At 36.4% G+C, this 144,179-nt stretch overlaps 1 long non-coding RNA gene across 1 annotated transcript; it reads right to left on the reverse strand.

The window, feature by feature from the left end:
* Positions 1-7,941: 7,941 nt before the first annotated feature.
* LOC130683630 (uncharacterized) lies at positions 7,942-66,991 on the reverse strand. Its single transcript, XR_008997526.1, has 3 exons — positions 66,795-66,991; positions 12,329-12,442; positions 7,942-11,165 (listed from the first exon to the last, which is right to left on the reverse strand). It is a non-coding gene; the product is annotated as an uncharacterized LOC130683630 (long non-coding RNA).
* Between the last annotated feature and the right edge of the window lie 77,188 nt (positions 66,992-144,179).

Below are 144,179 nucleotides of genomic sequence, written 5' to 3' on the forward strand. Positions count from 1 at the left end.
GGCACCTTGACCTTGGATTTGTAGCCTTCAAAACTGTGAGAAAATAAATTTCTGTTGTTTAAGCCACCACATCTGTGGCATTTTATTACGGCTGGGCTAATGCAAATACACAGTACTAATATACTGAAAAGATGCTTGTGATATGAGAAAATTTAGGGCCTGGAGTGTAAAGTGACTGAATTAGGCTGCAAAGCTAATTTGCAAGGGCAGCCTTTCCTTCACATCATACCTCCTGTTTTAAACACTTAACACTTCCAACGTAATCTTCAAATAACTTAATATATTTGTAGCTGATTTTTTTGTACAATTACATGTTCAAAATCTATCTTCTTCACCAGATTATTGCAGAGACTTGCCCACACCTCCAATTTCTACACCTTCCTTGTGCCTCACATGGCCTTTAGTATGATGCAAATATTTACTGATGACAAAGATGTAGTTCTTGGATACTAATGTCATGCACTCAAAAATCTGGAGATTCTTAGCAAAATCTTACAATACAGTATCTTCCTTTTGATACCTCCCTTCATTTCTATATTGTACTGATAGAAGAAAATGAGAGAATAAAGATAAATTCTGCCCAGAATTAGAATCTAGATGAAGAATAGACAGAGTAGAGGGGGAAATATAAGGCTCCAGTCAAAGGCTGGGGTCTTTGTTTGCTCATTAATGAAAAGTATAATCAATTCTCTTAAGGAAAAGCTGCTAGAGTTCTGGTAGGACAGCAAAGGCACCTGATTTCCCCAAGGAAGATGCTTAGGATTTTAGAGTGGAAAAGAATCAAAAAAGGTCATCTGGTCTAAAACATCTATCAAAGATAAGCAAGCATGTGATCTGATTAAAGGCTTACAAGGAACTGGAGGCAGAACTAAAACCAAAGTGCCCAGTCTCTTGACTCTTGGTTCAGTTCTCTCTGTCATGATAAGGATATGTAGACAAACACATATGCATATTTATATGCATGCATATGTTATGTGTATGTTTGTATACTTATTCCTATTTGTACATATTCACTTATGTATATACACACATGCATGCCTGCATCCATTCATGAAAGAAGAGGTTTGAGATCAGATCATCCTTTGAGTCAACTAGGATTTCAGAAAAGAGTTTGGGGGTGATGGGGATGGAAACAGGCCTATTTCATCACCCTGGGCAGAAAATGTGATCTGACCTTTGCTGTACCTCTCTGATAATGCAGCCTGCTGTAGGCATCATGGTTCTGAGGAAGTGGGTTTGGGTCATCCATGGAGGGATTTTCCAGGTATTGATTACAGATACATGGTTGTTTGAGGCAGAATAATGCCTCCCAAGCCCCCAAAGATGTCATAATCTAATTCCTGGAACCTAATGAATATGTTTACCTTACATAGCAAAAGGGAGTTAAGCTTGCAGATAGAATTAAGGCTACTAATGAGTGGATTTTAAAATAGGGATATTATCCTGGATTATCTGGGTATGCCCAGGGATCACAAAGGTCCTTTTAAGAGAGAGGCAGGAGGCCAGAAGAGTTAGTGTCATATTGATGTGAAGTTCAGTTACTGAGTTTGTGATAATTTTTACAGTAGCAAAAGGAAACTAACACAATATGTTGATAGGGTAGGGGTGCTAGTGGGGAGAGTTTTGGGGAAGCATATGCCCTTTGCCTTACAGATTCCTGTGAGGAGAGGCATCATAGGAAGGGGGCCAGTCAGGAGAACTCTAAAGCTCAGAGGCCAGGTGTAACTCCAGGGAATGTAACTCCAGGGGAGAATCCCAGGGCAAAATACCTTTGAAATCAAAATCAGTCAAAGGAAGAAATAAGGTGGGAGGAACCCATTTATTTCTCACAAGCAGTCATCCCTCGTCTCTCCCACCCTGGCTACAGAAGAAGAGAGGGCTCCACCCAATCTCTACAGTCTAGGTAAGCCCTCCCTCACCCATGTAATTACCTACCGATATGGAGATGCACTCCTCTCCACCCCTTGGAAACACCTATTGATATGGAGATGCACTAAAGTCAGGCAAGATATTCTGGAAATATAATTTTACTCACAGGCCACCCCTCCAGAAATCTCGCCTCACAATCTACATGTTCCCAATCTTCTGCAATGGCCCTTGTGTGAGAAAACTGGTGCACTGTAACCAGACTAATAACATAAAATCATGATAATCCTCAAACCAGACGATTCAGTTAGGTTCAAAGTCCTATGCAGATTAAGTCCATAGATCGCCCATTCAACAGGCAGTCAGTAGCTGAACAGGTAGGGAGTTCAGAGCACTCATCACATGGCAGCTGCAGCCAGGGGGCGCATCCAGGACACAGGGACTATAGAAGAAAATAACCTTAAGGGCGATAAGATACATGTTTTAATGACACCAGCCAGCATAGGGAAATCTTGTCCATCAGGTAGGATGCCTGCAAGAGAGTGGTCCTGTGATAGGACAGTGGCAGGAATGGGATCTCATCCTGGTCTAGTACACCAGACTTTCACCCCCTTCCCTGTGGTCAATATATAGGGCTACAGGAGGTACATGCACTGGCCATAAAGGTAAAACAGAACTGCCCAGATAAGATGGTCTTACCTCCCAGACATTTTGGGTACACTACCATGATCTTTAGGGGACACTCTGCTGTTACTCCAGGAACACACAGGAGGCCAGCTTCCAGGCCTTTTCCCTGAGGTGCCAAAAGGGCCAGCCATCACTGGTCCATGTGTCAAAATGTCCAGGGGCATGTCCATTCAACAGTGTCTGCAGGGTTTAATGCAGTAGGGGCTGGCAGCAGGATGTTGCTCTGCAGGCCATATCCTGGCTTCAATAACTCCTCTTTGGTTTGCACATACAGTTGTATAGGAGAGGCAGCAAGATGTGTCAGCACATCCATAGAGCTCAAGGCTCCTTTTTGGGGCTTCTCATTCAAACACCATTGCACTCACTGTCCATAAGTGAACTGACCAGCCCTGAAGGCTACTGATGTCTGATGTCAGGCCGGTTTCAACAAACAATTGTAACTCTATCATGCCTGCCCTGGTAGGGTTATATGGTACATGAAACTTGCACTTTATTCCTAGTTGCTGCACCCATTCTTGTAACACATGTCCAATAAGTGGGTACCTTGATCGCTCTCAGTCACCTGCAGCCAGCCATAGGCTGCAAAGAGATGCTCTAGGCCCCTCTTGGTAGTTTGATGATCTATGTGCTGTGCAGGAAAAGCAACCAATAGTCCAGTATCTGTGTCCACAGAAGTCATGGCATACCAATATCCTTCTGATATGGGCAGAGCCCAATCTAGTTTATCTGCTACCTGACAAGGGGTATTGGCCCCCTTAATATTGTCCCATGTTGCTGCAGGACTCAGTGTAAGTCCGTCTTAGAGCAAACAAGGCACTTCTGGGCTCTGCTGACTTCTTCAAAGGTCAATGGCAAGCCCACCAACAGGCTACAGCCCACATTGTCTTTTGCCCTGCGTACAACAAATGCTGATGTAACCATTGGGCTACATCGGATGCAGGCTTTCTTTCTAGAAAGAAATGTGTCTGCTTCACCATTCCCTGGGGATGCCAAAGTCACATGATATATGGTAACAGTCTTAGTCTAACCAGAGGCCCATAGGTCTTACCACAACTTTTGCCCCCAAAGGGGATGGAGACCAACCATCCAGTTGGCATGGTACCATGTTGGTAGCCACAGGGTCAAACCCTGATAGACAGCCCAGTTGTCAGTGCAGACAACTATAGGGGAGGGCTGCTGGGTGATCACGAGCCATACTGCCCTCAACTCAGCCCATTGGATGCTCTTCCCCTCTCCATCCTCCATCCATATTGTCTCCATCTTAGGATGGAAAGCCACATCCCTCCACTTCAGGGGCTGCCCATGACTGGAGCTGTCTGCATACCAAGCAACTTCAGGTATAGGGACTTTTCCATCCTGATAAGGACCAAAGGCTCAAAAGCAAGTTCTTCCTGCTTTTCACTAGCATAGGTCACTGGCCCCAATAAGCATTGGAGTTCTCCACTTAAGGGGTTAGTACAGAGGGCACAACACTGCTGTAAATATGCACCCCATTTGGGCAGTGTAGGCATCTGTGCCATGCCACTCTGTGGCCTTTGGGTCTAGTCTCATATCCACCCCATGACGGAATAAGTGTTTATTACCTTAGTCAGAGATATTCCAGTGATGGGCTTCATAGCCAGCAAGGCGGCATGGTACACAACAGCCGGTTGCTTCTCTATCAAGGTGTACTGGACCTTTGCTCCTTTCCATAGCTGTGACCAGAATCCAATAGGTTGGCATGTCCATTCAAGCCACTGCCAAAGGCCCCATCATAACCATCTTCCATCACATGAACATCTAGCTCACAGCACCTTGATGAGTCCATTACACTCAAGGCCTGTACAGCATTGACTGTTCACTTAGCAGCAGTAAAAGCAGCTGCATACATTTCATCCCAGTCCCACCAGATGCCCTTTTGTATTAATTGGTATAAGGGTTTCAGAATTTGTACCAAGTATGGGATGACACTCTCCAGTAGCCCAAAAGACCCCAAAACTCTTGTAATATTGCCACAGTGGCAGGCGTAGGGAAAACCCGGAGTTTATCTATGACTGCTTCAGGAATAATTTTAGTTTTACCCAACAAAAAAAGCCCCAAGAATTTTACAGACAAAACAGGTCCCTGAACCTCAGTGCTGTTCACAGTCTATCCTTTCTCCTGTAGATGTTGCAGTAGTCTAGAAACTGCCCCTTCTAAATCTGCAAGAGAATCAGATGTGAGCATATCATTAATGTAGTGATACAGCCACACTGTTTGCAGTTTCTTCCATGTGGCCTCCAGTCCCCACCATGTCTCCCAAGGTGGGGGCCTTGACCCCTCTCCAAGTCAAACTGCACTGCCCAATCATCATCCTGCAGGGTGAGGGCCCAGGCAGAGCCTGAGTACTGTCCCCCAGGAAGTCTTGCAAGGACACAGGCCAGACATGGCACTTGGACTCCGGCTTCTGTGTCCTGGACCTCAGCAGCTGGAACTGCTGCTCTGGCTTGAATTGGTGCCACAGTTCTAACAAGACCCTATTGGTCTGTCCATCAAGTTTTTCTTTCAGTACCCTGGCCTTTATCAAGTCAACCCACATCTGGGTCCTCAAGACCTTCACAGGGCTCTTTGCACCTCTCTCTTCAGTCGTAGCCTGTACTTCCTTCTGTGCTCTTATTGTTTCAACTCCCCCTAGATCTGCTAAAGTATGAATAGCCTCACTTATGGGTTTCCCTAAGTGGGAGACAAGAATAGTCACTAGGGACCCAAAGAGAGGTGGGGGAGCTGTATGGAGCACCAGATTTCTCATTCCTATGGTGAACAACTCCTCATCAGGGTCCTGGGGGTCCATATTACAGATATTTTTCATGCCCAGTTCGCATTGCACTGGCTGGAGCTCTGCAAACGTTTTCAAGTTAGTAAGTATGGTAAATCACCCTGATTAGGCCAAACTGCCCTGATGGCTGCTATCAGGAAATCCAGAAGCACCCAATTCCCTGAGGTGTGATGGGGACTTTGCAACCACTGCTGGAGAGAAGGGTGAGTCATCAGGGAAGCCAGTCTGTCTATTTCAGAACCCAACATAACATATCCCAGAGATGCAGAAGCCATGTAGGCAGAGGTTCCGACAGCTTCTGCTGAAACCAGATGCTCATGTCCACCAGCTCATTCTGGATATAGGGGTGGATGGAGCATGGAGTGCTCCACAACTTCGGGAGGAGTGGCTCCTCTCCCTGAGTAGCCCACAGTTGCTGCGTTTTTACTTTCTCAATTACAACTGGACAGGCCTTTTATACAGGAGAGGCTGGTCTCTTGGGAGGTGGCCTTAGCAACAGATCAATCCTCAGCCACATTCCCTGATCCTCTCCTGACATCTCCTCTACCATCTCCGGGGGTGAAGGCACCACTCTTCTCCCCTCCCCCACAGCCTCCTGCAACGCGGATTCTCCAGTTGCCTCTTCCCTCACTGCTGCTAAGGAATCTTCCAGGAGTGTGACCCGTCTTCTCAACAACTCTCTTTCTTAAGGGCATCCTGTAGGTCATCCCCCAGTTCCTCCAAGCGTTACTGAAGTGTGTCTCTCTCCTGCTGAAGTCTCTGTCTCTCCTCAATAACCCTCTCTCTTTCCTCTGTAACACTTTCCACTATCTTGATGAAAAGAGATCTTACAATGCCAGTTGCTACATGGCCGTTCAGAGACTCTAAGCAGTCTTTTATCTAACAGAGGGCTAATTCTGCAATTTCCAGTGTCTCCACCCTTGCCCAATTCTGGGGAAGGCCCCACCTCTCCAGGAGGTGCTTTACCTTAGACCAATTTCCCACTCTGGGCTCCCCCATTGGCAGCCCCACATATAGGGGGTTCCCGAGTAAAGCTGCATCATCTACTGCTACAGCCACTTGGGCCTCCCCATCATCCCTAGTAGCAGTCCGCCCAAGGGTCGCACCCATTTAGACAGATTTCCAGTTCAGAGGTCCTGCCAACTGCCCCCAGATGTAACTCTGGGGAATGTAACTCCAGAGGGAATCCTGGGGCAAAACACCTTTCAAACTGAAATCAGTCAAAGGGAGAAAGAAGGTGGGAGAAACCCATTTATTTCTTATAAGCAGTCGTCCGGCATCTCTCCAGACCCAGCTGCAGAAGAAGAGGGAGCTCTACTTAACCTCTCCAGTCTAGATAAGCCCTCCCTCACCCTTGTAAGTACCTATTGATATGCAGATGGCTACTTTTCTCTCCACCCCTTGGAAACACCTATTGATATGGAGATGTACTAAAGCCAGGAGAGAGATTCTGGAAATACTGCAATTTTACCCACACCAGGGCCAGACTTTGGTTTGCCTGGATCTCAGGGTGGTGCCAGTAATACCAATGGAATAGATGTGAAAATGTGTCAACACTCACATGTAAAGCAATAAAACCACTTTATTCAGTTGTCTTTTAGGATGACCTGCCTTAAATGAGCCCTCATCAATGCCTAGTAACTTTACTATTTTTCTCTAGCATGCTTACCCATATCTTTGTTGCCTCCTGTCTTCTACACCATTCTCAAATTTCTCAAATTCACTTACTCAACTTTCTTCCTTTCCATTCCTTATTTAACTCAATTGCAGTTAGATTTTCTGCCCCATCACCCCACCAAAATTGATTAAGGTCACCAGTAATGGAAATGTTAACAGATTCAAAACTCATTTTTTAAACTTCATCCTGATTGGTGCATCATAAATTTTGACATAGATTAATCCCTTAAAATTCTCTCTTCTCTTGACATCCTTCCATGACATTCCCCTGTCTTAATCTGTCTACTTACATTTGGTTGTGTATTCTGTTTCCTCTGCCAAGTCCTCCCCTACTTAAACTTCAAACATTGAATTTCTCAGTCACTTAGTCCTGGACCTTTTTTTCTTCATTTAACTCCATCCTCCAATCCATCTTCAAATCACCTCTATAGGCAAATAACTTACAAAAATCAGCCTCCAACCCAGAGTGTTCTTTAGAGTCCCAGGACTGTAGAGTACAAATATATCTTATATGGATTTCTAAAGTCAATAAAAATTTTAAAAAAAGAAACCATATGGGGTCCAAACTATTATTAAAATTTTTTAAATTCCGCACAATGAGCTGGGCACACACTTAGTGTGTCTTGGCAAGTCCAACACAGATGATTTGACCTCTCGCATTCTTGGATTGACCATCAGATGAAATACCACTTCATGTTAGGAGCCACATCTTTTAAAAAAAACATGCTCCTCTTTAAATGTTAAAAATCACTCAAATTGACAAGATATATACATAATGTGAGAGAGGCATGTGGGAATTTAGAACAACTCAAGGAATAACAGATTCATGTCCCCTATCTTAATCTTACTCTGGGCCAGCTCAGTATTCACCTTGTTTAATGGTGAATATAATACTTCTTTACCATTAATATTCTCTCTCTCTCTCTCTCTCTCTCTCTCTCTCTCATTTCTCTTCTCTCTCTGCCTCTGCCAGCTTACCTCCACAGTCTCCTACCCATTTCCTCCTGTCCACTCTGCAACTTTCAACTTTTAGCACATGTTATCCATTCATGTGCTTAGTACAATGAACCCTCCTTCAGTCTTTGCATGCACTATTTATTTGGAAAATTCTTTCCCCACACACATGACCTAGTTGCCTTCTCAGTCTTAGCTTAAATATGCTTCCTCAAAAATATTTCCCAATTTAAAAACATATTCCCTACTCCCACTATTTTGTCCAATAACAGCCTACTCACTGTCCCCCTTCCTAGTATTCACCGTATTTTGAAATACAGGTTTTTTCTTAACTTTTTTTCATATCTCCCCATTGTGATCCAAAAAGGCATAAGCCATGTATATTTTATTCACTTAATAGCACCTAATAGGTATGTTTTCATCAAATATTTATTGAATAAGGTAATAATTTTGTATTTTATTGAGGGATAATTTCCTTTGGGGTTCAACTAGACTTGTTAGATGAGTTAAATTATATGCTGTTATAAATAGATGAAAAATAATGAATGATGTTTATATAGATTAGTTGTTTATGATTTTTGTGCTTTCAAGGATAAGATGATAGGAACTCACATTTTATGAGGATCTGCATTTATGTTAAGATTGTTTTTCTCCCACTCATTTAATTCTCACAATAATCCTATGAAGTGGTTTGCTATCATCATTGTAGATACAAAAAAGGTGAAGGACAGAGACACTAAATATTTTAAAAATCACTTAGCTAGTGAGTGACTGAGCCAGGATTTGGCCCTAGGTCTGATTCCAAAACACTTGTGTTTTAAACAAATTATTATTATACCATATTACCAACAATAAGTGGGCACTAAGTCTAATGAAATTGTCTATGTATATATTTAACTTCAGGTGTTTGTGTGAAGAAGGCAAGAAGATAGATTCACTAAATAATTGACAAGCCTCAGAGAAAACTTCCTACATCAATTATTGTTTAATGTGTCAATTTAATTAAAATTCCTGCTGAGCCTGGGTTCTTAGCTTTAAGAACTGGTTTGGAGAGAAGTCTATAGGGACCTTCTAAAATCTCCCAAGTCCAGTGGAAAAATTCATTCATTGCAAGGGACATAGGAGCAGCTTCAAAATTTTCCCTGGGGGTAGCACTGAAAACTTTTTTCACAGAAGTACTTTTCTGTATCATTTTTTTCTCTTTTTTTGCTTCCTTTCATAATCTATTAAAAACTGAATGGCATTTGATGTTGCCAGAAATATGGCCTTAGTTTCAGGAAGCAGGGATTATGGCTGCAGGAGAGCAGCCAGAGTAGGCAAGTGGACAGGATAGCAAGCATGCAAGATATGCATATGAAGCTCATAGGGCAGAATCTGACCTATGCTGAACTTCAAAGTGTTATAAACCTACCTACTTACTTATTGTGGAATAGACAAAAACCTAGAACAAGACCTATCAGAAAACAATTAAAAACCTTTTTTAAAGCATAATTTGGGGGTCTTAATAGTTCCGATCTAAAAATGCACAAGCCAACTACCCAGGCCTGTGAATTCAAGAGCAATCCAGGTCACAGGACCTGTAAGCATTTCCCGTGACACTGCCTGTTATGTTTTGCATCATTTTATTATCTTCAGCCTGGTAAGATTTAACAGTTAATCTTGTAACAGTCAGCATGTTCTCTCTGTTGAGTGTTTCAAAAACATCGATGCAAAAATTTCTTAGGCAATGCTTCCTCCAGTTATTATTTGTACTCTGATTCAAGGTGGTATTATTTTTCCTGATGATTTTCAACATCTCATAAAGTAACCCCTCTCTTAACTTATTTACTGGTCTTATGATTTTAGGTCAGAACACAAAGGGCTAGTTACCAGCTGAGGACCTCATTTAAAGACTCTGAGGATAAAGTTTCACCTTTATTTATGAATTTTCAATTAATAATGAGGCATTTTTAATTCTCATAATTTGGTTTATTTAATAAAAAGTGAGATTTTAAGTATCTCTGGCTGACCAAACAGAGACACATATCAAATGGCAGTACCTGCTTCACAGGCTTCTCACTCATGAGAGGCTCTCTCAGGGCCTCTGTTCACTGACAGAATATGTTCCTGAAACAGCCAGCACACTTTGTCTGTAGAGTTTGTTGGGTTTTTTTAGTGATTCTAGCTGGAATTATAGGATTTCATAGTACTCACGGTATAATATATTTTATAGAGATCTAATAATAGAGGAATCTAAGTTGGGCAACAGTGAGATGAGATGAAGTTAAGACACTTCTTAGCCTGTTTTAAAAAATCAGTCAAAGGTACATACTTAACCATGAAATAGGGTCATGGGTCCTCGTGGAAGATAATGACAGATCATTAATTCCACAGGCACCTTGAGTTCACGGTTTGTTCATTTTCCTGGAGTAAAGGCAGATTGGTGCTCATCTAACTATATTCTCTCTGCTAGCCTCCGAGGAGCGGACCACATTCACAGTCAGTCTGGCCTGGGTATGGGCACAGTTCTAGCCATGGAATGGAACAAAGCTCAGTAGACCAGGGGGAATTAAACCCTTGATCTTGGCATCATTAGCACTGTGTTCTCACCCACCGGGCTAACTAGGCACAGACAAAAGACCAACTGGGCTAATAAGTCACAGCAGTCAGAGCAATCTGGTTTAAATTTATTTCTCATTTTTAATACATTAGCTTTATAATTTGATTTAAATATTTTAGGATAAATGAAGCCAAAGGTCCATGCTGCTGTCATTCAGAAGAGAGAAAGCAGAGAGGAAAAGCTATCCCACATGACTTCCCACAACCACCAGGCCCAAAGTGGCCCTCGGAGGTCTTCTCTCACTGTGTACAAGAGTTGTCAGCCTGGAACACTCAGAGCAAATCACAGTTTCTATAAGTAATTTATGTTTAATACACTCAAAAGCAGCTTTGTATTTTAGGAGACCTTTTTGGACCACTTAGAAGGCCAAAACCTTTCATTAAATAACAACAAAAAATACTCCTCTGTTTTGTTGTTTGGTTTTGCCAGATTTTCATGCATTGTGTTTGATTCAAAAATGAGGTACGCATGTATCTTCAAATCCTAAAAGTAATTTAGTTGCATCCCAGCTGCCAACTTCATTCTTATTGTGTAAGTAGGTCTCTGGAGTGGATGCCTTAACATCATTGTTTCTGTGGCTTTAGATACCTGGAATATATTCAAAATCCTACTTACTTCCAAGGCGCATTTTCAGCAGCACCTTCTTCTAGGAAGCATATCTTAACATTTTAAACTGACTACCCTTATACCATTATAATATGTATTACCTATACCTTATACTCAGCGACTTGATTGTATGCAGTTATTATTAGTATTGCTCTTTATTATTTTGCTCTGATCATTCAATTATCATAATTGCCCCCCCTTATAAAAAGATAAAAAGATAAATTTCATGAGGGAAAGGCACAATTAGGTATTTCTTTGGTGACTCACACAACACTAAAGGTAAGCATTGTGTAAACCTGCTGAAGTAAATTTGAATTGAATCACTCTCTCTGTGATCTGTGAATGTTGTAGGATTGTCAGTCTATAAATGTTTTTGATTGTCTCTTTTCAACACCATATAGGAAGAACACAGATGCTGAGAACTTTTTATGTGAACTTTACACAGAAAATATGTCTTTCTTTCATTATTTTTTAGCCTACTTTTCAGTCCTTTATTTCATGAGAAAATATGTTTTCAAATACATGTCTCTTTTCATATTGTCTATAGAATAATGTCAAAATATTGAATGTGATGAGTAAATTTTGAAAAATTTTTTTCATTTTCTAAAGATTTCAATGTGAGCAATGTCTTCAGTATAGTACAAATGTAGTACAATAGAAAAATACAAAATCCACTGAATTTCAGGAGATACATTTCACTTCTAGTAACTATAAGTTATAGTAGCTCATACTTCACATGTTAATGTCTAAAGAGAGTACAAATCAAATCCAGTTTGGTAGTGGGGTAGACTTCCAGAAATTATCTATAATTTGACCATGATAAAGGAATAAACTAACAGTAATAATAATGATAATAATGAATAATAATAACCTTTATAGTACCAGCTATATGCCTGGCAGTTATTAAGCACTTTACATATATTAACTCATTAAATCCTCACAAAAGGTTCATGAGGTAAGTACAATAATTATATCCATTATACAGATTAGGAAATCAAAGCCTCAAGTGGTTAAGTGATTTGCCTAGCATCATTCACCCAGGCAATGTTTACATAGTCCAGCTCTTGACCAATGTACATAGTATGTCTCAAAGGGGATACTTAAGAAACTTGGATGTGTAACTTTGCAGTTCTGCATAATTTTACCCATTCTGTCGTAGGAAACCACAGTCTCTTGTCTACAGCTTTCTGTTAGTAGGTGAATGGACAGCATCATCTCTGATGTCTACAGTGATGCTCTGTGCTCTCAATGGCAGTGGTCTTCACCAGAGGGACAGAAACAAGTGTGAGAACAGTCTGGCCTCTACACACAGCACCCTCCTAGAATCCCAAGGTGACAGAAATAGTAAAAGCAAACAGAATAAAATAGTACCTCTACTGCATTAATACTTGTCCACATTTATTACTTACAGTATCCAAGTATTCTTGTCTTAAAAATGAATAACTGAAACAGTGGTTCGTCTGCTGCCAACTTTGTGGAATTAAATCTCTAAATTCTCAAGGATGGAACTGTTTGTTATACTTTCCCTGGAAGCACACCATGTTCTTTATGGATAATGACAAATGTTAAAAAAAAAAAAAAACCTTAAAAGTTATTTCAGAGCATTTGATAATCAGGTCATGACATTATCAACTTCAGATATGCTGAGAATATAAGGAACTTGATATGAACAGATGGGAGAGATAAAGAAATGAGGGAGCTATTCTTAGCCAATGGGAGATGCAACATTGAATATTAATTGTTACTTCAAGTTCAGGAAATGTGCAAAAATTAGTCATTAACTATAGCATTGCTTCTCAAAGTGTGGTCTATAGTCCAGCAGAAACATGATTATCAGGGAGCTTGTTAAAAGTGGAAAATCTCAGGCCCCATATCAAACATGGTACATCTATCTGAATCTACTTTTTGGTAAGATCTTCTGGGTGATTCCTATGCACATGAAAATTTGAATATCACTGAACTAGTATCTCTCTATACCCAATATCAAATGGAACAGCAAATCACTTATATTTAATCTAATCTAATTTTAAGACCACAGCCACCTGGTAGAAATAGACTAATGGTGGTGACATATTTATGGCAATTTAAGTATCACAGAACCATTTAGCAGGTATTTACTTCATTTAATATCCTCATTCTGCCTACAAGAAAGGTTAGAATATGTATGTGTTTTTCATGATATAACTGTTGCTAAGAGAGAAACTATCATGTGCCAAAATCATAGAGGGAGTAATTTAAATCTAGATCTCCTAAATCCAAATCCTGTAGTTTTTCCATTCACAAGCAAACCATCTGTAGTCAGAATATTTTTAAGTTGTGTCCTTAGAAGTGCTAAGAAGTTGACAGCATTTCTCTAAGATACAACGTATTCCCTATTACAACATTCAGCCTTTCCGAAGGCAGAAAGGGTAATCTTAGTCAAGTACAAGTAAACTTTTTTTGGGTACACACAGTAATTTCAGATTAATCTAGACATTTCAGATTTTTTCCTTCTCCTGCCTGAGAGAATATTAGGTTATTTGGAAGGGAGGGGAGAGGCCATGCATATGTGGCACAGTGCCATGGACAGGAGGCTGTGCAGGCCTCAGTTTTGTAGTCCTGCCACCTAATAGCCATCTCTACTCATTTCCATGGTACGGTGATATTCTTGGGAGGCTGCTGTCTCTCAACATGCCAGACAGAGGACAGAGGCTCAGGTATTGTATCCTTTCAATTTCCACTATGACTGACTTGCATTGCTCTCTCTCCCTTTTCAAGAACCACTAACTCTGAAGGTGAGGGTTTCAGAGAGGACAGGGTGCAGTAAACCACCCACATATGCCTTCACCAGTGTCTAACTCTCAGATCCCTCTGCTACTCTTCTCTATTTCTTCTAGTCAAGAGAGTTCTTACCTCTTCAAAGACAGGAAAAACTTGATCTTCAAGTATTCTGTGTGCTTTTTTTTTAAAGATGAAAAGACAAGAATCTGTTCTCCAATTTCCACAGTTGCCACTCCCCCTTGAGACAATGCCTATCTGAAATGGGGTGGTGGGGTGGCAGGGTACAATGGAATGAGGTATGGCAAGCATCAGTCAATACTTTAAAAAATACTGTCCCGTTGATGTCCTGTAATTCTCCCAAGATGATATGAAAGGCTAGAAGCACTGGACTTTCTAGAATTTAAATCATGGGATATTAGGCTCACTCTATGCTTGTCTGATAATATCTGAGGTATATTCAGTTCAGTGAAACTCTTTAAACGTTATTGACAACCTAAGGAATGTCCATAGGAAAATATACAAAGTACATACCACACTACGTTTTGATTTTTGCCTTTCAAGAATTGCAAACCGTTTATTTGTAATCTCCCATTCCATAGAATTATCTCTTTGCCCAGGTTGTAAACAAAATAATCAAAATGGTAAGATAGCCAAGAATGATTTCATGTGAGGCCTGATTATAGGACTTAAGACTATTAAGACTAGGAAAAGTAGAGACTAAGGGGAAATAAACATTTAAATACCTATCATATCATGTGGAAAGAGAGTGAATTTTTGTTGTTGTGTTTTTTTCCATGGGAAGACTTAGAATCAACGAATTAAGTTTAAGAACTCAACTTAGTTCAAATTAAATACAGCAGAGACAACACTGCCATTTTCATTTACTCCTGATAAAGCAACATTATAGAGGAGCTCCAATTCTTGACATCACTTTAAAGAAAAAGCCTTTAAGAAGGTGAGCTTCCTGATCTATACTGAATGGTGATATGAGAGAGAAGTTGTTCATTATGTTGTGCCACCCAGTAATATTTTTGTGACTTTTATATTAGCATAGCATATCTCCTCTTAGCTTGACTAACAGAGTAAGGAAGAACTTCCAGACAAAAAAGCTCATTCAGAAGTGCCTAGCCTCTTATGGAAACTGTCAAGCAGTAAGGAGAATATATTTATTTATAAAAGTATTCATAAATTATTTATACATTTATTAAACTATATATTCAGTGAGTACATACTATGTGCCATTTATTCTATTATGAGCTGGAGAAAAAGTGGTAGGTGAGATCAGCATTAGCATTAGCCAGTAGGTTTGGTTAAGTAATTCTCATGTTTACCTCCCACTTCTAAGGTTTTTGGTGTCAAATAAATTAATAGAAGATTTCCACAATTACATACTACTGTATAATATTCCTATAACATTTACCACCCTTGTTTTTTCTATGTAGATGAGAATATATGTGTATGTAGATTTATATACATATACATATATATGTATGTGTGTGTGTGTGTATATATATATATATATGCACACAGACACACATTTTTGTGTTTATACAGATATGTTTTACTCTTCCTATAATTACCTAATGATAGGAATTGTAATGAATCTAGGATTTTATCCAACTTGCAAGTTAACAAGTTAGTTTGGATGCTAACAGAAGGCAAAAGACTCCTGGATTAGAAACAAAGGACAGTTTATTATTCACAGCAATAGCTATAGCCAAAATATCAGCATTTGCACTGATTGCCTGAGTCCCAATTCCTACAAAGAGAAATAATGAAGTCCAGGTGACACATATACATGCAATGGGTTGAATTATGGAAAAGGAATCCCAAGTTTAAGAAATTTTAAGAAATGTCAGAATTGCCTACAAGCAAGCTTGCCCATACTTTGTCCCAGAGAGAAGCACTGAATTTTTTATAATGGAGAACAAAAAAGCCTATTCTCTGCTATGAAGGGAGACACTATCTCTGTCTCCCAAGCTCATTGTCTAAAGATGATCCAAACAAAAGGCTGTCAGTGCTTCTGCTCACGAGACATGCAAAAACAGTCCATAGAGAATTGCCTTGCAATAATGAGCAGAGCCAGGCCTATTTTTTTCATCACCATACCTTCAATTCCTAGCACAGTTTTCTCAGGCACAGTAAAAGGAGCTAACACTTACTGAGGTCTTATTCTGTGCCAGGATGTTTCAAACACTGCATATGTTTGAAAATCCCACCAATCACTATAACATAGTTACAGATATTACCTGCATTTTATACATGAGGAAACTGAAGCCAAAATAGGTTAGCAACTCATCTCAGATCATACAGCCGATAAGAGGGAAAACTTAAATATGTATTTCTTGAAGAAGTAAATTGAGTAAATGGATAGATGAATAACTGTGAAACAGAAAAAAAGCATTTGCAAATATATGCATCAAGCTATGTATGTATCAGATTACAATTTTGAGTTTGAATACAGTTCAATTCTGTCCCAGACCTCACATAATACTAAAACCAAATTAAAGTCAGAGGCTAATGCACACTGTTATATTATCTGTTGATTTTTGTAACTGCAATATGCTCAGAGACTCTACATGTAAGTCTGTGCTCTAATTGAAGCTTTATTATCTAAGTTTAATTTGCCTGACTTAGTCAAACTTCATGGTAAAAGATGAATTCTCTCTGAAAAACTATGAGAATTTATTTCATGCTTATTGTTCTTAGCAGTTCATTGGCAGAACATTAAAAGCAAGTAGAATTGCACTGTTTTATTAGCTGTGGAATAAATGTACAATGGAAAAACTAGCTCATGACTGAAACAGAGAGAAGTTATTTCTGTGCTACATAGCTGTCCCTGGATATAGATAGGGCTGTAGCTACACAAAGTACATACACCATGTTTTGATTTTTGCCTTTCAAAAACTGCAAACCATTTATTTGTAATCTCCCATTTCATAGAATCATCTCTTTTGCCCAGGTTGTAAACAGAAATTGAAAGGTATTAGGGTAGGAGACTAAAAAATATGCATTTCTGAATTTCAACAGAACATGTATAGAGAACAAGGTAGGAGGAGGGAAGAAAAAGTTCAGAAAAATCAGGAAAAAAGTACCCATAATTCCACACTCCACTATAGAAACATTATCATGTTAATTTGCATATTTTCTTCCAATATTTACTTTAAATGACTCATCAATAAAGTCACGCAACAATTATTTTTTGAGCACCTGCTATGTACTAGATACTGTTTAAGATGGTAGGGATATAGGGGTGTACAAAGTGAAAGACAAATATTCCTGCTGTACATCCTAGAGATGACTTTTTTTTGGATAGCATACATGAAATTCTGAAAAGTACTTTTTAAAAGTATAAAGACTTTCCTATGTTACTCTTTGGTTTTCATAAGCATCATTCTTAAAGACTGAATTCCCTTACCTCAATAGCTAATGATTTAAACTACTTTTCTGTGATTGCTATATTTGTTTTCTTTTTTTTAATCAAGAAACTATGAGGAGCATCTTGACAGATCAGTTTTTCTTCCATATTTTATACAAGTGCATTCTTTCAGCTCATATTTCCCCTAGACTTCTGCATGCCACCTTTGGACACTGTTCTGCTCTTGTTTTCTTGTAACAGTCACATTTAGCACATTGAACTTTCCACCAACAGGACTGTCACCGAATAATTTCAGAGGTGCCAAAGAGTGATGCTCCTGAAACCTCCTTCATCCATAGGTTATAACTGAAATTTCAAGGTTAGAGTTTTACTTTTGTTTTCTTTTAAAATGTGCGTACTACTGCAATGCTAAAATCTTGCATATTATAATCACCCATGGCTTTATAAGAACAAATAAAAAGAAAGTAGGCCTGACAACGTAGAAGAAACCAGGAGGCCAAGGTGGCCACAGTACCCATGCATAAAGGGGAGGCAAGGACATTTATACATATATAATGTATATGATTGTGATTGTAATATACAATTACAATATACAATATACAATGTAATATACAATTGTAATATATAATATAATGATCATGATATATATACGATGTATTTCTTGTTTCACCACTACTGTGAAATACCTAATTCTTTATCTAACATTAAAGAATTCTGATTAAGTATAAGCATGTGTGTAGTTGGCTGAGTAAAGGGAGCAGGTGTGAATCTCATTAGTACATTTTAGTTGTCTAGAGACAATAAATAGGAGTGCTTTCTACGTATTATCAGACCGTTATAATGTCTAAGAGTAAGAAAAAGCAAGGGATGGGGTAGGTTCATAGATGGTCATAATTTAAGATCTAGTATAGTTATTTCATTTCAGATAAAGGAGCTGAGGACAAAAGAAACCAGGAAACCTGACCAAGTCATAAAAATTGTACAATATTTCCATTCTAGCCTTCTTTCAGCTACTGCTTGCTGCCTCCCTGCCAGGGTGGACATTAGAATATTTTATAGCAGCCTTTGAAAAATTATTCTTTCATTTTATTTTTGGAGGAAAGAAGAAATCAGTAATGTTTTCTTTAATTTTACTTTTTTCTTTAGTCCTAGGATCTTAATATTTTTTCTTAACTCATTTTTGTACATACTTTATAAATATGGCTGAGGAGGGGAAAAGAAGAAAAAAAAGAAAATAGCTGACAATGACTGAAAAGGACATACAGTAAATTAAGACTTTCTTCTTTAATTTGTAACAATATATATAAAGCTTCAATTTGTTTTTTACATGAAAAGTCAAGCTTCCTTTGCATTATATCAGGAAGAGCCCTTTAATCTCTCCTTTGGGGCTCATGCTTCCCAGGACAAAATAAAGCATTTCTCTTTCCTCGTTGAGAACTGAGCCAAACGTGAACATTGGGTTTCTTAAGACAAAGTCCTCTCTCTCCTTAAGGAAGGCTAAAGGATTTTTTTTTAATTGCTTGTGGATTGAGGCTCTGTTCTAACAGATGATTGTGCTATTGTCCAAGAGTCTGGTAGTGCTATTATGAGAGAAAATGAAGCAGGAAACCAGTTTATTTATTTATTTATTAGGGAGCAAAAGGGCATGGATGAAAATTCCTGGGGAAACTGGGAAGTCAGGAAGACTAGCTAGGGGAGGGTAGAAACCAAAGGTCAAATGTCTCTAAGCATGATCCTGTGTAGATATGCCTTAAAAAAATCCTAGGGCTAGAAGATGGGGACAAAACACTATTCTAATGCTCAGAAGTGATGCTGGACAAGACACCCAGTTTCAGCAACTGTCCAACAACATGATGGAAATAACTCCCTTGCCTGCTGTCAACTCAGGCTTGGGATAATTCAGAACAATGACCTACACACATCATTCAGTCTTTCCAGGTAATTTTATCTAGTTGCTCCATGAGGTTGCTTGCCCACAGATTCCCAGGACATTTGTATACTGATGGATTATAAATCATTTATTATTAGGAAGAAATGTTAGTTTGTTAATTTGGGGAAGAATGGAATATACCAAACAGTACTGGAGACACTTAAATATATCTAATTACTCACTTTTTGTTAAAGTTGATCTTTTTATACTATTAATTTTTCTGAGAGATAGATGAATAATTGAATAAAAGTAAATTGTTGATTAATCTAAATATTTTTCTTATCAACTCTGGTCCTCAAAGGATTTGCAATTTAGAAAGTGAAAGTGAGAAATAAAAGGTTATAGTGCCTTTGTAATGCACACACTATCAGGCATGAAGTGCCTGGCAGTGTCCTTATTCAAGTTGCCTAGAGAATGTTTACTAAGTAGTCAGGAAAGATCATGATGCTGCACCAATAGAGAATCTAATGTGGATTCAAATTTCAAACAAAACAAGACTGACTACCAAAATCCTAAACAAGATTACAGAATCAAGTTAGGGAATCCAGGGCATAAAATGCATCCCCTCTTGTCCACAGTTTAATTATCAAGAGATGTAGAGCTGTGGTTAGTATTACTTTGCTGTCTTGGGGATCACAAGGAGAGATTAAGAGTTGTGATTAGTAATAAGCCCATTATGTAAAAAGATCTGTAGTAGATCAGACCACATGAGAGTGTCCAATACATTATAGTACAAGCGTTTAATGTATAATAGTCCTTGATAAATTAAACCTCTCTCTCCTCCTCCCTGAAAATACCCAGAAGCAATAAATGTGATTTGGTTTTGTTTTGTTTCAAAATACTTAGTCAAAAATTAGTATGAATATTTATCTTAATCTACCAGTTCTTCAACTGAATAACTTAAATCATGTAAGATTATTTTGGACAGAAACAAAAATTTGAACTCTTTTTCCCCCATACTATCATAGCTTTTCTTTTTTTAACTTATTTTTACTTATACTTTTACTGTTTACTGGATCATTATTTGAAAATAACAAAATAGTTCTTTTCCTCTTTTTCTGTATTTACCATGCTATTTTGAAATGAGAGAGAGAAGAGAGAGAGGGGAAAGAGAGATATATTTCTTTGTTTTTTCTCCACTCATCCTTCTGGACAATAATTTGTTCTTGAATAATGCATGTCAGTTGAATTTGCACATGTTCATATAATTTATAAACTGCCAGAATACAGCTTTGTGCAACTACCAAATTAAAATATTATGTCTATTAAAATGTAGCATTCCTTATTTAGATTATGCAGTACTTCTTAGGGAATGGAAATGACTCAAAAGCATTTTGTAATTATTTACTAAGCCCCACTTCTCTTGTAAAACACACAGACCATAAATTCCATGATAGGCATTACATGCTGAGGGTTATCTCCTTAAATGGAAAAAAGTAAGTTTCGTAGTAGTAAAGTTTAATATTTAAGTTGTAGTTATCAGAAGCTGTATCTAAATTAATGAACTATTGCTACCTCCCAAACAAAGACAACTCATAAATGAATACTTTATTTGCTTTATATCTATTAGTTTGGTTATATACTTTTAGGTTATCAGTTTTTTAAGTGTGTATTAATTTATGTATAAAGTAACAATTCATGGAAGGAAATATGTTTCCTATTAAATTACATAACTGAGGCATAATTTGTGTACAATAAAACTTCTCCTTTTAGGTATATATTATTGTGAGTTTTGAAAAATATATACAGCTATGTAACCAACATCACAGTTAAGATAGAGAATATTCCCAACATCCCTCAAAATTCCCTTGTTCCCACTTGTAGCCAATGCCCTTCCCCAACCCCCGTTTCTACCAACCACTGGTCTGTTTTCTTCGTCTACAGTTTTGTCCTCTCCGAATGCCATATAAATGAAATAATGCATTTCATATGTAACCATTTAAATCTGCTTCTTTCACTTAGCATAATGGCTCTGATTTTCATCCATGTTGTTACATGTATCATTAGTAGTTTGCTGGATTTTTTTATTGTTGAGTATTATTCTATTGTAAGGATATACCACAATATGTTTTCCATTCACTGGTTGATGTACATTTGGATTGTTTCCATTCTTGATTATCCTAAATAAAGCTGCTATAAACATTAGCACGCAGATTTGTGTAGCTCTATGTCTTCATTTATCTTGGGTAAATACCTAGGAGTGGGATTGCTAAATCATAATGCTAATGAATGCTTAATTTCATTTAAACCTCTCTTTACTGACTCTCTCTACAAGAAAATTATACTCTTCTGCCTTTGACAATGGGGTTCTCCATGTGACTTGGTTTAGCCAATGAAATGTGAGCAACAGTACCTGTGCAGTGTCTGCATAAAAGCTTTAAGGAACAATACGTGATTCTTCTTCATGCTTTTCCCTCTACAATGAGCACTGCATGTCCCCAAATGGCTGCTCCTTCAGCCTGTAACTAGATGAGAAGATACATGGAGCAGAGCCACAGTCAGACCACAGCCTACATGTAACCTGACTGAGAAATAAACATTTGCTGTTGTATGAAACAGAGGCTGTATTACCTCATGATAATCTAGCAAAAGCTGAGTGATCAGCCCTTGGAAATTGCTTCTTTCTACCCTACTTAACTTCACATAACATTTGAAATACACTTCTTTGAACTTTCTTTACTCTTTGAGCCTGATGCATGACTCCAGTTTCCACCGCTTCTTTGCTCCTTCGTTATGGTTTTCATTGGGTCATCTTCCTGCTGCCATTTTCTCTAAAACTAAGTCTTTAAATCACATCTTTATGTCTTCACACTAATTGTACTACAGTAGATGTTTAACTAGTCTCACAGCTTTAAATCTATAATCTCTTGGTCTAAATTATATATTCATGATATCATATGAAATTTATTTAAAAAAAACAATACTCTCCTCATATTAGGTTTCTACTAAAAACCTTGTCACTTCTCTTTACCTATAAGTTATATCTGACCATCCCACCTTTGTACACAAGGTATTTTTCCTTGGGTTCTTGAATTCCCTCCACTGCTGCTTCCACCATTATAAACACCTGTTACTCCACTGAATGAAACTCTCTTGTAATCACAGAGGTATACTCCTTTGTTCAGGATTTGCAGCAGATATTTCTACCTCTTGTCCTACTTCTTATCATTTTAAGTCCTCCAAGACATATCTTACATTCCATTATTTTAAGAGAAACTTTCTGCCAATTACTCTTAAGAGTTACTATTGGCCCTTCCAAACCATTCTCCACAAAGCATCTACAATAATATTTAAAAGCACGTATCCATCATCCCTTCTCTCTATCCTACTTAAATTATACACTGGCCCTTAGGATAAATACTAAACCCTTGGGCCTAGATAGATTGGTCCCTCCCTACCTGTTCAGCCTCTTCCTTTCCGTCTCTAGCATTCTGACTAGCATCCTCTTTGTGTTCCACTGAACATCACCCTCCCTCCCACTGTAGGATCCTTGCTATTCTCTCTGCCTATAATGTTCTTCTTTTATCTCTCTTTTCCTGCTTAACTCCTTCTTATCCTTCAGATCTCAACTCTATTATTACTTCCTCAAAGATGCATTCCCTGACTTCTGAGGAGAGCCAAATTCATAGTACATACCTTTATAACACCATTTACCTATCCCTCATTCAGTGAACTTACCACAGTAGCAATTTTACATTTCTTTGTATGATCATTACATCATTTCCCTTTTTGGGATTCAGCAGTGTGGGCCCATCTCACTCACGGAACAATATCTGGCACATTACTTGATGGATGTTTCTCAAAGAACAGCAGCTCTTGGTTCCTAGACCATTCTATCTGTATCTGTACCGTACTGATTTGTAGTCTTGTATTAAGATTTCTATCACTTTGTATTGGCATTTCTTCTTGTTTGCATGTTTCATCACCACACCAACAAACACAGGCACCTGGTAGCCTCTATGCTTTTAGCTGAATAAATGAATGACTTCTAGTCATTCTAGAATGTGAATACTTGTAGATTGTGGGTTAGTAGATGTAACAAAATTAACATATTAAAATGATCAACATGTGACCACTTCAAAAAAACTTCAGTCCAGAGTTGCATTTACATATTCAAACCAAACAGTTTAAATTAAACGACTGAATGCCTGCTATCATCAGAACTAAGACTAGGGTTGCCAGATAAAATTTAACCATGAACAATATTTTAGCATATGCTCCCAATACTGCATAGGGAAGAATTCTACTAAAATGTATCTGTGGTTTATCTGAAATTCATGTTTAGCTGGGAAACGCTTATTTTTATTTGCTTTATCTGGAAACCCAAACTATGATACTGCTTGAAATGATAATGATTGATCTCCACTGAGTGCCGACTGTTAGTCACACATAGCACCAAGTGTTGTCTATTGGTTATTTTATTTCATCTTTACAACCAAATGAGTAGGTCCTATAAACATTCCCTTTGAATATGGAGAAATTGAAGCACAGAATAAAGAACTTATTTGGAGTCACACAGTGATCAAGTGGCAAGTCAAATATGTCTCAATGAAGAACTTAGAGTCTGCACTCGTAATTACTATAATGTACTGCTTTATCTAACACCATCTAAGGTATTAACCATAAACTGGGCAATGACAACAGAGAGACTTTTGTCATGGAGTGCTTTGAATATTTTGGTAACTGTGGTAATCCAGAGAGCCCAATGTGAAAACCAGCATTGGATCTGTGGAACAGCAAATGAACTTCTGATTCCCCCCTAAGGAATCTCAAGTCTTGTAGCCACTATATGGATTCTGAGTTTACATGAATGTGCTACAGTATCACCATCTGTGTTAGTTACAGCACTGGGTTTATTATTGCCCATGAGTTAACTGTTGAAGAACTTTCTATGACATAAAGAATAATCTACATACAGTTTTGTTTTTAGATCAATGTAATGGACATGTTTGCTGACAAAACATCTATCTCTATGATCAAGTTTTCCTTGAGTGTCTATAAAGATTTGTACTATATTCATCATTTTATTTCAGTGGTAACTTTTAATATTAACAGACCACCCAGTGCCTTCTACTGTAATCATGTAAATATTATGAGAATTGTCCATTTTTTAATGGAATTTATTACCTTTGAATCTCTTTTGTAACTATGAATCCTAATTTCCTTCTCTTTAAACTGAATTGCTAGATGACTGTAAAGATTCCCCGAGTTTTATTCCAAAGGCAGCTCTATCACAGTGATACATTAAGTGAATCCTGTGCAATTTAAACATCAGCTTCAAATATGGAAAAGAAGAAATTTTAAGGTACATCATACGTCCAGAATGTTGAGTATTCAAGGTGTTCTGCATTCAACCATCCCTTTATAATCTTCTTTCAAGGAAAATGTGACCACTCAGGTTTCATACAAAATAAACTTTGCTCTTCATCACTAGATAACTTTCACCAAACTCAGTCTTAGATTTAAAATTGCCATATCCCATGCTGTGCCCACATGTGTTCCTCTCCAGTTCATTTAACAGCTCCCCTACTGTTTCTCACCCTCTTCACACCACTCCCTGGGATCTTGTCCCTCAGCAGGCCCAGGGATAAGCTGTCCCTCTTCTCTGATGTGGTAACAATACAAAGTCAACAGTACAGGCTCTTGAGCCAGACAGACTTGAGTTAAAATCCCAGATATATTTATTAACTGTCTGACCTATGGCTGAGCATTTACACATTCTTTCTTAATTTATGCACTTAAAAAATCATCAGCATAACAGCACCAACTTCTTAAGGTTTCCTATGAATATTAGATGGATAATGCATGGAGATCACAGGTAGAGAGTAAGCAGTCAAATGTTAACCAGTCATTATTATTATTATTATCAGTTCATGTCAGAAAAATGTGAATAACGTTGTTGTAAACAAGAAAGTAAAAAACATTCTTCAGTGATTTATTTTCTGTTGGGTCTAAACTCTAATCTCCCCTCTCAGTTATCTTATTAATAAACTGTCTCTAATGTAGGTGCATTTTTTAGATTTAAAAATGCACCACAGGAAAGCTATTAAATTTTATAGTACCAGTGAAAAACGCAGAGTAGCATATATTGTTGACTTTGCTCACTTCTACCCATTCTCCACATTGCTACTCTTTAACCACTAGACTGGATTTGGACTTGAGCACAGCCTTCCAAAAGAAAACTAAATAGATTCATTTGCATAAATTATTAAAAATATACTCTTTCAGAATAAAATCCTTCTCTGGTTTAGGAGAGAGAACTGGAGCAAATACTTCTTATTTTGTTAAAAGCATTATCATTGGGTTTTATAAAGTTTGGAATACACAAATGCTTTTTCCACTGAATGTCATGCTGCCACCCCTGCCATTCCTTTTCTTCAACCTGATGAAAATATTGCCCATTCATCCACACCTCAATAGAAATTCCTTCAGGGATAGAATTAATTACTCACATCAAAGCAGTCTCTCTCTGTCTCTCTCCTTCTCTCTTCTCCTACTCCCTTTCTCTGTCTTCAGACATTGTATATAATTCACCATTCTGTTAGGACACAAAAATCTAATCTTCCCTTCCTAGAAGTATTGTGAATGTAGGTGTTATCTTTTTTTCATACTCAACATCCATGTATCACCACACCAAAGAGACTTGTGGAGGTTCCTACTTACATACTCATTAGGTAGAGTTTCATGTGTCTGCACTTTAAACCTGTGTCAGTACTTGAAGTTGCAGTCATTTTGCCACAAAATAAACTTTTGGAAATCTTCATAGTCTGAAAGACTGACTACAGATCCACAAGTAGCTGCTTACGATCACTGCAACAATATCTCCATGTTGTCCAGTGTTTACTATAAATACTGTTCTTAACAAATAATAAATATTTGAAACCCACTTTTGTAAAAAAATAGTGATTGAGAGGGTGACATTGGTTACTGTGAAGTTACATCTTTTTCTTAAAAGGAATATCTACAAGGCCCCTTATGCAAAAACTCTGTGCTGAATATTTGAAAAAATGGAAAAACTAACATGTATTAAGCATCCAATTCTTGTGTTTATTCCTTCAGTAAATATGTGTTAAGAGACAACTACATTTCAAACTTTGGGCAAAGAATTAAGGGTAGAGAATTGAGCAAGATATCATACCCAGGTCCCTATTTTCAGGTAGTTGCATTCTAAGGAAGACACATATCAAGTAAATAACTAATATTTTCATTTGTACATCTCTGTGAAGAAGTCTTAGTTTGTTCTATGAGAGTATCTATTGGACTGTGTCAGGAGTGGGCATGAATCAGCTGAAGCCTTAGAATTCACACTTCAAATAGAGTTAAAATTACTAGATAACCATATGGGCTATTATTGTTTTTAAATAAAAATGGATTTTTCATGTGTGCTTATTAAATTAACCTATCACACACATACATATGTATATATATTATTACATACATATTATACAATTATATACATATATATAATTACATACATATAATTATTTAAAAATTGGAGTTATCAGTATTGTACCTGGATTAAACCTGAATGCTCCTTGATGGAAAAATCTGCGCTCTGAAATCTGCTGCTTTCATCAGGTAGGACATAATTTCCTTGGGAAGATCATAGCTCCAAAACTTAAATGTAAGTTAATGAACAGTTATGATTTTATATAGTGATACCATTTTAAGTTCTTTGACTACCACTACTTCAGGAGTATAACTCACATGTAATGAAGTTACAATTATGACCAGAAGATTACTTATATCAGAAAGTCAAATATGTAATGGAAAATGACTGTAATTCATAAGTTAACAAAATTTATTAAGCTCCTTTTTTGGGCCAGATACAGGGCTTTGGATTTATAGAACAGTAACTATTTTTCTTTGGGGGAAATCAGGAGGGCTTTCCCCAAGACTATTTTTTCTAGATTTTTAAGTGTCGGTAGATACTTAACGAGAATGAGAGGAAAGGAGTGAACACTCCAGGGCTATGGAAGAGCTGGGACAAACCCACTGGGAAGGCTTGAAAGGGCATTGTATGTGCAGAGGACAGAGAAAATAGAAGGGATTCTTAGTAAGCATTTGCGGCATTTTGTATGCCATATAAAAAGTTTAGATTTTCTAACGTTTTTAGTAGTAAACCAACAGTAATTTTCAAGTAGCCAAGTGACAAGATCAAATTTACTTTTTAGAAATTTTTCTCTGCTGTTGGTGTGAATGATGATCTCAGGTTGAGGCAGACAGATGGCTGTACCAATGACCTGGCTAAGAGATGATCTCACTACACAATCCATATTCTGGAATTATTATATCTGTAATAGTTATTCCTAATATGAAATCACAGAGAAGTTTAATATAGGATTGTGAGATTGTTTTAGACCAATAAAACACATTTGGGCATAGCACCAACTTGATTACTAAAAGTTAACATCATGGGTAAGAAGTTTTTTGACCAGAAGGCAGGAAGCCATAGCACAGGGGATATAACCCTCAGAAGAAGTGTGAATTTTGATCTGAGACCCAAACACTGAAGTCAGGGCTTCAGATTTTATAGTTTCTTAAACATCAAACAAAAGCTAAAATGTTTAGGTCTATTTATATTCCTTTTCTTATCCTTTACAGATGACTTGTGTTTCTATATTTCTATAATGCTGTGGTCGCCAGTGTCAGTTTCTTCACAGGGGCATCTGGTGGGATCTAAAGTTGCTGGGCAAACTCTCTGCTTTGGGTTTCTAAGCAACACACTTTGCATGTGGTCAGAGGTAAAATTTGTTGTAGGCTGGGACATTCTCATTGCTGCAGAAAGGTTTATTCTCACTACAGTTTGATTTTTTTCAGTCTACAACCATGCTTACTAGTCGTTCACCATCTAACGCAAGCAATTGCCTACCAGTAGGAATGTTACAGATCTGAAAGAAAACAGAGACATGAGCAGTACTTTTCTGAACACTAATCTGGTAAAGAGTCAGATTTACTAACACTATCCTTTGAACCAACTTCCCTGCTTCTTCGACTTCAACATTTTTCAGTATACTCATTTCCCTTGTTTGTCATGAAAATCATGATATATTCTGGCATGGCAGTTAGGTAAAACACAAGGTGAAATGAAGAAAGCATCATTTTAGTATGATGCTAAATTATTTAATTCAGCCAGGTTCAGCCCCTGCTGAGGAAAATCAAGCCCTACTTCCTTTTGGTCATCGACACTGACAGCAGTAGGGAGAGAAAAACCTCCTAAGCAGATACTAAGTGCATGTATAGCTCTCCTCTGGCTCTGGAATGCAGTAGAGCTTGCAAAACCTGTGGAATAATCTCAGGGATGTCCATTGAATCTTGTTTGGGGACTGGAAATATGGACCTTGTTGACCTTGTGAATCACTTATTAATTTTTTCAGGCTGTGAAACACCAGAAAACCTTGTCATGGAAGCTGGTAATTCAGCCCCACCCATCTTGTCTCAAACACATGCAAATACTAGAACACAAACCCTGAAGAAAACTAGGTCATTAATTTATATGCTGTATTTAGTAGTGAAACAGTTTCAAAACAATGTTGGACTGGAAGTCAGAAGACCTTCCTCCCCCTAGCAGATCACCAAATACATTCAAACTCCATAGTGTTTCCTTCACATCAGGTTCATTCTTATTTTCTAGCAGACCAGACTCTCATTTGTACTTTATGACCATCTATATTAAACTATATTGTGGCTCAGTGGAAACACACTGCTATTTCATGTCCCTCTACTGATTCTCTTCTGTCACCTAAATGCTCTTTCTCTCTCCTGTTTTCCTTCTGCATCTTCACTTTTCCCACAAGATATTATTCTGAAGTTACCTTTTCTGTGAAAATTGTTTCAATAACTCATCCTTATTCCCTTATAATTCCAAGATCATAGCCAGAGCTGGAGCATAGTAGCTATTTAGTACGTATTATGAGCATGAATAAAAGAAACCCTTGGTTATAACTGCTGTTTTTAATTAATTAGGTTACAATTATGAGCAAACATCTTCCCTTTCCTAATAATAAGTTCCCACATCTGTAAAATGGGTATACACTAGATGATCTCAAAGATTATTTCAATGGTAGTCATTATAGTTATTAGGGCTATTCAAAAATATTCTTGTTTTCCACATATCAAGCCCATGTTAGGCTGAAGTATGACATGGTGAAATGACTTTGGTGGAAATGACGTATGTTCTTTGTCAATGCAAAACACTGTAGTCTCCATTTTTTTTCCCTTCTTCCTTCCTCCCTAGAAATGGTTGTAAACAGAGGTTGAAATGGATCAGTGCATTGTGTGTTAGGCAAATAGTGTAAGTGAAAAACTTTTGTTGTTTCTCAGATTTGGGAGCTGTTACCATAGTGTAACATAGCCTTTCCTGACTAAGTTTAACCCTTACATTTCATGATTCTATTTTATTTAAGATACACCCTTTGATTACAAGTCTCATGTAAGGCCATAAAAGTTATGATTTCCAAAAATCTATTATATTAATATGTACTATATAAAAGATATTCTAAAACTATCAATACTTGAAGCCTTAAAATGTGCTTCTATTTAATGTCAGTAAGCAATTACAATAAAATAAAAAGACTTCAAAATTAGTTTTATATAAACCATAAAGAGAAATGGAGTAAAATGGGAACTATTTTCCTCTTCTGTGTTTAATTTATATTCAGAAAAGATGGTTTAGTTTCTATATTTTGGAAAACAGTATTGCACATGGACTCAATTTTACTAAAAATGCAGTATTTGTGTATATTATTTTCCAAGTCATCCCTCTTTCCATGAAATGTCTGATTTTCCCCTTTTCTTCTGCAATACATTTTCACAATTTCATGAGTTACATGGTAACGTTTTTTAATACTAATTTTTAAAATGTATTTTCTCCAACTTTAAAGCTATCACCAGAACGTTTGACCAATATAAAAATAATCCAAATAAATATTTTAAAAATTCAGACATCCATATGTTTCTAATTTTAGAGACTATTTGTTGAGTAGACTAGTCAAAAGATAGCTGATATTTTTCAATTTTATTCAGAAAATTATAAATATCAAGTTGATTTAAAACTGATTTTAAATTTTATTCAAAAAATACATTTTTTTCTAGGGGAAAATCCTTTAGTGCCTTATCAATAAATCACATCTTGGCTTTCATTAGTTACAAAACTTGCTTTTTCTGACTAGACTCTATATAATTTTAGTTCTTGACTGTCAATACTTATCCAAAACACTTTAGATCTCCACTTTTCCTTATGTTAACTAGTAATAAAGCAGTACTATTTTCATACTGGAATCTGAATCACCATTTCTTCATATATTAAGATTTAAGGAGCCCTGAGACCTTAAGAACAGACTCATGATTTGACAAACTGAGTTCTAACTCCTGGCTGCCAGCTAACCAGCTGGGCATCCTTGCAGAATTGCTTACCTTCTCAAAGAATCTGGTTCCATGTTTACAAATAGGGGTATCGATAATCATATGCCTCATATGTTTGTTATTAGAGATAAATGGGATATGACATTTAATTCTAGAATTACAAGTTTCATAAAGGCCTTTCGTTTTGCTTCTCCTGTACCACTAGTGCCCACCATGACTTACACAGAGAAGACTTGTATAATGTTTGTTGAGTGAATTATTGAATAAACATTTAATATATAAAATGGATCAGTGATTGAATAAAGAACTTCACATAATACAATGTATTGGGTAAGTTCTACACATGATAGCTTTAATTATTACTATTTATTGATAAACTATATACTTTTATCCTTAAAGTCACCGAAGATTTTGTAATTTAACTCTTTTAAGAAAACACTTTCATAATTTGGTAAGTTAACAGCTGTGGCCTAATATCCTGGACTACTATAAAGAAAATCCTTACATAGCTCTCATGAAAAAATAATTTATTCTTCTAGTGTTCTATGTCAGTCCACAAAGATTGTTATCATTTTTACTTTCAGGCTTTAAGATTTTACTTTCACTTAAGATATGTCTATGCAATTTTTTTTACAAAAATGTAAAGACTGATAATCATAATTTATTTTATGTAAGATGTTTAAAGACACATATTGTCCAGATTTTTCTTTTCTTCATTCACACTCTTAACAGTTTGCTAAATGCTCCCCAAATACTTCCCCAAACACTTACCACATGAACACAGCAACAATCTCTCACTTACTGTCTCCTCCTCTCAAAAGCATCTTCCTAGAGACTAATGAGGAGTTCGGCAAGACCATGCTATGGCCAAAGCATCAGCACACAGGCACACTTTTTCTTTGCCTCATGGTGCTGGCCATCACTTGTGGACTCTAAGACTGAAACACTGAACACCACACCCTCCTGGAGTTGATCTCTTCCATGGGCCTGGCTTCTTAGCTCTGGAATTTTGCTTTTCTCTGTGAAGTTCTGTGATGTGCCAAAAAGAAATGAGCAAAACTTTGAAATCCCTCCTGGGTCATATTAAATGAGGATCACAGAGCAAAGGCAACTCTTTGGGATACAAAACAAATCCAGAAACCTATGGCTATGGTAAAATCCTTCAGCAACCCCAAATGATTAGTAAAACTATGCCTACAAATCTTGAAGGAAAGAGTGAAGGAAACAGAAAACATGCATTTGTTGTCACCACACCTGTCTCCTCAAATATCCCCGATCTGTGTGCTATTATTTTATCATTTTATGCTATTCCAGGAGTGTTTTGCCAGCATGGCAGTACCTGGGTGTTCTTGTTTCTCTACTAAACAGAGCAAATTCTCACTTCTTTTTAAAACACAACTAAGTCCCAGCTGGGATGCAACAGTTACTTTGAAAACAACTCCTATAAAAGGACTTTTACAGGTCATGTGAAGAACACATTTTCTCCTATAAATAAACCAGCAAAAATCCATGGCAACATACTGGAGAGACACAGGTAAGAAAAATAAAGGATCTCAGTTCATTCTAGTCCAGAATTTTTTTAGGGAAATGTATATAAATTGTTTTAACAGGTCCATGTTTCTCAATTATTACAAACTTCATTGTTTTTAGCTGCATGGCCCAAAAGCAATAAAGTAACTCTTCAAGACAGAGTCTGTGTTCGGGGTCTCACTGCCTGAATCAGGAGAGCAGGGATGTGACAACTGCTGAAAAAACTTCTTAGAAAAAAAATATATAGTAGTTTCCCCTTACCTATGGGGTATACATTCAAAGACACCCAGTGGATGCCTGAGTCCGCTGACATTGCTGAACCCTAAATATATTATGTTTTCTTTTCCTATAAGTACATACCTATGATAAAATTTAATTAATAAATTGGGCACAGTAAGAGATTAACAACTAATAATATGATAGAGCAATTGTAGTAATACACTGTAATTAAAGTTATGAAAATGTGGTTTTTCTCTTAAAATATCTTACTGTTCTTTACTCAGCCTTCTTGTGATATGAGATGATAAAATGCCTATGTGATAAGATGAAATGAGGTGCATGACATGGGCACTGTGATGTAGCATCAGGCTACTACTGGCCTTCTGACCATATGTCAGAATGAGGATCATCTGCTTCTGGAGTGTGGTTGACCATAGGTAATTAAAACCCTAGAAGGGGAAACCACAGGTAAGGGGGAACTAGTGTATCTCACAACTCTCTCCTTCTCTCCTTCCACTTAGAATATAAATCTAGAATTAGTCTGAGGCTTCATTCTGATCTAAGCAACAGGCTTTCCAATAGCTCTCTGTGTTTCCTCCAACGACCCTCCCACCCCCTACCCACACCATCCTTGTCCAGACCACATTTTCAGTGCCAATTTTTACTCTAGCTAGCAACTCAGTCAACCAATGCTTAATAAGAATCTGGTCACATGTACACTGATTTGCAATATTCACGATCCTTCCTGTTCATACAACTGAGTTTGGGTGAGATGAGGAAGTTGAGTGAGGAAGTTTATGAAAGGCCAGGAACCTTTAGGGCATACTTTCAGCTAACATGATATGCTATATTTCTAGGATTAGGTTTTGTCACCTCTTGGAAGAAGAGAAAGAATTATGAGTTATTTCTGCCAATCTTAATAGTCAACTTGCCTTATTCTTTAAATCAGACTTTAAATAGTCAGTAAAGTCTCTAGTACATTCTTCATCTTAAAAAATAAAATAAAATATTTCTTGTTAGCTGGATTTAAGATATACTTCTAGATCTAAGTAACTTGGGAAAAAGAGAAAAGATTCTTTGCCTATTACCCAAGTATTTTATATCAAATGGAACTTTAGGAAGTTGGTCTTCTTTTAGTTTATATGCATTACCTGTTTTTCTCCTGAATGTGGAAAATTGGCTGCACCTTCAAATTTGACATTTTGTTTTTCCAAGTACTTAGCAAACGAATATGTAACAAAAATTTTCAATCCATAAAAAAGAATAATTTTCTAAATATTCCAAAATAGATAAGTAGATTCTAGGAAGAGGGGTTAAAAATAATGTGGAATTGTACCAATTTGCCAGTTTAATAGACAGGAACAAGATGCAGCTTATTATGAAAATCCTCTATTTTTATTCTAACAGCACAAAGATAAAAAAAAATAAAGGAATAAAAGAGATTGTTTCTACTTATATCTGCAGACTACAGGTAATATGTGCATCAGATGACTGAAGATCCTACAGACTGGTAAGTAGAAAGTTCAGAACTAAAAACCACTTAAAGCCAGCTATAACCCAGGACTGTCCAACCTGAACAATGATGCAAAGGTAGATTCACCCCCTTTATGTGAAAAAGATCAAAAGATTTAGCATTTGAATTTTCTGTAAATATTTCCAAAGCAGAGGCAAAATTTAAAAAATTGCTTACTACAAGGCTGTTTTACTCATGTCATTTAAATGTATAATTCTATGTGGTGGTTTACCTGGATGTGTAATAAAACTATAACACTATTATCAAAGTCAATGGCAGCTAGGTGCTTAGTCTAGTATAAAACAAAAGGGAAGGAATCCATGACTTGGGACTCCTGTTAACAATTATCCCTAAGGAGGCTGTAACTTTATGCCACCCAAAAAGATTAAGGAGTGATTCCTGATGTATCTTTTACCCTTGACTCAAGTGTAGGAATACTGAGATGGAACATGGACAACTCCAAATAATTACATATTTTATTTCTCATACATGTTTGGTGAGAATATATTAGCACCAAAATAACTAACAACTAAAATCCTGACCTAGCATCACTGGGAGTTCAATGGTTTAAATACTTTGGGAGCAGAATAGTATAAAATTAATAAATAAACCAAAGCATCTGCAGGGATTTGGTATGGTAAATATATACATATAAAACAACTGAAGAAGTTGTCCTGCATCTTCCTTGCTGACTGAATTGTCTTGGGCTCTTTCAGTGTCTAGGCAAGAATACAGGTCTTGACCCCATAAGGTACCAGTCTCATCCATAATGTTGCTTCTGTGTTTCACGCAACCTTCCTTTTCCACACTGGGAAATTATGTTGCATAAGTGGGAGTTTGTGTGCATGTGTATGTATGTGTTGGTGCGAGTGGGATGTTATTTTCTGATAGATAATTGCCAACAATTAAAAGGTTACTACTGAGATCTTCCAGCACCAAGATATCCTTGCTATCTGTAAAAATATCAAGAATGGTGCAGTAGATAGAATAGTGCCCCCTCAAGGATGTCCACATCCTAAGCCCTGAAACCTGTGTATATGTTGCCTTTTGTGGTAAAAGGGGATTTAACCAACATGATTAAATTAAGGATCTCAAGTGAGGGAGGCTATCCTGGATTATCTGGGAGAGCCTAATTTATTTACAAGTGTCTTTTTTAAGAGGGACTGCAGGAGGATCAGTCAGAGAAGGAAACTGACACCTTAAAGATGCTATACTTCTGACTTCAAAGATGAAAGAAAGGGCTGCAAGCTAAGGAATGCAGGCTGCCTCTAGAAGCTGGAAAATGTGACAAGCAGATTCTTCTCTAGAGTTCTAAAAGGAGAACGATTTTTTATTTTAGTCCACAAAAACCATTTTAGACTGCAGAACTCCAGAACTGGATGATAATACATTGTGTGTTGTTGTAAGCCATGATCTTTGTAGTAATTTGTCACAGCAGCAATAGAAAACTAATGCAACTGAGTACTATATATGAATAGGAATGAAAGCTGTGGAGCTAGACTGCTTGGGTTTTATCCACATTACTGTGTGAGATTGGCCAAGTAAGGTTTTTGTATTTCAGTTTCTTTATCCGTAGAATGTAAATAATAATAGTAATTACTTCATAGTGTGGAGACAAGGTACTAAGTGAACTGGTATACGTAAAGCACTGAATATATGAGCCTGGAATGAAAAAAATCACTCTATATGCATTATCCATTACTACAAGAATTCAAGTAATTGGTATATCTGGCAGTAATAAGGTTCTATAGCTGCCACCAGCTCACAGTGAATGAATTCCAGCTTGGTCCTATGGCAGGTGATTTTCCGTCTACAATGTATGGAAATATATTGCCTCCTAGTCTTTTATTTTCCTGTTTTGCAGGAATTGTTCATGGCTGATTTCCTGTCACAAAGCAGGACCAAGTTATTCCACATCATTCCATGTCAAGAAGAGTAATTTCAAAATTCCAAAATTAAATCAACAGAAGGAAAGTACAATAAGAGGCATTTTGGGACCAAATATAAAGCCAGAGATACAGGAAATGTCAAATTTGAGTAGCATAGAAAGTGCCAGTTTTGGTGCCTGATTCAAAGTTCAAGAAGGAAAGTGGCAAAGAAGTAGGGAAGGCATGGTAAAGGCTGAAAAGGCTGGAAAAGCTGAACAAGTTTACCCAAACCATATTTTGCAGTCATGGAATTTCCCCAATCTGCTTCTTGTCCAGAAATCTTCCAGAAATCCAAAAATCTCCTTCCAATAGTCAGCTGGTCATCTCTGTAAATCTTCTCCCCATATTCCTTATCTTAATTGATTAATTATACTAGCATTCCATTGAGCAACTGGGACTATTATCAACCTCTCCCTCATAACTAATGTCTAATTTGCCAAGTCCCATCAATTCTACATGCCAAGTAAATCTCAACTGTCTTCTATCTCCACTCCCATTGTTTAAAACGTAATAATTTTTCACTGGCTTCCTAACTGGTCTGTCGGCCTGGCTTGTCACCTCTAAAAGAATCCTACACATTCTGCCTGCACTATCTTTATAAAAATCAGATTTATTCATGTCATTCCTCTGTTTAATATATTCTAATAGATCCCTGTCAACTATAGGACAAAAACCAACACTACTTAACAAGGACTTTACTTTTCCTTCCTCCTAGCTCTCTGTCCACTAATTCCTAGTGTCTGTACCCTCTAAGTTCTCTTGATCTTACTCACACAATTCTCTCTCATCCTTGCCTAGCATTTATTCTCCCTTTTCCTAAATGTTCCTCATCCATTATCCATCTGGCACACTTTTACTCATCTTTCAAACATTGTTCAAATGTTGCCACCTTTGCAAATAGTGTGAAGCCCTCCCTTACTACAAGGTGTTCACTACATGTGTATGTTACTAGGTGTGAATCCCAGTAAGTGTGCGATAACTCAGTGCAAGAAACACACTTCACTTTTTTATAACATGGATTAATTTTATTTTGAGCCCTCATTTTGTCAGTGTAGCAGAAAATTGTTTTAAATCAATTTAGGCTTCCTGCCCCTTTCCTGGGATTGGGTGTAAGTTTTGGGAGACTTAAATAATTCCAAGTGCTTGGGGTCAGGGGATCACATTGTTAACCCTTCCATCCGTGCACTGCTGCTTGTAGTCCTTACTCATTAGACCTCAGCTCAGCACTGAAATACCCACTCCTGTGGCTCCTTCAGCTGGGTTTGTTATTTGCTATTAATATGATGCTTCCATGACATGCTAGGGTCCCAGAACTTGCTGCAATGATTTCTATGGGGGCTGAACCTAGAGGTCAACCACTCAGAACTCTAACCATAGTCATGAGGTACAGAATCTCTCTCTCTCTCTCCATCCCCACTTCTCTCCCAGCCTTTATTTTAATGTCTTCTCCATTCCTCTTGCCTCCTATTGGGAGAAATGGTGGGAAAGGGCTCATTTTTCCCCTCATGTATCTTTATCTGTATCTCAAATCCTTTTCATTTCCTCAAGACCTTAAGTATCTGAAACCGAAAGCCAAGATGAAGCACAAACATTTTTTTCATTTTAAAATTGTTATTATTTTGGTGGTGGTTGTGGCTCCTGTGGCCACTGTGTTCCTGTTCTGACAGGAAGGGATGAACACAGTGAAGTCTATCTGCTGGGGCTGGGAGGAAGGGGAAGAACAAATCTAGGTGGGAAACAGAAAAAGGAACATAGTACATTTACAGGATTATTCTGTCCCACATCACAGATAAAATATGAGGCAGAGACAAGCAGCAGGGTCCAAAACTACTAATTTCAGAAAACATAATTGCCAGTAATTCTCCCTTTGACTACCTTGTCATCTAGTTGATGCCAGGGGTCGTTTTGGGGTCATTTACTCATCATAATTTGCAAGAATAATTTTGTGGGCCTTCTCTAACTGCCAAGCACCAGCTGCCAGGTTTAATTTACATGGTTACAAAGGTAACACCTTCTTTTATTATTACCATATTAATGTTTTTGCATAAAGACTATTTTTTGTACTATCTTGGTACAACGAAATGTTAAACATATCAGAACATTAATTTTGGGGAATGATATTGGGCATATTTGGGAAAGTATTGGGAATAATAAACTGAAAATGATCAGCTTTCAAATAAGATAAAATAATGTGCCTAAAGATATGATTGTAGGTAATGCCCAGGCTTAGGGAAAAAAATAGATCTATATATTTCTAGTCCTTTATTAAAGTTGCTAAATACTAAGTATTTTTTAAATGGACAAATTTTACATATAACATGCACTAGTGAAACATTAATGTATTTGAAAGTTTTAAGTTTTCATTACCAAATACAAAGGCCAAGGGCAACTTTTTGGTTCATGCATGAGGCCGAGAACAAAACCTTGAAATAGACCCAAACCATTTGAGGGTTTAAATATCCTTGTTTTTCCAGCTGTGCATTCTAGAGAAACCTACATATATCTAACAGTTTACATTTGCAGAACTCACTGAAAGTGGAGAAAATTGTTTTTCATGACAGAAAACTACTTTTGGTAAATATAAATGTAAATGAAACCAGAAGGTACACTTCAGTGTTTAGCTGAAGGGAAAATTTATCTATTTACAAAATTAGTTTTTATTCTCATCTGATTTTGGCTTGAATGGCTTCCAATTCCAATTCCATTTGTCTCCTTTGTCTAGGCTTCATGATTTTCTTCCCTTAACTCTTTGTTAAGGTAGTTTCAGAGCACCATGTCTGAGAGCTGACTATTCTCTTCCTTTGTCTATCACTTGTCTATCAAAAGGTGCTCAATTCAAAAGAAGAAAACATATTCTGGTTCTCAAATAGCCTCATGCTTATGAAAAGTATTAATTCATTCTATCTGCCACTTTTAACAGAGAAATTCAAATCATTTTAGCAAACAAGTTAGGAGTAAGTTCTATTACTCCATTCAGAAGGCTAGTTATCTGTAATAAAACAGCTTGATATATTCCTGGTAGTTTCCCTTCATTTTTTGACACTGGCCAAAAGACAGAAATGATATTCTCCACAGAACAAGGCCAAGTTATAAAAATACATGTACAATGCCAGGGTTCTTAGTCAGTGTAATTTCCTAAATTGTGAAGTTCATTACCTGGAAAACAGTAGGAACACACACAGATAAGTGAATACTGGATCTAAACTTTCGTAAGAGCTGAGATTAATATTTTCCCAACAATAGAGTTTTCTGGATGTGCATTTCGTTTGATGAGATACTTAACATTGGATTATAAAATTGGTCATTACAATATTTATTTCAGGAGATAATTCAAGAATAAAATATTTGATTAATTTATACTTTACATATGTATGTACCTATGTTTATATATGCATATAGTCAGTGATAGAGAAGTGTTTGGCTATTATTTGATATAATATTTAGTCCACTAGATGGGTCTCACTTTCATATTTTTCAAAGTAAGACATCTATCTGTTGGAGTTAAAAACAATACCTAACCAGTCCTCTTCAAAACATCAACTACACAAAAGACCAAAAAAGAAGAAGGAAAAGAAAATTGAGGAACTGTTCTCATTGTTCTAATTGGAACTAAGTATACATTAAATAACTAAATGCAGTGGGGGAGGCTGGATCCAATCCTGAAACAGAAATAAAGACATAAGTGGGACAACTGGCCAGATTTGAATGTCTATATTTTAGTTAATAGTAGCATATGGACATTAATTTCCTGATTCTAATAATTGTACTATGGTTATATAAGTTGTCATCACTAATGGAAGCAGGATAAGGACTACGAAGGAACTCCACTATATTTGGAAGTTTTTACTGTCTAAAATGATTTAAAAATAAAAAGTTTTTAAAAATCAATGTTATGATAAATGAATAAATGAATGATAAACTAGAAAAAAATAATTATCAGGAGGTCTAAGACTATGGTTAGTGAAAAGTAGAAAAGGTTCAATAAATGAGATGCAAGAAAGGTTTAGAGTGTGCTTACTAAATCCTGTAGAACATGATCATTTTTTTCTATTAATTTAAGGGACAGCCTTAGAAAAGACCACAGCTGTCAATTTAGTCCACCAAAACAAAAGTACTTAATTGAGGAAAATAAAGTAATAGGGACATGCTTCCCATGACCCTTTTATCATACAACTTTCTAATTGGGGATTTATTTTTCTTTTTCTTTTGAATGACTGCTCAGTCAGTTAGTGCAGACATCTTTTTTCCAGAAAATACACATGAATAATATATTTTCTGAAGATATGATTAACTGACAATTAATTATTCTTGTCTATAAATAAATGGCTGAATCAATTTATAATTACCAGGTCACAATATACTCTTCTCAAATTTCTGAGGTTCCTTTTTACTTACCCATTTTATTTTTCCTGCCTAGAAGCTTTTAGAGTTCTATCTTTGTCATGGAGATTAAAAATGTTACTAGTATATATCTAGGTATAGGTCCTTTATGACTGTTATCATCATCATTATTAATGTTACTTGGGACATATTAAAAATGGACACTTTTAATCTCTAGATACATTCTTTTATTTAGCACAGGGGAATTTCATTCCATACAATACTACAGTTGCTTATGTTTTACTTGCTCTGGTTTATTCTTTGGAAACAATTATTTATATGTTGTATCCATATTTCCTATCCTTTGTATCTATTAATATGTAAGCCTTCCTACCTTCCTCCTTACTTCCTTCTTTCCTCTCTCTGTGCTGGTAGTCTTTCTAAATTCTGAATAATTTCATAATTTTTTCTCTATTACTGATTTGGATTGTTTGGATTCTTTCACTACATTAGATGCAAATTTTAATTTGGATACTGCATTTTGACTATTGTATTAGTTTTCAACTTTGCTTAGACACATCATAATTGTTGAATCCTAAAGAAGATCATACTACTTTCTGAGGTTGCCAGAGTTATGTCTTTTGTATCTTGCTTTAACATTCATCAGTAATATTTTCTAAATTCTTTTGAAACTCCCTATGCAACATACTGGGGGTAGAAATAGATACTTTAAAGGGGATATTGGTAGAACTATTGGAAGTCAGAAAAGATGGACAGAAGTTTCAAACTATGCCACATAAGAATGGACATAAGTATGAAAAATTTTAAGAATAAAAGGAGAATCTGTTCAATATCTTGACTACAGTGCTGCATACATGTATATACACAATTGACAAAACTGTGTAGAACTTATACACACACACAAATGAATACAAATAAGACTGAAGAAATCTAAACAAGATCTATGTAATATTACATATTTTTCCAAAATGTTACCATTGGGAAAAATATACAAGATATCTCTCATATTGTTTAATACACTTACATGTGAATCTATAAGTATCTCAATTAAGAAAAAATATGAAGGCAAAATAAAGATATTCTACAATTTTAAAAGAAAGTGAGAGAGCCAAAGAGAGGAATCTGAAATATTCGTTGTTTTACTAGAGAAAAAGAAAACAAATTAATTTTGTGTGGTTCCTAAAGAATCAGGGAACTTTTTCCATAAAGGGCCAGACAGTAAATATTTTACACTTTATGAGTCATAAGCTCTGTTAAAACTACTCATCTCTGCCACTGCAGCATAAAATCAGCCATGGCGAGTAAACAAATAATGAGCATGGCTATGTTCCAATAAAACTTTATTTATGGACAGTTAAATCTGAATTTTGTGTAACTGTCATGTGTCATTAAATATTATTTCTCCTTTGATTTTTTTCAACCATTTAAAAGTGTAATATCCACTCTTAGCTTGCAGGTCATACAAAAACAGGCAGCAGGGCAGAATTTGGCCCAAGGGCTATGGTTTGTTGACTCTTACTATAGAAAGACAGATTTGACTAAAAACAATGAAGGTGTTTACAACAATGGAACTGAAGCCGAATATCTCTCTGTTTGGCTATATACAAGATCTTAACTATTCTTGGTAAGATGGTAGAGAGGATCTTCACAAAATATATGAGAGATTTTTCAACTCGAAGATTCTGTGAATCTTCAGTCTTATATCCTGATGTGAGGTAATTTAAGGTTTAAAAGGTAAAAAGAGATTTTATTACATTTTTTTGAATATTTTTTTAAATATTTGGTTCAACATATTGGCTGATTTTTTTGCAGGAACTCAAATCAGAACTATATTTTTAAATTTCCTGAACCTAAAAGCTACCTCTAAACCTGAATTCTTCCTTACTTTCTGATTCATATCTGATGTTCAGGAAACATCTTCAGTAAGTTTACTTAAATTTTGTAGTGGAAGCCACAGTGTAGCAAAGGTCCTGGCAATTATTGTGTTGAATAAAGGCTAGCTATTCTTGTTGTTATTGTTATATTTTCATTTGCAAATTTTGTACAAATAAAAAAGGCCTAGCTGTGGCACAGACAGCAGACAGAACGATGCAGAAGGCCCCCTAGTAAGTTCATTACACTGAGTTATCAATGTATAGATACAGAAATATTTGGTTTCAGACTCTGAAAAGGTTTTTTGCTCCTCATTGGCATAAACCTGAAATTCAGTTGTGACAATGTCATCTCTTTATTTTAAGGCTCTGAGTTCTGTGTGAATGGCAGGCCTTCGGAAGGACTGCCAGAGTAAACTATGTGACCGGAGGCTGATTCAGATTTTGTGAGAATAGAAACTCTCTTTAAGAAAACTAATACACAATTGTAAATGAAAATTCTGTACAGGATTTGGGGGTGAATGTGCAACAGAAGGGACCTGAGCTTAAACTTTATGCTTGAGTCAGTTCACCTCAGTAATCAAAAATGAACACTCGGATTCTTTACTAAGAGCATTTTTCAAACAAAAGAAGGAAGAACCAAAGGCTAAGAAAAATTGAGTTTCTGTGAGTAATGAAATTTTCAGTATAACACATTGAACAGAAAACACTGGCACCTGGGAAGGGGTCAGTATTAGCAGTGACAAACCTCACCTATCTCACAGTTTTATTTTTACACCTTTCCTTTTACAGCCTATTCATGATTGATACCATGGAGAAACAATGTTATCTAGTCATCTGCCAATTTAGCATTCCTAGCCCCAACAATGAAACAGGCAAATAAAGTGAAATGACCCAATAAAATATGTCTTGAAAATAAGTAAATATGACTTTTCAGTAAATAAAGACTACCTTTAGATAGGACACAGTGACAGGTCATAAGAACATCGTTTGGAAAGGTATCATCTTCTAAAAATGATCAAAGTTTTTGGACCTAGCAAAACGTAGATCTTTGAATGAGGAGTCTTGAGTTCTCTGAGGCAGTTCTGGCTTTCATTCCACTTGTCATTAAGCACACACATGAAAGCATATAATTATAGTGGCATGCTGAGATTTGAACTGCTGCTACATGAGCATATGTCTTTTCCTAAATGCCCTCTGAGCAGTAGCTGATCAGTGAGCATATCTTTGCAGTTCATGCCAGCATTTTTGACTTAGGTCAATCATACGTAGCTGACTCTTTTAAATCTTAGCTAAACGTTGGAATTTTACCTACATAGTCATATATAGAAGAACCATATCTATATTTTGCCTAACAGAATTTCATCAGAAAGCTATAGCAAATTTGGGGTGCAGACTGACCAAGGTCCCATGCAGCTGAATGTGTGAATATCTACAGCATCAAAAGCAAAGCTATTATCCATTAGTGGTTTTCAAGTGGTTTTCATGTAGCTTCAGTTGTGAGATAGGCTTTGAGTCACTTTTCGAAAATAGAAAAGGACAAAATGTACAATTAACCCTTAAAATTACAGTAAATTCAAGAGTAGCTATAAAAATGTGTGTTTCATATGCTACATTATTAAAGGCTTTCTTCAGCCAGAGAAGAGGGGTGCTGTTATAGTTACTGATCCAGAAATTGTGCATAACCTGCAATATTGATGAAGTTTTTAAATAGCTGCTTTCATTATTGACATAATCACTAACTGCCTTTAAAGTGACTCACCTGAAACAGCAATGGCAATAAATTTGATGTGCCTTATAGTCCACAGCATATAACAAATAGGAATTTTGTCCATTATGTTATTACAGTTTCAGAAACTTTGAGAACCATAAGCTTAAGGAACTTGAAATATGTAAATCCATAAATGCACCAGGAATTGCCTAGAGATGAAGTAAAGTTTCTTTTACATGCATATTCACACATATACTAACAATATTTCAGTATGTACATGCTATTTTGATTTAAGGTGGTTTTTTAAGGATTTCTGAATTCATGATATGAACCAAATCTTTGCCTAAAAGAAAAGCAATGTATCTACCCTAAATCTTACTGCTTAAGATAGCTCCTTTTAATCTGAAAAATCCCTCAGTGACAATGAGCTCATTTTAATGTTCTCTGATTAAAAAGAAGTGTGATTTATAGAGTGGTAATAGCTCAGTTTAAGATCCTACTGTTATTACAACACAGTAGGAAACATCTCAAGGCAACAGCTTTTCAGCAGAGAATGTTTTGGACCAACTGTTAACAAACTTGAATAGCTACAGCCCATCCTTTCTTTTTTGAATAAATGTGATGTGTAACATTGTGTAAGTTTAAAGGGTACAAAGTGTTACTTTCATACATTTATATATTGCAATATGATTGCCATGTAGCAATTTTTTTACCATTACATAATGATAGTACAATATTATTGCCTGTGATGATTATACAGCATATTAGATCTCCATGGCTTATTTACTACTCATTGCAAGTTTATACCCTTAAACACCATCACTCTTATCCCCACTCCAAGCCCCTGGTAACCACCATTTTACTGTTTTTTATCAGGTTTAACTCTTTTAGACTCCACATATAAGGGATAGCATACAGTGCTTGTCTCTGTCTGACTTATCTTGCTTAGCCTAATGTTGTCAAGGTCCATCCCAATGTTATTGTAAATGGGAGGATATCAATCCATTATCTTTTTTATTATTATAAGGTATCATTGATATACACTCTTATGAAGGTTTCACAAGAAAAACAATGTGGTTATTACATTTACCCTTATTATCCAGTTGCCCCACACACCCCATTGCAGTCACTGCCCATCGGTGTAGTAAGATGTCACAGAGTCCCTGTTTGTCTTCTCTGAGCTACACAGTCTTTCCCGTGAACCCATGTTCCCCATGAACACCATGTGCATCAATCATGATAACCCACAATCCCCTTCTCTCTACCTCCCCACCCACCCTCTCCCAACCCTCCCCTTTGGCAACCACTAGTCCCTTCTTGGAGTCTGTGAGACTGATGCTATTTTGTTCCTTCAGTTTTGCTTTGTTGCTATACTCCACAAATGAGGGAAATCATTTGGTATTTGTCTTTCTCTGCGTGACTTACTTCACTGAGCATAATACCCTCTAGCTCCATCCATGTTGTTGCAAATGGTAGGATTTGTTTCAATCCATTATCTTTTGAAGTGCCTAAAGAAAGAATGTTGCATTCATGTGTAGGCTGCACACATACATATCTGAATGCAGTTCATGAACCAATTCCATGCATTTTGTTAAATTAGACTTTAAAAAAAAATTGAATTGTATGTATTTTTACTATAGCACTATTTAGAAAGACTTATTATGTAAGATACTGCATCTTATTGTCATATTGCATATTGCCAATGAGAAATTTATCCATTTTGAATTTCATAAAAAATTTTCCTTTGCCTCATATAGGTACCTAATACAATACTTAAAAACTACTTTATATTTAATCATTTATTTACTGTTTAATCCTAAAACCTTAACATTTCAAAAAGGAGTATCTTTTTTTAATTTCTATTATTAAAATTCAATGACATTTCACAGTAAAGTAAATAACATTTGGGGGAAAGAAGTAAATGTCCTTTACCTTTTAAAAATGTTAGCTACTTGGCAAGTAATTGAAGCTAATATTTCCCAGAAGGTAAAGCAAATGATCGTGTCTTGCTGCATACCTGTGTAAATATCCAATAAAGAAATATTGAGTCATGAATATACTGCTGTATTGAAACACCATGGAGTGCTATTTTTGAAAATCTGTTTTTTAGGTCCACATCAATGAGTCACTGAAATTATTAAGAATGATATTCTCACCTAACTGATACTCAGAGCTTTGCTCCAGAATTCTAGGCAGATATTGCAGAAGGAAATATGGAAGGGAAAACAGAGAGACGGAAGGGATTGAAATGACTTCCCTGAGTCTGGGAAGGCATGTGCTGGTCTTGTTCTAAATGCAAAACTGTAAATCAACCTTTTCAAGAACAATGCTGTTTGAACTGATATTCACTGAAAGTGACCCGAGAGTTTCAGAAATATTACAACCACAGGGCTGCTAAGCATCCCTCCAATGTACACAGTGCAGGACTAAAGACTTTTAATACAAGCCAGGACTATTCAAAGAGAAGGATCTCAAATGATCCTGAAAACAGTGTCATCTGAATTCTCCCAGACCCTAACAGGAGTGCGGCGTTCTACCATTGCTGGCTTACAAGTCAAACTGTTATGCAATGGCCTTTCCAAATTTCAAAACAATTCCACTTAATTTCCCTCTAATTCCATTTATCAACAAGATTTATTTTGTGCTTACAGGATTATTATACAACTAATGTTAGATAATTGAAGGTAACAGGTCTTAAAGTAGTGGATTAATAAATAGTAAGATACTACAATTTAAGTACTGTTCTATTTTTTATTATACCAAAATATATTGCTCTATAATTCTTCAATTAAATTTTTATTTACTGTGTTATGTTCAGTGCTACACAACAAAGTGAACATTTCACTAACAAAATGTAAATGAAACAAACTTGACTAAACATAGGAAAATGCAGCTTTTCGTCTGTTATAAACATTTCATCTAGTTATTAGCCATAATGTTTCCGTATGTGAATGTGTGTATATTTAAAATGAAGGCACAGTATCAGCTAGGAATCTTCAATTTCAAAAGAGAAAAACTCATTAGAAAGGGCTTTTGATTTTTATTTTAAACCAAATCCTCTCCAAGACCCCTAGATATACTAAATTTTAACTAAATATTATTTAAAACTTTAAAATGTCTAATAAGAGATTGTGAAATCAGTTTCCACCTAACAATTCTCTAATCTCACCAGTTGCTTCAAATATTCCACTGTCCTCTACTCAATATTTAAATATTGGAGTTTCTCAGGACTCGTTTTTATACCTTCTTCTGTTTTCACTGTGATTTCTTATCCCTGGTTAAATTGCACCCTTTAGTGTCATTTTAACATGGAAAGATAGTCCTTGCCATCCAGTCCACAGGCATTTTGGTGGGCAGGGAGGGTAGTAAAACTGAGTAAAAGAAACAAGAGACTTTTCTAAATCCATAATGCATCAGGCTAAAGAATCTTAAAAACTTAAATGTCCTCTTGTAAAGAAGTTAGTAAGATTATACCATTATGATGTTGCCAAGATGCACCATTTTTTATGACTTTGAGGATCACAAATTACAGGACCCTGGAGAAGAAGGTTTGGAAAGACCAGGTGAAATGTGAGAGAAGAGGAGAAAATGAAGGGAGACCATATGTGTTCATAAACAGCTAATGAAGGCTGTTCTCTATTTGCTGTTTTTTTCTGGTAATTAACTCTACATGTGCACTACTCCACAAGCTGAAGGCACAATTAATGAGTTACAGCAATGCCCAGGACTCCTGATTTTTATCTCAAGCCTAGATTTTCCTTTGCATTACAGAGCCTAATACTGAGTCATTAATCAATACATCCCTGTCACCTCCAGCCAAATATTTATGACAGAGAACTTGTGTTCCTCTCCTTCCTGCTCGTTTTCTTCTGGTGATGTTTGTCACACTGCTGCTCATGAAGAAACCTAAAAGTTAAACTTGATAATTCAATATTTTCATCCTCCATATCAGGTCTGTCAATTTTTCTTCCATTTCTGCTATCACTACCCTAGTCCAAGCCACCAGGATCTCTTGCCTGGGTTATTTCAATATCTACCTGTTGTTTTTTATTATTTTATTCACATGGGTTTTTTTTTCAAAATTATATATGCATGCATGAATTCTGCATGGATTAAATAGTCAAATAGATCTATGTACAAGGTTTGCAACACAAACATGCACGCACACACACACACACACACACACACACACATACACAGCATCCTGAGATCTTCCTCCTCATTTCCCATGTACAATCATTTTCAATTCTATTAGCTAATTCTTTTGTCATTTACCTCTAGACAACTATAAAATAAATACATATTGTTACTTTTTGACTCAGAGTGGTGCATTAATTTCTTACATAGTATTTTAAATTCTCTTGAATTTATAATTATCTACTTTTTTAAAAATTTACTTGCTTTTACATTTATCCCAAACTACTTTGCCAGCTGTCATCTATATCTAAAGTTGTTCAGTGTATCAGACAGTCTTTCCATTTCTGCATCCTGGAGAATTTCCCACCACCTGTTGACTTGCTGTGATCTGATTGGTTGGCTTCTATGCCTGGTTTTCACCTATTTTCAAAATCTCCCTGAGGATTCCTTTCACCTTTCTCCTACATTTCCTGTCCTTATATTCCATGGCTTTTTATTTCTTGGTTCATACTCTTGATTTAGTAGAACACCTTTGGCAATAGCCTCCTGAGAAATCCTTACTAGGAAGTTAGTTTGTGCACCTTCTGTGTCTCAGTATTTTTTTTTCTACTCTAGCAACTCATTGATGGTGGCAGGCGATGGTATTTTAGATTGAAAACAGCTGTCCTTCAGAATTGGAAGGCACTGTGCCATTGTTTTCTATGCTTTCAGGGTTTTTGTTGAGAACTCTACCTAGTTTGATTCCAGATTATATATCTGTACCTTTTCACATTTTGTTTTGTTTTGTTTGCTTTAGTTTTTGTTTTCTATCCCTCTCTGGAAGTTTATATGTTCTTAATTTTGTCCCTCTGAAATTTCATGATGGCATACTTTGAGGGCAACTGGTAGATTTTTGCATCTGGAAATTTACTTTCCTCTGTTTTTTAGAAGTCTTAAATTATTCCACCGATTAATTTCTTCCTCCATTTTCCTTTTTCTTTCTATCTGTAATGGCTAGTATTTGTATGTTAGCTTTCATGGGCTGATTTTCTAATTTTCTTATGTTATCTCTTAGTTTTATAATTTTGTTGTACTATCTGGAATATATTCCCACTTTGTATTTTTGCTTTACTATCTGTGGTATATACCCTAAATTATCTTCCAAGCACACTATTAAGTTTTCGTTTCTACTATGCTTTTATTCTTAGTATCAAAGGGTATTTTTCATGTATTCTGAATATTCATGTTATTCTTTAATAGTACCCTATTCTTGTTTCATTTGCATATCTTTTCATCTCTTATTATTAATCATAGATTTATTAAGTTTTATTTTCCCTGCATAGTTTTTTTCCTCAAATTGTTCTTTTATTTTGTTCTCCATTTTCCAAGTAAAGTGGTTTTCCTCAGCTGTCTTAACCCTTAGATGACTGATTATATTTAATAGTGGGAGATTAAAATTGAATGTCATATCTGAGAGAGTGGTGTAATTTTGTCAATGTGGGTTCAGCAGAGCGATATGACTGAACCATACCTTTGCAAAACCCCAGTCATCATTTTTAAGTCTTTCCTCTGGGTCTTGTCAGATCATCAAAGGATGCTTTCCCTTGGTGAGTGCTTTGCCATTAGCAGTCTGGCTAACAGGATTCTTGAACCCAAGCTGGAGAAAAGGACTGATGGTTTCAATATAAAGTTTTTTTAAGTTCTACTACTTTCTTTCTCATACAGACTCTTACCATCCCCACACCATCACTGCAATGGTACATGGTATCTCGCATTATGTAGATTTTGTGATGACTTCTCCAGAAACGGTTCACTTCTATCCTTCTGCCCCTATGGGAAGGAATATGGGGATCCAACTGTAAGCAGCTTACAACCCATTCACCTTAGTTTGGCCCTTCCTGCTTTGTTCCTACTTCAATGAGACCTGGAAAGACTAATTCTGAGATACTGGGAAACTCAGTGGTATAAATCTGTTCAGTTCCTACATATATGTACTACTGGTTTATGATTCAGTTTTATTCATTTTGCTTAGTCAGAAAAGCCTTCCCTAACTTCACATGCCAGATTTTTTTTTCTCCTTATAAACACTTACCAAAACTCTCTAGTTCTTCTTCAGAGTACTAATTGTAATTGCAGTTAAACCTACTTGAATAATTACTTTTTAAATTCTTCCATGTTAGGTTCTAAGCAACTTGATAGTAGTCCATGATTATCTTGTTTTCAGCGCTAATGTAGTGCTGGGCATATTTTCTAGGATGTGATAAATACACAGTAAATGAATGAATCCAAGAAAATAAGAGAACTGAAATAAACACTACTAAAATCTTCAAGACATGACCTATTACTTACAACTCTGTTAATTATACCAAAATACAAAATCATCCCAAAATATTAAATATTTATATTATGCTTGATCAGTTAATCCACATCAAACCTAGAAATAAGTGCTAGTTGATTCCATTTTTAAATAAATAGACTAAAAATTTTCTGACAATTTTATAAAGTTATATAGCTCTAAGAATAATATTAAAGGTGTTCAAAATAAATATATATTTTTATATGCCAGGTATTACTAAAGGATATGAAGAAAAGTAAAAAAGAGCAGGGTGAACAGAGAACTCTTGAGGAGTTATTTCAGGTAGGGAGGGTCACGAAAGCTCTTTATGTTAAGTTCACATTTGAACAGAAATCAGGAGGAGATTTGAGATCAAACCAAAGATATCTAATTGTTCTTTACTTACACACACACACATGACTTATCAGGAAAGATACTAATTGTTAGTGGCACTATAGACATAAAGTGGGAGAAAGCTTTTCCTGTTTTGCAATTATGGGAAATATTTTCCATAACTTGCAATATGCTTTTCTCAGCATAGATTCAGTTCTTGTGATTATTACAGTCAACATTTTTTAATTGTTTTCCTTTAAGTCTTAGCTTCTATATTTTGGCCTTTCAAGCCTGTCAGGAATAAGAATAGGATCTATGTTGGGATGCACATTCATTGCTACAGAAAGAGAAGCTTTGAGATGATTGTTCTAATAGAATAACAACTAACTTATTTGCCAGTAGTACTAAAACTTTCATTATTTTCTGAGTAGAATGATGATTTTGGCTTGTTTTTTCAATCATGTAGATATAGGCAGTCCCAGAGGGGCTTGCTGATAAAGGTTTGCAAAGAATCATTCCCTTGGAGATTTATAACTGACAGTGACTGAAAAGTGAGAAGCATAATTCCACTAGTCATCCTTTCCTGTCATTGTCTGCAAACCATCAGTGGGTTTGGAATCTCATTCCATATGATTCTTTGGATACACAGCAAGCTGACAATCAGCTTTACTTCTATGTATGTGTTCTACTCTCCAAAACTGAAGAACTTTAAATAGAGACAGAGATTGGCCATAGATACCCAAGAATCATTTTAAATGTCCAGCTACAACCTGAATACCAGGCTTCAGCAAAGTGATCAACAACAGCACTTTGTCGTGTCTAAATCCCAAATTTAATATACAATATATACTATATTTTATTACCTGTATTTCTTCATATGGAAAAGATCATTTCTCTATGTTATTCACAAGCCTGTGTCATGCTATCCAACCATAAATTCACTGCCCTACAATAATACTAATATTAGTTGAATATTTATTAAGTACTGTTGTAAGTACAATAGATTGATAAAAATAGTTTTTTATAGATAAATTCATTTAAACATCACTTCAACCCTTCTGAAGTAGGGGCTAATTTACCCCCAATTTACAGAGGAGGAGGAAACTGAGATATAGAGGGAGTAAGCAGTTTACCCAAAGTTGCTGAGCTCATAATTAGCAAATTCTCTATTTAAACTAGAATACTCTTAAGCCAAAGTATATTACAGAACTTTAATTTCTAGCCTCTACTGTCACAGTTTCCTTACTCTTCTTGCTAGCATCTCTCACAAACTCATTTCTATTTTAACAGTCAGGCAAGTTGAATAACAATTTTGTGATTCCCTTCCCCATTTTCCACAAGAAAACCCTCAACAAAACCTTTTCCTTTTGTTCCAAGGCTATCCCCATAGATATCAATGATTCTACTAGTTGTGGACATTGAGTATATGCTTCTATGGATACCATATGAGTCCTGAAATCAACACTGACAGACAAGAAAATTAAGTACAATAATAATTGACTCAACACATCCTTTTCTTTTTAATCTTATTTTTCATTTTATATTCATAATAGAATCAGAGAATAACTCTGCCTTCCAATGATTCAATTAACACTTTTTCAGACAGGTAGTGAAGAAAAGTGCTTGTGATACATTAATCTCAACAGTCTACTTTTTTTTATATTTCAAAATAATAATCATAATGGGAAATTATTAAGTCAGGGTTGAAAGAGATAATTTTTGAGAACTTCAACATGAACTCACTAGATATTTATACTGACTGTCCAAGTTTTAGGAAGCAAAAAAGGATCTTTAGAAAGAGAAAAAATGATTTTAAAGTGAGGGAAGATGTTATAGAGAACTATACTTAAGGCAATGAGTCTGGTTCTAATCCCAGCTCTATTTCTAACTTCCTGTATCAATGTGGACAAAGTTACTTACTATGCCTACACGTTAAGTGAAAATGTTGAATTATGTTATCATAAAGGCTCATTTCTATCTAAAGTTCTGTTTCCATATTATTACAAAACAAAGGAATTGGCAAGTTGATAGACATGGCCTATTCCAGAACTGATATCTGAGATCAGATAATTCTGACTTGTCTCTTGAAGAAGCTGAAAAAAACAATACAATCCTTTTTCAAATGCTCTGACAAGCTGACATGGTTCAGGTACCCACTTGACCCCCACAAGTGCAAACCTCTACCATCCATCTTTGAGTATATGGGCCTTCTCAGTTCTTACTTATTTATATTATAAATTCCATAGATGAGTAATATTCTTTAAGAAATAACATCTCTTTCTAAAGAACACGGAGGTGTAAAGCTCCTCTGACTTTCACATCTGCCCAGTTACTTCTGGTATACTTTGTAAAGTGCTGCTGACAAGATGGCACTCAGCCACTAACTCGCCATGCTTGTAGCATCACAGTTTTCTCTAGACAAGTCATTCTGAACTTTGGCTGCATGTTCGGATCATCTGAAGTAGTTTCTAAAACTACTTATATTGGGTCCCACCCCAGAAGTTCTGATTTATTAGGTTTGACATGGGGCCTGAACATTGGGATGTCTCAAAAGCTCCCTAGGTGATTCTAATGAGCAGTGATTTATTAAGAGTTCTTCTGAGTTCTGAAAATGTGTCGAAGGAATCCATACTCTGGATCACTAAAACTGTTGTGTTCACCTTTCTGCATCAATCTCCCTGCCTCACTCCTGGTGTATTCTGAGTTAAAAGAAAGGGTATACATTATTCATTTGTAGCTATAAGAAACTATTAGTATTTTAAGTGAAAGAAAAAGATGGCAGACTTTTCTACTGTTGAGATAATGCATAATTCATCTTAGGTAGAAACCAGCTCCTTTCTTTTATTAAAAAAGAGATTTTTTTTTCATTATGAAAGGCAAGACATAGGGCAGAGTTTGAATGAAAATTTATAAAGAAACATAACTGATTTGCACAATGAATTTAACATTTGCTCTTGATGGCATAGAGAAATTATTTTAACATGAAATAATTTTATCTTTGAACAGGTAATCCAGAGGTAGAAATTGTGTGTATGTGTGTGTGTGTTTTCTAATTGAGGAGTTGTGGTTTGCTGTTTTGATTTTTTTTTTATGGTGGTGCTGGGGTGAGGGTTGTAGAGAATGGGGAAGAAGTTGAGTGGGAAGAGAAGGAAAAACTAGGAGAAGACTTTACAAAGAGAGAATACATTTCAACAACACTGGTACAGATTAAGCCCATAGGAAAAATGTGGCCATTATTTAAACATTTCCTGAGACAGTGTGTGATTCATAAGTTTAGAAAAGGCAGTTTCCTGTTCTCTGCTATCATCTTCTTAACCCCAACCCTCCCTGAAACTTTAATGTAGTTTTGTTAACTACTAACTTATTAATCGTGTCTCTTTCCCCAGTTTGGGAAATGAAGTCTACATTTACCTGTAGAGGTGAAGCCAACCGGAAGGGCTGAGGGAATATGTGGAGGTGGAGAGAGTTGGCTGGGATGCTGGGGAGAGGCCAGCCCAAGCCAGGAATCTGGCACATGAGCCAACAAATAACTACCAAGACATGTAAGAGAGCACACTCTCTCAGAAATACTTGGGGGAAACACAAATTGCTTGGAGTCTAAAGTGTGATTGGAATTCAAATTATTTCATTTGAAAATTAAAGAAAACTCTGCCCCACTGAAGACTAAAGGTACACATGGGTTACACAGTGGTATATTTATAGAGGGGGCAGAACTCCTAGTACCAGAACTTATTTAGTCCTTCTCATCAGTCTTATTATCCTTTTGGGAAGGTGAGCACATCACAAAGGTCAGAAAAGTTCCTTGGAACTTTCATCCCATAATGGAAAATAAGAGCTTACTATATACCCTTTGCTGAAGGGCTGAGACCTTGAAAAAACTCCTGATTTACAGATTATACTCATGATTTCTCTGGGCTTTGTAAGAAGTCCTGTGGGAGTTGCAATGTCTTTCTACCTGAAGTTATATTTGTTTCTTATTGTTTTTGTGAGGTGGAAACTCTATCAAAAAAAGAAAATAAGCTGTAAATTGTCCAACATTAGGACAATTACAGGATACTAAATAGTTTCCAAGTCTGTAAACAAGGTATACCTTATTCAATTACTGGTAGTTTATAATAGGATAACTTTTATTCCTTTAAGGGCCTTAAAATGAGATATGTTTAAATTCTCAGCAATGGCCAGTATAACTATACCCATGGGATATTCTCAGTGATAGGTTGGCATTTATCTTATTTAGAGTGACTTGTTTCTTATAGAAATACTGGAATAATTTCTAGTCCAATGCTTCCAAAAATACAAAAACACTGAAAGTAAGTAAAATACAAAAAATACAAAGCTGGATGCCTGCTTAAGAATCACCTCAGCAGCTTATTAATGCTGCAAAGGCTAGGAGCCCAAATGCAGGAGTGAGAAGCAAAAATTAATTTTTCTAGAAAAGTATGAAGGAATCAGATATGAGAAACACTAAACTATACAATAGATCCCTCAAACAATCTATAGTTCTGGAGTTTAAATATCTTTTGCCACTAAGAGTAAATGTATACATTCTGCTTGTATTATCTGATAATGTTCTTAGTTTATTTCATAGTTTTAAAATTTTGCATTCTAACTTCTCTCCTTCCCCTTTCTCCCCCTCCTCATCCTTTTTCTCCTCCAACTTTCCATCTGAAATTTAATTGATGATCAACATTAAAATAAAGAAATAGCTAAGGAAAGGTCATTCTAAGCTGAGGGAATGGCAAATGCAAAACAGCAGGCAGGAAGTAGTTCAGTGTGTCTGAGAAACACCAGGAAGATATCCTTGGTAAGTAACAAGCACAGTGAGTGAAGCAGAAAATGATAGTTTTCTTGACCAAAGACATAGAAAGAAGTCAGATATATAAGCGTTTATAGGCTATGGTAAGGGTTTGGATTTTATTCCATTTGCAATTAAAGGTAATTGAATAGTTATAAATTAGGAGGAAAAGTGGTGTTCTGGCTTATATTTTAAAAAAATATTACCCTGCCTGTTTTGTGGAGATGAGTTATGGTTGGTCAAGAGTAAATTCTGCTAAGAAGCTACAACAGAGGAATATAAGAATGAGATGACAGCCCTGACAAGGGTATGTACTGGTTAATACCCCTTGGCACCCAGTGTAATCCTCACCCTCTTCTGTCACCTCCCCTGTGCTGCAGATGTTATATACTTGGGAACATCCAGTATGCTCCAAAATAACTACAGAATTTGACTGACTTTCACTAACACAATCATGGTGGGAGAATATTTGGAAATTGCTAGGGAAGAAAACACTTATCACTGGTTTGGGCCAAATTTAAAGACATAGCTGCCCTGGATCTGTTGAGGTAACTCAAAGAATAGAAGAGACTCCACCAATTTGTTCAAATGGTTGACTGAGATGTCAGCTCAACAATGTCCTACGTGTAAGTTCAGATGTCAAACATATATATTATAATGGAAAAGAAAGGAGCTCAAGGTTTGGGGAGAAGGAAACGTTGGAGTGGATCTATTCTCACACTATGGCTCCTAGGAAGGCACAGAGGACAACTTTCACCAGGATATTATAGGAGTAAACACTAATACAGTACATCTAGGAAAACTTCCTTTCTTGCTGGGCTTTTTGTGTGAACAGAACTGAGATGATATCATCTGAATTGGCTCTCTGGTTTTATTAGAGATATGGTCCAAGAATGGCAGCATTTAAATGCTTGAGAAAAGGTTGGCAAGACTACCAAAATGGATTACAGGGCTTGCATGTAATCAGAATGTCTTCACCTGCAGAGATTGACAGTGCTCATGTGATCATGGCACAGCCTACTAAGGTATTAAGTGGTGTGTTTAATGAAAAACTAGGCCTAATAAACAGCAACCTGATTCAAGTTATCCAAATGAAAGCTCTCAGCCTCTCATTGAGATCCTAGACCTCAACCAGTTCACATACCTGAAGCTCCTGGAAAGAAAGACCCTGAGAATCTGCCAAAAGGGTTTTAATGAAAATCACCTTCCTTAGCTTTTCCCCAGTGCAACCTGTAGACATCTGCTGGGATTACTGTGCACAAAGGAGAGGGAAATACCCAAGCTTTGGGGAGATTATAAAACATTGAATCTGAGCTGACACTATTTCCTGGAGATGCAAAAATGCCTTTATGGTCTACCAGTCAGAAAGGATTTAACAAAGTCATGTGATAAAGATTTAGCTCAAAATCCATCAGACTTGGACCCAGTTGATCTGTTGATCTATCTCTTCCAAGTCTTATAAGGTGGCATTAATATGTTTTGATCAAAGACGTAGTAGCACATTTGTTTTTATAATGTTGATAGGGATAAATAATTTCAGAGCCTTATACTTGGTCTCATATATAGTAATCATCCTAATTTTATTGCTTTTAAATTGTGTAAATATCAGATTATTGAAAGAAATATCCTTACATATGTGCCTGTTCAGTGTGTGTGTGAAAATAGGTCATAGAAAATAGAAGTAAAGTACTTAAAGTAGGTGGTAACATTAATTTCAACTAATGTTCCAGGTGTGATCTTTTTGCTAGAACAAATCAACATACCTATTCTTATTAAGTGTACAGATTCTTATCTGGCAAGTGCTCTGTAACTTGGGGAGGTGGTGGGAGGGGAATGTTCCCAGCCTGGGGCAAATAAACCACAAACCACTGAAACCGAACTCAGTCAAAGGAAAAACTATGAGGAGAAGGCCTTTTATTGCTTACAAGACTCATGGCTCCATCTGTCTACTCCTGCTTGCCTGTTTCTCTCCTGTCCAGGCTGAGAAAGCGCTCAAAACCTCTCCAATCCCTGCGTGTGCTTACCTCTTCCCCTACCCCTTGTAAGCACCTATGGATATGATGGACTACTTCTCTCCACTCCTTGGAAACACCCATTGACATGGTGCTGGGTTAAGGTCATGGAGAGATTTTGGAAATAACTGCAATTTTACCCACATGCTCCCTCACCCAAATTGTAGTTATTAAACATCATTAGGCAAGGGCAGTGGTAACTGCCTTCATTCTTTTACTTCAGGAGTATTTCAAGTATTATCTGTCATTATCAGTGCACTTGATCACAGCACCATTGCTTGGGACACTGTACTGGCCCACCACATTCATTACCTCACCTTGATTGCACCCAGTGAGCAGGAGACAGCAAGTACCCTAAATGTGTTTACAAGACATGTACATAGCAGAAGAAAGAGATAAATCTCATGAAATTAAAAAACCTGTCATCTTCATATGGTTTCATCAATCCAGTAGACCTGAGGAATAACCAGATATTCCCTCCAAAGTGAAGGGCAAGTTGCTTTGTCTTATATCTCTATAACTCAGAAAGAGAAAATGCTTACATTTTGAAAGCAATGTGTACTGCATATAATACACTGTTCTGAGTAATTTAACAGGCAGTTTTAATGTTAAGCACAGTAATGGCCCTCCACTGATGTCCATATCCTTTGTTACCTCTGAACATACTACATTACTTGATAAGAGGGACTCTGCTAAGGACTGAATTAAGGATCTGGACTTGGAGGGATTATTCTGGATTTTCTAAGTGGACCCAGTGTCATCACATGGCGTCTTTAAAGCAGAGAACCTTTTGGCTGTTGTAACAGAGGGAGATACAACTATGGAAAAAGAGGGAGATGCAATACTGCTGGATTTGAAGATAGAGGAAGAGAATCACAAGACAAGGAATGCAGGTGGCCTGTAGTAGCTGAAAAAGGAAAGAGCATGTATTCTTTCCTAGAGCTGCCAGAAATAAATGCAGCTCTTCCAACCCAGGCAGATTTCTGACCTAAAGAACTGTAATAATAGGTTTTTGTTGTTTCAGGCCACTAAGTTTGTGGTAATTTGTTAAACAGCAATAGAAAACTAATATAGGACCAGAGCAAGAAAAAGTTCTGAAACTGGTAGGTATGTGAGTATGGTTTAAGCTGCTTTGTTGCATGGCCTTTACAACACAGCAGACTCAGCAGGGGTCCAAACGTCCCTTGCACAAACAAATTCTGGTGGACCACCTGGGAATCTGTGGTAGGAGAATCACGATGCAGACTATCAGAGTTTGGGTTTGCATCTAAGTCTTATTATACAAACAGCTAACATTTTGAAAAGCAGCTCCTGGGCTTGCTACAAGGCTCCCGTAGAGACAGAATACCTGATTTGGAACATCAAATGGACACGTAACCTGATATGCCTGTTACTGAACTAGTTCTTATCTGGTTCACCAAATCCTAACCTCAGGTGTGCACAGCAGTACTCCATTCTCAACTGGAATTACGTAAGGCTTGGTAATCTCTCTTTCAGCTATATTGCTAGAAATAGCATCTTCAAATTCAATATGTTAATCAAGTTTTTATCTTCCCCCAAACAGAAAATCTCCTCTTTGAGGTTCTATCAAGTGATGAGTGAATAATGATATGATTAATTTATAAATAGTAAATTTTATTAAAATGACAAGTTGTATAACCTGAGAAAAATTTTTCACGAAGTTAAATGATCATGAGATATTGAAATGGTTGGTTTTTCCTATTTTAAAGAAGATTAATATGAGGCCAAGCAATGATAAATTAAATGCCATATTAGGAAGAGATGGAATTCTAACCCAAGTATGTTTATTACAAATTTATACTTTTTTTCTACTACAGCAGACTCCTACCCAGATGTTTATTGATTCCTTGCGATCCACCAAAAACTTTACTATACTTTACTTACTGTTCACAATAACCTTATAAACTCAGCAGCAGTCAGGATATTTTAAATTTTGGCATCTAGTCAAGATTTATTCTAACTAGCTAAGGTAACCTTTTGAACCTCTGTTTCTCCACCTGTAAAATGAGGCATTTGGACTTAATTATTTGGGTGGCCACTTTTCATTCTAATCTTAGGGGTCCATATTATGTTTTCTGTCATTCTTTCTCACTCTGCCTGAATAAACAACGTTACTCTGGTAAAATCAAAAGAACTTATTTTTAGTATTTATCATTTATGTCAGAGTTAAATTCTCATGGTTATGCTTGTTAACTATATTATGGAGGGTAAACTGAATATTTATTTTTATGTTCCCAATGCCTGTGTAGAATAAGGGCTCAATGAAAATTTGTTGAGGAATTAATGATACATATGATTTAATTACATAATCTAGGACTGTATCTGAGGAAATGATTCGTGTTTATGAATAGGCTAATGTGAAAGGCTACACTGGTACTGAGTACAATTCAAGGGAACAAGTTTTCCTTTAGGTAGGTAGATTTTACTTTGACAAGTGAGGCACAAACAATTTTTTGTGTATTTACAAAGTGAAAGTGAATTCATCTGTGAATGGGGAATGCATTATTTGTCTTTTGTTTATCGGTTGGCTAGTTGTTTTTTGTTTTTTTTTATATTGAAATATAAGTATGAAAATATTGTGCTCACATTGGCTATTCCTTGGCTTAGTCTTTGTTGCCCCATAATGCATGTACACGTGTGTTTCAGGTATGAAGTAAAGGAGCTTGATTCTATTCCAAAACACAAAAATAAGACAATTTGACATGTGTGAGCATGAAAACAGGACTGCCTACAATGAAGTCTCAAAAAAAACATTTTTGACTCTGATGGCAGTGATCTGTATAATTCATATATATGTATATTTTACTGTCTTCTGTGGGGAGAAGAAAAGATAAATTTTTACTTATGGTATTTAGATGGAGTATTCATTAAAATATTAATTGTCTGCTTTCTCTGTTTTGCTCCATTGTTGTTCAAATGTGTCCTGACCATAAATCATGCAGTTCCATGCTATAGAGCAGCACTCATGTTTCAGAGTCGGCAACTGCCTTTCTGAAGGAGGGTCAATTGATTTTCACATACATGTGCATGAAAGCTTAAAGTGGATTACCAATTCCTTTCACCAAAAATAAATATATTAAATTAAATTAAAAATAAAATGAAACCAAAAATCAGTGTTCATCTTGCTAGTTGTTGGGTTTTTAAGCTGTTTTGTAATAGAATGTTATAGATGTCAATGTGATTGGCAATTAGATTTGTTTATTTGCCTTCCTAGTTTTCTTTAGTCAGAAGCATTATTGTACAGATAACATATCGTGGAGCTAACTGGAAATAAGAAGCGAGGACACGATTTTACCAGCCAGTGTGATTAGTAGAGATACGTAATTGCCTATTTACTTTGAAGCTGTCTTTTAATGAAGTGGTACTAACTAAAACTCTAATGGAGAAAAATTCTTAATTCCTTTTTAATATTTCCCTATGTCTGGGAATGTAATTTAAAATAAATTTGAATGGTGATTGCTAAATTATATTCTTTCTCATCAGCACATAAAGTTGCTTCTCTGTTTATAGACAACAAAACAGATCATTTAAGATGTTATAAAAAAATAAAGTGCAAATCATTAGAAGATAATCATAAGAAGTCCAACCAAAATTCAGTTCTTACACAGTTTAACCCAATTTGTTTATTTTTTCATCCAATGTTCTTAATATATTTATCCAAAAAGAGATTATCAAGTCTGTTTTCTGCATTGCATGTTATTTATAAAAATAATACTTAAATTATATATTATATTGGAATTATGTTAAAAATGGAATTTTGTCCATAGAAATTATATCATTGAAATGTTTAAATTTCCCCATTAAATGTGTCTATTCAGCATTATGCTGAGTGTAAAACACCAATTACAAAAGGTCACCTTCTGTATGAATCTGTTAATAAAACATTCTCAAAATGACAAAATTATAGAAATGGAGAATAAACTAATAGTTGCCAGGTGGTAGGGATGGTGAGGGCTATGTATAACTATAAATGGGTAACCATAGAAAGATCTTTGTGGTAGTGGACTTGATCTGTATTTTTACTACAGCAGTGGTGACATGAATCTATACATGAGATTAAATGGAATAGAAATTATATACACACACCACACCAATGTCAATTTCCTGGGTTTGATGTACTTAAATAAGATATAACCCTTAGAGAAAATTGAGGGAAGGGAATATGAGACCTCTGTGTACTATTTTCTGCGAATCTATAATTATTTCAAAATAAACTTAAAAAAATTTTTCTATTGAGGTAGTATAGTGTAGTAATTAAGTCCATGAGCTCCAGAAACAGATTGTCTGGATTGGAATCCTGGCTTTACCTCTTACTAGCTGGTTTTATCTCTTATCAGCTGTAAAACCTTAAATAAATCTAGGAAACTGGACTGCAGTTAACCTTCTGTGCAAAATGTTGCAGAGAACAATGTTCTCTGTTACAGAAAACAATGTTCCCTATCCTTATGTAAATAACACAAAATGTCGCCTGGACTTTAGGAAATACTATTTAAGTGATTTCTGTCATCACCATCACTATCACCATCATCATCAAGATTACAGAATGCATGTGCATGGAATCATTGAGGAATCATAGAAACATTGATTTGACTTTCGGTTAGAGTACCAGCTTATCCAAGATAACACCGTTTAGGACCAACCTACCTATTATTCATGTCTACTTTCAATCTTCAATGCGTCTTACTGGGATTAAAAAAGATATGGGTATTTTATTAAAAGGTGAATTTAGCTCATGTTGGTTCTTTCCAGCACCCCAATCCATATTACATAAATTCTGTCAACAATAGTTGACAAAAGTAATCGACAATAAAAAAATTCAGTATCTCATGGCAGTAGTCTCTTTTCAGGCATTAGTAATTATGAGAAAGTTCTTTCTTTGAGCTGAAACCTGACTACATAAATGGACCTCTCAACTCCCATGATCCAAATCTGTCTTCTGATGTTATACAAATGAGGCTAATTTTTCTTCCTGCCTCCAAGATGCCCACTCTTTTCAGCAGTACTTTTTCCTTAACATTGTTATCTTCCACACCATCTACCATTCCTAATGAGCAAATGTCTTATATTCTCATTGCTTTCCCATGGAATCATTGGAGTTTGTCAGTACTTCTTTTAAAAGGTGGTGTCCGGACTAACACCTACTAAATATGATCTATGTGCTCTGTAAAGCAGTACTATTGTCTGCTTTATTTAAACTTGTGATGTATTTATCAGTGAAGTTTAATATGACATTTAGTGCACTGGCAGCAATGACACAGTGTGTAGACACTTTTAATAATTAATAATCTGAACCTAAATGTTTTCTATGGAATATTAAATATCCCATAATGCCTATTAGAACAATTTTTCTGATGTGAATGTTATGAAAATAGTCAGATTATGTATTTCCTAAATATATAAATTAATATATACTAATAAATCATATAGATTATATAAAATATAAGCTAATAATTAACAATAAGTTAGTTAATAATAAATTAGTTAATTTTAATGACACTATAAAATGTTTTAATATATAATAGATATATTCTATTAATAATATTATGGCTCCAATAATATTCATATATTATATATATTCCATAATAATCTACTTGAAAAAATCCACAGCTGCAAATTTTATGTTCAGTAAAATACAAATGATGGAAAACATAGTGCATACAACTTCAGTCTGTGGAGAATAAAAGTGTTTTCAAAGAAAATGACTGTAAGCTTTCATCCTGCAAAATAACAGCACACATATTTGGAAAACAGATGCTAATGAATGCTACATTCCATTGTATATATTGAGAGGAAAAAAATTTTTTATTGATGCTGGTAGGTCTATCACAATGTAACCAGGTTCTAATGCTTATAATTCATACATTCATCTCCTAGTCATAAAACATTCCAGTGTACTCCCCATAGTTAGCTATGTTTTATTAGTACCAGCCTATAATAGCCTGTGGAGAGATATCTTCGTCATTGCTTCATATTAAGATATAGCTGAGGGCTACGTGAGAGTGTCTGGGAATGGGGTAGTTAAATCTTCCCTGAGAAAATTTACCTCATACTATCTCATTGTTTACATTGCATGCAAAAGAATCTTGACAAAATAAAATAAAACACACACAAAAAATAACTTGATTCCTTTGACTTAAGTTGACATGATGCATATTACATAAAATGATTCTTAACAGAAAGAGAAAAAAGTATACTGTGTTTAGGGAGAATAATAATTTATAATTCTATGCCTCTTGAAACATTTTAATAATATACATGTGATTTTCGGTATATAATTTTTTCAATTTACAGCTGGATAAATGGAATTCAGAAATCACTTCCTCAGCATTGAGAACAGTGACTAAACTATGCAAAAGGTATAGCAAGTGTAAACCTGGATTCTTGAGCCAAATTTCTTGCAAATAAAGTATCAGAGCTCCTTAAAAACAAAAGTGGAAGACTTGAGTCTCACCCTTGTTCTGTCATAACTAGTTATGCAACCTGAGGAAGTGTTTAAAATTTACTGAGCTTCAGTGTGTTCAGGGGCAAGTTGGTAAGTATGGTAAGTATGACACCCTTTTCTAATCGTGAAAAATACAAGATTCTTGTAAGATGACTAGATGATTCAAAATGAACATTGAAGCTTTGGAGAAAGAACAGACAAATCAGTTGTTTAAAAGTCAGGAAATGAAGGGTTCTAGTAATAACATTAATTCCTGTGTTTCTAAGAGAGTAACTTAATGTTTCTGGGAGCTGGTTCTCTTGTTACAGTAACAAAATTTAATCAGGTGATAGATAAGGCTACTTTCAAATTCAAACTTTGGTATAACAGAGATATATAGAATTAGGACAAATATGCATAGAATTAGGCTTCAAATTTTGGTTGTGAGTAAAATTATCATAGGAAACAATAAAGAGAAGGTTATAAACAAAACTGAGTGAGAGGAGGAACCACCAAGGGAGACAATAGAAGGCATAGTTAGACTAGTGAGAAGAGAAGCAAACTTGTATTAACAAGTCAGGAAGAGAGAATTCAGTATTTATTCTGTACTTTGTTTCTGCCAGGCATATGACAGATCCTTTATATGCTGTTGTGAAATCAAAAACAGCATTCCTACTATACTAGTGCCATTCCATACATCAGGTAACTTAGATCCAGAAAGGGTGGATTGCAATTAACATTCAGTTTCAGTTTCTATTTTTTTGCTTCCCTCCACGTGGTAAGAAATATGTGGAAACCAAATTATAAGTCACTAGAGAAGAAGTGGCTGATGGTGAAACATATTCAGAAAAGTTTTTGGTAACTTGAACAATGGAGTAAGAGCTGTACCATTGGAGTAGAAATGGGAAGGAAAGAAATAAGGTGCTCGAGCTCAACAGACAAATCTGGCAAGAATTAATTTGAGAAATAGATTAGCACTAAGCAGAAATAAATGGAAATTGTTGAGAACCTGGCCATGATTAGAAAATATAAAATACTAGTGGATACATTTGGGGGCTATATTAATATGCTTTGGTAATACCTCTCACCTAAAGGAGACAAAAAGAGGATGGCAGCAGCCCAGACTTGGTATTCTCAAAATGTTACTGGAAAAATCAAGGGGAAATAAGTATAGGCAGCTTCGGAAGTAGTCAGTTACCGCTTTCAGCTGGGCAGGAATCTGTGATGGACTTAGAGGTTACAGAAATGCTGAAGTTATTTCTGATGTAAAATATTTCACATTGTTTTTGCCTTAGCACCACATTCATAGGCACTTATTGTTTGAACATAACATTGACACCTTGCACCAGTAGCAGCAATACCTTTTTTTCCCATGGTATTTTCACATGATCTACTAGTATTCAGGATATAAAGGTATGTAACGTGTTACACAGACCAACCAGTTCAGCAATTCTTTATTTTACAAGCCCATCCAACAACAAAATGCACACATTAAAAATGGGAAAAATACAAGCTCTGTTTTTGTCTTTATTAACCAGTGACTCGAAAAACTTCCTTTTCTTTCCCTACTTTCCTAAAAAAAAAAAGGAGTTTGTCTTTTGCTATCAGAGTTTATTGCATGCCTTCGTAGAAGGTCCTTAACAAAATGCAGAGGACAACTTTACACCTGACTCTAAAAGGTTAATGGCTTCCTACTTTTGTTTAATTAAAAAGATTTTCTTTTAAAACTGTCTGCTATTGCTATTATTGGGACTAGGCTTTGTATTTCCCACTTCTGATGGAAAGAACACCTTAGCTTCCCTTTCAGCTACAAATTCTCTGTTACTAATCCTTCCTCCTCACCACCCAATCTGATAAGTATATACCTTTCTTTCCAAAGCCAACTTGCAGGACACCACTCTACAAGCCTCTCCTAATACCCACCAACAGTCATCCCATGAGGAACTAATCACTCTTAATTGTGCCAAGGGAGACAGCCACTTGGGTGTTTATTGTAAGAGAACAGGGCTGAGCAGAGCTGTCACCAAACCCTGGCTCTGTTGTGAGGGGCATCATTACGCTTTCTGGGCCTTAGTTTTCAAATGATAGATATCATTATTATAGTTATCTCTCTATACATCCACAGTGCATCTAATTTGTAATCATATATGTATGCATATATATTAAATTAGACAATGTATTAGATATATTTATACTGATGTATAAACTCTATTATTTATTGTCATAATCCTAACACAGGACCTAACACAGTTCTCATAGTAATAAGCATATTTGATATATAGTTTTTGAATTACTAAATGGCTAATAAATACAATAGCAATCTATCATTTAATGAGACCACTGGCCCACAGCTTTGTATTAAGCACTTGATGTGAATTCTTATTTAACCTCAATAGCCATTAAACAATGTATGTAGTATCTTCATTTTATTGTCGATATTGATCAATTTCAGAAGTTGAATAACTTATATAGGGTCATAAAGTAAACATGTGAAGGAAAAAAAAATTGAATCTATGTCCATCTGATTCCAAAATTGAATGAACGAATGAGTGAAAGAGATGAATCATTCAGTCAAGTTATATCCATATATCTACAAGGGAAGAGGTACACAGACCATAAAATATTCCCTAACTTGTGCTTGCCTGGTACATTCACTAAGTTTAACTTCTGTCTCTCATGTCCACATTCTAGCCATCAAAGAACTGGAAATGTGAAATTAGCAACTTAACACAGCACATAATACAGAAGTACAAGGAAAAGTTTGCTTCCAGAAGTTGGAATTCATGAAACCTGGTGTAAACATAAAAGCAAAATATATTGCATCCTCTTGTAAAAAAAAATCCTCTTCAGCTGTATCACTAGTGAACAACTCAATTTTATATATCTTTTAAAAATAATTTTAAAAAATACTTACACATGATTGCTAAATTTAAGTTCATCCTTTAAGATGCTTTAGAAAAATCCCTTATCAGTTTTATAGTGTTATATAATTACACTGTCAATAATTTCAAAATTTAAAAATCCATCATCACCTCAAATATGATACAAAGTCCTTTCCTAACTTTTGTGTCATTCAGTTTCAGGACGATGTTAGATTTGGCTCCTAGAGTTGCCTGGCACACGTTGATGGTTTTAAAGCTTCCCAGGCTGTTTGAACCGGTTTAGTCTCCTGAGCTGAGATCTGGTGGTCAGCAGGCTCTGGAGCAAGTTTTTCTCCTGTGAGGCTGCTTTATCTTTCTTCTGTGGGGCACATTTGTCTTTCTTCTTGGAGCCAGCAGATTGACCACACCTAAACAAAGTAATCTATCCAGTTCAGATCACAGAGAGGTTAATTAAAAAGGCCCAGTCATTACATATGCCAGGGCATCCTTCAGATATGCCTGCAAACAAAATCTTGTATTTTAACACCTTCATTAACTTAATTACTTCATATCTCTGTAAGGAACCCAAGTTCTCATCAGAGGGCTTCTCAGGCTTCCTCTCCTCTGCCTACAGTGTTCTTCCTTCAGATCTTCACAGAGCTAATCCCTCTTATAGCCCCAGACGGCTCCCAGGAGAGACCCTATCTGACTGTGGCAACAGTATCCCGGTCCCCCCACGCCACCCTGCTCCATTTCATTACCCTGTGCTAATTTCTTCAGAGTATTTGGGACTATTTGGAATGATCTTATAGTTGATATTTTCTTTACTTTTTAATACTTCTCCCCAATAGAATGTAAGTTCACACTAAGGAGATATCTAGGCCACAGAACAGCCAACAAATTTAAGAGAAAAGAGCAAGTTAAAATGACTAGCTCTACATTTCTGAGTTTTCATAGCATCTTGTTGAAACCTCTGCTAAACCATTTACTATTTGGAAATATATACATACAATTCCTCCATTAGATTCGGACCTCATAGACGAGTAATATTTTATTCATCTCTACACAATTTTCAGACAATGCTCAGTAAATACTTTTAGTTTTATAAAATAATAAATATTACAGAAAATATAGGATGAATGGAGCTATGTTTTAAGCAGAATTGTTTTCAGTCAATTTCAGTCTATGACTCATTACCTTTCATTGATCAAGTGGTCATCAAAGTGTTTTAACCCTGCAGAAGCCTTCTCCTTACTTCTATGACCTCACTCTATGTCCAAGACTGTGAATATAAGGCTAAACCTTAATGAAATACAGTTTCCTCCATCTCTTAATATTCTTTATTTCTTTTGATAGCCCTAAAGGGCAGAGACTATAATGGCTGAGTTTCTGTACTTCACAATCAATGGGTAAGTGATAATAAAGACTAACATCCAAAATTCTAGTGCTTTAACTATTGTATGTTCTAAGGAAACTCCACAGTGCCACATTAAAAATGTAGAATGAATTTTGGGTTATCTGCTTCATGGTTCAGAAAATGCTTTCCCACTTTTGTGCACCACCAGGAGATTGCTTTGTAGTGTGGCTGCTTTCGGATTCAGGAGGTTAAGAGTGACCCCTGGTGGCAATGGCATTTCTCATTCACCTTTAACTAAAGGGAAGCAAACTGACTTCAGTGGTTTACCCACATGTCATCCACAATGACAGACTTATGGTTAAAGAGTATCAGTCATAATGAGTTGTGTGCACATTAAAACAGCCAACTATTCAGGGGACTGTGGATTTGGAGGGTGGACACAACTTTCATCCTTAGTGTTTGTGAACTGTGTTAGTGTAAATGCTAACCACAGCTTGTTTCAAGATATGAATGAGACATTGCTGAACACAGGGTGGGGAAAAATGTTCACAATCAGCTCTAATCAGCTGGTGGGATCTGACACCAGCATACCACTGGTCAAAACCCTTTGTTGAGCCTTCCATAACCTTCCACCCAGTATACATTCAAGGCTGGCCAAATAAAACAAGGGGAGTCACTGGATGCAATGAGTGTTCTCTCTGCACTGTGGGCAGAATGAAGACTCCAGGACTAAAGGTTGCCAGATAAATACAGGATGTTCAGTTGGGTAAGAATTAAAGATGAACAGCAAATAGTTTTTCTTATGAGTATATCACCAACTATTGCATAGAACATATTTATACTAAAATACAATTCATTGTTATTGAAATTAAAATTTAACTGGATGCCCTGTACCTCTCTTTGCTAAATTTGGCAATCTTAAATGGGCCATAGAATTAAAAGTCTATTTAAGAGCAGATAAAACATTGGCCAGAGCTGGCAACTTGCAAATCCTCCCAACCAGTGCTTCACTAATGGGGTATCCCACCAGTGTCCTTGATGACTGACAGGGGAGATGAGACATGGATTCTCAGGATGCTTGGGGCACTGGGCAGGGCTGGAGTGGCCAGAGACTGAGAGGACCATCTCTGGCCTCTACGGACCTAGTCGGTAACCTGTGGGGTCATGTGGTATTATCCTTGTCTATTTTTGTCACCATGTTAGGAAAGTTGGGAGATTCTCTTCAAATGTCCTTTCCCCTTCTTTCCCACCTATAGTAAGATCTATGCTGGTTGTTAGGCACTGATGGGGTTCCAGGCAGAATGTTGACAGAATTCTCTGATCATATTGATGGGGCTTAGCTGTGGCTGCTGGGACCATGATGGGTCAAGTAATGACTGTGATGTTCTAGATCACTCTGGTCCTGGAGAGGCTGAGGCAGGTAGTGGCAGTGCTGACAAGGGATCTGAGACCAAGCCCAGATAGCTCCAGCTTGCTGTAGGAGAGGGTGGTAGCTTTAGTTCTATTAGGATTCTTTAATCATTAGAATCCTACTTCATGCAGTTAAAGATAAACTGCCCATTAGAGTTTCTGCCCTTCTGAAGGAATGAGAGCATCTTTGAGATGCTTAGCCTTATAAAGAAGAATTTGCAGGAATTGAATTGTTTAATGGAAGTTAGACTTGAGAACACTTTTAACAGAAATACAAAAGCTGGAGGCCATTAATAAAGGTCTGGAACTTCCAACTGTTTATTTGAGCTTAAGAAAAGAAACTTAGAAAAAGACTGAAAGAAGAGTAATCTAAACGTTTAGAATAAGATGGGCTGATGGCAAATCTAACAAGATTCAGTCTTCAAATGGGGCAAGACCCTTAAAATTTCAAGTAGATACAACTAAAACTGCCTTCATTATACATCAGGAAAATGAAGTGTAACTTCAGACATTAAAAAATTATTTGAATGGAAATTACAATCTTGAGGAAAGCACAAAGCTGCTTTCAGAGGTAGAAGGACAGAAACAAAAATGAGTGAAAATCAAATGAAATGCAATGCTATAAAACTCTGAAGTGGTATGGAATACATTCTTGGTTCGAGGCCCTTCTGTTTCATTGCATTAAGTATATCATGCCATTCTCTTCTGGCCTGTAGGGTTTCTGTTGAGAAGTCTGATGATAGCCTGATGGGTTTTCCTTTGTAGGTAACCTTTTTTTTCTCTCTGGCTGCCTGTAATACTTTGTCCTTGTCTTTGATCTTTGCCATTTTAATTATTATGTGTCTTGGTGTTGCCCTCCTTGGATCCCTTGTCATGGGAGTTCTGTGTACCTCTGTGGTCTGAGAGGCCATTTCTTCCCCTAGTTTGGGGAAATTTTCAGCAATTATTTCTTCAAAGACATTTTCTATCCCCTTTTCTCTCTCTACTTCTTCTGGGATACCTATGATTCTTATATTATTCCTTTCAGATTGATCACTCAGCTCTCTTAAAATTCTTTCATTCCTGGAGATCCTTTTATCTCTCTCTGCATCAGCTTCTCTGCGTTCCTGTTCTCTGTTTCCTAGTCCATTAATCGTCTCTTGCATCTCGTCCATTCTGTTTTGAAGTCCTTCCAGAGCTTGTTTTATTTCTGAATTCTCCTTCCTTAGTTCTTGCATATTTCTCTGCAAGTCCATCAGCATGGTTATGACTTTTGTTTTGAATTCTTTTTCAGGAAGACTGGCTAAATCTATCTCCCCAGATTCCTTCTCAGGGGAAGATGTAGCAGATGCCGAAGCTGTCTGGGTTAGTCTTGTCTGGATCATATTTTTTTGCCTTTTCATGTTGACAGGTGCTATTGACTGTCAGCTGGGAGGGCCAAAATTTTCACTTGCTACTGGCCTTTCTTTACTGGGACAACTGCGACCCCTAGTGGCTTGTGTTGGGTAATTGCGTGTAGAGTGGGTCTTTGTGTCTTGCCTGGCCGGAAGGGAGAAATTTCCCTTTCTGTGGGCGGAATTTGTCTCAGGCTGCTTCTCTGCTTTCGCAGCGCCCGGTGGGGTAATGGATGGGGGTGCTGCTTGACTGTTTGCCTCCGTGAGGGGTCTCAGAGCTGTTGCCCAGGGAGTTAGTGCACCCGGTTTTCTCTGTAATTTCCAGCTGCTGTACTGTGACCTGGGTTGTTTCCGTCAAGCTGTTAAGTCCCTGTCCCTTTAAGACTTTCAAAAAGCCCCCGCTTTTCTTTGTCACAGGGGCATCAGCTTCGGAACCCGCTCAGAGGTCTTACTCCCTGTTCCCCCAGTATCTAGGGCCCCCTGGGCACGTACTGTGTCTGCGCTCTGGCCCGGATGGCTGGGTCTGGGTGTTCAGCAGTCCTGGGCTCCGTCTCCCTCCCGCTCTGCCTACTCTTCTCCCGCCGGGAGCTGGGGGGAGGGGCGCTCGGGTCCCGCCGGGCCGGGGCTTGTATCTTACCCCTTTCACCAGTCGCTGGGTTCTCGCTGGTGTAGCTGCAGTCTGGCCACTGTCCTGCGTCTTCTGGTCTCTCTTTTAGGGCTAGTTGTGTTTGTTGTATTTTCAAAAGCATATATGTTTTTGGGAGGAGATTCCCACTGTCCTACTCACGCCGCCATGTTGGCTCCGTCCCCTCGGATTACATTCTGAAAGCAAAATTCAGATCGAATTTCTCAGTGAACATTTGCTATAGTTGAGGAATCCTCTTCTTAGAGAAGACAGTATGGATTGTGGGAATTTAGAATGCCATTAAACAAATGTACCAGAAAATGGCAACCTTAGTAGAGGTTTAGAAGAAACAAACTGAAGTGGTAGGCTGAAAAATGGACCTGAATGATGTCAACATCCTAATCCCTAGGAATTTACACACCAAAAGGGATTTGGTAGATCTGATTAAGTGAAGGATCTTCAGATGGGGAGAGTATCCTGCTCTGCTTAGGATCAGTATAAGCAAAAAGATCCTTAAAAGCAGGGTCAGAGTCAGAAAAGGAAATTATATGATGGAAGCAAAGGTTGAAGTGATATGCTTATAAGCTGAGGAATATAGGCAGTTTCTAGAAGCTGTAAAAGAAAAGGAATGGCCTGTCCCCTTGGGCTTCTAGAGGAAACAGAGCCCTGCTGACACCTAAGTTTACACAGTGAAACTGATTTCAGATTTATGATATCCAGACTATAAGATAATAAATTTGCATTGTTTTAAGCCTCTAAATTTGGGGCAATTTGTTATAGCAGCTATAGGAAACTAATACACTTTCTTGAAAACTCTTGAAGAAAAAATAAATCAAATGTACACTAAATTAGCTGAAGAAGATAAAATAGTCAACACACTTAAAGTCATATTAAAAGTTTCCAAAAAGAAAGTTTTGCTGCAATCAGAAAACTACAGGTAGGAAGTAAAAATCTCCAGAAGAAATTTCATGCCCTTCATGAATTGCATCAAGAAAAAGAAATACATTTCCATGAAATACTCAATTCAGAGTGAATTTACCACAGAAAAGATAGACGACAATCTTTCCAAAGTAATTGAAAAGATCAGCCATGCATGTGGAGAACTGGACACATATAAAATAGAAGCCAAAATCTTTCAGAAAAGTTTTATATAATCACTGGCAATTATTGATGTCAGAGTATTTCCCATGAGGGAAAAGCTCATAATAGGTGGGGAATACTGAAGGTTCAAAGTAACTTTGATGATTTAAGGAAGAAAAAATGGGAACTCCAGACAAAAAATTTTTGTGTTAGAATTTAATTGTGAACATTTTGAAAAGTATCTTTATGTCCTGGACATTCTAATGGGACACTGGGGTCACTCTAGAAGATCACCAGGGAATTCTCTGTATGACGAGATCCCAGGGAAGTAGATACATGAATGAAGCAGGGATCCAGGGTCCCACAGCTAGTAGGGACCAGATGCCTCTCAGGGAGTCAGGACCCCAGGAGAAGGAAACACTGTAGCACCTCCACAAGTAAAGACAAGAGCTTGTCCTGATGTTCTTGCATGGCAGATACTGAGGACCTTCCTTTGATTTAACTCTCCCATCTGAATGGGGAGTCTGATCCTCCACCCCATCCTCCCATAAGAAGTCACACATTTGGTTTCCTCTAATACATCACAAATTAGGTTTATCTCTACTCAAAAACAGAAGTGTTTCAGCTTCTGGGTTGATTCTACCTTCCAAAAGGCATATTTTTAAAGATCCAGAATCACAGTAAGATACTTTCTTGTCTTTCTACTAAAGTTATTTTGATTTTTTCCTTCTTGGTTTTATTGCTATTAGTTAAGTGATTATACATTGACCCAAATGAAAGTTTGATAGAATTATAAGGCTTTAGACAATGCTTTATATCTTTAGATCATCTTTTATAAGTTAATTGATTCATTTTACTCTATTTATAGGTAGTATAAATACAGTATTTTTGTTGTGTCAACAAGTGTACTAAAAAATAGAGTATTTTTTGTCTTTGACTTCTAAAATACTTTTTAACTTTTTCTATTTGGCATTATTACCATTATTAAGTGATTAAACAATAGCTCAAATGGAAGTTTCAGGGATTATAATTCTTTGGATAGTGTTTTATAAATGTATATTATGTAAATGAGAAATCTATAAGTAAATATTTCCATTTTACTTGATTTTTAGATAGTGTAATTACACCATTTTTGTTGTTGCTATTTAACAAGATTCTTCTGTTGACCCAGAAACAGAACAAGTTTTTTAAAGCAGGAATTTTCTCTTGTTTAATTTCACTGTTATAGTTAAGTGACTACAAATTCCCAAATGGAAGCATGACAAAAATTATAATTCTTAGGAGAGTATTTCGTAACTGTCATTTAATTACAAGTGAATTTCATGAACAAATTGTTTCCTTTTCTTCTATTTCTAGATAGTTATATGGATAGTATTTCAGTTGATGGTGGTTAAGAAGTTCTCCGAAGCATGAACTGTGCTAAAAGTTTTACAGGAACATTCTCATATATGGAGATGTTCAAATTCTTAGTTCATCTGCATATACCAAAAGCTGAATTTATTCTAGTTATGCTACTAACATGTTTACATAAATACATTTTAGTTTAAAAGAAATACTTGTTTATAGGTTGCATTGTGCTTAGTCTAAAATCCACCAACTCCTCACTGTGAACTGGCTCTGCACCCTGAACCCTATCTCCTGTTTCCTGTGGTCTGCTCCATCTGAGCTCTTGCCAGTGCCTGAAGAGCCCAAGATCCTCTTCCCTTCTGCTCTCTCAGTTCCTGGGCCTAAAATATGTTTCTTATTCTTATATCTTTTCTTATTCCTTCATGTTTTAAATGAGATCTATTTGGAGAAGTTCCCACTGATTTCCCAATTGAAATTAATTCCTTCTGCTCCTCTTTATCTTCACACACTATGCTTTTCCATTTTTCTTGGCTAATGTTTTAGGATTATTTTGACAAGCAGAGTTTTTGTTTGTTTGTTGTTTTTTAATGTAGTGTCATCTCTTGCCCTTTTCCTTGAGGGCATGATTAGTCCACTTTTTTACTGACAACTCATGCCCCCAAAAATGGACATACTATAACTTACTGATCCAGTTCCTTGTTGTAGGTTATTTAGGTTGTTTACACCTTTTTTTTTTTTATAAATAATACTGTGATGAAGATCTTTCTAGGTCATCAAGATTTCATGTAACTGTTTTTGAAAGATCTTGGAAAAGGATGGCTCAAGTCCAAGAGGAGTCTTAAAATTCTTTACATAGCTTAACAAATTACTATCCTGGAAAACATTTAAAGGATATTTAGAAACAAAAAGACTGGTTGGGAGAGGTGGCCTGCTCTGCTGAGAAACAAGAAAAGGGTTTGTGTGCCAGAGCAAAGAGGAAGAAAAGGAAATGGTAAGGGGAAACCTGGGACTGGAAAGGGTAAACCACAGTGCAGGTTGCTTCAGGCTTCACACCACACAGCTCTCCGGGTCTGCGCCTCAGGCCCCCAAGTTTTCAGAGTCTTTGGAAAGAGAATGCCCGCCCAGCTCAGCCTCAGGCGGCTGCTGTGCAATGCAGACGGAATGACAGCTTGGCCCCTTCTCAATAGCCAAGCCGAGGAATTTCTGGTTAACTTATTTCCACACTGGATCCCTGAAGGGGGTTTCTGAGAGCCACTAAGCCCACACAGCTTGGGGAGCACCTATGGGACCTGCACCCGAGTCCGAAGGGTGCTGGCTCTCTGTTCATCGCTGCAGACCCTAGGACAGCCTCCTCTGAGGCTCAGCGAGTTGCCTGTAACTGAGACGTTCCCTTGTCCTGGCTGCATAGGGAGGTCTGTGGCTGCCTTACACCTTAAACCGGAAAAGTCACCTTCCCAGCTCGGGGGCCTCAAGCAGCCAAAAAAGAGCTGAGCTCCCCACAGAGGCCTGGGACTGAAGTCAGGCAAACTGAGCGCCAAGGACGCGAACTGAAGGAGGCGCTGGGTCTCAGACGTGTTCCCCTTGACGGGCCAAGTGCAGGACGAGCGCAGAAGAGCAGATGGCCTGGGCGAAGGGTTTTTGTGGGTTGGTGAGCAGGAACCTGCAGAGAGACTCCCATCACCCTGCAGCGCCTCGCTCTCACAGGGACTGAATTCTTTATTTATTTATTTATTTTGGTTATCATTAATCACATGAGCAACACTGTGGTTACTAGGTTCCCCCCATTATCAAGTCCCCCCCACATACCCCATTATAGTCACTGTCCGTCAGCATAGTAAGATGCTATAGAGTCACCATTTGTCTTCTCTGTGCTATACTGCCTTCCCTGTGCCCCCGCCACATTATGTGTGCTAATCATAATGCTCCTTATTCCCCTTATCCCTCCCTTCCCACACACCCTCCCCAGTCCCTTTCCCTTTGGTAACTGTTAGTCCATTCTTGGGTTCTGTGAGTTTGCTCCTGTTTTGTTCCTTCAGTTTTTGCTTTGTTCTTATGCTCCACAGATGAGGTAAATCATTTTGTACTTGTCTTTCTCCGCCTGACTTATTTCATTGAATATAATACCCTCTAGATCCATTCATGTTGTTGCAAATAGTAGGATTTGTTTTCTTCTTATGGTTGAATAATATTCCATTGTGTATATGTACCACATCTTCTTTATCCATTCACCTACCAATGAACACTTAGGTTGCTTCCTTTCTTGGCTATTGTAAATAGTGCTGCAATAAACATAGGCATGCATATGTCTTTTTGAAACTGGGATCCTGCATTCTTAGGGTAAATTCCTAGAAGTGGAATTCCTGGGTCAAACAATATTTCTATTTTTAGTTTTTTGAGGAACCTCCATATTGCTTTCCACAATGGTTGAACTAATTTACATTCCCACCAGCAGTGTAGGAGGGTTCCCCTTTCTCCACATCCTCACCAACATTTGTTGTTGTTTGTCTTTTGGATGGTGGCCAGCCCAGCTGGTATGAGGTAATATCTCATTGTGGTTTTAATTTGCGTTTCTCTGATGATTAGCGATATGGAGCATCTTTTCATGTGCCTGTTGGCCATTTGAATTTCTTCTTTGGAGAAGTGTCTGTTCAGATCCTCTGCCTACTTTTAATTGGATTATTTGCTTTTTGCTTGTTGAGGCACATGAGATCTTTATATATTTTGGATGTCAACCCCTTATCAGATATGTCATTTATGAATATATTCCCCCATACTGTAGGATGCCTTTTTGTTCTACTGATGGTGTCCTTTGCTGTACAGAAGCTTTTTAGTTTGATATAGTCCCACTTGTTCATTTTTGCTTTTGTTTCCCTTGCCCTGGGAGATATGTTCATGAAAAAGTTGCTCATATTTATATTCAAGAGATTTTTGCTTATGTTTTCTTGCAGGGACTCAATTCTTAATTGTCACTCTGTTAAGCTGCTATTTATAAAGGGCCCACTGCATTCTGGGCCCTGTACTAAGACAGTGACAAGCAGGAGGTGTCAGCTCTGGGAATGCTCTTTGAGGTTTCCCCTCCTTCCATGGGAGTCACTTCTTTAATAGAGGCCCCAAATACTGTGACTGTGCGAAGAGCAATAGCAAGAACCAAGCAGGCAGCCTCAGGGACCAGTGGTAGGCTGGGAATGGTCACCAAATGGCCCTCTGATATTTTCAAACACATTGATCAGTATGAGGAGAAATTAAACAATACAGATGTACATTGGAACTTCACTTTATGACTTGTGCAACTTCTGTGCTGATGTGGATAGTAATTTTCAAATATTTTTGGTGTATGTGTGTATTATCCACAATGTAGTGGTTATAGAACCAATACACATTTACATTTATTTTGCATTATTTGCACGTATTCCATTAATTCCTTAAGTCAAGACAAACAAAACTATAGATCAAGTCCTGATTTGTAGTATTTGCCTATCACTGTGTATAAATACTCACCAAAGCTAATTTCAGTGTGTATAATGTGCAGTCACTGAATACAGATTTGGGAAGAAATTTACACTTGTACATCTTTGCATATTTCTACCGTAAAGATACAATAGACATAAATAACCTCAAGAATATAGATAACAGCAAAATTCAGTATGATAATTAGGAAGAGATGAATTTATGTATCCATTATCTTTCTAGTAAAAATTATTTGACTCTAAGTGTATGTAATTTAATCTTTGGCTTAAAAGTTTAGTAATTTTAATGGTTGATCCTAGTTAGCTGGTGTGAGCTATCTCCAGCACATAATTCTATACCGAGGAAAGAGGCTTTATGTTTTATATTTCCATTTGTACCTACACTTACTGGAACTCAAATACAAAAGACAAAAAAATTGACATGTACTGATATATATAAATATATACATATATACTTCTTTGTATGCATATATAGGATGTATGTATATAAGTATATATGTGTCAATATGTATACACACTTTTAATTAATAGTCGCTTATTGAGGAACCCCTCTGTGCCAAAAATGGTACAACTCTCATAATCATTATCATCTAGTAGAAAGATCCACAAATTAGCTGCAACCTGGTCTTGTATTGCCAGGGAGTTTCATATGGCTTTTACACATTTATATTTTACAGATAATTATCCTTTCCACAAGAAAAGTTGCTTGAAGAGTTAAGAGCAGCATCAATAATCAATTAAATATTTTTCCAAATGAGAAGAACTGTCCTTAGCCAATATTAATAACTTCTGAATAGCTTCAGAAATCAGCCTTGCTGCAGACTTGAAAATGATTCTTAATGTATTCATCCCACAATTACAATTCAAAATTGTGTTTATGTATGGAATTTATACTATATAATAAGTCATTTAGTCAACTCATGTTATATGAGTCATTAGTAATACTAAGTGTCTCTATTCATTTCTTGCATTGCAGAAGTTAAAGCAAGATCTCCATTTCCACAAATATTTGGAGCTGGTATATTTTCCAAGATCAAACACAGCTCCACCAGCATTTTTCACATCTTAATGAAAATACAAAGGAAATTTCCTTATTTCAAAACCCATTTAACCTAAACTTTCAATCAGGAATGACTATTTTGTAATGTACTGATGTAAGACAAATATCAAGGGAAAAAATCTAATAGAATTCTAACTGCTTTCTAATGCCATTAAAAAATCATATGCATGATTTTAATTTTAGTGGATCAATAATAGTATTTGGCAGTACCTCTATAGATGAAAAGCCATTTTCAAAGATGAAAGTGTAAAATCTCATTGAAGATCACTGTTAACAAATGATTATTTGCAATCAATCTTTATGATGGGGAAGACTAACTTTGAACAGCAATTAAATGATATGCTATTAAATAAATTCCATATTATTATTGTATTTTGAGTTAATATATTAATATTAGCAAAAATATACTTTTTATCTTGTTACATAAGTACTTTCATACTATCCTCAATTTTGCTCTTGGCTACAAAAACTTAAAACATTTACTATCTTCTGCTCCTTCACAGAAAAAGTTTGCTGATCCCTGATCTAATTGCAAACAAAATTAGTGATCACTTATTGACTCTAGAATTCTCTGTGGAGGCACTCTGCTTACTTGATTGCTGCAGGTATTTCATATATTTATATATTTTATAAAATACCCATTAAAGTAGTAATGCATAATACAGATTCTTCAGTTGGTATTTAAGTACTTGGCATTAAATATGTGGCCAGTTAAAATAAAATAACAAAAGTAAACAACATCTTTTGAAATAAAATATTAATTGGTGTAAAATCTATTATTATTGACATATATTACAATATGCCTCTTTGCCATGTAAAAATACTCTGTAAAAATGATCTCTATCTTTCTAGCCCACTGTCTCCCATTAGAGTTTAATATACCTGACTATTTATCAGTAGGCTGTATATCAAAATGCAGTATCAATTCAAATCATTTCACTGTGACAAGTTGCTTTCACGTTCTCTGTGAAATTGTCTTCAAGACACATCCTTATAGCAAACCTACTTTCAAAATGTAACTCCTGCCCAGGATAAAATTATTGATGTTTTATTATAGAAAAGAATCTCTTATTTTTTCATTCAAAAGCTACTGATAGACAGCTACATGTAAGAGAATGAAACTGGATCATTGTCTAACCCCATACACAAAAGTAAATTCGAAATGGATCAAAGATCTGAAAGTAAATCATGAAACCATAAAACTCTTAGAAAAAAACATAGGCAAAAATCTCTTGGACATAAGTGTGAGCGACTTCTTAATGAACATATCTCTCCAGGCAAGGGAAACAAAAGCAAAAATGAACTGGGACTATATCAAGCTGAAAAGCTTCTGTACAGCAAAGGATACCATCAGAACAAATTGGCACCCTACAGTATGGGAGAATATATTCGAAAATGACAAATCTAATAAAGGTTTGACATCCAAAATATATAAAGAGCTCCTGCACCTCAACAAACAAAAAGCAAATAATCCAATTAAAAAATGGGCAGAGAATCTGAACAGACACTTCTCCAAAGAAGAAATGCAGATGGCCCACAAACACATGAAAAGATGCTCCACATCGCTAGTCATCAGAGAAACACAAATTAAAACCACAATGAGATACCACCTCACACCAGTAAGGATGGCTACCATCCAAAAGACAACCAACAACAAATGTTGGAGAGGTTGTGGAGAAAGGAGAACCCTCCTACACTGCTGGTGGGAATGTAAATTAGTTTAACCATTGTGGAAAGCAGTATGGAGGTTCCTCAAAAAGCTCAAAATAAAAATACCATTTGACCCAGGAATTCCACTTCTAGGAATTTACCCTAAGAATACAGCAGCCCAGTTTGAAAAAGACAGATGCACCCCTATGTTTTACACAGCACTATTTATAGTAGCCAAGAAATGGAAGCAACCTGAGTGTCCATCAGGAGATGAATGGATAAAGATGTGGTACATATACACAATGGAATATTATTCAGCCATAAGAAGAAAAAAAACCCTACCATTTACAACAACATGGATGGAGCTAAAGGGTATTATGCTCAGTGCATTAAGCCAGGCAGAGAAAAACAAGTACCATGTGATTTCACTCATATGTGGAGTATAAGAACAAAGAAAAAACAGAAGGAACAAAACAGCAGCAGAATCACAGAACCCAAGAATGGACTGACAATTACAAAAGGGAAAGGGACTGGGGAGGATGGGTGGGAAGGGAGGGATAAGGGAGGGGGAAGAAAGGAAAGTGGCCATTAAGATTAGCATGTGTAATGTGGGGGGAGGCACCGGGAGGGCTGTGCAACACAGACAAGACAAGTAATGATTCTACAGCATCTTACTATGCTGATGAACAGTGACTGTAATGGGGTTTGTTGGGGGGACTTGGTGAAGTAGGGAGTCTAGTAAACATAATGTTCCTCATGTAATTGTAGATTAATGATACCAAAATTTTAAAAAAGCTACTGATAATAAAGGACTTGATAAGATGATTATTGCTGTTTTAGCATACCAATCTGTCTGTCCTGTAGATTAGCATATAAATAGTTGTTACAATTGGTACTTCCTTTGGCAATCATTCACTTCTAGTACTCAAGAAGACAGAAATTTTTGTTTTTTTCTGTAGAAGTTTGCTTCCTTTGTCTCCATCTGAGGTAGAGATTATCTGTGGCCAAATTTTCTAAAACAAATTCTGAATATTCAGTTTTCTTACAAAGCCTACAAAGCATAGACATGCAATCTTCCCACCTCATGGAGTACCATGGACTGAAAATTCCCCAACTGTAAATCTTTGTTGACAGAATTAAGTTACTACCTTACATCATAAATTCTTCATTTAAATATTGTATAGTTATTTTTCCTGAGTAGGTATGTCTGTATGTCTGTATGTTCATCTTAAGTTTTTAAATTTTGAAAATTGACTTTAAATGTCAGTTCATTTACATAGTATCACACACACACACACACACACACACACACACACACACACACACAGTACCAGACAAGTAAGGAACTCAAGAACTCAATTGCCTTTATAGTCATTCATGCATTAAGTATATATCTACTAAATACCTACCAAGTGCCCAGCACTGCACAGGTACTTAATTCAGCCAAACAATAGTTATTGCACTACCTCATTTTTATTCAATAATGTACATATTTTTTAAGTTTCATAAAATGGGACCAAATGGGTTATCATTCTTTTCATGAGTGCTTCAAATATCATAATATATTTTAAATGTTTTAATATTATTTTATTTCCTCAATATAAAATAATTACTGTGTAAGAGAATTACATTGTTCATTTGTCTTCCCTGTTTTACTTCCAGTCATCTTTCAAAATGAGCACATAAAGTCAAATTTTATTCCAAAGACTAATTTCTTAAACTGACCTTTGCTTTAGCTTGAATTTCCAGGGTTTTTCTTACTCCAGGAAGATGAATATATTTAATATACTTTAAATTGCATCATATTTTATGAGCTCTCAAAGGATCCATTGTTATATGTACCAAACATTATTACATAATTATTGCTTCAGATATCTCAAATGATGACTAATTAAATATACATATACATTTTTCAGTGAAAAAAATCGATGATCCAATTTCTAGTCCCTCTTTATAAAGTGGTTGCATCCTCTGTAGAAGAAATTCTAAGAAGGATCAAGTATCATAGCAATTGAGAACATGATTTAGCATTAATATTTCACTATATAATTGAGGTACATGGTTAACTAGAGAAATGCCAACATCCTCCCATCTTCCAAGTAAGTGTGATTCTTGGTTTACTAACAAGATGGTGTATAAAACTCCATGGAAGATGTTGACTTATCTGTATGTACATCTTATTTATGGTAAAAATTTATTATTAATTTAGGGCAGTGTCACTAAGAGACCCACATTTTTTTTTAAAAGAACAAAAATCTATCACTCCTTTCCTCACTGAAGCCACAAGCTATACAACATATTCTGCTAAATTTGACTTCACTAGATTTCCATAGGCTAACTGCTAAGATGAATCAGAACTCTTAGCCATTTGGCCACTTCTACCAAGGGAAAAATCCCCAATATATTATCCCTGAGCTGTGATCTGAAATGAAGTTTTCACCAGCTTGTAGTTAGTTAAATTCCATTTGGAAAACAAAAACAAACAAATAAAAAACCACAAGTTAAAGCAAGTCTGGGAATGAGAGCCATTCACTGATAGATGAGAGATGCTAGCTACTTGTCTTTAGTACTACATCTTCTCAGAGATTTTCCTTACTTACATTTTTGTATTAACATGTGATTTCTTTTTAGGAATGATAGCAATCATTTTAGAAATGACAGTGACAATGATTGATTGATTTAAAGCACTTATTTTGGTTAAAATAGTTGTTTACAATGCATGTCCCCTTCCCTGTCTTTCTTTTTCTTTCCTTTTTTTTCCCCCCCTTTTCTATTTACTCATCTTTGAAATACAAAGACCAAGAACTTTGGCTGTGTGGGAGGAAGATACATTGTCCCTCACACTCTTTGAACAAAGAATTCTAAGCAGGATGCACCTTGCATTCTATCCTAACCAAAGATGAGTTTACCACTTGGGATACAGTTGCATAGTTGATGACATTGTGAGGTTCCTGTAGCTTTGTGGTATTTGAAAGGTACTTTTAATTACTTTTCCCTCAAAATATTCCTGCAGGGAAGGATGGAGCAATAACTTTCTCTTAGTCCTGCTAAAGGGTAATTCATTCAGTAATCTCATGCAAAACAAAGCCTGTTGTTAAACTAGTCTTTGTGTTTGTAAGTATTTGATGATTCAAACTCTGAGTTTGGCTTTCAATATAACTCTTTTTATAAATTTATATAAGCTAGTGTTAAATGTAGAAGCTTTGTAGTGGATTGATGTCTACAATTCAAAAATAATTTCCTACTGTTTCCAGACAATTGCCCACAAATAACAAGCCATTCTGGGAAAACAAAGCAAATGGAATAGCAACAGAAATATATGAAGTGTCTTAAAGATAGCAACAGCACTAGGAGCTTTCAAACTTTCTTGCTTCTTTTTCATTAAAGGTCAGGGAAGTCCCTTCCTCACATTTTGTAAACTACATTTCCATATTCCCTCTGTATGTTTCTTCTCTCCACTTCAAGGAAATGGCAAGGAAACCCAAGGCCCAGCTGTTATTGAGAGAATTAAGCTTGGTGCCCTTAACCTCAGGTATTACCTCTGCCCTAAGGTTTCATGCAGGTCTCAAAATGATAGGATGCTTGTTGAATCAATAAACTGTCAAACACTAGTAAAATGTTTTGCTAAGAAAATTAAAAATTGCTAGATTCCCTTAAGCAATCAAAACCACATATGTCAAAATACACTTCATACATTTTTAGCAGAACTAAATCCTCTCCCTCCTTCAGTAATCATGTTACCCTGGAGTTGCAGGGATGCCAGAATCTGCCCAATCACAATACTGGAATAACACTGAATGCTCAGGCCCTGCTCAGAGAAGCCATTTAACATCTATGACCCACTCATATGAACATGGAAAGTTCTGTCCAGATGGATCTGAGCATTGCTGGCCTCCTGTACAAAGGTACGCTTGGATCTTTATACCTCTTCCCTCCCCAATGCTTGCCATCAATAGGCAAGGCCAAAACAAAAAGTTAACAAATTCTACACATGAAAAAGAGAGAGAATAAAACAAACATTACCAGTCATAGAGCATGCCACTTATCACCAAATGGCCTTAACTCTACATAAGAAACTGCAGGATATTGGAGAACAGTGAACAGTACTGTTGAAATAAATTTTTAGGCCCAAGGTGGAGTTGCTCCTGCTCTGGGTGCCATGTCAGCAAACTGAAACTTAGATACCATATGTCCCTATAAATGCTCTGCTTGACAAAAGATATAGTATATCCAGTCAGCCAATCCCCAAATGCCAAGGCATGTCTGGACTCTGTATATATCTCCTTTTTCCTTCTCATCCCAATAAAGTTGACTCTGTGGCCCCAGCCAATCGGACATTTTCTACTTTTATCTTTCTTGTTCTTTATTCTTTACCCTATAAAAGCCTCCTGCCTTCAGTCCTATCTTGTAGTTCTCCAAATGGAGACTATCCACTTCATAAAATGTTAACTAAAGTTTATTTTTGTCACCTAAATTATCTTTAATCATTTTTTAACAGCATATAATCTGGAGAGAGGTGGAGAAGTAGTGTAGACTGGTTTGCTCTGCAGTGTGTTTCCAGGACCAGCAGTGTCAGTATTACCTAGGAGCCTGTTTAGAAATGCAGGATTTCAGGCTCCACCCCAAATATACTGAATCACCATCTGCCATTTAACAAGATTCTCTAGGTGCTATGGACTGATATTTGTGTCCAAATTCATATATTGAAATCCTAATTCCCAATGAGATGACATTAAAAGGTGGGGCTTCTGGGAGGTCGTTAGGTTATGAGAGTGAAGTCCTCATGGATGGAACCAGTGTCCTTACATAAGAGTCCCCAGAGATTTCTCTGGTTATGTGAGAACACAAGAAGCCATAGGTCAGCGAACAAGGAAGAGGCTTCTCAGAAGACACCTGTTCTACCAGCTCCTTAACCTTGGATTTTCTAGCCTCCAGAACTGTGAGAAATAAATGTTTGTGTTGAAGCCACCCAGTCGATGATATTTTTGTTATAGCAGCCCAAGTGGACTAAGACACTAGTTAATTAGGATGCACATTAAATTTTGAGAACGAAAAGGTGTAAGACTACAGGAGGTTTGACCATTGTTGCCTATCTAAGTAAAATACCTTGCTCACCCAGTTCCAGTTAATGTTACCTACTTGAGTTTCCTTTATCTATAAGGGGGTTTATAGATTGTGAAAAAGAAATTCATATTTCAGTTCATCGAGTTAATATGTGGACATAGAGGAAGCTACAATTTGTTTTCTTCAATGAATGTAATAATGAAACCCATTGACTTCATGAACTCTGTATTATTTGAATATTTTATAACAAGTGTGCATAAAACTAACTAAACAACAGATACATTGGCATTGAAACAACAAAGTATTTTCCATTGTGCAAATTTTAACACCAACATTAAAAATAGTTAAATTAAAACTTGACTATTTCAGCATCACTCAGAGCTGACACCCTATACCATAAGGTTTCTTGTGCTCCTTTAAAAAACAAATCAAACTTATTAAAAACAATTAAAGTAAATATATGCTTGATTCGTTTAGAAAGAAAAGAGATTTCAACCCCCACCCTGCACATGCATACTACATATGCACACAAAAGTTGGTTTGAAATAACTTCCATCTTTAGTGGATGAAGAGAAGTAGAAACACTGAGCAATTTTCTACTGTGTGTTCAAGTATAAAATCAAGGTATTACCAAGAGACATTATTATAATTAGCTATAAACATGTTATTTCCTAAGTATGATGACTCTAATGGATTCCTTTTACATGATTTACTTCCTTGTTATTGAAAAAGAGATGGTCCAAAGAAGAGCCATTTTACTTAAATTTGATTAATAGCCCACGCTTCTTTGCAAAACTGGAATTATAAGAGCATAGATGGATATTCAAAAGTAAAAATAAACAAAAACTTGGTTTATACAAGAGACCCTCAACTTAATTATTTAGGCAAGAGAATCTGTGGAAGAAAACAGGCAAAATGAAAGTCCTTTGGAGAATACTATCTTATAAAGAACAAATCAATAATGCCCTAAGATCGTAATGCAGAGTACTTATAAAATTACACAGAAAAAAAGGCATCAAAGGAAATTTTGGCAACTGAACTATATGTACAAACTTGAGTAATAGTTTATTACAGATAGCTGATTTTTGAAAAAGAAAAAAATAAGCAGAAGCATTTTGTGTTATAGTTCTGCTTATTAGCACTCAAATTTATGGTTGAACTACTTCATGATTCTCTTTCTCTCAGTACAAGCACATTCATATGGCAGAATCCTATTAACTTGGTTTAAACTCTACAAATCGGGCTGTGTAGAGGTTCTCTACAAAGACCAGATTACTCACCCAAATTAAGTAACATTAAGTAAAAGGCACATATACATCATCTACTCTATGTTCCATTAAAGGAAAGAATGGATCACGACAAAGGAGTTTTTAAAGAATACAAAAAAGGAAAGGCATAATTGTAGGAAGATGACAGACGTAGAGCAAGTGCAGGGACCGAGGTAAAGCACACAGGTGCAGGTCTTAGGTTTGACAAGTGGGAAGGATATTTCCATGCAGCCTGGAATTTTTTTAAAAAAGGTAACAACGGGAGAAAAATATCAAAATATTGTCCTTCGGAGGTTAATCTTTAGAAGATGTTGTAGATGGAACAAATTTTAATATAATATATAAAGAGCTCTGAAACTTACTACAAAAGCAAACAACCCAGATGAAAAATGGGCAAAAGATTTGAACAGATGCTTCATCAAAGAGAATATAAGGCTGGTTACTAAGCACATTAAAAATGTTCATTATCAGCTATTAGGAAAATACAAATAAAAAACATGCTAAGATTCTGCTACATATCTATGAGAATGGCTAAAAAAATTCTGGCAATACTGAGTGCTGTTGAGGATGCAGAGCAGTTGAAACTATGATACACTGCTGGTACAAATGCAAAACTAGTACAACCACTTCGGAAAATAGTTTGGCAGGTTGGTTTTAAGTTAAACATGTACTTACTATATGACCCAGTCCCACTACTGTGTGTTGACCTTACAGAAAGAAAAACCTATGTTCATACAAACAACTCGACACAAAATTTTATAGCTTCTGTTTATAATCACATAAACAGGAAATAACTCAAATATATTTCAACACACAAACTGATAAATAACCATGGTACACCCATACAATGGCATGTTATTCAGCAATAAAAAGGCTCAGACTATTGATATATGCAACAACTTGGATGAATTTCAAGACAAGATGAGTGAAAGAAAGCAGCCTTAAAAGGTTACAGTATCTGTCCATTTATATGACATTCTCAAAGAGCCATACTGATGGAAAACAGATCAATGGTTGCCAGGGTTTAGGGATGGTTGAGGATATGTCTATAAAGGGATAAAACATGAGAGATTTTTGGAGTGATGAAATTCTTCTGTATCCTGATTATGGTAGTGATCACACAAATGTGTGTGTGTGTGTGTGTGTGTGCGCGCGTGTGTGTTAAAAATCATAGAACAGTACACACAAAAAAAGTAACTTTACTGAAAAACAATTTTTAAAAATATGGTTCAGGGCTGATCTGATGAAAGAGCACAGAACAAAGTGAGAGCTAAATTTCTTTGTATAATAAAATAATTAGAATTATGGAGTTGTCTTCTGGCTGCATAAGTAACAAAACCCGGGAGGCTTGGGAGAAGGACAGACTTGAAAAAAACACTCTAACAATATGAGGCAGGCCAGTGAAAATTCCCTGCTACAAGAGTAACCAACAGAAAAATATCAGTATCTGTTTTTTCCTCTTTTTTTGGTAATATCTCTCCTCTGTTACTCCCGAACTTTCAATGAACATTCTATTTTATACAGAAGTTCCAGGTTAGAGTTACATTGGTGAATATAGAAGAAATAATTTCTGTCCATTTACGGCAACAGCAGGAACCATGTGCAAAGTGAAAGAGTAGCTGAGTGGAGCAAGATGGTGAAACAGAATTGAGAATCCTAATAGCCAAGAAGGCATGAAGAGCAAAAAGTCCTCCTTTCATGGAACCTTCCACAATACTGTGATGGGTTTTGCATCTCCCATGAAATGAGACATATGTTTAGTCAAGGAAAAGGCTAGGGGGCTTGACGACATTTGGGTTGCACACACATAACTAGGAAACAGAATGCTGAGTACTCTTTGACTTATGCCACTGATAATCACCATTTGGGAACTTTGCAAACATAATTTCCATAATTTAAATTATTTGATATCTAAACTCCTTATGTAGAAGAAAAATTTTCCATGAAGTTAAATATACCCTATTGGCATTACATATGATTAGGTATCATTCTAGCAATTGCATTATTTATTTTTCCACACCATTGCAACTCTCACACTCCCCATTTTACTGTAATGTTTTTAGCTCTCCATGAATCCTTTTGGGCATCTGATAAGACACTGAATATTCCATGTAAGATTGTGAAAACTGACCATCTCTATAGTCCCTGGGTGGCTTGTAACCTCCCAGAACAAGACCTTCTCCAAACTAGTACAGCCCCACAATGTACTGTGGGCTTTTGTGCCATTCACATTGTCCAGTGCAGCAGCTCAATCAACATGCACTAACCTAAAGGATATTGTCATTTGTAGGCAGTTAAGACAACAGAGAAGTATGCTAGGTTCTAAAAAGGTCTGTGACGTGTACAGCATAATCCTTTGTTTCTACTGCAAATCTGAGCAAAACAATTATTACACAGCACTCTGTTCCTAATATTATCCTGGCAAGAATATAAGTTTTACAAACCATGTTGGCTCCTACTTCACTTTAATTCACTTATTTTGAAAGTACATATTTTCTTCTATCCCTCACCCCTGTTTGTTTTTAGTCAGGAAAACCATCCTTGCTCTCGTATAGAAGAATCTATTTAGAGCTAGTTGCTATACTACTCTGCTAGAACTATCGTTAACAAAACATACAGACTAAACGGCTTAAACAACAGAAATTCGTTTTCTCACGGTTCTGGAGGTCCGAGGCCCAAGGTGGCGGCGCCATCAGGGCGGCTTCTGGGGAGAGGCCTCTTCTTGGCGTGCAGGTGGCCCCTTCGCCGCGTCCTCCCGTGGCTTCTTCCCTTTGCTCTGGTGCGAAGAGAGCATGAGCGTCCGCCGTCCCTCCCTGTTCTTACATGGGCACCATTTCTGTGGGACCGGGACGCCGTCCTGACAGCCTCCGTTAACCCTGTAACCTCTCTAGAGGCTTGTCTTCAAATACCAGTCACATTGGAGGGACACGGCTTCAACATACGAAATATAGGCGACCACATTCTGTCCACAGAATTTGCTTTTGTTGAACTATTTTTTTCAAGAGACTTTATTTTCCATCACCCCACCCTTATTTCCATTTTCTGTTTGAGAGCCTGTGGAGACGCAGTTTAAGATCCCTCCGTGGTTGTTCCTTCCTATCCTGTGGCCGTATCAGGCGTGGACGGTCCCGCCTCAGCGGCGTCTCCTGCATAGGCCGCTGGCCCGGGAGCGGGAGTGGGCCATTACCTCAGAGGCCCCCGCGCCTCCACAGCCTTTCCAGCAGAAGCTCTTCCTTTGTCTCCAGAATCTGCGCCAGCCGCGCCCCGACGGCGCCCCGTGCGCAGCCCTTGCCGGGCCGGACCCGCGGGGTGGGCTCCGTGCTCGCCCCACGCGGCAGCGTCCGCCCGGGACCGACAGTCTGCGTCTCGCAGGGCGCCGGCAGGCCGGCTGCGGGGAGATGCCTGTGAGAGGCTGGGGGTTAGGTCGGAGGCACCAACAGTCTGGGCCCCCTCCTGCCTGCATCCCACAAGGAGGGCTCCTGAGAGCAGGGGCGGCAGTGGGAGTGGTTCAGCTCATTGGCCAGTATTCCCGGAGAATATGACGTTGACACCAGCTGAGTTTTCAATGGTCAAGGTGCCAGGAGAAGCTTCTCCCAGGTTTTCTTCAGATTTATGATGTGCATGCCACCACTTGTCCTTTTGTAGATGTACTGTTCAGTTTGGAAGTCAAAGTTAGTGCCACCTGACTTCCTGCTGTGAGGAATGTGAGGACATCCTTTTCCCTCATTTGCAGGACATCAAGGGCTCTGGACAATCAAAGTTTTCCTTTAAGTTACGATGGGAATCTAGAGCAACTCAATATGAACCCTTCTCTGGGTAGCGCAGAAGGGCTGCCTTTTTTTTCAAAACACATCACTGGATGATCTTAGGGAGAAACACAACAAGACAGAAATAGACCTCCAGAAGATTTCACTTGCTCCTCTATCTCTGTTACTGGAAATGTTTCTCTGTTTCTTTTCTTCAGTATTACTGTCCTGAAGGACCCTTGACTATTTCACCCACTGATTTAGGATATCACATGAATTGAAGTCAAATGTAGTGCTCTGAATTCCTGAACTGAATAGTGTTGCTCTTTAACATCTCTGATTTAAAATCAGTAAAATGGCAAAAGTAATATGCACCATTTGTTTCCCTCACATGAAGAATGATATGAGGAAGAGTATGTTTTAATGGTGTGATTTGAGTGTTTTAGCAGCAAAACAAACACTGAGATATTCACACTGTTGGAGTAAGAAATATATGTACTATAAAGGCAAGAGAAAAGGAAGGAAAGAAATCCCAGTGTATGATTAACTAATTAGTTGAAAATACTGTAACAGCTCATTGGGCAATTTTGTAATCAGATGAGCCCAAGGGATGAATATGATCAAGTTTATACCAGTTCATTTTCTTTGAATGCAGCTGTATACAATGCCCCAGGAGATTCTAGAAGCAATGAAACTACAGCGACTCTTTTGATTAATAACACTCAATCCCTAATATCCATGAACAGAAACACATATTGTTATGCCTTAAAGGGTATCTGTAGTCGCTATGGAGCCTCTTCTAGATAGACAGTAAGGTGGCGGGAAACCTGTGAATGACCATCTTAATTGTGTTGCTTCCTTAAAGTTAGTCTTTTAAGTTGTTTTTTTTTTAATCTAAGTTCAAAAGGTTAAACTATGCTTGATTGCCATAATTGTTATTTCTCCCCCAGTGATTTTACAGCCAACAAGGGAACGTTAGCACCCATTGATTCCTTGTGGAAAATAATTTATTTAAGGATACTTGCTTCAGTTGAATCTTCTTTTGTAATGCTTCACTCCATTATTTTATTATGGAGAAATCTTCATCAAGGCAGAACTACAGCCTCCAAAGTATTCACTTGTCTCCCCATTTATTTTTCCCTGGAAGTTGTAAGCCTTTGTTGTTAGCAGCCCAGATGGGTGGTAGGGAAGCATTTATTATTAAAAACATGATGTGAATTCAAAGAGCTGCAGGATATCTGCAAATATCAAGGTCTCTTGTTAAGGAACTAATCCCTGATTCATTACATTCTTTCTTAGGGTTGCCTATCTCTCACTAATTACTGAGTTTTAAATATATATATTTAGCCAGCCCTATGTGTAGTACATGCACCTTGTCTGATTCAACCTTTTGAACAGACTTTGATATATTTTGGTTAGACACAGAAACATCTGACATTATCTAACAATCTCTCTCCCTTCAATTGAAGGAAATTTAAAAGAATACAGTAAACAAATGAAATAAGTCATGTGATTTTGCTCAATGTGCCTGACATATATAGTGAATGCACATTTCCTTCTTTTCCATCCTTTCTTCTTAAAGCCAGATGTATTGCGGAGAGGAAAAGAAACTGAGGTAACTACAATATAAGTAATTTTTTTAAATTAAACTAATTTCTGATCCTTTTAATATATTCAAATGGTAGAGAGTAAATGGTATCTAAAAGTAAAATTAGGAGTTTAAAGCATAATACGTACCTCAGAGAATATAGTTCTTTAGGGGGTATGTGGTCTGGTGTTTTCATTGTGTGAAAAGTTAATGTAACTATATTTCATTGTGTAGGTAGAAAGATGTACTATTCTAGGTCTAGAGAATCTTTGGTAGAATGACAACTAAAGATAAAACAGGGACTTGAGATCAATGGTTGTTAACAAACTAATAGATGATTATCAAACAAATATTTGTGTAGAGATTAATCAAGGGTATACAAGGAAATATAAAAGCATGGTGGGAGTAGCATGGTAATAATTGAGGGAAAGAATTTTAGCATCTATAAATATTGCAGCCACTAAATAACTTTTCAAGGCTAAAAGCACCTCAATGGCACAACTCTGATTCAGAGTAATGCTGGATTATTCGTGAAGCACTGAATATCTCCAAAGACTTATTTATTGTAAGTGGGGTGTAAAATCACATAACAATCCTGTTTTAGGGAAGATTAAATGTGCACACAAATAAGTATAATGCTTGGCAAATGCTAATAGTATCAAAATGAGGTAAAAACTTCTATCAAAATTTGGAAGATGAATAAGCTATATCTACATAGCTGGAGGGATCAAAGGATTATCCAAGTGAGAAAGTAGCAGGTGAACAGTCCGTGAACTGAATCTTATGAGAGTGAAGAAAATAGGGAAGAGTTTTTCAATAAGCAGCAGTAGTGAATGAGGGAAGGAATGTTGGAGAGCAAAGGAGATGCCCAAGGATGGGAGCTACGCCACAGAATGAGCTGCTGTCAGACATTCAGCTGCAAAGTGGGAGCCAAGACATGCAGAATATGAGGGATTTCTTTCCTTTCTTTCCTTTTTTTCCCCCCAGTTTGGAGTTATTCTACCTACAACTGCTGTATAACAAATTAATCCAAATTTAGTTATGGCTTGAAGGAACCATTCATTATGCTTATGGATTTTGTAGTTCAGAAATTCAGACAGAGCACTGAGGCAGTGGATTGCTCCCCATTACCTGGAGCCTCATTTGAGAGGGCTTGAAGGCTGGGAGGACTTCATAGCTGGAGGTTGGAATCTTCTGAAGGCTAGTTCATTTACATATCTGATACCTCGACTGGTACAGGGCTGTGACTAAGTGACCACGTGTGGTGTCTCTGTGTGGCTTGGCTTCCTCACAGCATGGTGACCCCTGGGTTGCCGGATGTTCCACATGGTGGCGCAGGGCTCCAGAAGTAAGTGTTCCAGTGAACATGTTGGAAGCTGCATGCCCTTTTATGATCCAGCCTCTTAAATCACATGATGCTCTTTCCATTCTATTGGCTGAAATTGTTTCATACCTGCCCAGATTCCAAAGGAGATGTGCACCTCATCTATTGATAGTAGGATCATCAATAAATTTGGGAGTACTGTTCTTTTGTGCTTGGTTTTCTAGGGGAACACTGTTTTAAAATCTTCACAAAAATGAATGAATATGCAATAAGTATTGAATGGGTGACTCGTAGATAAAGTATTTTTCTCAGAAATATACTGAGACTGGTATCAGGGTAAAGGATTGTTAGAAATTGGACAATAACTAAAATTTTAAGTGTCAGGAGACTCTCTAAATTAAAAGTAGGCACTGTACTATGTCCATATCAAATTACATTTCTGATTCTTTAATCTGCAACACAAGTTTAATTCTTCCCATAAAGGTAAGTTTAAAATGAGAAAATAAGTATTCAATAATTCACTTGCTGAAAATGTTACAAGCAATGAATGGCAGGGACCAGATTTCAAATCAAATAGTGGGTTTTTTTTTTAATTTAATGAGATCGGACAAGAGAAAAGAGTCTCATTGTAAGATACTTTGTGAGGTTAAAGTTGATAGAACTTTGCCAACAATTGGATGGGGAGATAGTCAAGGAGAGGTGAAGTTGAAGATGAATCTTTGTTTCTAACATATAATGAGGCCTTCAAAAATAGAGATGAGAGAAAAACAGACTTGTATTGCTTGACAAGAGGAGAATGAGAAGCAAGACTGGCAACATAATTCATGAGGCCCAGCTCAAATGAAATTTTATTAAGAATTTCAAGACCACAACAGTCAAATATTAAACAAAGCACTGGATCCAGTGGCCAGCACAGGCCACACTCCTATGAAGGCAGCCCTGGGAAGAGCTCAGTTTGGGGCATGATCCATTTTAGTTGCTAAAGGTACAGTGAAGGTGAACTCCCAGAACAGGGTTGGAAGAATTATATGGTCCTTTATAGATCAGAAAAATATATCAGCTGAAGGACTCTATATCATATTCAAGGACAAATTCTCTTTAAGAACAGAGTAAAAACTTGTTAAGGATAGTGTTAGTTTAACTGACCATCAGGTATGATTATTTAAAACAGTCTGTATCCGAAGTTATAGGGAGGGGGGAAAGAAAAGCCATCTACTTCAGAGAGCCAGAACTGACTCAGGATGAAGAGAGTATTCTGGAATCAGCTTTATTCATATGTGGTAGACAAAAATCTTTATCTAGGAGACAGGATATTGGGCTGTAATGACTTTTGCCACTAACTAGGTGGGTGGTCTTTAATAAAATATTTCATCTGCCTTGGTCTCACATCTAATAATACCACATATCATTAAGTGGTACTGCAAGCTAGATGTGTTCTTTTAAAAATATTTACTGAGTTTTTGTTTTGTTGTGGGCACCAAACTTACCTCTAGTTACTGGTGAACAAAACAAAATCCCTGATACTTTCTATCTACAAAATCCTGAGATTTGTTTTAAACACACAAAAAAATAAAACAGTGATATATCAGAAATAGTACAGTTCAGTCAGACAGACCTAGGTAGGAACTCCAAATCTCCCTCTTACTACCTGTGTTAACGTGATTAAGTTTCTTACCCCTTCTGCTTTTCACTTTTAAACTAAAGTAAGAATAACGGTGCTGACAGGTGACACTTGAGATCCTTGTACATTAATGTATGTAAAGTGCCTACTTCAGTGCATGGTGCACACAACTTACTAAATAAATATTTGATTTTTTTTACTCTGATTCTTATCCCTCTGTCTGAATATGCATTTCAGATTCTCAGGTACAATCCTTGGTATTTGATCATCCATCAAAATAATAATTCCCAGAGTATCTCATCAGGGCATTTCTGAATTCTGTTTAGAGAGCTTTTGCACAATGATTTTTTTTTTTTGTCACACAAAATTTAAATTTAGGTCAATTCTTTCAAGCTTCTTTAAAATGTATGATAAATGTTTGGAGTTCCTTTTTTCAATGTAGTGATCTTACATTGTTTTGGTTTATGGATCACTGTAAGAATATAATGAATGTTAAGAACCCTCTTAATAGAAAAATGCACATACACATGAAAAAGAACACACTCTCACTGTGGTCCCAGGCTCCTTAGTCCCCTTAAGTCTGCCCATGCACCCCATTTTGAGAACTCCATAGTAATCCAAATGTATATTTATTTACTATAGAAGCCTCAAATTTTAATTTAAAATTCATGAATTCCAAGTGGTTATAGAGCTTCATAAATCATCCTTTACACTTGCTAATATTATGAAGGGAAAACTTGGAATCGATTCACTTTCACAGGCCCTGCATGAATATTGATTTCAGCCCTGCCACAGAGCCTTCTGCAGGCTAAATGAGGAGACTCTTCTGCCTGCATTTCAAGGGGAAGCTCATCTCCCCAGTGATAAATACTGAAAACAAGGCACATGGGATCTGGCTGTTTCAGACCACATCCCAGGCTGCTCCTATATGTGTCCAGAAATATCAAATAATATTGGTACTTCTGCATGCAGTGATGATAGCCTCGTTTCCACAGACCTTAAATGAGAAGTTGTTTGAAGTTTCCAAATCTATGTCAAAAGGCAAATGATTCTGAGAGCCCCACATTTTTGACTTTTTACAGGTAAAAAAATCCTTAAATGTTTAGAGCTAAGTGATAGTTTATTTTGTGTAAGTGTAAAATGCATAAAGCCTATATACTCCCATAAAGCAAAAATGTAGTTTTTTTTCTGTTACGTAATGCATCAGCTCTATTCTCAGATTTTTATTTCCTTAAAATATTTACTGTAAATCTTTTTAGAGTTGGTTCATGTTCAGATTGCCTGTGGCAGGCTATTCTTGCTAAATACAATGCTTGATCTTGACTTTCAGTTTCATTTTCAGAAGGTATTCCCACGTTGCATATATTACTACCTGTTCCAGCCTGAATGTGCTTTTGTAAGTGTCTAAAAATTGATTTAAAATAAGAAAATATTTCAAAGCTGTTACATGTCATGGGGTTAAAATTTTCAATAATGAATAATTTTCCATATTAATCTTCAAAGGTGTATTGTTTTAGGGATGCTATGTTTCAAAATACATTTAAAATAGACAGTTTGCCTCAACTATGTGAGATTTTAGTTTTGATTCCTGGTATATAAAAACAAAACATAAACAGTGACTTCCACTGGAAATTATTAAGAAACTTTCTAGGGGTGGACATTTAATCAGGAAAAAAAAAAGCAGTTCCACTGAAAAATCCATGTAAAAACTCAAAAAGAGTTACAGATATGGCATAGCTGTCATTTTTATGGCCCCTTATGTTAGTATCCTGAGGTTGTATGTTCAAAAACATTGCGGTATATAACACAGACAAATCAATTTTTACTTTTAAATAAACTTTGGTTTGAAGTCTCCAAGCTCAGAAATTTAGAACTGGAATTGTTACATTGCACCAGAATTAAATATATAGTATTGAACTCCAAAATGAAACAAACAAAAAAGGAAACAGTGCTTTTTTAAATGCTTATCTTCTGCTTCAGAAGAAAAGAAAACTTAGAAATTATTTGATGCATGAAACTTCATTCTGCTTAAATGAAGATAACTGTTCTGTCACAGTGTATTCTCTTTAGACACTAGATCTTTGCTTTAAAAACATAACAGTTCACATTTATTGAAAACATGCTACATGCTTACTATTAGCTAAATGCATTACATGTGTAATTTCTTTTAATCCTCAAAATGGCACTGTGAGGGAAAAGATGTCATTTTATAGATGAAGAAAGTGAGGTTTACAGAAGCAAAATGCCTCACATCCCTGGCAGAACAGAGATTTGAAGCTGCATCCTCCTGCCTCCAAATTCTGAACTCTTCTCCACATCTGTCATGAACACTATGGTCTTTAATGTCTTCCCTCATCCCACAACCTGTGAAATGTTGCTCAAAATATAAAAATGTTGTTGTCCTACTACATAAAGGTATCATGCCATTATCGTTACAAGTTGGGCTGTGGAACATGTTTGCCCAGACTTGAAGTTATTTAAATTCTCTGTTCCTCAATTTCCATATCTGCAAAGTTAGCATCACCATAATGCTGATGTCATAGGCTTATGATGGGACTGAAATGCAATCCATTCAGCAGTACATGGAAATTATTAAAAAGGGCCCTGGCAGATAATAAATATTCAGTATTTGTTGACTGTTGTATGATAACTATAATTATCAAATTATCTTTGCCTCACATATATATTGAGTTACCCTATAAAAAATGGAAAGTTTTGCCAAATAGAAATTATATTTTATATTTTTTTCATCTCTTCTATTATGCAACTGATTCTTTATATATAAAACTAAATATTTAGGTTGCCTCCTATGAGCTGCCAAGGTAACCAATTTTTTTCAGTCATGAATAGTGTTGAAAAATACTCTGTTCTACAAAAACTCAGCCAAAGTCTAACATATTCACAAAAAAGAAAGAAAAGAAAAGAAAAAGAAAAAGAAGAAAACAACTAAGAAAATAAATAAGGCCTGTGAAGCTGGACATTTACACCTCTATGAGCTAGAATAATAATGTCTCCTTCACAGATTCACTGCCAACACCTTTTCCTTTATACTGGGCGTACCAAGCTGTTTACCATATGGGTGTTATTTAGCCATTTCAATTGCCCAGGACTAAACTGAATGGCACCCACACACACACAAATGTCCACACATTTTGTAACTTGAAATATTGAATAATAGTTGTTACTATTCCGGATGAAAGACAAATGCTTTACCTTTTCATTTAATATTCTAACAATAGTTGCCAAAAAAAACTTGAGACTCTCTCTTAAACTAATCACAATCTTTAGTTTTCATTTTACCATATTTTTTTTTCATTTTCAAGACATGAATATTTTCATCCATCATGGTTTTTTTCTCTTAATGAATTACTTGATGTTTTAAGTTAATGCTTGCATTTTAAGTAATGCTTGCAGTGTTACGTGCATTATTATAGAACATTGCTGTAAACAACTAGCACAGTGATCCAAAGTCCATTTCCTGAGGAATAAAATTTGTTATTTTAATGACATGTCATCACACTTGTATGTACCTTCCATTATAATAGAAAAACTATCTTATCAATATGGGTGCTCAATACATGTTTACTAGACTTTCACTAAGCTAATACTAGTGGCATGTGTAAAGCTAATGGGAATAAAGTAATGGAAGAAATATGATTATCTCAAATGCATTAACTTTAACTTGAGAGAAGTCAGAATGTCTCAGAATCATTTGCCAACACTGTATTTTGAATCTGTTAAAATGGAACATCTTCAAAACATCATAGACTCTTAGACTATGAAAGGACTACAATGAAGCATAATTCATAGTTACACCCAATGCCTAGAAATATCTTTTTTACAGCTTTTTTCGAACCTGTCCTATACTTTGTGTGATGGAGTGGAAAAAACTGAACAAAATGGAGGTCCCTGTTTGATTTAGATTACATCATTTCTCCTTTGTTCAGCCTTTGTTTACATTTCTATAAAATAAAATAATTGAACTAAGAATCTCTGAGGGTCTTCAGTTCTATAGGTTTCTGCCTTTCTACTTCTAATAGTAGGAAACTCACTATACTTTTTGGTAGTCTGCTGGAAAGCTCAAATTTTGAGAATGATCTTGACTCCCTGTATGGTTGGTCCACTGGCCCAGTTTCTGCCAGGGAGCCAAGAAACACCAGGCCTACTGTCTCTCCCAGAGCTGATTGCATATCAGCAAGTTTGCTAGTATGCCATTATCCCACCATTCTTCTCTAAGTACTGTAGAGATGAATTAAAATGTATCACACCTGTTTTAATGACAACACATGAATTGCACTCAGTGAAATACTGAATTTTAGATGTTAAAGGTTTTGGCTTCAACGGTCATCAGGGCTGTTTTGCAGCCCTCCCCATCCCCAAACGTCCATTTATTCATTTATTCAAATATTTCACCTTCTTCAAACACATATTTCACACAGTTTTCAGAAAAATTACTCAAAAATGCACACAGCTGATCTATTGTCCTCTTTATGTATTCTCTTTATACCTCTTCAATGGCTTTGGCTCAAATCTGAAGTTGCTAACATTTCCTAAGGGGACCGATGAACTGAGTTGAGCTCACTGCTTTTGCTACTCCCTCCAGCACAGGTTTTAGTCAGGCCCAGAATTGCCTCTGGCCCCTAACCCTGAAGCTGCTCTGTCTTACTTTTGATTTACTGCTTCAAGCTGCTGCTTCTTCACCAGAGTAATTTATACTCATTCTTTAAGCAAGTTGCTCAGTTGGCTTCCTTAATGCCACAGGATGAGACTGGGGTCTCTTCTGTGGTCCTATATTATCCAGTGCAAATATCATACCATTAAACTTAACCACAGTGATTTATAAATACCACTTCTGGAGATTCTTCACTAGATTTCGAGCTATAGAGAGTAAGAACTTTGTCTTACTCATCTCTGCATCTCTTGTGCTTAGCACGATGCTTGGCATATATCAAGCTTTTATTAAGCATATAATGAACACATGAATCAGTAGTAAGTATATATTGAATAGGGAAAATTGCCAGTACATGACAGATATTTGATCAGTCTGTGTAAGAAATATCACTGATCTGTGCAGACTCTGTAATAAAGGCAATACAACAATAAAAAAATAGACACCTATTTGTATTGCCAGATAATTTGACACTTAACTTGAAGAAACATTGTGACACATGGAGGATGTTTATCATCATCATGTAGAATGTTCCAGTTTCAAAGAGCATCACAAGTGATGCAACTTGAAAGTGGGAGGAAAGCCACATATCCTTGAAGCCCCCTCCTGGGCTCTGTTGTTGTAAGGGGGTGGAAAATGAAGAGAACTGTATAGATATCTGTGCACACTTGCCAGGGTAGCTGTGTTCAGCCACTCTCTAGTCCTGCCAACGTGGAGGTGGTGCATGGAGCATGGTCTGCAAAACAGCAGATGAGGTTGGTTTGGTCCCCATGGAAACCAGATCTCCCATTGAGAAGTAAACATATTTGGTACTTTTGTAATCAGAACCCTTCAAAAAGTGAAAAACAATCCATTTTTATTGTAGTCATATTGTCTTAAGAGAATAGATATCCTAAGTCAGATTCACTCGAGTATACAGACTTCATCAAGTTATCCCTCACTTTGTTGACATAACAGATTAAAAGAGTTCCTCTCTTAGCATCATGATTTAGTGCTCTATAGAAGTCTGGAAAAGTATTTTGTATTCTATCATTTTGCTGGGAATGAAATATGCCAAAATAATCAACATAGCCAAAATGTGTATCTAAGTATATAATTGTTCACTCCAGGTCTCTACCTATAGGCACAGGAATCTCAGTATCACAGAAATTTTAAAATGAAAATAATGCTAAATGGATTTTTATAACTAGGGTCCTTGTTATACCTATGTTGACATCTTTTCAGTGAACCTTTAAAATGTGTGTATTATACTTCCAAGTATATTGGAAATTTTCCTTTTGTGCATTCTATTTTTACTTTACAAATAAAATGCTTCTGAACTTATTCTCATTAGAGTTAGAGGATTTGATTTGGAAAAAGATATATATATATATATTAATTCTAGAAAATTTTATCCAGTGCCCTGTCACAATAGACATTTTATTATTTCTTACATTAGAAGTAATCTGATCCCACATATACACTCTAATTTTTAGAAAAATGAAACTTTGTGTCAATGATAATGCATTTATGAAGCTAAAGCACTGAGCTATGAAATAAAAGGTTTGTTCATTAACTAATAATTAGGGTCTAAGTGACGTTAAACATCTAGATATTCTAAGTAATGGAATATTAGACATAGTCTAGACAAAGAATTGAGATGATTGCCCACCCCCATTCTAATATACATCTTTTAGCATTGTCTAGGGTAAAGCAAATATAATAAACTACCATAAATATGAATCTACCCTTTCTAATTTACTTACATGTGAAAGCTACACAATTATTATGTGTCTAAACTTTAGCAGATTTTTCTAATTCATCCCAGGACATTTGTGAACCTTATATAAGATTGTCCTTTGTACATCATTTATAGAAATTGGCATCCATATGTTTCAGTATCTCATAAACACTAAGAAGTCTTGCTGCTGCCTATTTATTAGGTTTGGGCAAAGTTTTAAAGGGATGTATTCTAATAAGCTGTGCTGTTGTCATGGCTGATGATGATATCATAGAAGATTTTCTAATATTTTTGTTAAAAATGTCAATAGCATTTTGTATCATGTACCAATATAATATAAAGTTTCAAGTTTATTGCAAATATCTTAGCAAACTTAGAAAAAAAAAATCAAGATTGAAAAAGTAACCATCTCATGGATAAGCACTTTTCATGCGTACATTCTGTTCTAGAACAGAATATTTCAAAAGTGGCCTATGAAACCTGAGACAAGGATGAAACTGCAGCTGCAGGGTGTTTTGACCTTACTTATTACAAGGATTGAAGGGGCCAGGGACTGGAAGCATTTCTCCCAGCCCATTTGCCCAGGTTCTTCACAGTTACCTTCCTAGTACATTGCCCTGATCCAGTACCTTCCTACCAACACAGGCCTCAGTCAGTCACATGTCCCGATGCCTTTCTAACTCTTGCCTTCCTCCCTGTCTTAGTGCAGTCAGGCTGCTATAAGAAATTACCATAGATTAGGTGGTTTATAAAGAATATAAATTTACTTCTCACAGTTCTAGAGGCTGGGGTGTCTGAGATCAGGGTGCTGGCAGATTCAATGTCTGGTGAGAGCCCCCCTGACTGCTTCAAAGGCAGTCTTCTTGCTCTGTCTTCACAGGATGGAAAGAGAGCTCTCTGGGGTTTCTTTTATAAGGGCACAAGTCCCATTCATGGAGGCTCCATCCTCATGACTTACTTACTTCCCAAAGACCCCACTTCCAAATACCATCACACTGGGTCCTAGGTTTCAACATAGGAATGCTGTGGGGATGTAAACATTCAGTCTATTGCACTTATTTACCCTACTTCCTTTTGTGCATTCTGCACATTTCAGGGAACAGTTCTCAGTGGAAATGGCACAATGAAATTAATACATAAATGCCACTATCACACAACCTCACTATAATAAGCCATCTAATTCAGTGCCCCTTCCAACTGAAGAATGTCACCAAACAGTATCAAATAGTAGATTCCCAGCCTGTACTAGAGCACTTCTTATGATGAGGAATTTGCTCCTTCCTCAGAAGTCTGCCTAACTTTCGACAAGGCTGATTTTTAGAAAGGTGTTTCTTCTAACTTCCACCCATTAGTTCAAGTTTTGCTCTCTGAAGAAACACAAAAATGTCGGTTTCTTCTGTTATTCCCCTTTTACATATTAGGACATCATAGAGCTGCCTCTTTGTTGCATCTATGATACATTGATTACTATTGGAGGTTTTCCATTTTTGGCAAATAAAGCAATATCCAAACTGAGGTCAGAACTGAAAATGATTTCTCAACTGGCCAAAAGCTGGATTGTTGTGATCTCAGAGTCAAACTCAGTCACACACATTTTCTGATTTAAAGAGCTTAGGGACTTACTGTTGAACCATTTCACAGTCACTATGTACTATCACTCATTGTATTAGTCAGTGTCTAGTGAGAAGACAGAATACTCACCAGTTATTCTAACAGAGATAATGTAACAGATTGTTAATAGACATGAAGCTGATGAAGTTGTAAGATGGAACCCTAAGTCATCAGTCAAGCAGGTGGAGCTGCAGGAAGAAGCCACCACCTAAGAAAGAAACAGAGGAGGTAGAATTATTAAAAATTAGAAGCTTTGATGAAGGGTCTCTGAGCTGGCACTAATTCTTAGCTCAGGAGAAGGACTTTTAAAGGGCTGGAATTCAAGCCTCTGAGGAAAGGTTACTAGCCCACCAGTTCAGGTGTTTCTGAAGAGCTGCAAAAGAGGCTTGTTCTGTAAGTATTTGAAAAATTGCAAACTGGATTCATTTGCTGCCATTGGAACAAATCGTCACTGAATGACAAAGCAGTGAAGCTGGAAAGACACTGGCAGCAGCAGAAAGCCCGTGAGAGCAAAGGAAGGGGCACTTCTCTGTTTCTTTTTCTAGCCTTTCAGCCAGACTTTAGCATCCTACCTAAAAGTTTAACAGGAAGACAGCTGCCAAACCAGAAATGTGGTTTGCAGAGTCCCAGCCTAAGCACTATGGGTGTGGGTGTTGAAACTGAGAGACAATAATTTAATAACTGGCACAGACATTTCTTTGTTTTTAATTATTTGTGTAGGAAACTAATAGGTTAAAATTTCCTCCTTGAGGGCAGGAAATATATCTGTATCCTTCCCATTATCTGACCCAGTATTTAAATGTAGTTGCTGTTAAGTATATTCATGATTAAGGTATGATGGCCTTATATTTATCCATGTTAAATACTATTCTGTTAGATATATCAATTGTTCTAATTTGAAGAATCTTAGTCCCCCCCAAAATAATACAGGTGTGTTTGTTATGATTCCTAGCTTTGGGTCATCTGCAGATTTGACATACATTATCTGTATCATAAGTGATGAATGTGAAGTATCTCATAAAACAATCCTTCTCTAACTTCAGTGCACATAAAGAGCACTTGGAGAGCTAGTTAAATATAAGTTCCTGGGCTCTGCCCTAGAGATTCTGACTCAGTAAGGCCCTGAGTGAGACATAAGAACTGGTGTTTCTAATAGTCTCAGAGGTATGACAATGCTGTCCATCCATGGGTCCCATTTTTAGTTACCCTGCTTTAATGAAAGTTCAGAATGTGGCAGTTTTTTTAAACTGCTTTACACTTCAACTCAATAAAATAATTATTGGACACAGAGTATGTATAAATTAACTGCTGGAAATTGCAGTAAATCCAGCAAATGATTAAGATATATTATCTCTTCTTAAGGAGTTTAAAATTTAGTAACTTAGTATAACACCTAGAATGATTAAATAAGGATGAAAACAATGTAAATAAAATTCTTCGGGACACACAGAAGAAGAAATAATCAGAAATAGTGACTTCCTTTTAAAATACTTTTTTTTTTAATATTGCAGTTTAACTTCAGGAAGTTGATTGTAAATCAGGCTTACTTGTTAATATTTGTTAACAGATGGATAATGGGATGATAATGTGGTGAGAATAACCCCATTACAGATCAGCGTTGCCTGGCTTCAAACATTTCTTTTGTACTCTATCACTTAAGCTATTTTGGAGCCTACTCTTCAACAAGGTCTCCACTATTACATTCTTCATAACAGACTTTTTAAAAAATCAAAATAGGGCAAGAAAACTTGGAATAAGCTTCTGAATTTGTAGTGAAGTTGCTGAGGATTTCTTTCTTCAAAATGCCAGAATGTTACCATCAGAGCACTAGCATTTCCCACTACCTGTGTCTAATGATCGTGGCCTCATAACCACAGACTGTGTTAAATGTAGCCAGGTATTGTTCAGAAAGAGGGTCCAGTGAAATAATAAGAATCAAGTAGGCCAAACGAACTCTCTCTGTAAGTCAAGTACGGTGAGGAAACATCAATTTAAATTCAAAACCATAGGCTTATAGCTTTGGGTGCAGTTTCCCTGGATTCAAATTTTGTATCCCTCAAATTTTAGTTGAGTCCTGGATAAGTGATCTAAATGCTTTGTGCCTCAATTTCCTTACCTGTCAGGTGGAAATTAACATAGTGTCTCTTTCATAGGAATTTTTTGAGGATTCAATGCATTAATTCAGGTAAAGTACTAAAAAGTGTTTGGCAGATAGTTACTCAGTATGTCTTAGTTATTATTTTACCATCGTATGGATGAATCATTAACACCATCTTCTTATACAGAGTATAGTTGGTCTCTTCCAAAGAGAAGATGTTTTTTAAGAACAATTTTTTGGAATGTATTTTTCGTATATTTTTGGAAATGAATGAAAAAAGTATAATTTGAAAATGATTATGGTGTATTATTGAAACATTGGGCTTCTCACTTTTGTTTTTCTTTCTCTTATGGAGGCAGGAGAAAGATATGCCTTTAAGAATCATTAAAAATAGAAATATATTTGGATAACTAATGTAACAGGTTGTAAAAATTGACAAAAATTTAAAAGACCGTAAATTACATGGTATGAGCACTGGTTTTATTTTGGTTTGAAAAAAATATTCTAATGATTTGTACACTATAGAACAAGTATTCGAATTCTTGCTTTATGATCGTATTCCATGTTTAATTCTTTGGGCCTTATTTGTTAAAATACCAAAGAGCAATGAACAAGGCCAATATAATAATGTGAAATCTTTGCACCTGGTAATTAATTGTGATTGAAATATGGTAAAAATGATTTCTAATACTTAGCAACTCTAGATTTGGTAATTCTAATGTAAGTTGGCAAGTTATAATCATCTGGATTCAGTCTAGATCACTGCATAGTGATTTAGACTCAATGCCTCTCTCAAAAATGACTTTTCATATGTGGTGGTTGTGTTGACAAAGTTATCTCCTTGACTTTGTCACCAAAAAAGAATTACCTCACAAACAATAATGTGTTGGGACATACTGTCATTATAGACTGACATTATACTCCTTTTCTCACATAATTGTGAAGGGTAACTTCAAACATGTAAGTGTATGAACGTGTGTCTGCACATGCAGATATTCCCCATCCTGATGTCATGCTTCTTCCATATATCCAGATACTTTTGCACATGAGGATGTTCTCTATTCTTTTCATTCTCATGGCACCTAACTGCAAGCTGCAGTTGTTGACTTTAAGATCTTGTGGTATAAGGAGGGAGATCCTGGATCTGTTGTGACCCACCTAAGTCAGTAGGTCTCAACCTTGATTACGCATTGGAATCTCCCAGGAAACAGAGGGGCTCAGATTATTTTAGTAAAATTTCCCAGGTGGTTATAAAATGCAGCCAAGTGTGCAGACCATCAGTTTAAAATTAACAACTACATATTTTGTCTTATCAGTACATTCTTGTCACCTTCCCATCCATCCCTTTTTACCCAGATCCTGGCAACTTCTGTTTAAGACGCCTATTGAGTTATGAATGATTTCAAAATATATTCTCCCCTTTTACCTGTAACAATGAACATATCTGGGGGATGTCTACTTAATTCAAAGGAATTAATAGTTGTTTGTGCTATCTATATGTAAGGCACCAAGCTAGCTGCCACTGGAAAGACAAAGATGAATTTGATACAGCATTTGCAGTCAAGGAGCTTGAAGTTTGTAGAAAGAGATAAACACATGTACAAAGATGTTTCATATCAGAAAGGCTTTAATGCAGTTTTCTCAAAAATGGCTGCACGTCTGAGTTGCCTGGAAAGTTTTTAAGGGATACCGATGGCCAACCCCACTCCCAGAAATGCTGATATTAAATCTGGACTGCCTGACAATTCTTCAAGTGTTCCTCAGGTGAATGATTCTCCAACATTCATAGTAATAAAACAAAGTGCTGTGACAATGGAGACAGGAAGTTCTTTGAGAAAGAGATAGCATTTAATATAAATGGAAACTGCTCATCCTGAACTCTCCTTACGCTTGAATTTTTACATTTAATCATCGCAATAGCCCTTGAGATAGATGTGACAATGATCCCCATCCTTTTTTTGTTGTTTTTACAACTGAATGAACTGAGTCACAGAAAAATTAAGTAACCTACCAGAGACCAAGTAGGTGATGGATACCCAATCTAGAACCCAGGAAATATGTCTTCAAGGATGTTCTTTCAACTGGTATGCTATTCTTCCTAAAGAATGGGAGTTTTGGAAGTCAATGAATGAGACTACACTGCAGGAGGACAGTATGGAATAGTGTTTCCAGTCAAGGACTCTGGAGCCAGTCCTGTGTCTGGCTGAAGCATGGTTCTCTCTCACCAGCCAGGTTACCTAGCTTCTCTGTGCCTCGGTTTCCTAATATGTACAATTAGAATAATCAGAGCACTTGTTTCACAGAGTCGTGAGGATGAAATGAGTTACTGCATTAAAATCAGCAATCATAATTATTGTTCTGAGGAAAAGAAAAGCTGCTAGGGAAGCTGAAATGTCTGGTTGCAGGCTGGTGAGGAATCCAGTGTGCCAGATTACGTGAAGAAGAGTGACCTAGTTAACATGGCTGTAATTCTAGGTTTATACCTGTTGTCCTACTGTAAAAATTGATAGTGCCTGCTTTACTCTTAAATGTGTCTGGCTTGGGACAATAAAGAGAAGATCTGCTATAGCTGTAACACATCAGATTGGAACAGCCTGAGTGAAGAGTTACCACTCAAATGGACTTTGAATGAGTTAGGAGGTACCGTTATCAGAAAAAAATAAGGTCTGTGCTTTATAAAGATAATTTGGGCAGCAGTGTGTTGGATAGATTGCAAATTGTAAAATTTGACAATTTCCAAATGCAAAGCAGTTAAACACGTGCTTTGAAAGATACAGTGGGTATTTGGGGACATAAATCAAGGGGATAAGGATTGGAGAATGGGATGTATCCTAGTGAGACTGATTCTTTAATCTTTGAAGTCAGGGATCAAGCCAGGAATTGTTTCATTATTAAGGCCATGTGTGGCGTGGCCTGAAACACTCAAAAAGACCAGGCCTCAATGAATTTGGCCAAGTTGCCAGTGGTGTGTGGGTTTGGATTTTTCTCACTACAGGAAATAATAGTGATTCAGGCCAGACCAGAAAACAGTGTCATATCTTACTCTTTAGGGTCCATGGCTTAGATATGGGGACTAGGTGAGCAAGCTCAATAGAGAAAAAGAGAAAAGAGCCAAAAAAGAGGGGTGCTTCTGTCAGATCTTGCAAAAAGGAACTGCCATTCATTTGAAGGAGCACTGGAGGGCAGCTTTTATGAAACACAGTTAAGTCCATCATCGTTTCCTTACCTTGGTGATTTGCACGTGGATAAGATTTCTCAATCCAAAATCCTTTTAAAAGAACATATCACCTCTTACATAACATTCCAGAAACATGGCAAATAACAAGTGTGACTGCAAAGCGAACCTATGACTGGAAACTGAAGCCAGAATGTCTGCATTCCTTGCAAGTACCCATAGTTCCTTTAATTATACTCGGGGCTTGCAAACAGGAAAGTGTTTCACAGATGTAGAGGATCCAAGAGGTAAGCCAAAAAATAAAATAAATATATGGTCTGGCAAAACCAAACTAGATTGAAGCAACATGATTAACTAACAGAGAGGAATGTTTTGGAGAAAGAGTAGAAACAATGGAATCCCATGTAAAATGCTACTTATTTGGGAAAGCTTTGTGACTGAGAGAGAGGCTGTCAATTTTGATACGTATAACAAAGATGTAGGAAATAAAAATAAATATCTATGTTTAGGAAAAAAAATCTATCTACCTATCATCACGTCTCCAAACTTTCCTCTTAGAAACAGAGAGACCCTAGAGTCCATTACTTCTTTGGTGATTGATTACTGAAAATATTTTTACAACTCTCCCTGATATATTTCTACTATTAAATATCTCCATATTGTTTTACTAACTTATGTTTGTCTAAATTCTGAGGTTTTGCAGACTCTTTAGTATTGCATTGTTCTTATTCAGATTTCCATCTATGTAACATTAGAAAGTCTCTGATGCCAATGGGAATCACCTATAATTTGGTAGTGAATCAGGCCAACATTTTAAAAGGTATTTTTAGAGAAAGGCCAACTGTCTCAGAAAAAGTCCAGCCCATTTAAAAACATCTTCAAAGTACTCTTTTCTGCACAGCACCTAAAAGGCACACATGAAGTTGATCAAGGCCATTTGACATGCAAAGTTATTCCACAAGAAGTAAGAATTTATTCCACTTATTAGCAATTAACACGTGAGTTATCACTTGATTCATTAGCACACTATGGTGAACCACACCAAGCTTGTTTCCCAGAGTTCCTTTCACCTCTCCCTCTCCTGGCAGAGAGTCGCTGTGGTGACATCTGTTTCTTGTAGAGCTATCAAGAACGATAAGCAGCCTCTTATGTTGCTTAAGTCATGAATTTTTCCCATTTTCTCCAACAGCTAATATGCTCTTTTTAGGCCATATGGAAAAGATAAATACCAGAACCTAAAATATCAGAATAAAAGATAAATGAGAATGAAACTCTTTGAACACTGACCATGAAGGAAATACTCGTGGAGTATGTTCAAAGGTGTTGGACTTTTTTGTGTGTTATTGTACTAACTTAGTGACCACATCAAAAACATGTTAAAAATTTCCTTTTTGTCACTCTATTCAAAAGTTCAAATGGGCACAAATTGTTCTAGTTATTTATTACTATATAACGAAACCCCCAAAACATAGTGGCTTGAAATTACATTGTATTATTATCCTAATGAATCTGTGGCTTGACTGAGCCCAGTGGGGTGGTCTTAGCTAAAGTTTCTTGTATACATGCGGTAAGATATCAGCTGGAGATACAGTCATCTAACTCCACAGGACTAGAAAACCATGGTGGCTCACTAATATAGCTGGTAGTTGATCAAGATCATTGGCTGGAGGCTCAGCTGAGGCTGTAACTGTTACCACTTAGGCCTAGCTCTCCATGTGGCTTGGGCTCAGGGCATGGTAGCTTGGTTTTCAGATGGACCATCCAAAGAGCAAGTGTCCTACAATGCTCATGCAATAAGTAACAGTTTCTTCTGACCCAGAATCAGAAGTCATGTGACATCACTTCTGTCATATTTTACTGTTTAAAAAGTAAGTCACAGGGTCAACTCAACTCCCAGAACAAGAGACCACACAAAGGCCTGAATACCAGGTAGCATGTTTCTTCGGGGGCCATCTTTGAAGATAAGTTACCAGACCTCCACTTGAAACTTTATATGGGAAGCCAGAGAGAACTTTACTTGAAAAATATTTGAATTTAAAAACTTACAGATTCAGGACCTGATTCTTTATAGAACATCTAATTTCATTAGTGTCTCTAAGATTATATAATATTGAACTATACTGAGTTTCATCTTCATGATCATACGTTAACAAATATATGTTTTGTGAGTTAGCTTTCACATTACTCCTATTAATGCAACACTTGTATTTTCAAATAATGATGGCTAGCATTTGTGAAGCATTAACAATATTCCAGAAATTGTCAATTCCTTAACAAACCTATAAGAGGAGTACTATTATTAATCCAACTTTATAAATATATCAGTACAGGAAGGCTCACAGACTTTGCTAAGTCTTACATAGCTAGTAAATGGCGGGGCTGTGCCTTGACCCTTGTGAATATGGATTCAGAGCTCATACTCTTAAGTACAATAGTTGCTAAAAAGTCCTATACTTAGGCGCAGTATCTCAGTAACTAGAAATGTGGTTATGTTATCCTGCAATGGAATCTAGGGCAGGATTTTAAGTAATGTCAATTCCCTCCAGCCAAACACTGCAGGAACACACCTGTAGTTGAAGAAGCTGGATTTGTCATGTATTGCAGTGTGGAAGAACACACAACATGGAAACATGGGTGTCTCTGTAAGAGGGTTTTAGAAATAGCCTACGTTAGTTTTTGGGTTTTTTGGTGGATGACTTTGAGGCAGGCTTAAGGAAGTGGGGATTTGTGCTAGATTAGATGCTGTCAGAAAGCAGGAGCAAACCTACGATTGGTTGGGTATCTCCAAAAATCCTATCTATAAGAAAGACAGACTTGAGCGAGGATAAAGCTATCATCGCAGAAGCAGCAGTTGCACAAGTCAGCCAGGAGAGAGAAATGGTTGGTGTCTTGTGGTTTGCACAGTGACCTTGCTTTTCTTGGAACTCAGACAAAATCATGAAAGGTTTTGTTTTTGTCTCACTTTATCATGGTCTCAGAGCGACCTTGTCTGATGTTGGTGTCCGTGACATTGTCTCTATACAAAGAGAGAACAACATGACCAGCTGTGAGGGTCAGGCTGGCTTCGAAGAACACTGAGGTCTTGCTGTTATTCAGGGACAGCTTTGACTAATTCCCAGTAGGATGAGTTTTTGAGTGAATATAGTGAACCCTATTTATTTTAGCAAATCATTTTCCTATAATACTTAAAATGCTGAATCAAATATGTAAACAGACACTGTTTTTTGCAGCTTGTAATTTTTAAGTGTTGCTAAAAATAAAAATATTTTATTAAAGATCATTGTAATTTTAATTATCAATATGCTATAGGAATTATATTTTTAAATGTGCTATTATTATATTTAGAGGAAAACTTTTCCCCCAAAAAAACAAATAGCTCCTCTTTTAAATGGAATTAAAGGAGGAAAGTTTGACTATGGACAGACTGGCTTTATATTAATTAAACAGATATTTTAATATTTACCTTAACTTCCTACTTTTCCATTAAATACTTTTGGCATCACTTCCTATAATATTTATGCAGAAAAAAAAGACCAGGGATTTTGAACCCAGATATACAGAGGGGTCAAGTTGATATACAAGATTCACAGTAAATTCTATTCCATGTTAATTGTTGGTAATATATTGTGACAGAATACTTTTTGGCTGAGTGGGTTAAATGTCTTTAAGCTTTAAGGCAGGGTAGAGAAAATCAGATTGGATACCATATCACAGTTTGCTAGAATTCAGAAGGTTAAGGAACAATACGAGGTACTTTGGTAGAAAAAAAAAAGAAAAAGTATTCCTAGTTCTTGGAGGGTACTAAATTTCATTTCTCTGACAACACAGTCCTATTTATTCTTCAAGACTTAGTTCAATTTTCAGCTCCTTTTCTTAAGATAAATGCCCATTCTAAGTGGCCCCTAAAATCCTGTCTGTAATTTCTCATGATTTTTGTCTGTCTCTTCCACTAAACTGTGAATATTTCAAGGACTGGATTATTCATCTCCTTCCCTCAGTACCTAACACAATGTCTGCCATCTAATGGATGCTCATAAAAGGCCCATTGAATGAATAAATGAATGAATGAAATGGGTATTAATTTTTATCCTCAGTTAACTAATATATTGGCTTAAAAAACATTCTTTCTCACAATTAACAAAGTTATTATACTATGGTGAATGAAAGTGCAACCTCATTCCATGAAAGCATACAATGAATAGTCAGCTTACTTTAAAAGTAAAGTGATTTTCTAGCTTATTTTTGATCTAACTTACTAATCCTTGATGTGAATTTGTAACTTTTTTTTTCTGTACTCAGAAGACAAGATGTTTTCTAAAAGCTGTTTCGTTATTTAGTTTTGGAATTTGTGTTAGAAAATACAAAACAGGTGTGGATCATCTGTAGTCATTTAAAGAAACTTACAAATGAATATTTGAGTGTATATTTTAGAAAACACATGCAAAGTTAACTTAATTTCCATTGCAAATAAATCAAATATTGATATTTGTAAATACCACATAAAAGTCTTTTAAAATTAATATCATAACTTCAAAAAATGAACTACAATGTTGTGGATAAAGCTGCAATATTTCCAGAATTTCTCGCCTGGCCTTGGTGCATCTCCATTATCAATAGATGATTACAAATGGGAGCAAGGTCGTATCTGGACCAGAGAGGTTTGGTGGGGCCCTTTTTTTGCAGCTGGGTGGTGAAAGACATCGGTGAGCAGAAGTGGACAACTGCTTGTAAACAATATAATTTCTCCCTTTGACTGATTTTGGCTTCAAAGGTTATTTGCTCCAGGCTGGGAACATATTCTTCCCCCAGAGTTACAAATGTCTAGAGCACTAAGAAAAGGACAAATGAAGCAAACTTGTTAATTCACAAATAGTTATAGCCAGATAAAGCTCATTAAATAATGCTGCTATAGACTCTTATTCAGAACAAATTCATATTTCTTTTAAAATCAGACCTTACAAAAAAATATTTTTTTCCATAAATTAGTAGTTGACAAGTGTGGCATTTATCTGTTTTGCTGATGCTTGACATTGTTAAAGTTAAAACCAACAAGTTTTGCTGCAATTCAAGTTGCACCAAGTAATAGTAATTCCATAAATTGTAATACTAACCAGAGTAATCTTTTCATCTCTTACAATCCCATCAATGATTATATGCAAAGATCTTCTTGAACTCCCTAAATATCTTGAGATAAATGTGAGGAGAATTTATCCAAGGAAGAGTCATTTCTCTTTACTGAAGGAGAACCTTAGAAATACATATTTTTTTATGTTTTCTGATAAATGGAATTGTTGAAGTTGTTTCCATCATGATTTAATTAATTAATTAATTAAGCAAACCAAATGCAGCCAACTCAATGGAACACAGTATAATTCTTAATTCAATTTAGGAAAACAGAGGAAATTGTTCAATAATTTTATGTCATTTAAAATTAATTTACATATTTAATAACCTAAAGATTTTAGTAGTTTAATGATTGACAGAGTTAATAGTCAATTACATAAGTAATGCTAAAATGAAATTCAAAACTTATACAACAAATCATAGGAAATTTTAAAAACATAATTTATATGCCTTCTGAGGGGAAACAAAGTCCTAAAATGGAGGTTATTGTAAACATGTATTCTTGATTGCTCATCTAACTCCTTAAAGTCTCAATTAGAAAAACAGGCACTATAGGAAATACATTTTTGTCTTCTAGAAATACATGTGAGACACATGGAAAATCCTTTGGAAATGCTTTTTGTCATTATAAAAGTGAAATATTTCACTCTAATAAAGATCTTATATAATTGCCACAGAACAGTTAAACTCTGAGAGTTAGAAGTCATTTTTGTTATATTAAAGACCATAATTTTATCAGAAACACCCATCACTAAGCAAATGTTTCAAGGTTTTTATCCTATTCTTAAGAAATACTCTATACAATATATTTGTAAGTATTTGCAAGAAATACTCAATATAATGTACAATATAGCAAGTGATAGTTCATAGCCCAAACCCTGAGGATAATTTAACACATACTTATTAAATCTGCATTTATTATCAAAAAAAGAATGATATCTTGCCATTTGCGACAACATGGATGGACCTAGGGGGTATTATGCTAAGTGAAATAAGTCAGACAGAAAAAAACAAATGCCATATGATTTCACTTACATGTGGAATCTAAAACAAATGAAACAAATGAACAAACAAAACAGAAACAGAATTATAGACACAAACTGGGAAGGAGGTGGGGGGATGGGTGAAGAAGGGAAAGGGAAAAACAATTAGTGAGAACACCTGCTGTCTTGATCTGGGTGATGGTTCTGTGAATGTACACACATGTCAAAATTCATAGAGCTATACACTAAGATTTGTGCATTTTATTGTATGTACCTCTACAAAAAATGAGAATCATAATAAAATTTTTAAAATAAACATTTATGATCCAAGTTATATTTCTGGTGATTACTTGAGGGATTAGAATGACTATAGTGACCTCTAGGACTGGAATATTAATAACTCACTTTTACTAAGTACTTCCTCTATGCCAGATAAATACATAATGATAACAACTTAGATTCAGAGAAGTTAAGTCACTTATACAAACAAGGTCACAAAAGTACTATGTGGCAGAGTCAGGATTCAAATACAGCAGACTGGTTTTTGTACCCACACCCTGAACCTCTACACTGTACTGTCCCCTATAGAGCATCTACTGGTTTTCCTTAAGTGGTTATAGCATTATCTCATTTAATCCTTAGATGCCTAAATCCTTATTATCTATAACCTTATTATCTAATAGATCTTAAGAAAGGAGAATTATGGTTTCCTTCCACCTTACAGATAAGAAAACTGAGGCATAGAGAGATGGAGTGGCTTGTCCACTGTGCATCTATTAATGCCCCAGTCACAGTCTAGTCCCTGAAAACTTAAGAGTTAAAATAAAACTGAAAAAAATCTCTGCTCTCAGGAATATTGCACGGAATCTTCAGACCTAGTATAGAGCTAAGTGCCAAATTGCTTGATTAAAAATATGCCATCCTAGAAGTGTGGAGAAAACCATAGGTTTAAAATTGGGCAGTAGATGATGACTATTACTGGCCTGGGAGTAAGAACAGTACTTAGGAGCCATGTTCCCTGGTTCTAAAGTTAGGCTCTGTAACTTGCTACAGAGACAAATTTAGGTTATGTAACCTCTCTAGGCCATAGTTGCTTCATTTATGAAATAGAGATAGTCATTTTTATTAGGATTAAATGAGCTAACATGATGCGGCATTTAGAACAGTGTCTGGCACATAGTAAGAGCTCAATAAATGTTAGCTGTTAACATTATCAGGGACATATTGTCAATTCCAGTCCAAATCCCAAATTGGCCTCTTGCCTGAAATTCTTTTAAGTTCACTAAGATCTGTATTTGCTAATGCGTTTATTTATTTTCTTCCTTGTTCCAGCAGAATTTAAGATAGCATCTGTCAATATGAGGGAGCTTACCTGAAGATAACAAATGACATTTGGATTTTCTTTGAACTTTGGAATTTTAAGATTCAGATCCACAGTGGTAGAATAATCAACAGACTCTTCATACAGAATAGTATGGCCAGCAAAATATTCCATATATATTTATCTGATTTTTATGCCTATGTAGAATTACTGAGTCCCCTACAAGGCACTCCATTCCTTTAGTTGTAGGTTTAGAAAATAAGAGAGTAAGGCATGGGCAGTTAAGGTATGCCCAAAGCAAGCTTAGTGTTAAGACAGAATCAGAATTAAATATTGATGAAATGCTTGTCTCTTTTCTACTTACCAAACCAACCCAACTGCACATACATATGTAAACACAGATATAAGTATGTGTGAGTATAGATATATATATTAGATATCATACTTGTGTTAAGAAAAAGGGTTCTACTTTTGAATTAATTTTATCTCCCAACCTTAGAGTTTTGGACTCCTTATAACTCCCAGTATGTAACAAAAACAACTACATTAAATTTTCTTAGTCTTTCTCTTATTATTAATATAGTATCAAGCACAGGAAGAAAAAATAGGGAAACTTTAAATTACTCTAGAAAGATAAAAATTAAAGAATAAAAGCCACAAGTTTTACATTTTATATTCTCCTTAATACTTAACAACATATCTTTTAGAAATTACTTTTTTTTGTCAGTTTGAGACAATCTTGATAGTTTATTCAGAGTATTTTTACTGTGTAAGATATACCCATTTTGTCAAGGCATGCACACACAAAAATCCTAAAATATTTAAAAGAAGAATTCAATAAGCCAACTGAATGAAACCATTACAAATGTTAATTAAACATGTGAAATGGGCTCAGATACTTTTCAGTGAATTTCTCATCATTTGGATTCACCTGATGTTTGAGCCCACAGGTCCTGAAAAAAATCCAGCTTGGAGTGAAATTTAGGAAGGCAGAACTAAGCAGGCAAATCCAAGTGATGAGAGCTGTCACTGGATCTGCCATGGGATAAAATAGACAGGTTTGGCTTGGCTATGGCGACAGGTGGAACATAATTTTGATGGCTTTATCTACAATTCTCTTGAGCACTTTTTTCCACATCATGAAAATCTGGTTCAACTCAGCCTGACAGATGGATATCTGATTTATAGAAATGTGGGAGCCTCTGTAACTCAGGACTGAAAGAGACATGGCCACCAGTCTTCTTGGAAACAGAAGTATAAAGTCAATACATTGTGACAGAGACATCTGTTGCTGCGTTTCCTCTTCCAACCCCCAGGCATGCACTGAGCAAACTGGAATATATGCATTGCCCCCTGCAGATAATCCCTTTATGCTGGCTAAATTTAAATTAGGATGGAAAAACCAGATTAGTTGTAGTAGTAAAGTTTGCATTTACTTAACTGCACTTTAAATTATTCTGTGTAACATATATACAGTGTGACCTAACTGCAGTTTCACTGTCACTGAGATATAATGGGGGCCTGGCTCTGTTCTCCAGATTGACTGAAAGAACTGATGCTCATGAACATGGCGGTTGAAAGGTTCCTTTGAGATACATGCAGTTTCTGTTTAGAATTTGAATTTTATTTAGAATTTGAAATAGGGATGTCCAATTATTGAAATCAGAAAATGCTATATAGCTTTTCTCCTTTCCCATTCACTCTATTCCCTATAAACTGTGTTAATCCCTTATGCATTTGGAAATGAGAGATCTCAAGAGGCTGATTAGAGAGATATAATGGCATCTTTGGTATTGAACTATCTTTTATGAAAGTTACATTTTAAATAAATTCAGCTATATTTTTAAGACTGGAAATCTACAAATATGCATAAGCATAAGGCTTCTCACAGGTTTTTTTCTTCTCACCTGTATGACTGTACATGGTGCCACAGAAAACACCTAACTGTGTGTTCGGCTTTTACTAAAGGACTGTTGAGTACGCTTGTGGTAATGTGCTCGCTGGTTAGGACATTCATGTATTCCCAAGGTTTGGTCCCCATTTTGATTCAAGTTTCTGCTCCAAAGTCACTTTATCAGAGACTTCTTTGCCATACCCACTTCCACTGATTCACTTTCTATCCACCTTGTTTTATTTTATTTTTCTGTGTAACACATCACTATTGATGTACTTGTTTGTGTATTGTCTGTCTCCCCTTCTGGAATATAAACTACCTCAGAGGAGGTATTTCATCTGTTTTTTTTCCCTTCTGTTGTCTATCAATACCTACAACAGTGCCTGACATACAGTATTCTCTCAATAAATATGTATTAAATGAACGAAGCTTAATTGCCCTCAAGGAAAACAAATAAATCTGTACCCTCCCAAACTTCCTTGTATATACACCTCCCCTTGTGACTTCTCTGTGCTTATTTTCTCTTACTTTATTTTCAATCAAACCAAGAAGGGTTCTAAAATCTGTCCTGAGTTTAGATATTTTTTTTCCCTTTAACATCTCTGTCTTTTTATAGGTGAGAATAAACTCAGGACAGGGTCAGAGGTAGCTGCGTGTATCTATTGGTGGGCACAGCTTTTGGGAAGAGATGAGGGTTTTCTCACAATCCATGCTTTTTTCTTGGTCTTAAAATCCACCCTAGAAAAACTCCCTGAGAGGGTCCCATCTATCAGATCCTCAATAGTTTTTGTACTAAGACAAAATGTTCAAGTGTTGAATAGATTTGTACTTCCCTCACCCTCGTTTGGTGAGGGTGGGGCGGTTAAGACCGAGCTTGTCTCCCTCCTCTCTACCTGGATCACCTCCCTTTTCGTGGGTGTTGACCTCCCCCCACCTCGATTCCCCAATATGTTTGAACTTTTTTTTTTTTTGGTATTTAAAGATATTTCCAAATATAAAACTTATAATCTTGCCCAACTTTCTGAATCCCTAAATCAATCCCTGATATTTTTCTATCAGCGATTAAACTCTGTTAAAAATAGAAGCGCCTCCTCTTATCCCAGTGCTTCCTTATGTGACTGGAGACAGGTCCTTGGTCTTGTCGCAAGAAAGAATTCAAGAATGGACTCAGAAGAACCATTGAGCTTTAAAAATTTATTTGGAGATTTAGAGTTGAAAGAAAGAAGAAAATAGGTTCCCAGAGAGTTAGGGAAGCAAGCAGACCTAGTGGGCGTAATGCAGGCAACAAAGGGGAGATTTTTTTATATGAAGGGAGATGAATATTCATTAAATGGGATCACGTTTCCAAGGAAGCCGGTGAAGTCTTCCCTGAGTTCGGGGTTGCTGCACCTTCACTTCCGGCAAGGGGAGGCTCTCCTGGGAACTGTCAGAGCACGGAGGTCATCTTTGCTATTTTAGTGGTGCAGAATGTATGTGGAGGAGAAGTCAGGGCCCACTTCTCCTCCATGTTGGAACTAGCCAGTCTGGGCCAATCTGTTATCTATATTCTCACTCCATATGCTTTAAGAATAGCTCATGTGGAATTTGTAGAATATAAGCAAGCATGCAGCCAAGTGAAGGCCCCTGGCCAAGTCCCCCTCCCTGCTCTTGTCTGCCTATCTACCTACTATAACACTTAGACCTCCCCAAAAAAAGGCACCAGTCTGGTTCCTGACTACCTTCTTTTTAAGTCCAGGTCAGAAAAACCCCTCTGGCCCAGGTGACAGTAAAAAACATGGGAGAGAAACTTGGCTGAGAGATAGACATGGAAATCTGGTGATGAAGCAGTTAGGAATACTGTCCCATTTGTGAATATGTTTGAGATTCAGTCTTTTCTATCATCCATAGTAGGCCACAAAAAGAATTCCCAAGGAACTATAAAGGAGGTGCCCCTTTTCAAGAGAAAAGAAGTATGTGGACTTAATTATCAGGCACACTTTGATAGTGAGAAAGTCACATAGTTCAGAATAAGAGGCTAGGGAGTACCAGGGTTAGTCCAGAACTGGAAACACATATGCACACGCTTTCTTATTTTTCTAAAGGTATTCCGTAAGGCAAAATTGAACACACTGGGATTCTGTTTTTCTTTAGACAAATACATTAACAACCTGGTTTTATTTGATTCTCAGAGTAATTCTACCATTAAATCTACTACCATTAAGTAAAACTTTCTTTTTGCCGAACTATGTGTATCTAAACTTAGTATTATTAATTTGATTTGCTTGGACAACTTAAGAGATTTTGCTACAACTTAATACCTATTTTTTTTTCTAACAACCTGTTCTATAAGCCCAGGAATCTTTTCCTTTCCTTCACTTAAGACACAAATCAAATTCATACCTATCTAGGTGAATTTAAATGATGAAGTTTGATCAATCAAAGATAGATTATTTCATATTGGTAATACTTAAATATAATGTGAGGCGGAAGCAGAGAAGCATTAATTTTTTTCATAACTCTTCCACAATAAAATGCTTATGAAATGTTCATGAAAAGGGGTCCTCTAATTATTTGAACTTTAAAACAAATAGGATTTTCTTAAAAGTGACATAATTGTGTATTAAAAATAAACCATTAACTAATTTTACTAAATAGTTATTTACAGTTATAAGCATATCAGTCAAGCATGAGGTTAGCTTTGAATACAAAGTGTGCTTCACAGAGTTTTTAAACATTGTCTAGCCATAGATGACTACATCAGCATGTCTTTCCTGCTCCTGAAAAGCTGTCTTTTACTCCCCTTTCCTACTGAATCCATGTATGTGTCCTCAGAGAACCGAGTCGGTTGTACTTGACATGCAGGCATGATACTGCCACAGCCCTGTAGTTGGAGGTGACTCCAGAGAAGCTGTCTTTCCTTGTTCTGTATAAACATATAGAACATATGTCTTGCTCTATTTTCTGTTTTTATCATCTCTCTTTGCTGCAGGTTCTGGCCAGTGTTACACATTTCTACTGAGGCTTTTTCTTTCTTTTGCGCTTCTCTTTCCATGAATTGGCCTCTGCCACGCTCTCCTGGTTTTCCCTTGCCCTAGTGGTGCCACCTTCCCCACACTTACACCTCACTCTTTGTGGCCAGGTGCACCCAAGGGGCAAGTGTCAAAGTTTTGTTCCCTCTCAGTGACTGACCTGTGCCACACAGTCTCCGGCCTTTCCTCTTCAGACCTGCAAGCTTTGCATTACAGGAAGTTCTCAACCTCAGGAAACTGTTCATGGAAAGAAGCCTCTAAATTCTTAGAGAAGGCCACCAAGAAGACAACTGCCCTCTCCCTGGGAATCTAAAAAAGTCTCTACACATGATACTTCATTCTCCATTCATTTGAAGTGCTCATGTCACAGCTATGAGATAAAATCAAAGTGGCTTTTTACCCCTAGGGCTGCGCAAATATCAGAGAAACTTTGATGCTTAACATCCACTGAATGTGTTACACGTGTGTCTTTTTAGTTTCAAAAAGTGAAGGCTTAAAAACACACAGGGGGAAAAATCTTTATAGGGAACTTCTCAAGACATGTAGATTTACAGCCCATGAGCCTAGAGAATAAATTGACATCAGCAATAGTACGCTCAGGAAAAAATCGTACTCCTAAGGCGTTTGTTTCCCCCCTCAAATGGCTATGACAACAAATTACGTGATCCTAGAAGCTTCTCTTTTCATCAATACTGGTATAACAGTTTTCATTTTAAGAAGAAGACAGTCTTGGAAGTAAATACCTTCCATTAAACAACACGAAAAAAAGTGACTTAATATGATATCCTCTCATATGCAAGAAAATATTGCTCTATTTTTACTATTATCATTGATCACATGTATTAGCCATCCACTGTACAGAACATTCTACTTCTACATGCTTCCAGAGAAGAGAAAAAATATTGAGTCATTCTGTCCCATTATTTCAATTCCAAGTAAAGTTCTCATAAGGAATGTTGCTTCATGAGAGCCAGTCACACATGTTGGATGTGCCTTCCCTCCCGGGTTCAGATTACGTGGGTTAGTAATTCCATGAATGGAGCTCTCTTGACTCAGATAATAAATTTCAGCTCCCAAAAGTAATGGGTACCCAATTACTTACAGCTTGGAAGAACTGGATCCTATAATCAGGGTAAGGCCTATAAGCAATTCAGAGAGGTTTAGGACCATCACCCCACCAAAAAGTTGAGACCTACCACAAAAGACAATTCAACCCATTATTTTCTTCAATAAACAACATTCATAATTGGTAGATATGTAAAAAACACAGATAAGGATATACATTTATAAGAAGGAATTATGATTAACAAATAACACATATGGTGCTTTTTCTTGTAAGTGCCTTACAAGCACTAATTTAATCCTTTCAAAGTCTCATGAGGTTGGTGCATCATTATTATCCCCATTTTAAAGAGAAGGAGAGCAAAGCAGAAAAAGATTAACTAAATTGTCTAGCAAATAATACAAAGATATACACTGCTAGTGAATGACAAAGCTAGACTTCAACTTAGTAGGCTGGATCCAGATTTGTGCTCTTAATTAACACACTATAACTCTTACTTAAAAACAGAAAATCCTAAATACAGCTTGATGGGCATGAACTGCACATGATCCTGAATAAATTGTGGTTCTAATATATTTTTATGTTTACAGTTAAGGAGTATCAATCATTAACAGTATTGATAGTTCAGTTTACTGAGCACCTATTATGGGTTGAACATTTTGCCTACAACACTTCTAACAATATCTTACAAAGCAGTTAGGTGATCCACATATAAACAAGTAAAGAATTTTAGAGATGAGCCACTTTCTGAGTCACAGTCAGTAAGTCACATGTCTTGGATTTAAAGCCAGGTCTCTCTGCTTTCAAATATTGGATGTGTTCTGTAGTAAGATCTCTCTCAGTTAAGACCTTGATAAAAGAGTAATTGAAGTCCATAGTCCATCTAAGTCTTAGTAGACTGATATTTGTCAATCAGATCTGTAAATAAATATGATAGAACAAGAAAAAGGAAAAGAATGAAAAACAGGATGAAGATGTGAGTTTAAGTTACTTTAACTTTTCATCAGCAGGGACCAGTGCAATGGGTAAATAGAAATTGACCCACCACTCCGATTTTAGCTGATGCCATACTTCTTTAAGAATAACTTCCAGATGCTGGGTTGGGTGTCCATTTTGTTATTTCTGGCAAAGAAAATCCTTTTGCATTTTGTCAGCCTGAGAGAGCAGAATCTATTAATCAGAGCCAGCCATGATTTGTTCCTCCAGCATAAAAGCACAGGCCATTTCCTTGGAATGTTTTTAGTTATTTTTTTTTCCATTTCTGCCTACAAGGATGCACATTCATATTTCTACCATGAACTGAGTCCAGGTTTAGTGCTAGTCTATTACTTTGATGAATTAATTATCATGAATCCGTACATGCTATAGTCCTTGAGGAGCACAAGTAGTCTTTCTAAGGCAGTGTTTCTCAAACTCTGGTGTATGTTAGAATTATATGGAGCATTAATGAAGAATACAGAGGCTAAGCTCCTTGAAGCAATATAGGGCTTGGGTCTTTGCATTCTTGCTAAGTCACCAAGTGATTCTGATACAAAGCAAAGTCTGAGAACCACTGTTCTATGGTTCATTTTAGCCCTCACTTTTCTAGTTCTAGAAGCTGAGACAGTGAGGCTTCCCAGATTCATGTCTCCCTTCTCTACCCATATCCTGAACTGAAGCAACAGAGTTTAGCAAAAGTTACCTGTGCAGATGTCAATGACCTCTAAGCTGGCTTCTGAGTCCCAACCTCTCCCTATCCACGTGCCCAGTGATTTTCTAAGCCTATTTGATTTTTGAATTCCACCCAACACAATGTTCTCAAACTTTGGTTGTTGTGTTAGGGAGCCTCTACAATGGCCCCAATGATTTTTACCTTCTGGAATTCATACCTTTGTTAATACCTTCATATTAAGTGTTACTAGGCTTACTGATTTGCTTCTAGTGAATAGAAAATGGCAGAAACAATGGGATGTCATTTCTGAGATGGAGTTATGGAAAGATGGTGGCTCCCGTCTTAGCAATGCTTCTCTCTGGTTGTCTCTCTTGGATTGCTCACCCTGGAAGGATACAGCAGCTATGTCATGGAGAGCAACCAACTGCCAAGAACAAATTATTGGAAGAAATCTGGTAAATCTTGTGTGAGCATAAAATCCCACTAGATGACTTGAGCCAGGAATCAGTGTTAACAGGCTCGGTGAGAAGGGCTCACCTCCAGCTCTCATTCTGTGAGAGGAGATGTACAGAAGAACAAACCATTATAAATGTACAGCAATGGCCCACAAATTGTTGGAAGAAATAAGATGAACCTTATGTGAGCACAAAACTCCATTATATATATATATCTGCTGAAACTTCTGGCTTGTTTCTAAAATATATGTAGCCAACTTCCTGATTTTATACAAAGAGCTTCATTAGTTAAGAAAAAGGAACGGAGAATAAGGAGATTGTAACATTGTCTTCTTAGGACTTCTTGAAGTTCCTTTGGCACTCATGGGTCTTGGAACAAGAGAGCAATGTTGAAACCATGACCACACAGAAAGACTGTAGAATAAAAATAAAGTGTAGCATATTGGGGATTATAACAATTGAGCTACAAATTTAACACAGCAGGAAAAGAAATTCCAACATTCTAATATTGCCTAGAACCCAATTTGTGGTTATTTCTAAGAAAAATATCCTAACTTTTTTCATGTGTAACCAACTTTTTATTCAAATAATCTCCAAACCCAAAAAGACTTTGCAAATTTTAGACAAACATATTTAAAATACAATTTTAATTTTTTTGCTTTGCTACAGGTTTTATTTCTAAAATGCCCTTTTCTAGCCTTCAGCTATTTAGCAATTGGGAAATCTTTTTTTATGCCAGCCAGAATTGCATTATTTTTTTTCTTTATGTGTAAAAGCTAAATATTATACATACACAATTTCCCATTTCCTGACTGAAGCCCATGTGTCTTCTAGAAAACAGAACAAAATAAAGTTTCCTTCTAGGTCCTCCCCACTTGGAAATATCAACATACTTCAAGTATTACCCAGTCCAATACTATAAATGTATCCAACATGAGAATGGTGACAAAATCTTTTTTTTTGAGTCAATGAATAACATCAAGATATCCAATGATATGCTTTTGAAAGCTATTTTAACTTATTTAATCCACAAGAGCACCAGGTAACCCCCAGGATCTGTCACTCTTAAAACTTGATTTATAAACTTATAATCTCTTCTACCCTCATGGACTGGCTTTAAGTTTATACAAATGAGATATTATAAATATTATTTTGTAATTTGCATTATTTCTCTTTAAAATGTGTATCTTACATCTCCCCATGTCATTAAATATGTCATATTTTATTATCTGGGTATCTTATTACTTATTTATCCTGTTTCCTGCTATTGAGTATTTAGGATTTTTTTGTAATTTTTCAATACAATTAACTCCAGTAAATAGTCTCATGGATAAGTATTTGTGCATATCCAAGATGATTTCTTTAAAATAAGTTCCTAGAAGTAAAACTGGTAAAACTGAAAGCAGGGATATTTCTAAGGCACAGATACATGTTGCCAAATGACCTTCCACAAAATGTTTGCATTTTACATTCCTGTTGGCAGTGTAGAAGAAAGCCCATCTCCCCACTCACTAACCTATGGTAGTTTATGGTTTATTTTCTTTGATTTTTGGCTAATATTATATTATAAAATAAAATATAATCACTATTTATTAGTATTTCTTGGATTATCTGTGATTCTGAACATTGAAATTAAAAATATCATTTTTAATGGCTTCATAATACCCCATCCTAGGGAGGTCCCAAAATATTCTATCATTCCCCATTTTTTTTACTTTTAGATTCCTTTTAAAATAGTCCCTTTAATAATGCTGCAAATAACATTTTTGTACATAGCTCTAACTTATATTTCTGTTTTCATCAAGGTGGATTCCCATGAGAAATGGGTAGAAATATTGCTAAGGTACTTTCAAAAAGGTTTTCCTAATTTATCAGCATTGAGTACCCAGCTTACAATGGGTTAAATTGTTCCCGCTAAAAGGTAGGTTGACGTCCAAGATTTTGGGTCTGATGAATGTGAATTTATTTGGAATCAGGGTTAAATGTTATCAAGTTGAGATGAGGTCACACTGAATTACAGTGACCCTAATTCAGTGACTTGCATCTTTATAAGAAGGGATGGAGAGACACAGACACATAGGAAAGAAGGCCTTGTGAAGACAGATGCAAAGATTGCAGTTATACTACCACAAGCCAAGGAGGGCCTGGGGTTACCAGAAGGATTCTCCCTTTGAGTCTTCAGAGGGAGCATGGCCCTATGAACACCTTGACTTCAGACCTCTAGCCCACAGAACTGTGAGAGAATACATTTATATTGGTTAAAGACATTCAGTATGTGGTGCTTTGTCACAGCTGCCTGGGAGACTAATACAAGCATTATTTTTGACCTAAAGGACTAGTATTTACCTGTTCTGATTTTCAAAAACATCTGCTAATTTAAAATGTCAGAATGGTATCTAACATCCCTTTTAAAAAATTGTTACATGTGTGTCCTTTTCAATGAATTGTCTCTGAATATTTTATACATTTTTTCCTCTTGCTTATTATAATTTTAGTGTTCTTTTTAATCAATTGTATTAAGACTTTATTTTTATCTGTCACATTTATTACAAATATTTTCCTCTAGTTTTTGTTTTGCTATACAACTTAATGTGTAGATGTATACAATAAATATGAATCACTTTCTAACATTTATAAAATATTTTTACTACATAAAAGACTGACAAATTACAATCAACAACAACACAAATATTTCTTGATTTTCCTTATTTGATGATTCTGACATGAGATTCTCTGGGAAATTATATCTTAATTATATCAAAGAACTGAAAAGAATAGTCTTTCAGGGGAAAAAAGGATAATGACAGCCTGCATATATAGTTTTATTCTTGTGAAGGGCAGGTTAAGGATAAGGGATATTTTTCTCATCACAGATCATCACATGTATAGCAAGAATTTTTATTACTCTCAAATGAGTTATATGGGAGCAAACTTCCATTAAACACAGTAGATAGGAAGTTGTGTAACTATAAACAAGGTCAAGAAAAATTAATATATAAAAATGTTATTTTAATAACATTTTCATTTCTTGGAAGGAAGGAAGGAAGGAAGGAAGGAAGGAAGGAAGGAAGGAAGGAAGGAAGGGAAGGGGGAGCAAGAATGAAAAAAATGCTCTGGAAAACTTTGAAGGGGCAAAAGCAATGTAAATATTGCTAGGCAACAAAGTAATGATGTCTTGTGACAAAGAGATGAAGCTGAAGGTAAGTCGTACAAGATCTGCAGGAGTTACGATTCTGTCAGAATCCTCTCGCCGTGATAACAACGAGAGGCCATGATGATAATCACTGAGGGAACCTCTAAGATAAGGATTTATCTCCAAGAATAGCAATAAAAAACTGACAAGTACAGTTTAATTATGATGGAGTAGGTCTTGAATGACTGTAAATCTACTGCTGGGGTCTGTATGAAAATTAAGAGGCAGGAGTATATGTTTTAATTTATAGGATTCTTCTTTGGACTGTTTATAAATCAAAAGAATAGCAGAAATTTCAAGGACAAAACACATGCCCTGATCATTTTTTGAGGTTTTCTTGAGTGGGTTAGGTTTTTCTTTTGATGCTGTGAAGTCAGCAAGCCAGGATGCTCATGCTTACCTTTCTCTCTTCCTTGTTCTGTCCACATTCACAATGACTAATGAATTGATGCCATGCAGTGATATGGTATAGAAGCCTAAGATTTAATTGCAACAGCTGGGAGCAAGCAAACCCACTTAATAAATAGGCCTTAACATATAAAATAATGTGTAAATAATATATGAACTTGTTTAGTTAATTATGGATAATCATAGTTATTTATCTATGCTGTGAAACATTTAAAATTATTTACTTAATCTTTTCAATAATAAAAAGTAGACTTTATTAAGCTCCCTTTTTTAAACCAATGAAAAATTGATTTTCTTTGATATAAGGAAAATAGAAAAACAATGAAAATTTGTTCTGCCCTTTATAAAAGGAATCATTAATATATAAATCCAATTACTACTAATAATTTTTCTTATGTTACATTCTAGATAAATTGCTTGAATTTGCACGCTATCATGTTTCAACTTGGGTAAATACTATGAAAATGGTTGTCCAGTCCTAATTCTTATTCCCCAATCCATTCAAATCTTTTGAATTTTCATGGTAATGAAATAACCATGTGACAACAAAGCTTAGGAGGTATATTAGTGCAGAAGCTTAGGAATAGCCTAAATCATAATAGCAGGGCTGTGTGGCTTGAGGGGTATGGAGGACTCAGATAGGGTGGCTGTTCACAATAAGTCATCCCTCCCAGTTCCACTCTGCTTCCGTCCCTTCCCTCACCACTGTATTCTGATATCATGTGATCCTATGTTTCTCACCATAGTGATTAAGGCAATTGTTGTCAACTAGGGGACAATTTCATCCACCAGTGATGTAGGGCACAGAGAGGAGACAAGAATCATGATTAATTTTCCAAAAAAGCTGATACAAACAGTATAGTAAGAACAGGAAGGATTCCATCTTAAAGCTAAGATTCCATTTTAAAAACCAAAAGTTAGGAAATAAGAATCCTGACATATTCTTTAGCAAATAGACAATAACTCAATCCAATTTAGGAAAGGGTGGGTGATCTTGATTGTATGTTCCCAGAGGGAAGCTGCTATCCTAGAAAGGAAATGGCCAATTTCTTATGTTAAGTAAATTTTGCAGAATTACCTGGAGGACTGATAATAGAAAAGACTTAATGTCTTTCACTGGAGGCAAACATTTTTGAGCCTACTTTACCCCCCTGGCTCTTTGAAAAATGTTTAAAAGACAGAAACCCCAGCTTTTTGTGTACTTTCTCCATGAGGACGCCCTCCCTTTTTCTCTCTTTAAGTGTATAACTTGAGCCCTGTGGACATGATAGCACGCATTGCTGCCTCTCCTATACAACTGTGTGTACAAACCAGAGAGGAGCTATTGAAGCTAGGATATGGTCAACAGAGCAACATCCTCCTGCCAGCCCCAACTATGCTAAACCCTGGAGTCTCTGTCACCTGGACATTTTGACACATCTACTAGAGGTGGCTGGCCCTTCTGGCACCTTGGAGAAAAGGCCTGGAAGCTGGCCTCCTTTGTGTTCCTGGAGTAATAGCAAAGTGGCCCCCAAAGTTCACAGTAGTGTACCCCAAACACCCAGGAGGTAAGAGCATCTTACAGGGAAGTTTTGTTTTATCTTTATGGCCAGTGCATGTACCTCCCATAGCTCTATATATTGACCCATCAGTAACTCCCACGCAGTTGGGGGGGCGGTGAAAGTCCTATATACTAGACCAGGACAAGATCCCATTCCTGCCACTGTCCTATCACAGGACCACTCTCTTGCACGTATCCTACCTGATGGACAAGATTTGCCTATGCTAGTGTCATGTATCTTATCACCCTTAAAGTTATTTTTTTCTAAGTCCCTGTGGCCTTGATGTGTCCCCTGGCTGCAGCTACCACATGAGGATTGCTCTGAACTTCCTACATGTTTAGCTACTGACTGCCTGTGGAATGCACAAGCTATGGACTTAATATATATAGGACTTTGACCTTAGCTGAATCCTCCAGCTTGATTGTTTGTCATGACTGTTATCATGATTTTATTGCTGTTGTTATTTGTATGTTATTAGTCTGGTTACAGTGCTCCAGTTTTCTCACACAGGGGCCATTGAGTAATGAGTACATTGTGAGGTGAGATTTCTGGAGGGGTGGACTATGGGTAAAATTGCAATATTTCCAGAATCTCTCGCCTGGCCTCTGTGCATCTCCATATCAATAGGTGGTTCCAAGGGGTGGAGAGAAGTAGTCCATTTCCATATCAATAGGTGATTACAACAGTGTGATGAGCAAGGGTATATCTGGACCAGAGAGGGTGAGTGGGGTCCCTTTTATACAGCCAGGTTGCAAGAGACATGAGTGAACAGAAGTGGACGACTGCTTATAATCAATAAACAGGTTTCTCCCACTTTATTTGTCCCTTTTACTGATTTCGGCTTCAAAGGTAATTTGTGCTGGTCTAGGAACTTATTTCTTCCCCAGAGGTACAATTCCCTATATTCTTCTGATCTGCTCGTGAGTTCTTTCTCATTCAGAGTCAAGAATGCTCCCTGGTCTATTTTGAGCTTTCACATAGTACACAGGGGGAGACTTCCCAGATGCAGCTGCCCAACTACACCAGGAAACATTAGCAATTTTAGAGACATTTTTATTTGTACCACTTGGAGTTCGGGGAGGTGCTACTTGCCCCTCATGGGTGGGTGGAGGCCAGGGTTTTGCCACACATCTTAGTATGCACAGGACAGCAATCCTCCACACAGTTAGCTGGCCCAGTGTCATTGTGCCTAGGTGACAAATTCTGATCCAATGACAAATCAATCAAGGTCACTCAGAGCTTGTCCTCACAAGTTTTCACTGTTTTTTAAATCTTAAAGATGGGAAAATGAAATTCATTGTCCCTATGTGACAAAGCTTGAAAAATGGAGTCTAGAAACTGCCTCACAAAGGTGACAGAGGTTGAGGCTACAACCATCACATAGAAGAAGCAGAGCCTGAAGCAGAAACGTCAATTTCCAGGGGCTTTCAGTTCTATCTCTGGTTGCATTGCCTCCAGTTACAACCCAGTTTTTCCAACTTTGGTTAACCATTGGATATATATTTCCTAAATTTGGTATTTAAAATATCACACTCTTTTTTGTGACCTGTTCCCAGTGTATAGAGAGGCTCAGGTAAAATGTTTTCCTCAAAGATGCACCATCTAAGGTGGACCTACCTGCTCCCTGCAGGGACTCTCAGTGGAGGGCTCTCCAACTGCTTAGCCAGGGTCTGCTAAGTCTTTTTATTCCACTGCCCAAACTTGTGTGGGGTGAGGCTTCCCCAGAAGGACAGGGTGAAGCCAGTCAGGCTGCAGCAGTTGTTAAAGAAGCTAATATGTGTAAGTTATGCTCTGTCAAGCTGGCTCCAGACTCTTATAGTCATGAGTCATATTTTTGTAATACCCCAGAACCAATACTTTTGGGTTCAGCACCTGCCACTTCTGGGACGCAAGCTGAATCCACAAGGGCTCAATCTGGATCCAGAATTCTCCATGCTTCCCTCTCTTCATACTTGGTACTAGGACAACACCACTATTTCCACCTTGTGCAGCTTCCTGAAGTGTTTATGTGTCCTGAAGGCAGTTGGAGGTTGAGGGGTGGATCAAAAATAGCCCAGGGAGGATCAATCTCCAGGTTTGGCATGCAAATGGATGGCCTCATCCCCAGGGCTTTGAATACTGTGTTTCAGGCTGTTTTGCTGAAGCAAGCAAAAGATCTTTTTACACATTCACTCTAGGGCAAGTGCACCTGGTCTAGATGAGATGTGCATATTTAATAAGCACCATAATAATCTGTTCAAAGTTAGAGGATCTGGGCTTACACTGAGGGCAGCTTCTTTTGCTGAAGAAGAGAAAATCAATTACTTTCTGATAGGACATACCTCTGATAAGATGGTTTCACCATAAAAGTTCTTATCTCAATACAATTTCACACTTGAAGATAAATCATAAAACAACTCTATCAACTGCTCTTTAAGTTGACTTTAATCAGTTTTGTGATGCAGAGAATCTTTTCAATAGTGTGTTTGAAATAGTGTACAATCACATGGCTAGTCCTGGAGATGTATGCCTGAGGGAAAACAATATTCAAGAGAAAACTGGCACACTCCCCTTGTATCCTTCCCTTGCTATCCGCCCCTCTCCTGCCTCCCTCCTTTCCAAATGATAACCCTAATGAACTATCTTATACAAGTCCACCAGCTCTTCTGAAATCATTTCACTTTAGAATTCTTCTAACAAATTAAATGAAAATCCTCTTAATATTTCCTGATTAATTGGGCTATTGTGTATTTAGAATAAAAGTACCTAATAGCTATAAATGAATAAGGATTTATAATGTTTTTTGTCTACTTTCCAGCACTTTTCCTAACCTGAAAAGAAAACTTATAAAATGACAGGGGAAGATTTAATTTTACCTCAGCCTACTCACTTCTCTGTGTGGATTTTTTTCTCCATAATTACCTTCATTTATTATTTTTAATCACTATTATAGATGTTAAGTTGACATTATAGTTAAATTCTTACCTCTTCAAAAAAATGCATCGCTCTTAAAAATTTTCTGCTATGGCAGAAACCTTCAAATTCAAGTTCACTGGTATCAAGAGATTTCTATATACTGTAAGCACCATTTATTTTTTTAAAATGTTTCTTGAATCTTGCTCATTAAGTTATTAAGCTCTGTATTTTCATTCAGCAGCTATTTAAAAGTGCTAATATGAAAGCACTATTGAATAGTTCCTAATGAAGTAAAGCAGGAACATGGGACAAGCATCATGATTAACTTTTCCTGCTTAGGGTGAAAAATGCTGAGATTATAAATAGTATAGTAAGACTAAGAGGGACTCCATCTTATGGCTGATTCCATTTTAAAAACCAGGGATTTAGGAGGATAGATTCCTAACATATTTTATGGTAATTAGACAACAACTAACCACATCTCAAGGCAGGGCAAGCAGTTTTAACTGCTATGTTTCCATTGCTTGAGGGTAACCATTACCTTGGAAAAGAACAGGATCAATAAATTATTTGTGCTAAATTTATCTTACAGAATATCTAGAGGACTAATTATGGATGATGGTGTCTCTCACCAGAGATAAACACGATGAGACCACATGTTAAGCCTATATTCCCTTTAACCCTTTACCCTATTCTTGAAATCCTTAAAATACTGGAATCTTAAGCCTTTAATCGCACCTTCTCTCTAACGCTGCCCACACTCCCCTGTCTCTGAGTGTGTACTTTGTCTTAAAGAAAGTCTTCTTGCTGCTCAATTTACTGCATTTTGTCTCCATGCTCTTCCAAGCCTTTTGGGAAATTAATGAGACCCCTTTTCCCAATGGTAAGAATGTTTGTTACTTCAAGGATGTAACAAAGAATTGAGCTGAGCCTCAAATTCTAAGTATGTGTTAATTGGAGCTCTCCAAGCAATAGCCCAAACTCTTATATGAAGTAACCTATTTCATTTAATTTTCTAGACTTAGAACAAGTCTTCTCTCTCTCTCAGTTCTACTTCAGACAGTAGGGAAGGGCTACTAAGATCTCTGATTTGGGCTTGCAAGTTCCCATCACCTGGATGACTGGATGGGACTGTAGCTGTACCATCATGCTCTTTAGCAGCCTCCCAGAAAATCTACTTTCTTTGCTTTGGGGAAGCTCTAAGAACATAATTTCACTCCATCCAGTGCTCTGCAGCTTCCCCAAATCTTGAGGTTGTAGGGTCTTAGTTCCCATGTTGTGTAGATTCAAGCAGACACTAGACTCGGGATGAATCTGGCTTCAGAAGTTGGTAAGGGATCTGCCCTGTGCTCAGCAGGAGTTCTGTGAACTTCCCTTTCCTCCCTCTGTTCTCCCTTGTTCTCTACTGCTCCGTGGCTGCTGCCATTCTTACTTTAATGAATTCCTTCCTTACTTACACTTACTCAATGTGCTCTGTTTGTGAATTCTTTCTTGATCTGTCAAGAATCCTCCCCCCTGTTGGGTTGAGGTTTCACCTAGTGTGCAGGGAAAGACCTCTCCAGATGTAGCTGCCCTGAACCTAAAGCAAGGAAAATTTTGCAACACAGAATTATTAGTATTGGTGACAAATTCAGATTTTACAAGAAAAATTATTGCTTTATGTGTTCCTTTTCTTAATCCATATCCATGGGGACTCACTACTGTAGGAATTAAAGTTTCATCTGTGTATGAAATGTGCTTGAGAGCCTCATGTCCTTAGTGGCCCTGAGCAACATAGTTCTAGAACTGACAAGTCATGTTGGTAGTTTTTTGTCTCAGTTTCCTTATGCTGTATAAATATAATGTGCCGTATTTTTTAAAACTAAGAATTAAAAGTTCAACAACATCCTTTCTTTTGGTCTTTATGTACACACATATAAGGTTTTAGAGCTCTGTAATATATGTACATGCAATATTTTTTTTCTTATGTTGTCACATCCTTAATGTGTTTTACAGCATCATCTTCATCAAAATCCATTTTAACTTTCCTGATCTGGATGGTGAATCTCCTTTCTCCATATCCACAGTTTATCTCATGTTCTATTGCACAAGCCTAACATTAAATAGAATCCAAAAGTAAATTTTTATAAACTTATGAAATTTTAGAATGAGGTGAAGGGTCAACCCCACATCTATTTGGGAGATCACCCACATTTGTCTTGGGTAGTTCTTCCTTCTACAGTGTCAGGCTTTTCCCCTCTGAAGCCTCCTTTTTCTGAGTCTTATCATTTCAGTGCTGCCACCTGATTCCTAGGGGCCCTTGAAGTCTCAAAGTGTGGGGCATCATTCACAGAAGGAGAGCAAAGGGTCCTGAGATCTGCCTACCTAATGCATTCTTATTTTCCAGGAAAAAGAAGAAAGATAAAATAAAGAAGTTGCAATAAACTTGTTTCCAAGAACTTATTTTGATGGGCTTTTTTGTGTGTGTTTTTATTTACTTACTTAGTTTACAAAGAAAGAATTTGGGCTTAACACATGACTTTATTTTGTGAAAAAATGTCCTATGTAAATTTTTTAAATAACTTGAGAATTTTATTATAGCCATCTTTATAGTATATTGTCGATTAAACGACTCATATTCACAGAGGTAGAAGGAGAACATGTATATATTTGCCTTAACAAAAGATATATGAATCTTTCATATTTTTATATTTTAACTACAATGTATGTTTAAAATGTTAATTTTTAAAGCCAAAAATATGCAGTACTTTCCCTGTATTATAAACTAAAGCAGTGCACAATAAACTAAACTATAACCTAACACACATACACACACACACGACTATAAAAAATTAAGGACCCTATCCAACTGAAAATCAAGATGATTTATGAAACAAAGTGTACTTCCAGAAAGCTGATAATTCCAACAGTTTATGAGTTTCTGTAATAGGAACTTTGTAAAATAGTTTAGTAACTGTACCTCAGAGACCAGTTATTATCCTCCTGAGTTGAATATGTCTACTTAATTGCCCTAAAGAGTAAGTATGTTGCCCTTAGTAATACAAACAAATGAAATTCTATGGAATTTTTCTTTATTGGCTTACATGAATCAAAAGATATAGAATTTTTGAGTCAAGGAAAATATTTTGAAAATCAAAGATCTTCATGAAATCTTCCATTGGTCCACTCCACTTCTGCTCTGTGGACATGTTTTAGCCCTTTCTCTGAAACAAACCTATCTTTCTTATGACTATTTTCTTTAAGATCCTACTCTATTTGTATACAAGTTAACACTTATGAGGACATTATTTTCTTGGAGGGGACTTCAGTGCTATAATCAAAAGTAATAAATTGAATGATGGGATTTTAGAAATAAGGATAGGTGGGTTGAAATATGTTTTTTGTTGAAGGAACTTGTTGTTCTCCTTAAACTTTTATATAGACTTCACATTGCTCAATACTTATTTCCTGGCTGGTCACAACATCAATATGATAATTCATAATAAATGTCTGATAAATTGTAAGGGGAACTGACTGCTTGCAATTAATCAACAAATAAGCTCTTCTTTTATGGGTCACCTAACTTCACTGTAGAAGAAAATAGAGAAAAGATCTTTTGGGTAAAGACATTAAGAAAAATAAAATAAAATAAGGCTTTTGTGTGGATGTGTATTTGGAGAAGCCTGTTAAGATAACAGACAAGTTCAGAGTCTGCTGAATTCAGGTCACAGATGTCAAGGGTCCATTCTAAATTTTAAAATGAGGAGCACCAACACTCTGCCCTACCATGGTTCTATCCAGGCCACAATGTTTGTCATCCCCAGGACAGTGCCTCAGTAAACTGAAGTGGACATTCTAGAAAGCCTGTAAGATTTGGGAAAGAGCTCTCTTACTTTTACTCCACAGAGGAACAAAGTATAATAGAGCACTGAGAGCTAGAGCAGCTAGAGGGGTCACCCATGCCACAAGTGCAGAGATTTTAGGTGCAGGTAAGATATGAAGTAGTGAGAATCCTAAGGAAATGGTAAGGGGAAGTTCTCAGGAGAAAAATGGGATATTAGTAAAATTAGCTCTCAACATTTTCTCCCACCCCTTATCCTCTTGGTGCTTTAGGGAATTATTTCCTTTAGGGAATTATTTTCAGACTTCTGTCTGAAAGTGCCCTTTCAGATGGAGGCTCATAAGGGCTCACAGTAATATGGCTGCTCTCAAATAAGCAAGATGATAATGATACTGATGACTACCCATCCCACAAGGTCCAGTTAAATTCCTACCCCTACATGAATCTACCCCATCAGCTCCAGCACATTATGATCTTTTCTTTCCTCTGACTTCAATTTATTGTCTATTCCACTTACTTGTCACCTCACATGTGCCTCAGGATTTTTCCTGTCACAATATCAAATTGTTATTCTAATACTGAATATCTAATATTCTTTGCAAACTTTTAGTCTATTGAGGTTCTGTCTCTCTAACCATGTTAGAGGACCTTTAAGTCCAGGAAGGTATATTGCACATCTTTATTTTAACAATTTGTAGCATTCATCATGAGCTGAGCATGACACAAAAGTCCCATAAATATTAGTAAATGATAGCTTATTTGTTCATTGTTCTTGTTTGATATACTACATATTCAGAAACTGGGAAATTCTGGAATACAAAGAATGTTTGAAGAAGTGATTCAATCTCACCATGCTTCAGTTTTCTACTTGGTATATGGAGATGACAATACTTGCTTATCTCTGCTATTCTTGTAGATGAGAAGGTTTTTGTTATTACTGTTTTTTACTTTTAATTATGTGACATAAATGTCTTTAAATAGAAGTTTATTGTAAAATGGAAAAGTATCTTCATTTTATTCTAAGTAGAACTCTGGAACTGAATTTATTTTGGATCAGAATTATTGGGATTAAATCCTAGCTCTTTTAGCTATTAGCTTTTGAACCTAAAAAAATTTTTGACATTGAACTCTAGAATGTTCTGTTTTAATAAAAAATTCCAGGATTCTGGAAAGAGGGCAGAGTAGAGAGCTCCTGAATCCACTTTCTCCACCTACACACTGAATCTACACTTACACACAGAGCATTTCACCCTGAAGAAGAATGAGACTGAAGTGAACACCTTCTGTACAATGAAGGACAGAAATATCACACACAGAAAAAAACCCAAATGGCAGGAAAGAAAGAGACAAGGTAACCACGAGAACACCAACCCCAGCACTGCAACCAGTGGGGGGTGGGGGAAGGGTATCCCTGAAAGAGCCAGGTGTGAACTCCCTGCCCTGGAGTGTAGGAAAAAATGCCTTGTGGTTTAAAGTGCGACTGTACCATAAGTGAAAGAACCTAGGTTTCAAAACTAAGCATCCACCACTTGGCATGGAGACCACTGAAGCCAATCTGGGACTGGAAAAGCTGGCCTGTGCCACGGTTTGAGCTCCTTCCACACATCTTAGTGTGACCTGAGAGCAGGATCTGGGTGCACACACCAATCTCAGATTTGGTCTAGGCATCCCACTGACCTCTGCCCACACCTAGGCACCCTGCAGGGGATCCAGCAGTCCTTCCTTGCTACCTGTTATCCACTGGCCCAGTCCATATTTCCAGGACTTGAAATACCCCAGCTCACAGGGATGTACACATGTCTGCAGGCTGGTGCCACCAAGGCAACTTTCAGAGCACTGCAGGAGGATGTGCAAGTAGGAATGACCCCTGGCCACCAGCAGGTGCTGATGCAGGAATTCTCAAGAATAGCGAAGAGCATGCTGGGGCCAAGGAGGAATATGCACAAAGCCTGACTCCACAGCACCAGGAGGACTGGCAGGCACCCAATTGGAATTCTTCAGAGCGGTCCCAGTGGCATACAAGTGAGGAGGTACAGAGGGTTCAGATGGCATCAACCTGGAAGTTTTCTGGAGTGTACCCCTGACCAACTGCTGACCCACCACCCTCTACCCACCAGTGCAGAACCCACAGGTGTCCTCCCAGGATCTCCTCCAACTGGCACCCAAGGCTGCATCCCTGGGACCATGCCCTAGAAAAGTCCATCTCACACTCAGCCTTTAGCTTGCCAAAACTACAGGGGAACACACAGTGTACACACAGGACTCTCCTACACAAGCCCAATCCTTCAAGACTGTGAGAGTGAGCCCATTCAGTTAATTAATAGAACCAAGCACAGAAGTCATACAAAATGAAGAGACAGAGGAGTATAGTCAAACAATGGAACCAGAAAAAAGCTAACTGAAACAGAATAAACCAGTCTACCTGATAAAGACATTAAAGCCTGGTTATAAAGATACTCATTGGACTTAAGAAAGCAATAGTAGAGCAGAAGGCATACCTCAAAAAAGAGATAGGAAGTCTAAAAACAGCCAGAGATGAAGAATTAAATGGATGAAATAAAAAATACACTGGAAGGAATGAACAACAGATAAGAGGAGAAAAATAGATCAGTGACTTGGAAGTTAGGGTAATGGAAAGTACTTAGGCTGAACAGCAGAAGGAATGAAGAATTAAAAGAAATGAGAATAGGGTGAGAGCTCTGGCGACAACATCAAATGTCCTAACATCCACATTATAAGAGTCCCAGAAGGAGAAGAGAGAGAGAAAAGAGTAGAAAATTTATTTGAAGAGATAATAGCTGCAAACTACCCTAATTTAGGGAAGAAAGCAGTCTACCAGGTCCAGAAAGCACAGAGAGCTCCCAACAAGATGAACCCAAGGAGATCCACACCAAGATACATCATAATTATATGTCAAAAATCAAAGTCAGAGAGAATCTTAAAAGCAGCAAGAGAAAATCGATGAATTACATATAAGGAAACTCTATAAGATTATTGGCTGATTCCTCTGCAGAAACTCTACAGGTCAGAAAGGAATGACAAGATATATTCAAACTGCTAAATGGGAAACACTGCCCACCAAGAATACTCTACCTAGCAAGGTTATCATTCAGAATTAAAGGAGAGCTGAAGAATTTCACAGATAAACATAAAAGAGTTCACTACTACTAAGCCAGACTTACAAGAAATATTAAAGGAACTTCTTTAAGAAGAAAAGAGAAGACCCTAAATAGAAGTAACAAGTTTAAGAAAGGGAAAAATTTCCACTAATGAAGAAAACATATAGCAGAGGTAGTAGATCAATTACTTAAAGGCTAAGATGAAGTTCAGAGGACAAAAGTAGCAAAAGCAATTACATCTAAAAATTAGTTAATAGAATTACTTAATCAAAAAGAGGTAAAAAAAGATATAGCCATAAAACATGAGGGAAGGAGAGTAATAAATGTAATGCTATTAGTATGCATTTGAACTCAAGTTATTATCAGATTATTATAGATTGTTATATTAATAGGATGTCATAAAACAACTCTATGGTAACCCAAACCAAAAACTTATAATAGATACACAAAAAGGAAAGAACAAGGAACCTAACCATAGCACAAAAGAAAGTCATAAAACACAAGGGAAGAGATAAAAGGAGAAAGAAAGAAAAGATCTGAGAAGAAGAACAACAACAAAAACAACAAAACACCCAGGAAACAAGAAAATGGTAAAGAGTACATATATATAGATAATTACTTTAAATGTGAAAGCCTAAATGCTCCACTCAAAAGACAAAGGGTGACTGAATGGGTCAGAAACAAGATCTGTTTATTTGCTGACTCACTTCAGAGCTGAAAACACACACAGAAGACTGAAACTGAAGGAATGGAAAAAGATATACCATGAAAATAGGGGTGAAAAAAAAAGATGGAGTTTCAATATGTACATCAGACAATTAGACTTCAAAACAAAGAAAATAACAAGAGACAAAGAAGGACATTATGTAATGACAAAGGGACTAGTTCAACAGGAAGATATAACATTCATAAACACCTATGCACCCAACATGAGATTACCTAAATATATAAACCAAATACTAACAGATACAAGAGAGAAATTGACAGCAATATAGTAGTAGCAGGGAAGTTTAAACCTCACTTACATCAGTAGATATATCATCTAGAAAGAAAATAAAAAAGAAACAGAGGCATCAAGTCACACATTAGATGGACTTAACAGATATACAGAACATTATACCCCAAACCAATAAAAGAGAGATTTTTCTGAAGTACACATATAAGGTTCTTTGAAATAAATCACATATTATTACACAAAACAAGTCTTAACAAATTTAAGAAGATTGAAATTATAACAAGCATCTTCTCAGACCACTGTGGCATGAAACCAGAAATTAATTATAAGAAAAAAAAATGGAAAAAACATAAACACATGGAGGGCAACTAACATGCTTCTAATTAATCAATCCATCAAGGTACAAATCAAAGAGGAAATTAAACAATACATGAAAACAGAAACAACCCTTCAAAATGTGTGCAGTGCAGCAATAGCTGTTCTAAAAAGGAATTTTATAGTAATACAGGCATACCTCAAGAAACAAGAACAATCTCAAATAAACAATTTAACCCTATAACTAAAGGAACTAAAAAAAGAAGCACAAAGCCCAAAATTAGTAGAAGGAGGGACATAATTAAGATCAGAATTGAAATAAATAAAATAGAAACAAAACAAAAACAAAACAAAAAAAAATCAATGAAATGAAGAGCTGGTTCTTCAAGAAGAGAAACAAGATAGACAAAAACCTTAGCCAGACTTCTCAAGAAAAAAAGAGAGAAGACCCAAATAAAATCAGAAATGATAAAGGAAAAGTTATAACCAACACCGCAGAAATGCAAAGAATTTTAAGACAATTCTACAACAAATTACATGCCCATAAATTTGACAACTTAGAAGGAATAGATAAATTCTTAGAAACATAAAATACTCTAAGACTGGCCCTGGAAGAAATAGAAAATCTGAACAGTCCAATTACTATTAATGAAATTGAACTGGTAATCAAAAAATTCCCAACAAAGAAAAGTCCAGGGCCAGATGGGATGGTTTCACCAAACATTCAAAGACAAACTAATTCCCATCCATTTAAAAGTAATCCAAAAATTAGAAAAGGAGGGAATTCTTCCAGACTCATTCTATGAGGCCAGCACCAGTCTAATACCAAAATCAAAGATATTACAAAGAAAGAAAACTACAAACCAATATCCCTGATGAACATAGATGAAAAATCCTCAAAAAAATATTAACATACTGAATTTAAAAATATAGCAAAAGGATCATTCATCATGACATTGTGTAATTTATTCCAAGGTTGCAAGGATGGTACAATATCCATAAATCAATCAATATTATACATCACATTAACAAAAGGAAGGATAAAAATCATTTGATCATCTCAACAGGTGCTGAAAAGCATTTGACAAAATTCAACATCATTCTTGATAAAAACTCCCAGCAAAAAAAAATGGGCTTAGAGGGTATGTACCTCAATATAATAAAGGCCATATATTAAAAACCCACAGCCAACATCATACTTACTTGTGGAAAGCTAAAAGCTTTTCCTCTAAGATCAGGAACAAGAGGAGGTCCAGTCTCACCACTTTTATTCAGTATAGAACTAGAGGTCCTAGCCATAGCAGTAAGAGAAGATAAAGATATAAAAATGTTTTAAATTGGTAAGGAAGAAGTAAAATTGTCACTACATATTTGCTGATAATATGTTATATACAGAAAACCCTAAAGACTGCACCAAAAAACTATTAGAACTAATAAGTGGATTCAGCAAAGTTGCAGGATACAAATCATTATAGAGAAATCTGTTTCATTCCGCTATACTAACAGTGAACCAGCTAAAGAGAAATCAGGAAAACAATTCCATTTACAACTTAATCAAAGGAATAAAATACCTAGGAATATACCTAACCAAGGAGGTAAAAGACCTGTGCTCTGAAAACTATAAGACAGTGATGAAAGAAATAAAGAAGACATAAATAAATGGAAATCGATTCCATGCTCATGGATAGGAAGACTTAATATGTTCAAAATGGACATCTTATCCAAGGCAATTTACAGATTCAATGCAATCCTTATCAAAATATCAATGGCATTTTTCAATGAAATAAAGCAAATAATACTAAAACTTATATGGAACCATAAAAGACCCTGAATAGCCAAAGCTCCCTGATTTCAAACTGCCCCACAAAGCTACAGTGACTATAACAATATGGTACTGGCTCAGTAACAGACCCATAGGTCAATGGCACAGATAAGAAGGCCCAGAAATAAATCCACACATATATGGTCAATTAATATATGAGAAAGGAGCCACAAATATACAATGGGAAAAAGACAGTCTCTTCAACAAATGGAGCTGGGAAAACTGGACAGCTACATGTAAGAGAATGTAACTTGATCACTTTCTTACACCACACACAAAAGTAAATTTTAAATGGATTAAAAACCTAAATGTAAGACAGGAAACCATAAAACTCTTAGAAAAAAGCATAAGCAAGAATCTCATGAACATCAACAGGAGAAATTTCTTTATGTATACATCTCTTCAGGCAAGGGAAACAAAAGCAAAAATAAGCAAGTGTGACTACATCAAACAACAGAGCTTCTGCACAGCAAAGTAAACCGTCAACAAAACAAAAAGGCAATCTACCATATGAGAAAATATATGTTATAGTTGGTAAGGGGTTGATATCCAAAATGTATAAAGAACTCATACAACTCAATGCCAAAAACAAATCCAATTAGAAAATGGGAAGAGGACCTGAAAAGACATATTTCCAAAGAGAACATACAGATGGCCAATAGACACATGAAAGATGCTCAACACTACTAACCATCAGGGAAAAGCCACAAGGAGGTATCACTTCACACCAGTCAAAATGGCTACTATTCAAAAGACAAGAAATAACAAGTGTTGGTGAGAATGTGAGGAAAAGGGAGCCCTCCTACATTGTTGGTGGGAATGTAAATTGGTCCAGGCACTGTGGAAAACAATATGAAGGTTCCTCAAAAACTAAATATAGAAATAGAATGCAAACAGCAATTCCACCTCTAGGAATTCACCCAAAGAAAGCAAAATCACTAATTTGAAATCACTATATTCATTGCAGCATTATTTACAATAGCCAAGATATGAAAGCAACCCAAGTGACCATCAATGGATAAAGAAGAGGTGGTGCATATAAACAGTGGAATATAACTCAGCCATAAAGAAGAAGGAAATCTTGCCATCTGAGACAATGTGGATGGAACTAGAGGGCATCATGTTAAGTGAAATAAGCCAGTCAGAGAAAAACAAATAGTATATGATTTCACTTACATGTGGAATCCAAAAACAAAACGAACAAAAAATAAATATATCCATATGTATTTATACAGACAACACACCATTGGTTACCTTAGGGGGATGTGTGAAATACATGAAGGGGATAAAGAAGTACAAACTGCAAACTGTAAAATAAGTTAATAATAAGAGTTGAAGTACAACAAAAAGAATATAACCAATAATATTGTAATACCTTCGTATGGTAATAGGGCAATTGCGCTTATAGTGGCGAGCATCTAGTAATGTATATAATTATAAAGTCACTACATTATACATATGAAACTAATATAGTATTGGGTATCAACTTTATTCCAATAAGATTTTTAAATCTATACAACTTTTTGAATTGTAAAACTAAAATGGATTCCGTATGTGAATGTATTTATAAACAATGAAGACCAAGAGCCACTATTTTTACTGTTATAATCAAGAGCTCAGTATTATGTCAGGAGCATCACTAATCTGTTTTTGCTATTGCTGCTGCTGTTTTGAGGCTATTCTTTCTTTATTAAGAATAATTTGACCTCCCATAGTTAAATTCCTATTTTCCTTTCTGTAACTTTTCTTCAATTAAACTTTTTATTTTGAAATAAATTTACAGTTATATGGAGTGGTAAGAAATAATACAATGAGATCCAGCCTTATTCAGATTTCCCCAGTTTTATTTGTACTGCCCGATAGTACATGCATGTGTGTATTAAGTTTAATACAATTTCATCTCATGTCATATCATGTACCCACTACCACATTCAAGATACAGAATGGTTCCATTACCATAGGGACCCCTCCTGTTATCCTTTTATAACCATATCCACTTTCTGCCTACCCAACTCCCTTCCCTCCTCCTGGTCCTAAATTCTGGAAACCATTCATCTGTTCTCCATTTCTAACATGTTGTCTTCTCAAGAAGTGTTACATAAATAGAATTATATATTATGTAATTTTTTGAGATATGGCTTTTTGCACTAGCATTATTCTCTGGACATTCATTGAAGTTGTGTGCATAAAAATATTATTCCTTTTTATTGCTGAGTAATGTTTCACTGTATGGATATACCACTATTTGTTTAACATTCTTCCAAGGATATCTGGTTGTTTGCAGTTTGGGGATATTATGAAGAAAGTAGCTAGGAACATTTATGTTCAGGCTGTGGTGCAAACCTAAGCTTTCCTTTATCTGGGATAAATGCCTAAAGGTTCACTGCCTAAACTGTATGGTGATTTCATGTTTAGCTTTATAAGAAAATGCCAAAATATTTTCCAGAGTGAAAGTATCACTTTATATCTACACATGTGTAGGTGAAAATATATGACTACCATCCTCACCAACATTTCGGGTGGCCGTTATTCTTTATTTTAGTTATTATGTACACATATACACACTATTCATTCATTTCTCTTTCTTTTAACCATTTTGATAGGTATGTAGTGATGTCAAGTTGTTTTACTTTGCATTTTACTAATGGCTAATGATATTGAACATCTTTTTATGTGTTATTTGCCATCCATATATCCTATCCAGTGACATGTCCACTCATTTAATTTGCCTGTGTT

This window comes from Manis pentadactyla, chromosome 1 (genome assembly GCF_030020395.1).
Source record: "Manis pentadactyla isolate mManPen7 chromosome 1, mManPen7.hap1, whole genome shotgun sequence".
NCBI classification, from domain to species: Eukaryota; Metazoa; Chordata; class Mammalia; order Pholidota; family Manidae; genus Manis; species Manis pentadactyla.